This window comes from Mustela lutreola, chromosome 17, assembly GCF_030435805.1.
Source record: "Mustela lutreola isolate mMusLut2 chromosome 17, mMusLut2.pri, whole genome shotgun sequence".
NCBI lineage: Eukaryota > Metazoa > Chordata > Mammalia > Carnivora > Mustelidae > Mustela > Mustela lutreola.
The window spans coordinates 36,006,843-36,149,365 of record NC_081306.1 but is presented as its reverse complement, the minus strand read 5'-3'; the positions used below and the strand labels follow the sequence as shown (position 1 = coordinate 36,149,365).

Sequence of the window (142,523 nt, the reverse complement as noted above, 5' to 3'; positions counted from 1 at the left end):
ATTCTGAGCTGGAGGGTTCCGTGGAAGCTGCAGATGTCCTCGGATCTAGCAGTGACAGAAGTTACATAGTATCCCCTCTGTTGCGTCTTGGTCAGAACCAAACCCAGGGCCAGCCCAGGTCGTCTCTGTTTGGGGTCCAACGTCCTAATTTTCGCAGATGAAAACCCCAAGATCTGGAACTGGAGAGGGAGGATAGTGATAGCAGGCACATCTCTTTTTATAAAAAACTGAGGTGAAATTCATGGAATGCGAAGCTAACATTTTAAAGAGTACAGTTCACAAGTTAGTGCATTCATGACGGCATGAAACCACCACGTCTACCTGGTACCTAAACCTTCTCCTTACCCTGAAAGGAAATCCCGTCCCGTTAAGCAGTCACTCCCCCATTCCCTCCTCCTGCCATCCTGGGTGTCCACCCATCTGCGTTCTGACTCTTTGGATTTAACTAGGCTGAATATTTCATGTAAAAGGAATCCTACGGCATGTGACTTTTTGTGTCCCGCTCCTGTCAGTTAGCTTCCCGTTTTCAGGGCTTCCTTCCTTTTTTATGGCTAAGTAGTGTTCCGCTGCGTGGACATATGCCACTTTGTCCGCTCACACACTGATGGACATTGGTGGTGTTCCCCTTTCTTGGCTGCCGTGGATGGTGTCACTGTGCACGTTTATACACGAGCATTTGAGGGCAGAAATTTATTACTGAGACCATGCAGGCTGTCAGAAGCAGATCTTGAGCAAGAACGTAGTTTCTCCGTCTCCCAATCTCACACATATTCCTAGACTGTGTCATAATCAGATGCAGAGGCTCCTGGGTGGTTCAGTGGGTTAAAGCCTCTGCCTTCGGCTCAGGTCATGATCTCAGGGTTCTGGGATCGAGCCCCGCATCGGGCTTTCTGCTCAGCAGGGAGCCTGCTTCCCTTCCTCTCTCTGCCTGCCTCTCTGCCTACTTGTGATCTCTGTCAAATAAATAAATAAAATCTTAAAAAAAAAAAAAAAAAGAATCAGATGCAGTCAAGAGAGAGATATGAGGATGGAGGGGCCAGCCTGCCACGTCCTGGCTCTTTCTTTCTTTCTTTCTTTTTTTTTTTTTAATATTTTACTTATTTATTTATTTGACAGAGAGAGAGAGAGAGATCACAAGTAGGCAGAGAGAGAGAAGGGGAAGCAGGCTCCCCACCAAGCAGAGAGACTGATGCGGGACTCGATCCCAGGACCCTGAGATCATGACCTGAACCGAAGGCAGCGGCTTAACCCACTGAGCCACCCAGGCGCCCAGTCCTGGCTCTTTCTAAGGTGATTTTAACAATGAATCAGGATCGGAAAACTGCTTCAGAGTCAAAGCCTTCCCAGATGTTCAGACAAGCCTAATATCATATAGATAATGCCGCCTGGCAATGAGGATTCAAAGAACTGAAGAGGGTTTGATCTTACTTTTTTATTTACAAGATGAGCAGGCTGTGTGTGTACACATACGTGCATGTGCACACACATGCATGCACACACACACACCCATCCTGCCTACCATAAGCTGGGCCCTGAAACACCACCAAACATTTTGAATGCTTGGAATCGGTTCTCAAAAGATCCTTCCCAGCAAAACGCCTCCAAGATACTCTTTTGGGCATGAGGATTTCTTTCATCTTCCCAAGCCCAGGAGAGATCCGCGGTAAATGACAGCTACTGAGAAAATACGTGCATTGTGGCCAGAACAGAAAGAACCCAACATTTCCAGCTGTAAATGCTCTGCATTTCATGGGTCCTTGGAAGTGTCTTTGTTGCTGTATTTTGAAAGAAACATTTTCACCCTGAGGGGCCCTGGCAGGTTGCAGGCTTTGAGTTACGGCTTTGGATCTTGCTATATGTTGGTTGTTATGCAAAATTAATTATCTTGGTCATTTGAATGTTTTCCCCCAAACATAATATAATCTCATTACAGACTACTCCATACCAGAGTGAATCACGAGCCAGATTCCATTTAGGAAATTGAAGGTAATTTAGAGTTATATGGTTTGCAGAAAAAAAAAAAAAAAAAGAAGAAGAAGAAGAAGAAAAAGAAGCCCCTTTCTCTGCTAAATGCTAATTTGGTCTGTCTCTGTAATGTAGAAATGACATTCATTTGGTTGGAGCATTGCTATAAATGTGTAGGAGACTTGGGGCAGCCAAAAGGACAGTTCAGAATTTTGGAGTGAGTTACCTAGTTGATGCGTAAGAACTCTGAGATCCATTCTGCAAAGGACAGAAGGTCAACAGGCGGGGCCCCCCAGAAGATGACATTTGTATGCGGAGGAGTGGGCAGCCCGTGGGAACTACAGCCTCACACCCGGGAGACAGCTGTGCGCAGAGGCAGAGGCAAAGGCATTTAGAGAAAGCGGAAGGGGAAGATAGCCTAGACCCCTTGGCCGTTGCGTTTTAGCTTAATGGCATGTGTTCGTTTGGGGAGTCACCTTAACAAAGTAACACACACCAGCAGCTTAAACAACAGAAATTTATTATCTCACAGTTCTGGAGGCTGAGGCCTGAGATCCACGTATTGTTGGCAGGTTGGTTTTCTTTCTGAGGCCTCTCTCCCTGGGGTGCAGACGGCCGTCTTCTCCTGTGGCCCCGCCTGGTGGTCCCCCATGCCTGTCAGCGTCCTGACCTCCTCCTCTAATCAGAGCGGATTGGGGCCCACGCTTGTGACCTCATTTAACCTTAACCACCTGTCCATAGACCCCCATCTCCAAATGCAATCACCCGCAGAGGTGCAGGGGCCAGGTCTTCGACCACCTGAATTTGCAAGTGACCCAGTTCTGTCCGCAGAGGATCGTGGAGGCAGAGTGCCCTCCATCCAGGCGCCACCCCAGCCCACCCCGGTGTGTGGAGGAGCCTAACCTGCCTCCTTGCTTCCACCTTCCCTGCTTTCTGGTACCTTCTGGACACAGTAGCCAGAGTGAGCGATGTCCTTAAAAACACCTCTCAGTTCCCAACATTGCCCCCAGACCTTCGGTGGCCTTCCACTGTGTTTTGAGTGAATACAAGCTCTTCAGCAGGACCCCGGGACAGACCCCTGCCTCTCTCCATGTCCGATCTCCGGTCATTCCCCTCCAGATACCTGTACCCTATGTCTCCCCCTGGAGGTACTGGGTCTTCTCTGCTCCCTCTTCTTTCCACCAGGAGACTCTCGTCTCTGCTTTGTCAAGCCAGCTCATTCCTCCTCATCCTTGGAGTCTCCAATGATGTATCACTTCCTCGGGAAAGTCATCCCTAAATCTCCCTCCTGCTGACCGGAAGGAGCCCTTCTACTGCCTGGTACGTAACAGGCAGCTGCTGGATATTTGCCCAACAGAAGAGAAAATGAATGAATGGACGAACGAACAAACAGTTGAGTGAACAAAAAAACAGGTATCTCCAGAAATGGTACAGTGACTTTCAGTCCCGCCAATGAAAGCTGACGTCAACCACAGATCATTGATCTCAATGTCGGCGTAGAGGAAAGAGCCATGGGGAAATGGGGGTGTTCTCAACCTTGCCCCCTCAAGCAAGGGTCCGGCAGGAGGAGGTGACCGTTCTTCCTTCTTACTCTCCACAGTGCACTGCAGGGAATGATGTACAGATGAGGGTTTGGGCTCTCTTTGGCCTGTGACTTTCCCACCCAAACTTCTCTCCCACGACATACATCACATTATAAACCACAGAGACAGAAGCTGAAGCTTAAGTGGCAGTTAAGAGTCTCTCCATGAGACTTCTCCCTGATTTCCTTTTCTGGGACTATAGTTCCCAAAAAGCCTATTTGAGCCAAGCATTCCCTCCACTTTGGGATTATGGTTCCGAGTGAATAAACAACCTTCAAAGAACTTAAGAACATTGTTCAGACTCCTGCCAGTGTAGCCGTTAGTGAAATGTGAGTCCATCACATATGTAAATCATCCCTGGAAAGAGTGAGTCTCATTCCTTATGAAATAATAGTGTTAGACCCTAAGACTAGGAGGTGAGTGTGAGAAGTGTATGAGGAGATTGATTCTGGGAAGGGAGGTGGTGTGAGCTCAGTAATGCTCACCCCCACAAAAGATCTCCAAATTCTAATCCCTGAAACCTGTGGCTGTTACCTTGATGGCAAAAAGCGACTTTCTGCAGATGTGGTTCAGCTAAGGATCTTGAGGTAGGGAGACTGTTCTGGATTGGCTGGGCCCTCAGTCCAGTCCCATGTGTATGAAGGAGGCCAAGGGAGATTTGACTACACAGCAGAAGACCGTGTAGAGACACAAAATTCAGAGTGATGTGCCCATAAGCCAAGGAATGCCAAGGATTGCTTACAACCGCCAGGCTCTGGTAAAGGCCAGGAAGAGATCTCTCCCCTAGAGCCTCTGGAGGGAACGTGGCCCCACTGACTCTTGATTTCAGCCCAGGTTACTGGTTTCCCACGCCTGGCCTCCAGAACTGCGAGGGAATGGCATCTGTTGTTTTAAGCCACCCAACTTGTGGCCATTTGTTCTAGAAGCCACAGGAAACCAATCCAGGAAGAGGGCCAGTGCTGTGCGTGTCACCGAGCAGCTCACTGACGTGGCCGCCCCAGCAGGCTCCGTCCTGCTAGGGGTGGAGAAGACTGTGGCTCACACCTCACAGCCACCCCAGCTCGGGCGTGAGGAGCTGGAGATTTGTTCACCAACTCTCATCTACCACTGGTTGCAGGGTATCCCCGGGGTGCTTGCTCTCGGTCCCACATGCAAACCAAGCAGGTCCCCAAAGCCAGAGAGAGCTCTCTGAAAGAGTTATGGTTGCTGCACTTATCAACCAGGGGTGAGTCAGAGTGCCAAGGGCACACGGGCAGGAAACCAACAATGTCTGCAGTACATACAAAATAAATGAGAAACTCAAAAGTGGAGACCCAAGCTAGGGCACCAAGGGAGTGCCTACACAAAGACGTTGGCTCTCCGTGGGTAAATCGGGAGGCTGATATGTTGCTGAGTGCCAGCCGGCAAAACGAACATCTGGCTGCTGTAAGAGATGACACTGTAAGTGCGGACGGGGCTGAAGACAACAGAACAGATTCTCTCACCGTTCTGGTGGCCATGAGCCAGAAATCAAGGTGTTGTTGGGCTTGGTTCCTTCCGTAGGTTCTGTTCCTTCTACTCCATGCCCTTCTCCCTTCGCTCCTGGTGGGTGCTGGAAATTCTTGACGCTCCCTGGCTTCTAGACGCATCACTGCAGTTTCCGTTTCCATCTTGGTGTGATCTCTTGGTGTGCTCCCCTCTTCTTAGAAGGATGCCCATCATTTAGGGCCCCCCCCCCAAATCCAGGATGATCTCATCTCAACACCCTTAACTAACTACATCTGCAAAGACCCTGCTTCCAAATAAGGCCACATTCTGAGGTTCCGGTGGACGTGAATTGGCGGGGGGGACTATTTGACCCACCTTAAGTAGTTATCCGTATCAGCGTTTTTAGAAATGAGAGAACTGTGCTGCCCAAGATCAGGGGGGTGGTGAGTGGAAGACGGACGACTTCACCCCAGGTTTATAGGACATCACGGTGCTCAGACTCTCCGCAGACCTGCTGGAGGGACTGTGAAGCGCTCTGAGGAAAGGCTCCCAGCAAAAGTGGCTCAAGGTGGGCCAGACACAACTCATGCCTAATATATATTTGGATTGTGTGACTCAAGGGTCTATTCCCCCAAAGACCTCAAATTCCAGGCTGTAGATGCAAATTGAACATTTCTTTTTCACGACTACCTGTTGGGGGACTTTTGCCCTGGAAAACCGGAGGGGAGGCATGAGCCAGCCAAGATCAATGGCGCACAGTTGGTCCTTCTCTCGACTGCTGTTGTCTTGGCATTAGAAAAACCCTCCGCCACAATCAATTTTATATTTTATGGCCTTTTTACCTGGTTCTCCAACAGTTTCAAGTACACTGGAGCATCTTTTATTGTTAATTGTCTGTCCTCCCGAAATTTATTTTTGGAAACAAAAATAGATTTGTAAACAACAGACACCAAATCCAGCTTGATCCCAGTAACTCTGAATCCAACAAACTGGGTCTTCTCTTTCGGTTCTTTGCCACTTCCAAGGCCATAAAAGGGTCTTATGAGTCATTAAGTTGTTGGCTCTTGTGGAAATGCCTATGCAGAGCTGCGAAGTAGCACAAACTGTGGAAGGAGGCTGGGGTTCTTCGTGAACGTGGCCTCTGACCCTGACTGCCCATCTCCTCTTCAAAGGGAAACCTAGACAGGACTTTACGTTCCAGACCTGCCAGTTCATCGTACCCTGGTTTTTCAACCCCCAGATGAGAATTGTTCACCCTTATCCTCATCTTCAGTCAAAAACATGTAACGCAAAACACAAGGACAGAATTCTAAGCTCTAAGAGGGGGAACATCTAGGTCCCAGCGCAATGAATTAGTCAAACCTGAAAAGTGACTGTCCTCCAAACAGAATGACAAATTTTCTTTTTTTTTTTTTTTTTTTTAAAGATTTTATTAATTTATTTGACAGAGAGAAAGATCACAAGTAGGTGGAGAGTCAGGCAGAGAGAGAGGAGGAAGCAGGCTCCCGCTGAGCAAAGAGCCCGATGCGGGGCTCGATCCCAGGACACTGAGATCATGACCTGAGCCGAAGGCAGCGGCTTAATCCACTGAGCCACCCAGGCGCCCCAGAATGACAAATTTTCATCTATATTATATTATCTTCGCTACCATGAGATGCTGATGCCAACGGCGAGGAGTTAGGTCAGATTTCACAGCGAAGACAGTCCTCACTTCAGACGCTCGCTGCAAAGCTCAGAAGTCCCCAGGCCACCTGCACTTCTGACCATCTGGCTATGGATTCACAGCCCCCGGCTGCTCCCTCAGGTTCCATAATTCATAAGAACAGCTCCTAGGACTCAAGAAAGCACTGTGCTGACTTCTACTGTTCTTTGTGAAGATTACAAATTAGGGCCAGCTGAACAAAGAGACCCATCGGGCAAGGACAGGGAAGAAGAGCCCAAAAGGCAAGCGTCTGTGTCCTCAGATGCTTCCCGTTCCCCACACACAGATGTCTGATTATCAACCCGAAGCCTGCTGAGTTTTGGAGTTTTTACTGGGGTCTCATTATGTAGGCACAGTTGATTAAATCACTGGTCACGTGATTGAACTCAACCCAGCCCAGAGGTTGGGGCTGATGCCACCAGGATTGGGGCTCCAAGTCAGGGGACCCATGTCAGTTGGTCCTTCTTGTGTGCCTGGGTCCCCATCTACACCAGCTAATTAGCATAAACTCTGGTGTGGTCTGAGAGCCCCACCACGAATGACAGACACTCCTCTGTCTGATTGGGAAATTGTGAGGGTTCCGCCACCCCCTCCCAGGAACTAGAAATGAAGGTCAGCCAGATGTGTTGATATCAACATATACAATTGAGCGGACCCCGACTTTAAGAAGTATTGTTTCTCCTCTCCCGCTGATAAGAATCTTTTGTCACTGTGTCTGTTTTCCAGGTCCTAAAGAGAAGGGATTCTTGCTTGCTGGGCTCTGACCTACAGAACAGGCTGGAAAGATGGGGGGGCCTGAGAGCCAGGGCTTGAGAAGGAGTTGGGGCCCAGGGCGAGTTTGGCCCTTTAGGGCCTCAGGAGCAGCTGGGCTCTGGGGATAGGAAGGAGGGGGCTTTAAGAAGTGCACATGAGGGGGTTAAGTTAGACACCCCATGACATGTATGGAGAAATGTGACAGGACTTAGGAACGAAATTCATGTCAGCTTTTGATCTTTGAAATACCTTCTCCCTCAGATATGGAGGCTCAGGGGCCCTTCTGCTGGGAGGGGTCATGACTTCATCCATATCTGGACCTTCTTTTCCCTCTTTACTTGCCACCCTCACATCGCAAGTGGGAACCAATTCATGTGAATGTGCTTCCAGATCAGCTGAAGATAGGGAAGGCATGTGCTGGGTCTGGCGGGAGTCCGAGGATGGAAGTGCAAAGGCCCTGGGGCCCAAGGGTGGGTGATTGGGTCGTGAGTGTAATCCATGCTCTTTTCAGCACAGCTGGATTCCTCTTGGTGCTGGGCATGGGGTGAGGAGGGGAAACACCTCAACGGGACAGTGGGAATCTCCAGTTTCACCCCGAGTCGGGCCAGGGGCTAATGCCAGAAACTCTTAGTAAGCATCATAATTCTCCTCTTCAAAATGGGCACTGGCATACTCCAAGCATGTTGGCACAGCCAACTTCCTCCTTTGGAACCTATTTTAGCGAGCACCCACTGGTTCTCCTTCGTTATATCTGCATTTTTGTGCCTAGGAGATGTTTTCCAGACACTCAAAAGAGCTGGTAGATAAAGAATGGCTCCTGTGCTCCCTGGTGTGATCACCCCGGTGCTACTCCAAGTTGTACCCAGGACACCCCAGGGGGGGCAGTGCTCCTCTGTCCCCCGTGGTGACTTGTTCACCAAGCTGCCTGTGCTCTCAGCCTCCAAGCCTTGTTTTTCCTTGCCCTGCCATGTTCCCTGGCATTACCTCCCACATAAACCTCTTGCACAAAGATCCTTGTCTCGATGCTGGCTGCCAGGGAAACCCAAACCACGATATGAAGTTATCAGGAGGTCGAGGTCCTATGTCAAAGGGCTCGGCATGGGGAGGGCATAGGGCAAAGTGCATTCGCTGTCGGATGCCATCCTGACCCTTGGAGGATGTGCAGGGGAGGTGGGCCTTGGAGAGGGTTGGGAGGGGTCCAGGTGGAAGGGAGCTGACTGTAGGATGGTGCTCAGGCAGGAGGAAACACTGCCACCTCTCTGGTGGGAGGAAGGGGAGGCAGAAGAGTGGGTGAAGGGTTGGGCAAAGTCACCCATCCAAGGAGAACAGAGATCATTACCCTTCTAAACCTCCCATTCCTAAGGGGGTTAGAGTCGATGCCCATGGTCCCCCAGCCTTGTGCAGCTCTGTTTTTCTGGTCCCTGAGCCCACAATTCTGGTAGCACCGGAAGACTCCTTCACCTGGGCTCTAATACTTTTCTCCCTCTCGTCATTGTTATTCCTGTTACTGGTATCACTTCAAGCACAAAGCGTTATTGTAATCAGAGCAACACTTTATATCTCTAGACTACCTTTCATCTGACACTTGTCTGACACTCACCAAAGACACTGGAAGCTTTAAAGAAGCCACACAAAGCTCTCCTTGGCTCCACCCTCCTCTTAAAGGCAAGCGTCGGGGGGGGGGGGGGGGGCAGGAGAGGAAGCAGATACGATCACATATTTACTCACCTACCTCCCAGGCTTCTCACAACAAACCAGCGAGGTAAGAATAGGTAAGAATTATTAGCCCCGGTTTGCAGATACCGAAAGGAGCGTCCCAGAAACGAACCTACCAGTTTCTCAGTTCAAGGTCCCGTGACCCAGACTGCACATTCCCAACAGGCTTCCCATGCGGACTTGGGACACCTCCCGATGAAGCCCACGACCAGTTAGGAGGATGATTTCCGCCTACCGCTGCCCATTGACCCACACTGCCTTCCTGTGGAACGAATCAACATCTTTTTCAAGTAAGCCTTCTAATCAAACGTGGGAAAGGCACGATTGTATTACACCGTGCGTTAAAAGAGTTCATTTCTTTCAGGAAAATATTTTAAAATACACGATTTCGTGGCAATTTTCGGCAGGTTGTCACAGGTTAAGACTGGTGGGAACCCTGACAACAGAGATCTAAAAATACTGTGTTGTATATTCGAACATTGCTAAGCAAATCAATCTTCGGAGGCCTCATCAGGAACAAAGACTTGTTAACTATACGTAGTGATGGATGTTAACCAAACTTACATGGGGAGCATTTCACAGCATGGATGTACACCAAATCATGGTGTTATGTACCTACAAGTAACACCAGTGTTACATGGCAATTCTGTCTCAACCCTGGAGGGGAAAAGGAAAGTAAGTGAGATTCTAGAGAGTAAACATCCCTGTGTCATGAGATGTAACAAAATAAAACAAAGTAACAACATTCATAGCTCCAGGCTGCATGAAAACACACTGTGGGTAGGATTTGGCCCCCAGGCTATGTCTGCTGACCCTTAACTAGGCTAGATGATCCAGTTGGGGTCAAGAAAAATAAAAAAGGGAGGTGGCCCTTTAAAAGAAAGAGACGGCCCCAGAAACCGTCTCTCAGCCCTCTCCTGTGCCTTTTATTCTGTCTTGGGTTGGAGACCCTGAAACCAGATTGGAGGGTAAGCGGCTTGTGTGAGCGGTGGTCCCAGAGCACCCAGGTAAGAGAATAAGGAGGTGGGACAGGGACTGAAGGCATTGAGCAAAGATTTTCCATTGATCCAGTTACTGTGGTGGGCAGCTGGACCCCGGCTGGAGCTGGTCCTGCCGAGGAACCCTGGGAGACAGGTGTAGCACACCTCAAAGTTACACTGCTATGCAGGTCTGTGACTTGGGGTGATCACCAACACGCCCCCCCCCCCCGACCGCACCTGCCATGTGCTGAGAGCTGCTTGTGTGAGCCACAGAAGGCCTCCAGGTGGGGATCCCAGGTGGCTGCTGCTGGCGAGGGTGGGGCCTTTGTCGCCAGAAGTGGCAAGCACCAGGGGACTGGAGTAGGGCACTGGCAGCCTCCTCCTCCTTCATAGGGTCTTTAGAGAGCATGCACCTCTGCTAGAAATACCTAATCTCAATTAGTGAGTGCATGTAGGGAAACCATGCTCTCTCCATGTTTCTCCTGTCCATGTAAAAAAAAAAAAAAAAAAAAAAAAAAAAGACACAGTTTACATACATTTTTTTGACAAGCCCCAGAAAATAAGCCCCTAGAAGTCAGGAATGAAATCAGCAAGCCAGTTCTCCCCCTTTCTCGTTCATAGCACATTCCTCCCAAAGGCTCCGTAACAAAGCCACATTAACAAAACTTTCCACTCTGAGCAGGCCAAGTGGTGGCAGGTCAAACCTGCACCACTATTCCTTTTAACGGAACAGAAACTGAAAGAGAAGCCGCATGGGCCTGGCGTCACGTGATGCATCACAGCAGAGCCCTGTCATGATCACACACCTCTGCTCCACCCAGGGTGTGCGGCACTCAACCCCACAGCAGCCATGGCATCGTCACCCTGACCTCTCTTCCCTGACTGTGGCCCCAACAGCAGCGTCGAGAGAGCAGAGAGGCCACTCGGTGTGTCCCTAGACCCTCTGGGTCCCATCTGCAGGTGTGTGCAAAGGGTCTTCTCCGCACAAGGTGGGGAGGAATGCAGCAGTGGCGCTCACTGCTGTGAGCGCTGTGGTCCACGCCCCTGGGTGATCTGGCGTGAGCCTAAGAGTCTGTGTCAATGGAGGGTTCAGAGACCCCCAGAAAGAAGAGTAGGCATCTGTGCACCAGGGGGTGGAGGTAGTGGGAGTCCTCTGCCTTGGGTGCAAGTAGCAAAAAAACACATTCTCTGCAGAGAATTTTAAAATAATAATAAGACCTGCTAATTGCACCAGCAGCTTTACACAATGATGCCAGTGATAAATTACTCCTTGAAAACCATCTTCGATGGGTCTAAGTGCTAAACAGTTGATGTGGTTACTATTGGGTTTTCATAACCATGTGTATAGGTGAGCCTCAGATCAGCACATCCTTGGTGCTTGAAATTTAATAAACATTCTACAGGGGAGTTAATTCAGTTCTACAGTCCACCCCCAACCCACGCCAACTCAGCTACACAGCGTGTTCTGTTTCAGAGTATGTTGGCATGGGAACAAGACAAAGATTCTTGTCTCAGCACTTCTGCCGGAGCACCTGGCCAAGGCAGTTGGACAAGAAAAAGAAAGAAAAGGCATTCAGATTTGGAGAAGGAAGAAGAAGAAAGAAGAAGAAGAAGGAGTAGTAGTAGTAGTAGTAGTAGTAAAACAATCTCTGTTTGCACGTGACACGATCCTGTATATGGAAAATCCCAAGGAATTCACTAAAGCACTATTAATACTAATAAATAATTGCAGCAAGTTGGAGAGATACAAGATCAATGTACAGAGATCGATGGTATTTCTATCCACTTGAAATAATATGAAAGCTATATTAAGAAAACCATGTACAATATTAAGGAAAAAATTAAGAAAACTCTTCGCTTACAATAGCATCAAAAGCAATAAAATATTTAAGAATAAATTTAACAGGGACGCCTGGACAGCTCAGTTAGTGAAGCGGCCGACGCTTGACTTCAGCTCAGGTCGTGATCTCAGGGTCCTGGGATCGAGCCCCGAATTGGGCTCCACAGTTGGTGTGGGGTATGTTTGGAAAAATATCAGTGAAAGAAAGATCTAAATAAGTGGGAAGCCATCCCATGTTCATCCGCCTCAAACTGATCTATAGATATAACACAATTCTATCAAAAACTCCTCTGGCTGTTGTGCAAAAATCGACAAGCCGACTCTAAAATGCATATGGAAATGTAAGGGGCTGAGAATAGCCAAGACAATCTCGAAAATGAAGAACAAAGCTGAAGTACTCACACCACCTGATTTCAAAGCTTACTACAAAGCTACAGTAATCAAGATAAGGTGGTACTAGCTTAAGGATGGACATATACATAATGGAATAAAATTGGGACTTCAAGGATAAATCGTCACTTACAGACAATTGAGTCTCAATAAAGGGGTCAAGACAAGTCAGTGAGGAAAGGACTGTGTTTTCAGTGAGGTTGCTGGGACAAATAGAAGTTCACCTGCATAAAAATAAATTTAGATCCCCTACCTCACTCCATACACAAATATTACATCAAAGTGGATCACAGATCTAAATGCAAGGGCTGAAATTATGACCGTCTTAGAAGAAAACACGGGAGTAAATTGGGTTAGTCACTTATTTCTTCATATTTCATCAACACACAAAGTGGCAAGTGGACCACATCCAAATTAAAATTATTCCTGCAAACAATACCATCAGGAAAGTGAAAAGAACCCCCAGGATGAGGGAGAGTATTTAAAAAGTCCACAAATCTGATAAGGGATTTGAATCCACAATATATAAAGAACACTTAAACTCAATAAAAGGTCAACCCCATGTTTTCAATGGCTGAAGAATTTAAACAGACGCATCTCTAAAGAAAATATGCAAAATGGCCAATAAACACCTGAAAGCCATTATAAATTAAATCAAAGTAAAAATTATCCTTAGTCATTAGGGAAACGCACAATGAGATAAGACCCACAATAAGATGCCTCTTCACACCCATTGGAATGGTTGTAATAGAAGAGACAGACAAGTGTGGCAAGAAAAGGAAAAATCAGAATGCACATACACTGTTGGCCAGGATGTAAATGGTGCAGCTGCTTTGGGAAACACTTTGGCATTTCCTTGGCATGTTCTAGTTCAATGTGACCCTGAAATCCTACTCTTGGGCACCTACTCAAGGGAGAGGAAGTGGATGTCAACACAAAAATTTGTACGTAAATGTTCATAGCCTTACTTGTAGTTGCCCGAAAGTGGAAACCACCATCAGCTGATAAAGAGACCAACAAAATGGGGTGCATTTCGAGAAGTGAGTGTTACTTGGCGGCACAAAGAATAAAATACTGATTCCTGCCATGTCATGAAGGAACCTTGGTAACCTTTTGCTAAATGAAAAAAGCCAAATACAAAAGTCCACCTAGTACATGATTCCTTTTGTAGAAAACGTTCAGAATAGGCAAATCTATAGAAATAGATTAGTGGTTCAGCGGGGGGAGGGGGTGGTGAGAATGACTGCCAGTGGGTACAGGGGTTTGGGGTGACTAAGAAAGTTGTCAAATTAGGCTACGGTATGACCACACAACTCTTTAGAGACCAATACCAAAAGCCATGGAATAGTACCCTTTAAATAGGTGAACTTTATGGTTCACAAACTATATCTCAATAAAGCTATTTAAAATGTAGAAGTTCCTAAGGGTTCAGAATTGTTAGAAGCTCATTTGAGACTGGCTCCTATCTCCAACCCCCCGGGCGCTGCACACTCCCCTCTTGAGACAGCAGATTTCTAATGAATAACAACAGTACAGTGATTATAAAGAACCAAACAACTTGAATTACTTCATTTCTGCCATTCTGCAGCCGCTCCGTGTTGTCATTTATGGTTAAAATTTAAAACAGGGAAATGGGACGAGTCACGAGCCGTAATATTCATTTCATTATCTACACATTTTCATTCACGTGTGAAATATTTTCCTGAAATTGAATAATACCTTTAAAATTGAAATTCATTCTTTCTATAACAGGTCACAGCTTTAAAACCAGACACCGAGCAAATAATGATTGTTACCGATCGTGATATAATTGTAGCTGAAACTAGTTTTGTAGTCTAGAGGATAGTGTTTACAGATAATCTCCTCTGATCATCACATACGCCGGTACTGCTGCTGGGGTGGGAGGGACGTGTCCTGAAGGGCTGGAATATCACACTCTAAATGAACCAGCTAGACCCTCAGTAATCTAGGCAGGCCCGATCAATCTCCATAGTTACTAGTAGGATATTGATACATTTCATGCATTGGTCAAGTCTATTACCACTGGGTGGACCAGTAGCGTGTTACAGTTTAAACTTGGCATCCCCTAAAATGAAAGTGCTGGAGAAGAGTAGCGTAAATGTGGAATACATAACAGGCACGTGTGTGTGTGTGTGTGTGTGTGTGTGCACGTGTACATGCACAAGGGTACATTTAGTTGTTTGGTGGTTCTTGTTTCGCTTGGTTTGATTTTGCGGTGTGTGTGATCCCTCTTGGCAACACCCACGTGGGTGTCTCAAACAATATGCCCAGTGAAACCTTTCTACCTTGACGGGGTCTCGTGTCATACTCTGGTGTGTTTATCTCTCAGCTCAGCGTTTTGAACCACACTCCCTTCCTTGCTCCCTGGAAAGTTCCCTTCTCTCTGACTTGTTTCCCACGCCAATCCTGGATGTGAAGTCACCAAGTTTCTCTGTGTTCTGACACCCTGAACTCACCCATTTCAAGGCAAACGTTTCCAACGGACACAAGTCTTTGATTAAGAAAATGAAAGGTCAGACACCCAAATCTTCCGCTCTGCTCACGGTTGAGTTCAAGGTAGGTAACAATGCACTTAGTTTTCAAGAACGTAAAATACTCACAGGCTTAAGCTTAAAAGGATTAAAGAAGCACCTTCCTGGAAAGGCACCTGATTCTTCCAACTAGTCGCCCCATAACGGTCACACGCGGGCGTCAACATTGACGAAGCGACGGGTGTTTTTCACATCAGTCATATGGAGGGCTGCTTACCTCTTCATCGGCTGGAGCGACCTGGCAAATGCCGTGCTCAGCGGAACCTTGGGGAGATATACTGAAGTGTGTTATGCACACAGATACTGCGAGATGCCTCATAAAAACCCAGACCTGCTATAAAGCAGTTTGAGAACCACTGGTGTGTAGACGGCTGTGTTTAAAGTGGGCAATTCTATAAGCCACTGCATTCGTATTTTTAATGAGCCCTGACTTTGGTGCTCAAACACGGTGTGCTAAAAACAGGCATAACTCAGCCATTTGTATTACTTGGGTGTTTCCAGTTGCTTTCTCTGAAAGCAGGAGGGAGGGGAAAAAGCCATTGGCAGGCACGGTGATGGATGAGCAGGGCTACATATTTTCCATTTTTAAACAGGGGGGACCAAAAGCAAATACCGGGCCCCTCTTACAGTCCGCGTGGAGGGGAACGGACTCCACTTGATGAAGCACCTTTCAAGCCTCAGGTAACCCAGAGCGTTTTAGAGCCTAATCAGTTACATGCTGGTAATTCAGTCCCCGAAGACAAACAAAGCATCCATTACCCGGGCACTGCGATAGCTCACACGCGTTTCTGGTCATTACCACAATTACTCATTATTTATGCGGGGCCACAAGCCCACACGCCACCCTGTAGAAAGGATGTGATGTGCCAATTACCCTAATGTTGGTTAACTGAAAAAGAAAATGGTCAAGTTTCTGAGAGTGTTATCTGTCCCCCCCAGAAAGGAGAAAAAATGGACAAAACCCGGCGGTCTGTGGTGACGGGGCTGAGTCTTCTTTTTCCCGACACTTGCCTACTGCACGACGTGGCACTTCGTGGACCATCACGCGACCACCCTTCTGGTCTTACAGAGCCCTATGTTCGCTGCAGATCTGGTGCAAGCACGAGCCCACTGTCATTTTGCCGCCTCCCCCTCCCCTGCTTTATTATTATTATTTTTTTTTGCAGTCATGCTTCCCCATCAATACTGTGGCAAAGCGAATTTCAAGGTATCTTTTCCCCCATGAGATACACAGACAGCTATCACCATATTTCACAGCTCCAACAATTGGAAACTGTTGCATGTATATTACCGGCCTCTAGAAGGGAACATTTTCCTCCTGGATTTAACCCATGCTTTCAGCAGGAATTAAAACAACAACAACAAAAACAAGTTAAGGGTCATTGAAGGGGTTCAGCATACAGGAAAGTAAATGGACCTCTCAGTGGGTTGTTCTTCCATCAGTGTGGGGCAGTGTGGACCCACGGATCTGATTCGTCTCTGTGCAGGGAGATGGCACAGGAGCAGTCTGAAATGAAGAGGAATGAGCTCAGAGGAGCAGAGAGCAAGCACAGCATAAAAGTACAAAGTACGTAAAACGTAATTAAGGGCCTGGAAGGTGGTTTGCTCTCGATGCTGTTCTGGGGGGTGTTAATATATACAACGGCAGTGAGGTGTGGCATCTGGGAGAAAAGCAATATATTAATTCTCAGATCAATAGTTTGTGAAATGCCTTTTTGCTGTCCCAAGCGTGCGACTGTTTCAGCGATAAGGCGTGATTTTCTTGGAGTTGAAGACAGCCACTGCTGGATGAGATTGCTCTCTGGGGGTGGGGGAGAGGTGGAGGGAAGCGGAGGGGAGGCCAGCCAGGGAGGGGCCGTTTAAGAGCGAGGCCCTCACCATCCCCTGGGTTCCTGCTCTCTTTCCATTTTGTGCTCGGTGCAATACAGAAATGTCTCAGAACACCGCATTGTGACCGGGCCGAGGCTCTAGGTAACGCCAGCCTCCTGTTTTCCCTCCTGATCTCCCCGAAGCTCTTAATCTGCTGTAGATGGCTAAAATCGTTCAGAAGGGGAGAGGATTGAAGGTGGGAGTGTTGGCGGACAGATTGAGACCTACTGGGGGAGGATGCTGGGAAAGGGGGGGGTAGCAGACAGAGCAGACAATTAGGGGAATGGGAAGAATTTAGCGAACCGCATCCACAGTATAGCAATGGCAGGGGAGCCTGTTGTTTTTGGCCTGTTCCTAGGATGTCAGTTTGGGGTGACCCCATCAAGGGAAACTCTGTGGTGCACACCCCCCCCAGTGAGCCCCCAGCCTCCAGGAGAGCACCCTCTGGGGGCATCTGTGGCTCCAGCTGGAGCATCCCCCCCTCCCCTCCCATTCAGCATTTACCCCCTGCTCTCTGAAAGCACCCCTTCCTGGAATCACCCCCAGGAATCCTACCTCTGCTCAGATGGGGAAGGAGCACGGGCAGCTGTGCACACCAAGGCGAGATGCCCCTTCCCTTTCTTAGTCGCCCCAGCTTTAGGGAGACGGGGTCCCCTGAAGTTCTCTCAACACCTGGACGGAGGGGACAGACCGGAGTCTCGGGCATTTTAAGGCAGAGAGAGCTAAAACTGGGATTGGGTCTGCTAACCTGGAGGGGGTGTGGGCCAGGAGGAAGACAAGATGACTTCCAACTAAGAGAGCGGTTCTCTCTGAACACAACAGTGGGTCACATCAGTGATCCCATGACCCACATGCACCCATCACACCAACTTGAGTGCAGGGGTGCGGTGACTCCCCAACCAGTCTTCTCCCTGGGTTTTTCTCTTCAGGGGATCCCCTCCCCAGCTCCTTGCGGATATATTTTATGATGAAAGTATTACGTGAATATGGAAATGTGCATTTTCTGGGGGAGAAGGACAACCGGGGAAAAGCAAGACCTCCCCATTTGGCCCTGTTCACTCTTTTCCTCGCTCGATGCCTTAGGGACGATCCTTTTGGACCAAATCAGACTTTCAGCTCAATGTGCCATAAGACCTCGACCCATCCAGAAACCGCACGATTTTTCATGTTTTCGTAGCTGGGGTCTGTACCGAGAGGTCAGACACACACTGACTTTTTTCCGAGGTTGGCCGCTCGGTGACTTGTCTTACTGTTCTCACGGACTTGCTTCACTCACTCGCAGAGCACGTGGCTTCCTGTCTCGGGAACTGCCTTTCATTTTGCTGTGGCTCATTCTCGAGTCTTTTTTTTTTTTTTTTTTTTTTTTACCTGAGAAGTGCTTGCGAAGTAAATTTCCAAAATCCCTGCATGTCTAAGAATGTGTTTATTTTGTTCGCACATTTGATTGATTATTTGGTTGAATACAGAACTCCACGTTTAAAGTAAATCTCCCCGAGAACGCTGAAGCATTACTTCATTATCTCGTTGCTAGAAGATAATCCAGTGCTGCTGATGAGAACCCAGAGTCCCACCTGATCCTTGGCATGGCCATGCATACTACCCCCCCCCCCCCCCCGCTTTCTAGAAGATTTAAGAATCTTCTCATTATTGGCCTTTTTCTTTTCTTCCCTGAAATGTCATGAGACGGAATCCAGGTGCTGATATTTTTTCACCTTCCATGGGGGCTCTCGCCGGACCCCCTCACTGTGGAGATCTCCCCTCCTCGACTCTGACACACACACTTGATGCCGTTTTGTGATTAGCTCCTTTCTCCGTTCTCTCTTTCCCTGCCGGGAACACTCCTTCCCCGGGCCTCAGTCTTTTTAAGTTGGTCACGTAATGTCTCAACTCATCTCTCAACGCTTTTCATTTCTTTTTTAGTTTGGTTTCATTTTAATTTTATTTTTTAAAAGATCTTATTTATTCATTTGAGAGAGATCTTATTTATTCATTTAAAATTCATTTAAATTTATTCATTTAAAAGATCTTATTTATTCATTTAAAAAATCTTATTTATTCATTTGCGAGAGGACACGCAGGGGTGCGGCAGAGACAGAGGGAGAAGCAGACTCTCCACGGAATAGGGACACCCACCCCCATGCGGGACTCGATCCCTGGATCCTGGGATCATGACCTGAGCTGAAGGCAGACGCTTAACGACTGAGCCACACGAGGGCCCAACACTCTTCATCTCTCTGTGGGTTTCATTGGGTTTATTCTCCAGCCTAGGAGATCCCACTGGTGGGCATCTCCCCGCCCCACTATTGTACCTTATTTCCCTCATCTTGTATTTTGACAGTCACTCTTCGTACTTACATAAACTGTCCCTCTGTTCAGGCAGCTCGTTCCATAGCAATCTGTTCTTATTTTGCGGGTGTGATTTCTGCTGGAATCTCTTGGAGGATACTCATTAGAGCTTTTTTTGGATCATTATGCTTCCTTCCCTACCCTGTGTTACCCTCCCCACCCATGGGAGATGCTTGTCCTATTTGCTCAGAAAGTCCCCTCTTTCAAGCTGCCGCTTTATGCCCACATTTCCAAAGACCGGGGGTTGACAAATGTTTTCCGACCTCCTTATGAGAGGCTGGCAGGGCTCTGTGGGGCAGACGTGGCGTGCCACACTGACTTTTCTCTAGGGCAGCGCTGTACAAAATCTGGCTCATGAACCTCAGTCCTTCTGTGCAACAGAAATCGAAACCAAGCGCTTAGAAGCTCTTTTATACCATTTCGAACTTGCCGCAATAACCGAGCATGAAGGGCAAGTTTGTATCTTGAGTGTCTTTTTTATTTACTGTCATTTGCTAGAATTCCTTTTATTATATTTTATAAAAGTACCAGTCCAAAAGAGATTAGAAGCTTTTTTTGAAAAGGTGGAGGGCTGGGGAATGTCTTCTCCTATTAATAGTTCAGGAGACACTGCTTTGGGGGGCTCAGGTCAGTGGGGGTCTAGGCAGGCTGTCCCTCTAGTAAATGTCACATGGAGAGGGGCCCTTGGGCCAGTGTCCCCATTCCAAGAGCCCTGGACACTCAGAGCAGGTTTCCTATAAATACTTCTTTGGGGGCTCCTGGGTGGCTGAGTGGGTTAAAGCCTCTGCCTTCGGCTCAGGTCATGATCCCAGGGTCCTGCTCAGTGGGGAGCCTGCTTCCTCCTCTCTCTCTGCCTGCCTTTGCCTACTTGTGATTTCTCTCTGTCAAATAAATAAAATCTTTAAAAAAAAAAAAAAAGAAATACTTCTTTGGCCTTAAATTTTAAATTTTCTAGTAGCAACGTTAAAAAAGCAGGTGAGATTCATTTTAATATATCTTTTACTTAATTGACCTTATCTAGAATACTGTTATTTCAACATGTGAGCAATATAAAAAATATGAATGAGATATTTTGTATTTTTTTTATAGACTCTTCCAAATCTGGGTGTCTCTTACACATTTAGCACCTGAACTCAGACGCTAAATTTTTCTTGAAAATACTTGACCTCTTCTTAGATTTTGTAAAATTTATGGTTGAAAAAGTAGATTAAGACACAGTTCTGTCTTCATAAGGGATCAAGTTCCACGGTGTGTGCATTTGTCAAAGCTTACCTCATGACATAGTTAAGATCTATAAATTTTACCTCAAAAAAAAAAAAAAAAAAGGCCAGGCCAACTTCCATTTAATGATATGCATGTATGTAAATTTTGTCCCAAAACCCACCACTAGTTAATGAGATGCCTGACGCAGTATTGAAAGGTAAAGTTTGCTGATGTTTTCAACTTACTTGGAAATGTGTCATCAGAAATAAGGATTAATGACTAAGGGATACCTCAATGGATATATATGTAATAAATCAAATTAAGCAGAAAGCTCATTGTAGAATCAGGTGGGTGGGGTATATGGGTGTTCGCTCTACAATTTTTCTAATTTGTCTGAATGCTTAAAAATTCTAAGAAGGTATTGGGGAGGAAAAGAGACATGCGTGTCTTCAATGAGCTGTACCTACATGTAATCTCACTGCTAAATTTCAGAATTACAGTGCTGAGTGAAAGAAACCAGACTCCAGAGGGGATCTAGGTGTGGTTCCATTCACACAGTTTTGGGGCTGCGTAGGTCAGATGTCAGGCATATTTATCTATGCTGTCAAGGGTCGGATGGTTAGCCGTGGTGGGGAGGGTGCCTAAAAGGCGGCACAGCGTTCTATTTCTGATTATGTGTGTGGGCTACAGAGGTGTGTGTTTGCCTTGTGACAACTCACCAAGCTTTTTGCAGAAATTTGCCCTTGGCTGTGTGCATTAGCTCCCTAATGGGCTGCGTTGTTTTAAGGCAGGCTGACCCTTCCCACCGTGCGTAAAGGAAGCCAGACTTCTTGAAAACCACGCTGCCTGATGTGAAGGTCTCAGAGTGCAGGGGAGATCCCGACCCGATCCCTGGCGAGTCCTCTGGGCCTCGCTGCTATTTATTTGGAGGAACTTTCTCTCTGTGCGGGTCTCGGTCACAGTCTCGAACACGCTCCACAGAAAGCAAGCCTGTGTTCCTCAGTCCCCAGTGCGCACACATCCCCACCACCGCGCCCCCCAAGACGGCCTGGATGTCAGATTCTCCCGCGCTCCGACCACACGCCATGATTGATTTTTCTCTCGCTTAATGTGTTAATATATCAAATGCCTTTCGCTCTGGTAGCTCAAGGGACTTTTCTCAGAGAACTTACAACATGAAATGGGAAGGCATGTCCTCTAGCTATTACAGGGGTAAATGAAAAGAGAAGGGGAAGAAAAATGGCAAACTGAGGCAGAATAGGAGGGGTGGTGGGGGCTGGGGGAGTAGGGGTGCCTCAGCCGGGAGAGAACAGTCTGAGAATATCAGGCTGTGTCCAAGACAGCCAGATTTTTGGGTTCATGATTCAGATAAAGCCTCAGGCAGGATCTTCCCACCCACACAGTGAAGATCAAGGACCACCCCCCACCCCACCCCCGCCCCCGCCCCAGGATCTATGGCCATAGCTGCCAAGAGTAAATTATTATAAACGTGGACATCTGGAAAGCACAATTTCTCTTCTGGGGTCATTCAGCAGAACTTTTGAGAGCACTAGTGGGGGTGGGTGTCCCGGGCCCAGGACAGTGCGTCGGGGGAGGAAGGCAGAAGTAGGGTCTGTGGCCATGAAGTGTCCAGAAGCGGCACATGCCGGGCAAGCCCAGAGCAGTTTCCAGAACAGAGGCTGAGGGTGAGGAGAGGTTGGGGCTTAGGGGGGAAGGGGATGACAAGGCTATAGGATTCCTAGCTTCCGGCTTCCTTGGGGGGAAAGCCTCCCACCAAATCACAGGGAGGAGGCCTGGAAGTTCTTCAGAATGTGCCCAATTCCTGCAAAAGGACAGCTGCCTACACCCGGACCCAGAGCTGGCACCCCCTTGGTCCTCCCCAAGTTCCCTGAGCCAAGGCAGTGGAACTGGGGGGTCTGAACTGCAACCCCAGGACCCACGGGCTCTCCCCTCCACTCTCTTCCCCTCTGCTCCCCAGGGGCCTGGGACCCAAACCCCGCCCCACCCCCTCTTCCTTATCTCTTTCTAACCTTTTGCATTTTTTAGTCTCATTTCCTGTCGGGTTTTGCATTTCCCTCCCCCTGCCAGCCTATGACACACTTTCTCTCCTTTTTTTCTCTCTTTCACCTCCTCTGGCCTCGGGGACTCCGGCCTGGGCTGCGCGTAGCCCCCTCCCCGCCCTGCAGCCCCTGGGCCGGTGGCACCCTTTAACCTACGGCCGGGCGGTGGCGCGGAGGGCCGAAGGGCTGGGACCCAGGGGGAAGACGGCCGCCTGCGCGGAGGAGGCGGCCAATGCGGCTGGTGGAGCATGAGCGCCCCAGGTAGGCAGGGCGGACGCGGGGGTGGGGGGCATGGGGCGCGACTAGGGGGCGCAGCGTGGGGATGCCTCCGCCGCGGGGGGCACCGTCGGGGTGTGGGGGGGTGTGCTGGGGGAGAGGACACGCGGGGGTGGGACGGCGTGGGGGGGGCCACAATGCATCCGGGCTCAGGAGGGGTGCGGCGGGAAGATGGGGGGTGGGCCACGGGCGGTGCTGGCGATGGGGTGCGGTCGCTGTGGGGGCGCACCCGGGGAGAGCACACCCGGGGTGGGAGCGACCTGAGAGGTCTAGGACGACTTGCCCTCCTCGCCCTGCGGAGCTGGACCCCCATCTATCTCTCTCCCCCTCCCTTTCTCTACCTCACTCTCCATGTGGTATCCCCGCCCCCCACGGCTACCCCAAACCTCTCCTTCCAGTCCTGATTAGTCCCACTTTCCACCTCCCTGTGTCTCCTCCGGTGCTCTCTGGGACGGGTCAGTCTCCCTGTGTCTCCACCTGGCAGAGTCCCCACACCCCTCTCAGAAGAAAGGGGTGAACCTGGACGTGGGTCCGGGGAAGCAGGTCCCCAGAGCGGTCCCTGGCAGTGGCCTGGCAGGGCGCCCCTTGGTGCACCTGCCCCACAGAGAGGAAAAGAACCTTTTCTAACATCTGAAAGGACAGGAAGTTTCCGTACCACAGCGAGGCCTGACTCAAGAGGCTCCCGAGAAGGTGGGGCCCCTGGGTGCAGAGGGGGAAGGACCGCCTCTCCCATGGAGAGGGGACAGGAGGGGCTCCAGTTCCCAGCAAAGCCAGGAGGAGGTCCTGGTGACCGCAGCCTGCAGTTCCCTTCCCTGGATGGAGGACCAGCCCAGCACAGGGTTAGGCAGGAAGGCCCCCCTCCCCTAAGCTCTCCTGCACCCTGGGGCATGGGGAGAGAAGGTGAGTTCTCGGTGGCTTCATAGCTCAGAACAAAGTTGGAGGGGCCACAGGGAGACTAGGAGGCTGTAGGGAAACAGCCTTCCCAGCTGCACTTGCCCTGCAGGAACGGAGAGGTTTGTCTAAGCTGGGAGCCTCCCAGCACCACCAGCCCAGGAGTGGGTCAGCGGAGGGCCATTTGCTTACACCTGGACTTGGACCAAACTGACGTCTGTGCCTAGACCGCCCCGAGAGCCTTTGATTTGCAATTCCAAAAATTTGCCCTGACATTTACAACTCTCTCGAACCTACAAGGTTATCAACCTTCTAGAAAGGGAAAACATGTTGGTCAGTCCCTTGACAATTACTGAGTGCCTACCGTGTGTGCAATGTTCCCTGGTAGTCTTGGGGGCCACGGATTCATCCCTTCTGTCCACCCCCAAGGAAGCCATAAAGAAATGCTGGTCCCACCGTGGACCAGCGGTGCTCTGAGGCCAGAGGGAGCCTGGCACCGAGCCTCGACACACTCCAGCAACAAAGCTTATTTCAGCACTGGCATCAAAAAGGAAGGCGTCTGGCCCCGCCAGTCTGGTCTTGAGTCAGCGCACGAATGATCCTTGATGGGATGTTTTTCTTAATGGTGGTAAAATACACGTAATGTGAATTTTACCTTCTCCACTGCTGTTGCTGTGTCCAGAACTTTCTCATTTTCCCACTCTGAGGCTCTGTCCCCATTCAACACTAACCCCCCCACCCTCCCCCCAGTTCCCGGCATCCATCCTGCTGCTTTCTGTCTCTGTGAGCCTGATTCCTCCAGGGACCTCCCATAAGGCGGTTCCTGCATCTGAATCGCCTTCCTCTCTAAGGCTGAGCTGTATTCCATGGTGCCAACCCTCTTGGCTTTGTTTTATCCATTCATTCTTGGTGAGATCTCTTCAGATGACTTGTGGACCTACCTAACTGTTCATCGAAATGTCACGGCCCTTGTTTGAATCAGGCAGTGGGCACTGTCGAGGGGGGTGCTGCCCTGGGTGTCGAGGGGGACACACCGAAGGGAAGTGAGACCCAGATGTCCTTGCCCTAAGTAGTTCGTGCTGAGCGTACTGAGACTCAAAACAAGATGGAACAGAATTGGGGAGGGAGGACGGTGGGCAGTAAGGCTGCGGCATGGTAGGTGAGCACGCTCAGAGGGCATGATGGGTAGAAGGTTCCAGGCTGAGACAGCACTGGCAGGACAACATCCTGGCCTCTTCTTTCACTTTCCTACTAGTGTTTCTCCATCCTTTGGAGAGATGACTTGCTTCCCAGGACTGAAGGCCTGTGTGTCTGGTGCGCTGGGGGCAGAGGGGAGGGGCGGGGTGGGGGGAGGGGCGGTGAAGGGGGAAGGCGGCCCCTTGCGGCACCTCACCGGGAAGACGAGCTCGGGTCCTGATGTTCAGATGATGGCAATGAAGAGGAACGTTGGAAGATCCGCGGAGCCGCTCGAGTCCGTTTTAAGGCTGCCTTCCACTCCCCGCTCAGCCTTGGAGGCCGGGCGCCCTGGTGATGGGGACAGGGCGTGACGTGTCCTCCGTGCTCTGCCTGTGACCTTGGATGGGCCGTCACGTCAGCTTCTGGGAGTCATTTCTCCCTGGCGAAACCCGGATATTCCTACGGATTATTCTCAGGATTGTCGGTTATATCAAACATCAAATGAGAAAACACGAATTGTGACAAATGACCACCTTTGCGAGTATCGCTAACGGCTTCCTTGTCCCCAAGCGCTGTCCTCCAGGCGATTGTTTGACGTTCTTCAGTATCCCATCGGCCTAGAAAATATTTGCATCAATTTAAATACAGGAACAGAGAGAAAAGGGAAAGACAGCTTTCCAGGATGCCCCTTAAAAATGCTTTTCTCCAGGACGCCTGGGTGTCTCAGTCATTAAGCGTCTGCCTTCGGCTCGGGTCATGATCCCGGGGTCCTGGGATCGAGCTCCGCTTCCGGCTCCCTGCTCGGCGGGAAGCCTGCTTCTCCCTCTCCCTCTGCCCCTGCTTGTGTTCCTTCTCTTGCTGTGTCTCTCTCTGTCAAATAAATAAACAAAATCGTTTTTAAAAATGCTTTTCTTCTACGATCAGTTTTCCCAGATGCCAGTCCCGACCTGGGCCAGCCCTCGCAGGAGAAACACTCTGGGCATCAACCCCTGACCTCTTGGCGAGCTCCTCCTGCTCTGTGGATCAGTGGTTTTAATGTTCTCAGGAGGGTAACTTTTTTTTGGTCACAATCTGTTCAGGGCTTCGAGATTATGATGGTCGCTGTCATGCTTGTGTTCAGGTGTCCATGGCCCAGTGCCAAGGAGTCATAGGGGTTGTGTTCCCACTTCCCCCAGGTTTGTGTGCTCTCTCTGTGGTCCAGCCCCACGGTCAGGCTCCCCCAGACACATGTACTGTGTCACAGCTCCCCACACAACTGGAGGGGGTCATTCCCCACTGTATGATGGTCTTCACTTGTGGCTGAGCCCAAGGGAGGGGTGCACAGACTCTACACCCCAGAAGAGGGCTCCCTCCTCCCTGTTGGTTTCTCTTTTGAGGGTACAGACTTCCTTCCTGCCCCACTCCCACTCAGGAATGAGCAGTCCTTGGACATACATGCGGTAGTGACAAGGCGGGGCCTGCCAAACTTCTGTCCCAAATCCCACCCCTCACCCCCGATCCTGATGGTGCCGCAGGCAACACTCATCAGCCTTGGCTTTCTCCAGTCACCGCCACCCACCCCTGGTGCTGGCCCTGTCCACAAGGAGGCAAGATCCTTGAGTGGGAATATCTGTGGTCTTGGACTGAAGCAGAAGGGGCATGCACCCTGACTCTGCAGAGCGCTAGCTGGTGTCCTCAGCACACTCAGGAAAGTCAGCATAGCTCCAAGCCTTAGCTGCCCTTGTGTAAAATGCGTATAAAAATACCAACCCTTAGGGGCACCTGGGTGGTTCAGTGGGTTAAAGCCTCTGCCTTCAGCTTGGGTCATGATCCCAGGGTCCTGAGATCAAGCCCCACATCTGGCTCTCTGCTCAGCGGGGAGCCTGCTTCCCCCTCTCTCTCTGCCTGCTGCTCTGCCTACTTGTGATCTCTGTCAAATAAATAAATAAAAATCTTTAAAAAAAAAATACCAACCCTAAATTAACGTAGACCTCAGTGCCTCCAAATGAAGGTGTCTGGGGACTTCTCCTTTTAAAGTTGTACTTCTGACTTGGTTCCTTGGGGTGGAGGTGGGGAGCAGAGTGAGGAATTAAACACGAAACCGTATGTACCACAGTGCTCTCTTCGAATTCACACACACACACACACACATCAACAAGATGTAGGAATTGGCACACTTTCTCTGTGATGGTCCAGAGAGTAAATATTTTAGGCTTTGTGAGCCCGACGATCGCTATGGAAACTGCTCAGCTGTGGTCTTGCAGCGTGAGAGCGGCGTGTACAAGCAACTATGGCCAGATCAAGCCAAGGGCACAAAATGGGGCACGCAGGATTCACCCCTGACCATAGTTTGTCAAATCCAGAAGGGGAGAACCTGGTCCACGGGGAGAATTCTTTTTTTTTTTTTTTTGAAGATTTTATTTATTTATTTGAGAGAGAGCTAGAGCACGAGCGGCAGGGAGCCACAGAGGGAGAGGGAGAAGCAGGTTCCGTGCTGAGCGGGGAAACCCACATGGGACTCCATCCCAGGAAGGCTGACATCACAACCTTAGCCAAATTCAGATGCCTAACCGACTGAGCCACCCAGGCGCCCCAAGAGGAAAAGTCTTAAAGGACCTGAGCAAACAGTATGAACACGCCAGTCAACGCGTTTCCTTCCTAATGAAATGCACGCGAAGTCAAACGGCAGGGGCGTACCACTTTCCACGTCGTGGCTTTGACAATATTCACCAACAGGATAAGTGCTTAAACCCTCTGGCCCAGGAATCCCGCTTCTAAGAATTTAGCTCACAGATGGAGTGTTTCTGCGCGCCGATGTCCACTGTAGCATCATCACAAGAAAAAGTTCGAAGCCACACCAGTGTGCCCCAGGAGTGAGGTCCATCCAGTACTGTGGAATTCTATGAGGCCATTAATGGGCCAGGCAGGACTCGAGGGGACATCTGAGGAGTTTCTGGAAAAAACTAACACGTATAAGAAACTGCTCTGGTCTGGACCTTGGGGAGAGCGGCTTGGTATTTATTTTATGTTTCGTAGGATTTATTTTGTGTCTTTGTCCCTCTTTATGTTTCTTTTTTTACCAAGAGCATCTGTTATCTTGATGATCAAGAAAACAACAACGCAGGGGTGCTTGGGTGGCTTGGTTGGCATCTGCCTTCGGCTCGAGTCCCGATCTGAGGGTTCTGGGATCGAGCCCCATGTCGGGCTCCCTGCACAGTAGGGAGTCTGCTTCTCCCTCTCCCTTTGCCCCTCCCCCTGGCTCAGGCATGTGCACACGTGCTCTTTCTCAAATTAAATTTTAAAAAAAAGGAAACAATAAAAAGTAAGGTTAGGAAGCGTGTCTAGAGTCATTCCCATCCACTGTTGCTGCTGTCCTAGCTGCCCTGGGTCCCACCTTCCCGCTCCCCCCCACCCCGAGAACCTGACTTCTGATCTCAGTGGCATCACAGTAAGAGAAATCCCAGGACCTCAGCACTCCCGTTGAAAGACATGACATGCATCTGACCTGCACAGCCACTGAGTGTGTCCATCCACCTGTGTAGCCAAGCACCCAGGTGGAGACACAAGTCCCTTCCAGCCCCTGGGGTCAGGGAGCCTTCCAGGTCCCTGGGGTTGGTGAGTCCTGCTGCTCACCCCCCCCCCCCCGACCTGCTTTGCCTGCCCTTGGATGTCACATAAATGGAACCACAGGGCACGTTCCCTTCTGCCTCCTGCCTGAGACCCGCTGGTTGACGCCGTGTGCTGCCGCACTGGGGTTGTAGGGCCCGCGCCGTGTGAACGTACCGCGCTTTCTTTACCATCTCCCGTTGGGAAACATCTGCGTGTTTGCACTTAGGGGCTCTTATGATAAAGGCGCAGTGGACATTCTTGCGGAAGTCTGAGTAGCAATGACCCGTTCTTTTTTTTTTTTTAAATCTAAAGGCACACAGAAGCCCCACGCCAGCATTACTGAACGTCAGTTAATTATTATTTTAGTGGATGAACATTGGAATGAAATACAACCGTGACTTACCGACATTAGTACTTCCTTCCTGGCCTCTGAGTAAGGATTACGGGATTCACTGAAGGTTTCTAAGAAGAAATGGCCTTTTCTTTTCTTTTTTCTTTTCTTTTCTTTTTTTAAGGGATTCAAGTATAGTTGGTTCAGGGCGACATGTTCAGCTGAGTAGTAGAGATACCTCACTCAGCCATCCCAGGCTTCAGGCCCCGATTCTCAGGTGCTTTTCAAAGCCCCGCATGTAAACCTCCATCACTCCTGGGGCGCCGTAACCCGGGGTCATCCCTGTTTGTGGACGAAGAGACGGGTTCAGAGAGATCCTCTGTTCGGGGGGATGTTCTCCCAGGGTCTCTTGGGCAGTTTCTGTCTCATGGCTTCTATATTCGGGGAGGTTTTAGGTCTCAGAGGAAAGTGACTCCAAGTAGGGGACCCCCCCCGCCGACTACAGCAGAGCACGGGGCGTCCACAGGGAACGGACCCATCTTTCTCCCTCAGTGTCATATAGAACTTTGACAATGTATTGTGCCTTTCTTAACTAACTTTAAAATATACTTTTTAAGCCCAACCTTCTCTGTCTTGTGGCAGAGTCAAACGAACAGGCCCTCCTGCCCTGAGCCGGCGGCCACCCTCCCTCCTGGGTCTGGGCTCGCTGCCGCTCCCCACCCCCTTCCCCCTGCATGGGTCCCGGGGCCAGTCACATCTGTCCAGAGGATCCCTGCCCCCCAGCACCCTTGCTCTCCTAAGTCGTCCACATCTCCCCTCTCCCTAAGGATCATGGCCATCTGCCTACAGATAGGCTGTGGCTCTACCAGACTTTAAAGAAAAGAGTAGCCCGCCACCCCCCCCCCCCCCGGCTTTCCTGGCCCCTCGCGGCTCCCGGCAAGCCTGGCTCTGGCCGGCTTCGCACCAGTCCCCCGCCGCCACCACTAGAGCAGAATCCCACAGTGGGGACTTACTGTCTCAGTCCGGGAGGCTGGACGTCCCCGAGGAACGTGAGGCCAGGGCTGGGGTCTCCGAAGGTCCATATCTAGGGCGGGTGGACGGCCACCTTTCCCGCTCGGTGCATTTGCTGCTAAGACTATGTGTGTGTCCCGTTTCCTCCTCTGATGGAGGATCGCCAACTATAGGTCCCTGGGGCTTCAGTTTATGAACACGGAGGATGCAATTTAGGCCATCAGCTTTCGAGCAGGTCTCTCTGGAAAGGTTGTCTACACTCTCTGTCCCCCGCTCCTCCGCTGCCCTCCGTCTGGGCCCCAGCACTCAGTTCTAATAGCTCTCATCAAGGTCACTGATGGCCCCCAGGCAGCTTCATCCAGGGGTCCGTTCTTAGTGCTCCCACGACCTAATCCCGGCCTCACGTGACCGTCCTCTCCGTCCTCTTCAGGACACGGCGTGGGTCCCGCCGCACTGACCACTCCTTCCTACTTCTCTTTTCTGGTTCCTCCGTAACCCCCGACCTCAGGGTCAGAGTGTCTGGGGCCTCTTCTCCCCGTGCTCATCTTCCCCAGGTGTCCCCAATCTCACGACGTCCAGGTCTCTGTCTGCTGCTCAGGCCCCCTCCTGAGCTCTAGAGGCCAACAGCCAGCAGTCTCAACTTGACCTGGACACAGAGCAGATCCAGAATTTCACGACCCTGCCGGGTGCCCAGGCTTAACCACCTCCAAGAGGCTCCTTATTCCTCTCTCAGAAACAGCACTGTGTGCCCTGCTTAGCGGAAATCCACCTGCTCTGGTGAGGTCGTGGAGAACGCCCTTCTTACGCCTTGTTGGTGCATCTCTTTGGGGCCTCGCTCCCCCAGCGGGTGGAGAATGGCGTGGGGTGTTGGAGACACCGCCCAGCTCAGCAAGGCCGAGGGAGTGGGGGGGTGGGGACTTGGAGTCTGGACCGCAAACCCATTGCGCAATCTTGGCCAAGTCCCTTCTGCCTTCTGGGCTCAGTCTCCTCCGACGCAACGCAGTTACACAGGACTTGGGACGGCGCACGAGGTCCTTCTCGAGGGCCAGTCCTTGCAGCTAGTGAGGGCTTGCGTAAGAAGGACCGAGCGCGGTGGAGGAGCTCTGTGCTCGATTGCCCACGTCTGCTGTGGGTGTAAGACTGAAAACTGAAGCTGGGTGCCCCCAATGAGTCATCTGCGCACTTGCTTGTCAGAACCAGGAATGCTCAGAGCCTTCAAAATCTGTGATCGCTGCGTGACCTTGAGCAAATCACCTCACTGTCCCAAAATTTTTGCTTCTTCACGAGCAAGAGGGAGATAAACAACCTCTGCCTCCCGACCACCCAAAAATTGCTCTGGGGAGCAGATGAGATAGCCGGTGAAAAATCGCTTTGGAAATTACAAAATGTTATATATAAGTGTGAGGTTTTATGGTTATTAATTGACCTCTCTAGTCCGTAACTCTTGGTAGCCATGGCTTCCTCGGCACCATCTCCTTGGGCTTTGCTTTCCTTTTCTCCTGCTCTGGCAAGACCACACCATTTGGATTTCCCTAATGATGACGAGGAAGGGGGGCGGACCATAATACTGGGCGTGGGGCATGATCTTCTAAGCTTGGAAGATCGCGATATCTTTAATGCCAGGACAGGTGGCTTTCTCTGGGGCCCTACAGGTGGTCGGGGTGAGCCGTTGTGTCTCCAACCATGGTCTGCCCCCCCCCCCCACTTTGTGATGCTTCCGCCCAGCAGGTGGGGAACAAAAATCTTCCCGAAGTAAATTTTTGTCTCCCTTCAGGGTTCATCTTTAGGACCCAAATTCTGGAGTTAAGTTAATTCTCCCTTTGGGCAGTCGGGAGAGGTTGGTCCTGTGGCCGAGCCCAGCTCCGGCTTATTTCCAGAGTGGACCTCCATGGAGGAGTCCTTAACCATCCATTCTGTCACCTGATAAAAACTTCCCTGTCCCCAAATCCACACGTCTCCCTGCTTTCACCTTGAACGTTGTTAATGCCCTGTGTTTTCTGTGAAAATCCCAAACAAGAGTCCCCATTTGTAGCCTCCTGTATGCATGAACTTTTCCCTCAGACCCAGGGGAGCCATCTGTTCTTACATTATTTGGTTTAAGCGAAGCTTTGGGGCATTTCTTCTTGCCAGTGGTGTATTCTGAGTTGGATTCATTGGTCGGGCTCTTATTTATTAGCGAGTGCGTTTTATTGTAATTCATTTCCTTCTGGCTTCATTCTCCGGCCTTTGTCATGAACAATGTTTGGTGTGGTGTGAAATGAGAAGCAGTCACAACTTTTCGAAGACATAAAGGGTCTTTTTTTTCTGGGTTGATTTCTTTCTTTCTTTCTTTCTTTCTTTTTTTTTTTTCTTTTTTTTTTTTTTTGTTAGTGGCAGAAAAATAAAGGACTTGTGTTTCCTGTAGGCCTGGAAACAGTGAATCAGATTTTTGTTTTGTTTCAAACCTGAAAATCTCAGGCAGGCGTTGAAAGTCTCTGGACAGAGCTGAACGTCGTGTTTAAGGGCTCGGGGTGGTGCCCCTTCCCGACGGGCCGTTCCACAGGACAGGGGGTGGCTACCCACAGAGACTGATTTGAGCAGGACCAGAAGGGTAGCCTGAGTCAAACCACGGCTGGGGCGGAGTGGGTCCTGATACTTCCTCCCTCACCTTTCCTGTCCCGAGGGACATTTTTGTGATTCAACACCTGGTTATTATTCACAGAAGAAAGAGTATACGTGGAAGGTGTGGGCTCTGCCTCCCACCAGACACAAGACCTTGAATGGATCCCCGAACATCTCTGCACTTCTCCTCTTCTGTAACGTGGGGGTCACAGCAGTATTAGGCAAGATGCCCTCCCCTGAGTGCCCAGCACCTGCAGCGGGCTCATCACTTGGGGAGACACACAGGAAGGGACACGTGCACACTCATGGTGCAGGCGTATGCTGCTTGTTAGCACGGGAACCTAGAGCAAGCTCCAAAAGTGCTCATGCCCAATCTAGAATATATCGAGAACAATTTACTCCTCTACCCAACCCCCACCCCCGCCGTACCTGAACCCCCCATTACTGCTGTTATCCATTTACCCATCCCTCACACATGCCCATTGTCCACCAGCCTCAGGCCCCCTGCTAGATGCTAAGGATAAAAGGAGGGCGAGCTGGCATCCCGGCCCCAACCGGCCTGTAGTGTGGTGAGGAGTCAGGTGAGGGAGCACCCGATCGAGGCTGAACAGAGTCTGGGAGCATAACAAGGCTTTTGCCTGCAGAGAACCAGCCTATGCTAAAGCCATGGAGGGGCAGTGAGCGTCAGGCTCAGACAAAAAGATGGGGAGGGGGGCGCCTGGGTGGCTCAGCGGGTTAAGCCTCTGCCTTCAGCTCAGGTCATGATCCCAGGGTCCTGGGATTGAGCCCCGCATCGGGCTCTCTGCTCAGCAGGGAGCCTGCTTCCTCCTCTCTCTCTGACTGCCTCTCTGTCTACTTGTGATCTCTGTCTGTCAAATAAATAAATAAAATCTTAAAAAAAAAAAAAAAAGATGGGGAGGAATCAGGGCAGAGGGAGGAGAGGCCACTGAGAGCCGTGGGCTGCCGTGCCAAGGAGGCAGATGCTGTCCTGTGGGCGAGAGCCGGCCGCTGGGGGGTTCTGAGCAGGAGCCGCGAGCCAGGATGGATGTGCAGGTTCGAAAGATCACGAGTGGCAGCAAGGAGAACAGATGGGAGACTCGAGGCGAGAGGCAGGCCCCTCCCTGCGATGGGACACAGGCCAGGATTCGTTTTATTGTGATTTCAGATAAACTTCCCATTGAAGGGTAACTTTCACACGAGAGACGTGTGCAGACCCCAAGCACACGACCCAGGGGAGGTTACGCAAAGCTCACGTGTCCATGTCACCGGCGCCCACATCAGGAAACAGAACTTGACGGGCTGAAAATTAATGACTATCATTAGTGATCATAGTCATAATGACTAGTATGGTCATTAGTGATCATAGTGACTCTCCATATAGTCATAATGACTAGTATGGGTATGTCCCCAGTATTGTGTGGGACATCGAGATGCTAAAAATATACTGTTTCTTGAAACTACAAATCTAATTGGGAGCTGTATCTTCTATCCAGACCCCCCGAGTGGCATCTACGTTTTGCACGTGTGGCTGTACTTGGCACTTAGCCCCTCGCCAGAGACAGCCTGTTTCATGAATATTGCACATTTTATACATTTTATCTGTACTTACTGGTGAAGGCTCCTTGGGTTGTTTCTGATTTCTTGCCATTGGGAATAAGGCTGCTGGGAACATTCTTACCCTGTCTTTTGGAAATCCATGCCTGTATTTCCACTCCAGAGGCGGATCTGCTGAATCACTGAGTTTGCTGCTAGTCAGCTCTGCTAAATTCTGTCAAGTCATTCTCCAAGAATGTTCCAGACTACACCCCTGTCAGTGTCACATGTGAGGTCCAGCTGCCCGGCGTCTTTGCTCACACATGCTGGTGTCTGTCTGTGCATATTATCCATTCCAGTAGGGCTACAGCCAAAATAAATAATGTTGTGGCTTCAATTTGCATTTCGCCTGTGACTAAGTCGAGTCACTTTTTATGTGTGTATTGGCCATTTTGGATATCGTCCTTGGCAAAACACCCCCTCACGTGTTTTGTCTGTTAATCTCTTAGGTTGGCAGTTTCTTATTGAATTATAGTAGTTCTTTATATATGATAGGTAGGAGTCCATTGTCAGACATGTGTGTTACTGCTATCTTTCTTCAGTTTATGGCTTGCTCTTTCATCTTCTTAATAAAGTCTGCTGATGAATGGAAGTTTTTCATTTTAATGTAGTCCAGTTGACGTGGATTTTTTCCTTATGGCCAATTATTTTTTGAACCCTTTGCAGAAAGACTTGTCTACCCCAAGGTTTATGGCTTCTTCTTAAAGCTTTATTGTTTCATCTTTCACATTTTTTTTGACGATTTCATTTATTTGAGAGGGAGAGAGAAAGGAAGAACAAGCAGGGAGAGGAATAGAAGGAGAAGGAGAAGTAGGCTCCCCGCAGAGCAGGAAGCCTGATATGGGGCTCTATCCCAGGACCCTGGGATCATGACCAGAGCCAAAGGCAGTCACTTAACCGACTGAACCGCGCAGGCAGGCGTCCCTCTTTTTCCACATTTATATCTATAATCCCTGTAGAGTGATTTTCCTTTAATATAAATTTTACTGAAGGATAATTCACATAGGATAAAATGTACCCATTTTAATTATACAGTCCAGTGTGTTTTGAAAAGTGTATATACCCATGTAATGACAACCACAGTCAAGACATAGACTGTTTCCATGACCCCATAAAGTTGCCCCAGGTCCCTTTGCCACTCAGGGTGTGGGCCATGGACCAGCAGTACTGTTTTATGAACATTCCACTTACCTGGAAGCCGGCTAGAAATGCAGATTCCTAGGTCCCGCCCCCAGACCCGCTAAATTAGAATCTGCATTTCAACAATATTCCAAGGTACTTTGTATGCACACTAAAGGTTTAGAGGCAATCTGAGTTCCTTTGGAGAAAGATGACAAGCCAAAAATGCTGTTTCTATTGTTATAAATAGCATAGCCCCAGGCAAGGCAGGTAAATGATAGATTATCCCGTTTGGGGGAAAAATGAAAGTGAGAAGAAGGACTAAGTTGAGAAGAAGTGTTGAAGTCATTACGGGAGCACCCTGTATTCCCCGGATGGAGTTCTGACCCCAGCCATGTAGGGACAGGCCTCCGGGGAGGGATAGGATCTGACAGTGGGGAGGCTCATGGGGCTGCTGCATCCTGCAACCAGACCTGTGCCCAGGTCCTGTGCCCTGGACCAGAACGGAGAAAGCCATCCTAAGGACCGAGCTCAGAAGAGATTTAATTGGGGAGTTCTTATTGTTACCTTTTTGACCTTGTTTCAAATTTGTTTTTCGTTTGTTTGTTTGTTTGTTTGTTTGTTTTTTAAGATTTTATTTATTTATTTGACAGAGAGATCACAAGTAGGCAGAGAGGCAGGCAGAGAGAGAGAGGGGGAAGCAAGCTCCCTGATGAGCAGAGAGCCCGATGCAGGGCTCGATCCCAGGACCCTGAGATCATGACCTGAGCCGAAGGCAGAAGCTTAACCCACTGAGCCACCCAGGCGCCCTCAAGTTTGTTTTTTATATTTATCTAATAAATACATGTATTGGTTTTAAATGTGCAGTATTTCCTCATGGCTTATCATAGAAAGTTACAGTCCCCCCAGGCTTCTCGCTCCCCCACTCCGCTGCCTCTTCCCATGGCCCTTTACCGCTCATACCTGGTGCCCTGTTCTCCAGGGAGCAAACTTTCCTTCTCCTCCTGGGCTGGGGAGGAGATATGGGGGATAACAGCTCCTTTTCCACATCTTCAACCATCCGTCCTGGTGTAAGCCCTCCTCTGCATGCCCACTGTCTATGGTATAAGGTGACTATTTTCTGAGCCTTTCTGGGTCCCTTCTTGCCAGCTCTTTGACCACAAAGCACTAGATTACATGTTTCTCCAAGTCTTCAAGCATTTTAAAATTATACACTAAGTATCTCTTAAAAATTCAAATCAGTTGGGGTGGCTTAGTCAGGTTATGCAACTGCCTTGGGCTCATAGGTAGCATAGGCACTGAGTAAGAACATGGTCATTCATTTCACCAGCCCCCAAACTAGAATCACCTGATACACTGTGACTATTAGGGAAAAGTCACAAACATTGTTGCTATCGTAGACCCGCCCCCACTTATAATGGTTCCACTTAAGACCCTACATTTTTTGACTTTATGGTGATGCAAAAGTAGAAACTGTACAGTAGAAACTGTACTTTTTCAGTAGAAGCTGTACTTTGAGCTGGATTTGGGTATGTTCCCAGCCTGGCGATTGCATTATGATTTCTCTCCTGCTGCTGGGCAGCCCTGGGCTGCGGCTGCCCCTCAGCAGTGCCAGGATGAACATAGCCAGTACACTTCCAAGCATCCTGCACCCACACACCCATGTTTTCACTTTCGGTACAGTATCCGATGGAGGACATGGGATATTCAGCCCTTTATTATAAAATTGGCTTGGTGTTAGACAATTTTGCCCAACTGTGGGCTAATGTCAGTGTTCTGAGCCCATGGAAAGTAGGCTTAAATGTAGCTACGATGTAATGTTCGATAGGTTAAGTGTATTAAGTTGCATTTTTGACTTAACAGTATTTTCAGCTTCCAATGGGCTGATCAGGAGGTAACCCCATCAGAACTCGAGGAAGATCTATACTTAAGATAACAGTTCTATTTTAGGTCAATTAGAAATGAGAAAAATGGGAGCGCCTGGGTGGCTCAGTGGGTTAAGCCTCTGCCTTCAGCTCAGGTCATGATCTCAGGGTCCTGGGATCAAGCCCTGCATCGGGCTCTCTGCTCGGCAGGGAGCCTGCTTCCTCCCTCTCTCTCTGCCTGCCTCTCTGTCTACTTGTGATCTCTGTCTGTCAAATAAAAAATACAATCTTTAAAAAAAAAAGAATGAGAAAAATGAAAGATCTTATTTTACATGTATTTATTTATTCCTTCTCCAGTGTTCTTCCTTTCTTTATAATGTCTTTCTTCTGCCTGAAGATCCACTTTTAACATGTCTTACAGGGCAAGTCTTGCTGGCCATAAATTCTCTGCATTTAGTTTATCTGAGCAAGTCTTTATTTCTCTTTCCCTTTGAGGACGATTTCCTTGGATATAGAATTCTAGGTTGCTAACTTTTTCTTTCTTGATACTTGGATATGGCCCTCCACTCTCGCTGCATGATGGCTGACAAGGAGACCACTGTGATTCTTACCGTTAGTGCTTTGTAGGTGTTTTCTCCCCCTGAGGATGCTTTCTAGATTTCCTGCTCATCTTTGGACTGCTGTAGTTTGGATCTGATGTATGTAGGTGGGTTTTTCTTTTCTTTTTCTTTTTTAAAAGACTTTATGTATTTGAGAGGAAGAGTACAGAGCGAGCAGGCGAGAGAGAGAGCACGTGCGGGGAAGAGAGGGAGAAGCAGGCTCCCCACTGAGTAGAGAACCTGATGCAGGGCTTGATCCCAGGACCCCAGGATCACAACCTGAGCCAAAGGCAGATGCTTAACCGACTGAGCCAGCCAGTCGCCCCTGTAGATGTGTCTTTCTTGTTATTTATCCTTCTTGGTCTTCTCTCTCTCTTTTTTTTTTAATAGTCTAAAATAAACTCTTTTAATTGCACGTCTGTGTCTCCGGTCATTTGCGGGGTGAGAAACCCCCTCCTCACTCCCAATCCCAGCTACGTGGGTACAATCTGACGTCATGGTCCAGCTGTCGGTGAAGGGGGGAGGGCAGGTGGGAAGGTGCAGGGCTGGCTCATGGATCTGCACCAGTCTGGATTTGTGCAGTTTGGTGTCATTAGCTCTGGAAAGTTCTAGGTGATTATTAATTCAAATTAATTCAAATATACCTCCGGCTTCTCTTTTTCTCTGCCCCGCCCCCGACTCATCCAATTACATGTATCCTCCACCTCTGATATTATCCAATAATTCTTGCTTATTCCGTTCTGATTTTCCCCCTACTCTTTTCTCTTTCTGTATTTCAGTTTGGGAAGTTAGGTTAACCTATATTCACATGCACTGATTTTTTTTTTAAAGATTTTATTTATTTATTTGACAGACAGAGATCACAAGTAGGCAGAGAGGCAGGCAGAGAGAGAGAGAGAGAGGGAAGCAGGCTCCCCACTGAGCAGAGAGCCTGATGTGGGGCTCGATCCCAGGACCCTGGGATCGTGACCCGAACCGAAGGCAGAAGCTTTAACCCACTGAGCCACCCAGGTGCCCCACTGATTTTTTTTTTCTTTTTTTTTCTTTTTTGCCTTGCGAGCTTGTCAGAGGCGCTCTTCATTCCCGCTACTGTGTTTTTTGCTTCTAGCCTGCCCTCTCGGTTCTCACCGAGAGCTTCCATCTCTGGTTATGTGACCCATCTGCCTGTTACTTTTACTACTGGAAAAAATAGCACCATCCACCTGTTAACCACAGTTATTTTAAATTCCCCATCTGATAGTTCCAGTACCCTTGTTGTACCTGAGTCTGCTTCTGATCACCGCCTTGTCACTTCAAAATGTGGATTTTTTTCTTGCCTGTTGGCATTCCTTGTGCTTTTCCATGGAGAGTAATAGAACCTGAGGTAAAGAGGCCTTTAGCGGGAGGACATACATTCATATGACCAGGACTGAGCTCTGTTTAAGGTCCACGGTAGCTGTAGGCACAAATCAAGCTCCCGCCGCCTCGGAGACCTCTATTTTTGTCTCCATTCTTGACTTTGAGCTTCCCTCCACCTCAAAGGGTGAGTTTTTACAGCACTTTCAGCTCTAATCCATGGTAGTCCTGGAGCCTGCTGGTGTGGTGGAATGTTCTAGAATGTGTGATAAAGTGTCAGTCTTTTAGTGGGCCTGTGCCTTGGGGCTGGGGTACCCCAGGGATACAGATTTCCCCTCTATGCCCCACTCCCGCCTCCAGCCAGTGTCTTGGTCTGTTTCCTTGACGCCTTCCTTACCTGTGACTATGGCTGTGAAGAAGGTCCTGGGTCTGTTCAAGGTGGTTCCTTTCATCTCCCTCTGCCAGAGCCACTGGGTACATCTTCCTGGGGTCCTCCCTGTGAGAACTTGGTGGGGTTCCTGGTAGAGAAACCAAGAAGATTGTGGTGCCCCCTTCACAGAGAGGTCCCCTAGCTTTTCAGTCTCACTGGTCAATACTCGGCCTCCAGCAATCTGCCAAAACCACCGTGAAGAGTTCCTACCAGTGTATGGTACCAGCAGCTTCTGTCCCTCTAATAGGTCTCTATTGCTGCCTCCTGCTAGATGTCCCCGTCTCTCACATTCTCAAGGAGGCCATTTGTCCTGTGACCTCACTCCTCTGATGTTAGTTCTCTGAGTCTCTTAGTTCTCAAGAAATGTGTTGATTTGCCATTTATCCAGCTTTTTCTACCCAAAATCACAGGTCGATACCAAGATGCCTTCATTACTGTAGTGTAGTATTGAGGGTCGGCTGTACTGCAGAGCAAGGGGACCCCACAATACCAATGTCTTAAAGAACAGGAAGTATCTGTTTTTATTTTTTTCTCATGCAAAACGCGGGGCGGGTTTTCAGGTGAGGAGGACAGCTGTCTTCGTTCAGGGCGCCAGGCTCTTTCCACCATACCCCGTGGCCATGGTGTTTTCACCTGGTCAATGGAAGGGAAAGAGCAGGAAAGCGCACACATGGGAGGTTTATTATGCACCTGTCCTGGGAGGAAGACCTACTGTTTTTGTTCACCTGGAATTGAAAGGAACATGGTCACATGACCACACTTCATTCTAAAGAAGATAGGAAATGTACTCACTCATGCACCTGTCCCTCCACCCACCCCCCAATACCTACCAACCTTTTTTTCTTTTTTTTAAGATTTTATTTATTAGAGAGAGAGAACACACAAGTGGGTGGGAGGGGCAGAGGGAGAAGTAGACCCTCTGCCAAGCAGGGAGCCTGATGCGGGGCTCGATCCCAGGACCCTGAGACCATGACCTGAGCCGAAGGCAGACGCTTAACCCACTGAGCCACCCAGGTGCCCCAGCAGCCAGCAGTCTCAATCACTTTTTGCTTCACTTTTGATCTTAATGCCTGGTAGGACCAATCCATTTGACCTCATTCTTTGATCTTGTGTCTTGATTCTTCTTGATCACTTGCTTCCCCTCCAGCACCTCCCGCACCTGCTCCTCGTGTTCTCTAAAATACCCTGTTGGGACTTCACTTGTCTCGAATCTATATTCAATCCATTTGCAGAGAACGGGCATCTTTCCGATACTGTGTCCGTCTGTGAATTTGGTTTATCTTTCCATTTCTTTAGGTCTTCTATAACGTCTTTCAATAAACGTTTAAAATCTCTCTAAAGGTCTTGCTGAATTTTTGCTAGTAGATGTCTTTTTAAAACCTAGCATTTATGTTTTTACTAGTGTAGAGAACATGGGGTTTTCTATATATTTAATCTTGGGATTGGAATGATACTGAATTCTTTTTTAAGTTCTGATAATTAGTCTCCAGGTTTTTTGGTTTTTCTATGCACATACTAATATCATTTGTGTGGGATAATAGTGATTTTTCCCCTTTTTCTCAATTTTTAGATCTTTTATTTTTTCCTTTCTTTCATTCTTTTTTTATTTTTTAAATATCTTTATATATAATATATATAAAACAAATGTTTTATATATATTATAAAAACATAAAAACATTTATATGCAATTGTATATATTATAAAAACATAAAAACATTTATGTTTTAATAATATATAAAACATTTATGTTTTATATATGTAATATAATATATAACATTAATATAATATATTAATCATATTAATATAATATAATTGCTTCTATATTAATTAATATTATATTATATGATATAATATTATATAAATATTTGTATATATTAATGTTTTATATATTTATATAAGTATATAATATAAATTTATAAATATTTATGTGTATTATGTATATTTATATAAGTATTTTCTATTTTTCGATTTTTTATATAGTTTTTAATTTTATTTTTACTATGCTGTGTAGCATCTTGAACAAGACACCAAATAGTAGCAGTAATAGTGAGCATCTGTGTTTTCATTTCAGTCTTGAAGGAAAAACTTCAGACTTTCACTCCTAACTATTTTGTTTGCTGGAGGATTTCTGTGGAGAGAGAGAGATATATATATATTTAATTAGTTTATTTATTTCCTTTCCATTTCTAGTTTGCAAATATGTTTGATCTTGAAGGCATGTCAGATCTTATCAGTTGCTGTTTCTACAGTTACTGAAGTATGTACACTTCTGCCTTACTCTTAATTAATCAAATCTCTTTTTTTAAAGATTTTATTCATTTATTTGTCAGAGAGAGAAATGGTGAGAGAGGGAACACAAGCAGGAGGAGTGGGAGAGGGAGAAGCAGGCTTCTTGCTGAACAGGGAGCCCGATGTGGGGCTCGATCCCAGGACCCTGGGATCATGACCTGAGCTGAAGGCAGAGTCTTAACGACTGAGCCACCCAGGTGCCCCTTACTCAAATCTCTTATACTATTTTCTAAACTTAAGCAACTTTGTATTTCTAGGATAAACCCAACTTGGTCATGATTTTGTTTATTGTAGTTAGATTTTTTTTTTCCTACCTGGACAATCTTTTTGAGTTAAAGCACTCATTTTGTGCTTTTTCTATTCCCCAACTTCAAATATATATATATAGATATACCTATATCTATATATACTTTTTTCCCTTCAGGATTGAGATATTTGTTGTGCTTCCCTCCCAGTTCTATCCCTCACCCACAGGCTTCTGGTTTGAAAGTTATACACTTCATTTTTTATACACTTATTGGAGACTGGAGACCTTTTTTTAAAAAAAGATTTTATTTATTTATTTGACAGACAAATCACAAGGAGGCAGAGAGGCAGGCAGGGAGAGAGGGGGAAGCAGGCTCCCTGCTGAGCAGAGAGCCCGATGCGGGGCTCGATCCCAGGACCCTGAGATCATGACCTGAGCTGAAGGCAGAGGCATTGACCCACTGAGCTCCCAGGCTTCCCAAGACTGGAGACGTTTAAACATTCGTATTTAATAAGCTATAAAGTCAACTAACATTTTTGTTCTCCTCCCCCAAAATGCAAGGACTTTTGGATTCATTTTCTAAATGTTGAGCATATCAGCTCATGGACTGCTGCCCAGTATTTTAGTTCTTTTATTTTTAAACCTACAAAATAGGCATCCTTAGTTTTGTTTTCTACATTTGTCTAGATTTATGTATATATTTGCCATTTTCTTTGATCACTATTCCTCTCTGCATCCAGACCTAGTATTTTTCTTCCTTCAGAGTTATGTCCCTTAGAAGTTCCTTTAATGAGGGTCTGTTGGCGATAAATTCTCTCTTTTTTTGCTGCTGTTGTTGGGTTGTTTTTTTTTTTTTTTAAGATTTTATTTATTTACTTGACAGACAGAGATCACAAGGAGGCAGAGAGGCAGGCGTGTGTGGGGGGGAGGGGAAGCAGGCTCCCTACTGAGCAGAGAGCCCAATGCGGGGCTCGATCCCAGGACCCTGAGATCATGACCTGAGCCGAAGGCAGAAGCTTAACCCACTGAGCCACCCAGGCACCCCTTGCTGTTGTTCTTGAAATAAAATTGCCCTGAGTATACAGTTGCGAGTCAGCTGATAGGTTTTCTCAGTACCTTAGATGAACCATCAACTGCCTGAAGTTTCTCTTCTTGTTGACAGTTTTCTCCTCCCCCAGTGACTGTTCTTCCTTCGGGGGTGCTCTTCTTATCTCTGGCTTCTCTTACAGCTGCCTTCTATCTTAACAGTGTTTGCTCTCCCTCATCCCACAAAACGCAATGGGTGTGGGTCGACACATCTGTTCTGCGTCTGGGGATTCCTCGTACATTCTGCCTACGGAGACTCACGTTTTCCTCAGTTCTGGAAAATGCTCCACCATGCCCCCTTCGAGGGCTGTCTCTCCTCCTGGACGTCCAAACCCACGTGGTGGTCCTTTCTGTTGTGCCTCCACGTGCCTCAACCTCCCTGATAGTTTCTGTCTTTTTGCCTTTCTAGGCACCCCCTTCTTGGTAAATTCTTGGCAGTTGGTATCTTAGTGATTTCTTTTTTTTTTTTTAAGATTTTATTTGTTTATTCAAGAGAAGGAGAGAGCACAGGGAGGAACAGAGAGAGAGGAAAAAGCAGACTCCCTGCTCAGCCCGGAGCTCCATGCAGGGCTCAACCCCAGGACCCCGAGACCGGGACCCAAGCCAAAACCAAGAGTCAGACACCCAACCAACAGAGCCATCCAGGGGCCCCTAGTGATTTCTTCATATCTGTATTCAGTTGATTAATCCTTCCCTCTGGTGTATCTGTCCTACCATTGAACCATCCTTTGGGAGCTTTAAAAACCATACTATGAAGGACTTATTCAAACACACACACAAAGAGAGATTTAGAGGGTGAACACTTTCCTTGTCATTCGCTGCGCATGGTGCGCTCCTTATAGCCTGTGGCCCTTCTCCCCTCGCCCATGGGCCTTGGGGTACATCCCCAGCTCTGCCTCATTTCAAAGAGAGCCCCTTGCTTCGGGAGTTTTTCAGCGTCCATCATGATGATCTGGTTCACCTAGAAATCTGCCTGTTTGCTTTGAGTTGCTCTTTACTTTTTATATTTAGTTTCTTTAAACATATCGAACGTTTTGATTATTTAAGCATATTAAAGATAATATGTCTGCGTTCCGCATTGTTCAGCCTCTAACATCTGGGTTCCTTGTGGGTCTGATGCTACCGTTGCTGTTCCGTTGATGACCGGGCTTCCCTTTGATTTATCCCTTTTTAAAAATCGTTCCCTGTTTTGGTGTCTTTGGGAAACATGAAGTGTTACCTTAATTGCATAAATGATTTCTATCAGTCGTGAATTCCAAAAAAAAAAAAAAAAAGAAAGAAAGAAAGGAGAATAATTTGGCTTGGCAGTTCTACAGATAATTTTATTGAATTTAATTTTTAAAAAAAATTTTTAAATGTTTAATGGAAGTACGGCTTCAATTGTTGGATCACAGCATGATTCAACAGTTATAACAATCCCGAAGGCTCACCACTTTGAGCATACGACAGCATTACTGACTGTATTCCCCGTTCCGCACTTACCATCCCTGTAACGGATTTATTTTATTTTATGTATAAAATAATTTAATTATTTTATTTTATTTTTAAATTTAAAATCCTTTTAATTTAAGGAAGTTTTTTCATTACAATTTTAAATTTATTTTAAATTTAAAATAAATTTAAATTATTAACTAATTTTATTTCTATCTGATTCATTAATTTATTTTATGACTGGACATCTGTGCCTCTTCACCCCTCCACCCATTTTGCCTACCCTCCGTCTTCGGCAACCACCAGTTTTCCTCCGTATTTACATGAGCCGATGTTCTTTGAAACGTTCTCCGCAGAAAAATGTTGAGGCCCGAATAGAGTGTGTGTTTTCTTCAAAGACGATGTGGCTTTGCTTCTGCCAGACACCCGGGTCCCCTAGGAGCAGGCTCACGTTGTCTGTTTGGTTCATGGGAACATTTTATGGAAGTACAACGTACATACGAGCAAAATGCAAGTCATTACCCAACAGCGTTTGTGGCTGGCAGTGGAAGGTGATCCGAACATCAGAATTCCCCTCCTGCTTCTGTGGGTCATGTCCTCCATCCGAGCTCACAACCATCCTCAGCACAGGGTGGTTCTCTCTGTTTTCTCTTGACCGAACCTCACGCTCTGGGCTCCTCCTTCGTAGCTGGCCTTTTTTAACATAGCACGCGCCTGGGAGACCCGTCCGTGGGGCTGTGCTCCCTGACTTTGCTGTGTAGTACTCCACTTCATGTCTCTCTCCTGTGGTTGATGAGCATGAGGAGAATGGCTTCCCATTCAGGGATCTGATGCCACAAGCTTCCCGTGTGTGTCCCGTGTGAATAGACCGTGCTCGTCTGTCAGGTCTCACACCTAGGAATGGAGAAATTGGGCGGGGGGTGTGCAAGATACTCATGTTTCCGCATTCCTACTAATCGTGTTCTGCAACGGTCATGTTCACATATTTCCATCGGCTGTACGAGCATGCAGGACGATTTAAACTAAATCCTCCGCTTGGTGTGTTTTGGTCCATGAAGTCAGGTGAACGAAAATCCTCAAGCTGGCCAGAAACAGGTGGCTACAGTTTCACAGCAGGGACATTCCCTGCCTCTCAGTGGAGGCTAAGATGGGTGAATTCCCTTGCGGTCTCTGAGTTTGTTTAATCTTTTTTTTTTTTTTTAAGATTTTATTTATTTATCAGAGAGAGAGAGAGAGAGAGCATGCACAAGCAGGCGAGGAAGAGAGAGAAGCAGGCTCTCTTTGAGGAAGGAGCCTGACACGGGACTCGATCTCTGGACTCTGGGATCGTGACCTGAGCTGAAGGCAGCAGCTTAACTGACTGAGCCACCCAGGCATCCCATGTTAAATCTTTTTTAAAAGATTTTATTTGTTTAGTTAGAGAAAGAGAGAGCGAGCAGCAGAAGGGGCAGAGGGGGAGGGAGAGAATCTCCAGCAGACTCCTCACTGAGTGTGGAGACCAACTCAAGGCTCAATCTCACAACCCTGAGATCAGGACCTGAGCCAAAATCAAGAGTCAGACGCTTAACCGACTCTGCCACCCAGGTGCCCCTTCACCTGAGCTTTTAAAATCCATCACGTCTCTGGGAAATACAGCCCATCAGGGGTCCTGTACTGTAGGTGAGGGTATCCGGTCTGAGTGCCCATCACCAGCTTGGCCCCAAGTTGGCTCACCTGGGCTCAGCAGGGGCTGCCGGACAGCCCAACCTCAGTGTTTCCTCCCTAACTTCTGTAGCTCCTGCTCTGGTTTTGCTCCCAGCCCCTGAGGACTGCGCTTACGGTCTTACGGCGTCCGTTATGTACGTTAATTAACATTCTGAGAGACTTTCTCTGGCATTTTCGATCTATTATGGTGGAAATGTTTTAGACCATGTAGTCTTCCTAGAAGGGGTAGTCTCTGTCTGCTTTCCGTCTCCAAAACTTTGTTGATAGGTCTCAGTTGCCCTGCTTCCTTCCATTCTCTGTGTCCATGTGAACACTCACACGCGTGTGCATGTGTTTCGTTCCTTTACTGTCAGATCGGTGCTGTGTCAGGAAGGAATGGAGAGAATTATGTAGGCATATAACTGGAAATCCAACGTGAAGCATTTTAAGTAATTTTTCTCTCCCTGTCTTTCTGAATTTGCTGATGACTTCTCTCCTGGTGCCCCCTTCTCCTGGTTCTCAAACATTGGTCTTCAGACCATTAGCACTGACATCTCTTGGGCTCTTGTTAGAAATCCAGGCTTCCAGACCCCAATCCAGACCCTCCAAGCTCTTTCTACAAGAGCCCCTGGTGATGTCTACATGCAGCAGATCTCAAGAGGCACAGCTCAGTGAAACAACAAAGTTCTGGGACTTTTACCGTGAGTCCAAGCCTCTGACTCCATTGGGTCTCTTCTCCTGGCCCTTCTCGCTCTCGTGTCCTGGCCCCTTCTTCCTTTTCTGCTTGGATCTCTGTTCAGGCCAGGAGCTCTGCTGTAGTGCTTCACAACCTCCATGTTAGAAGCAGCTTCCAAAACTCACTCTTCCTGGGCCACACCACGACTGGTCACATCCTTTTTGGGGCAGCACCCCAAGCATCGAGCATCGTGTTCTAGAAGCTCCACAGGTGAGAGCCAGGTATATCCAAAGATAGTGAGAAACAGCCATGGCCTTGGGAAGTTCCCAGCCTGGCACTGAGAAACATTCTAGAGAATCACAAGCAGCCCCGAGGGCAGAGAGTAGATTTCTGGGCATTTAATTAATATACTTTATGCACAGCTACTGAGCAACAGCGTTATTGGAGTCAGAGGCTTGGACTTGTGGTAAAAGTCCCAGAGCTTTGTTTCCTGGGATCTTGGATTCAGTCGAAGCACTCAGGGTTTTCCTGGCCAAGCTTGGCCCCCGTGACAAACTAGACAAATTGAACTCGATCGCATCGTCCAGGATCCACAGCGGGACCCAGGACTGGTGTGGGAAGAAACCCGTGACCAGGGTACCATCGAGCGGCATCCTCTGGAAGTTTCTCCCCAGACACTTTCATCCTGCCCTGGGGACGTCCTGTTTGAGCAACAGGTTGAGGGGCCCGTCCATTGCCGCTAGTGAGCAGGTGGCCCCGGCCCCACAGAGGCAAAACGGGTCTCTGCTCCCCCACATCCCACAACCTCTCCTCCACACCTCGATTTTTCAACGAGCCTTGCCCTAACACAGGCTCGGGTTCATAAGTAGGACAGCCCCTCCTAGAGCTGGATTCTCCGGGACCCACTGTCTCTCTCCTTTGCCTGCTGGACGAGGCACCTGAGTTTCCCCTGAGATACTGGGAGTTTTCATTCCTGGTGCTGTGCTGGTGGTTGAGACTCCTGCATGCCTCCTACAGGGAACTGGTGCCTGGGTTTTCTCTGAAGTAACAGGTCCTCGCCCACTCACCGACTTCCTGAGTGGGTCCTGGAATCTGAGTCTGGACATGCTGCCCGCCAGAGCAGCCTGACTCAGCCAGCTGAGGAGGGGGCTGGCTCCAGGGCAAAAGGCACCATGGGGCGTTCTGGGCCAAGTGGTACTCCCCCACCAAAACTCACCTGTTGAAATCCTCACCCGCGGGACCTCGGAATGGACTGTGTCTGGAGACAGGGCCTTGAAAGAGGTCTTTAAGGTAAAGTGAGGTCAGTTGGGTGAGCCCTAATCCAATCTGACCGGTGCCGTCCTCAGATGAGACCATCAGGACACAGACACACCCAGGGGGGTGACCGTGGGGAGGACACAGGGAGAGCACAGTCGTCTGCATGGCCAAGAGAGAGGCCTCACAAGGAACTGACCCTGCCAACACCTTGATCTTGGACTTTCAGCCTCCAGACCTAGAACAGAACCAAATTCTGCCTTCCCGGCCACCTGGTCTGTGATACTGATACAGGGGACCTGCTGACGTCTGCCTCCTCTGATGTGACTCCCTGCCCCGACGTGGGCGACAGCCCCAGACAGGGAACCAGACACTCTCCTCTGGACAACAGAAGCAGTGATATAGCAAATATTAGACCTGACTTCGGCGTCAACCGCAAATACACATCCAGCCCATGGTTCCCCAGAGCAGAGCGGGGAAGCAGGCTGAGGAAGCAGTTTGGGTTTGCACCTTCCCTGTGGTTCCCTAGTGTCCTTCCCCATTACCGTGGAGCTGCTGGGTGAACATGGAGCTGAGCTGATTTTTTTTTTTTTTAATTGGGCTTCCAGACCCACTGTGGGAGCTCCTGGGAGTTCATTTTAAAGTCAGAGAGAGAGGAGAAGCAGGAGCCGGCTGATTCCCGGTTTGACTGCATGCTAAATCTAGTTTGGTATTTTCCCCACTTGGCACATCTCTTTTATGGTAGTTGGAAGCTGTTAAATGACAGGTCTGGGTATCCTGCCTCTGTAATTCGGGGGTCAGGACAAAAGAATGATCTCATTACAAGGCCCCCAGCACTCTGTCCTGTCCAGTCCGCCTTTTACCGCAGATTCCCACGATCTGCTTAGAAGCCAAAGGACATGGGTGACAGGTCTTGGGTCCCAAGCCAGAGCCCAGTCTCTGCTAAAGGGCCCTCAACCCACCCATCCAGTCAACTTCCTGCAACTTAATGTGGGTACTCAACTGAGCTGATTACGTAGATGGCGGCCACCTCTGGGGCTCAGCCTGGGCTCCCTCCCTGCGCTGCCTGGCTGTCCTCTGTGCCCATGGAGACCGCCCATCCTGCAATCTGGCTCGGGCCCCGTGGAACCTCTGCTGGGTGCCCTACTTCATTCAGCTGCCTCCCTCCTCTGAACTTCTAATGCATTTTGTGATTAAAAGCAAAACCCTGGTGGGGTGAGAAATGGTGCAGCTGGTGTGGAAAACACTTTGGCACTTCCTCAAAAGGTTAAACAGTGAGTTACTGTAAGATCCAGCAATTCCACTCCTAGGTGAGCCCCCCACAAGAATTGGGAACAGGTGTTCACACAACTGGTATGCAGATGTTCACGGGAACACTACTCACAAGAGCCAAATGGTGGAAATAACCCAAGTAGTACACGTTAGCAGAGGAAGGGATAAACAAAATGTGGTAAATTCAGACAATGGACTGTTAATCAGCCATGAAAAGGAATGGCATCCACACGCCTGGTGTGAGGACAGCCTTGAAACCGTCGCGCCGCGTGGAAGCCAGGCGCGAAAGAGCCTCGCTCCTTCCACTTATACGAAACGTCCAGGATAGGCAATTCCACGGGGACAGAAAAGCAAACCAGCAGTTGCCCAAGACTGGGAGGGGGGAGGACCTGACTGGGGAGGGCGTTTAGAACCAGGTAAAGGTGCCTGTACAACACGGGGAATGTGTAAAACGCAGCTAAATCATGCGCTGGAAGCGGTCAGTTTCCTATTGTGTGAATTTCATCCCCATGAGAAGGAGGAATTCGTGGACTCTTAGAGGCAGCGGGAGCTTGGATCCAGTCCACCCTTGTACGTGAGGCAGGGCTCCTGTGTGGGGATGTGTGAGAGGCCACAGCTGATGAGGAGAGGGTCACAGGCAGGCGGACAGTTTAGTCATGGTTTGTAGGTATGGACCAGTCACCTCCACTGTCTCTGTTGGGATTTTCACACTGATCACCAACTCGGTCCTTTCTCTGGATGGTTAGGATGACCGTATCCCTTCCTGTCAAATCAGGATGCTCTTTGTTTCAATTAACGTACAAAAAATCAACGCCCTTTTGCTGCGTCGTTCCTTGTTCAGTGTATATGTGGATTTAGGTGACCACCGCCGTAATCCACATTGAGAACTGCTCTGTGCCCCCAAAACAACTCTCTCAAATCGGTAAGACCCTTCCCTCCCCCCAGCCCTGCCAACCAACCATTGATGTGTTCTGACACTATACTTTCTCTTTTGAAGAATATCACATAGTGAAATTTTGGAGGCTAGCTTCCTCCATCCAGCATAAAATAATTTTTAAAAAGATTTTATTTATTTATTTGAGAGAGAGGGAGAAGCAGACTTGCTGCTGAGCAGATAACCCAATGCAGGACTTGATCCCAGGATCCCGGGATCATGACTCCAGCGGAAGGCTGACGCCTTCACCGACGGAGCCCCCCAGACGCCCCATCCGGCATAATGGCTGTGACGTTCATCCACATTATTATGGATATCAACAACGAGTCCCTTTTCTTCCTGGGTAGTTTATGATGTTCTGGACACAAGTGCTCTCTGAGACAACTGATGCACAATCATAGCCTCCCAATCAGTATCTTCTCTTTCATCCTTTTAATACCGTCTTTTCCCAAGTTTGCGATTTTCAAAAAGTCCCACTTGTCCATTTCTCTTTTCGTGGGCTCTGCTTTTGGTGTCTTATCTAAGAACTCTGTCTGACCCATGGTCACAGATATTTTCTGTTTTTTTCCTAAAGGTTATATACAGTTGTACCTTGTATTCTTAAATACAGGATCAATTTTGAATTAATTTTTAGACAATGTGGAATTTTGTGTGGAAGTTCATGTTTTCATGTAGGGATGCCCAATTATTTCCTCCCCGTTTATTGAAAAGACCACCCTTCTATTGAGTAGCTTTGAACCTTTGTCATAAATCTCTTGGCCATATTTCTGTGGGTTTATTTCTGGACTCTCTCTGTTCCTCTGATCTAAGTCCTCTCCTTCCCCAATACCATACCCTGTTGACGACTCTAGGTTTATAATAGTTTCCAAAATCGGGTTTTCAAATTGTTTCGATCATTCTTGTTTCTTTGCCTTTCCATATAAATTTTCGAACTAGCTTATCTGTATCTACAAAAAATCCTGCTGTGATTTTTTTTTTTTTTTTTTACTGAAATCGGATTAAATATATAGATCCGTTTGGCAAGAATTCATATCTTTACCAGGTTGAGTTTTTTCATCCTTGAACACCAGATGTCTCCTCATTCATTTGGGTCTTCTTGGAGTCTTTTCGTCACTTATTTGTTCCGTATTCAGATCCCACACCTGTTTGGGGAGAATCGTGCCTGTGGTTTTTATTTTTGTTTTTGGGAGAACTTCTTTACATCAAACCAGGGAGCTCTTGATTGAAAGAAGAGACACTGCTCATAATTACACTAGGGCAATTGGCAGAAACCGGGTTGTACTGGGCAAATGGGGAAGTATCATAGAGATAGAGCACTCTGGTCATGAAAGTCTCTCTTTGAGCCTGATACTCTGATCGGTCTCAGAATCGCAGACGTGGGGCTTTCCCACCACACAGGGGGAGAGGCTGATGCTTCTTATACTCTGGATACCCTACTCATTCCACAATAAAGTAACCAAAGATTTCACTGGCATTTGGCTTGGTTTTGTATTTTATTTATTTGCATTTCTAAAAATTCATACGGGAAGCCATTCTTTTAAGTTTTTCAAGCAGTGTAGACAAAGCTATGACGTCCCTGTGTACAAGCATATCGTCAGTCCTGGGGCGTTCCCCTGATGAAAGTGGGGCTGTCCGTAGTTTAAGCTCTACTCTGTTCTCACGAATGCCAGCAAGGTCTCCTGCGGTATGAAGGCCCCATGTTTTACGTAATGTAATTTACAACAGGGAATTCCTGGATGTAGGCTACAATTACTGTATGTGTGAATGGTTATCCCCAAATCATCCAACCAAAGCTGGTTGGACTAACTTATATTCTACCAAGACAGTGTGAGAGGTTTTGTTTTGTTTTGTTTTGTTTTTTGTTTCTTTTTAAAGATTTTATTTATTTATTTAGCAGACAGAGAACACAAGTAGGCAGAGAGGCAGGCAGAGAGAGAGGAGGAAGCAGGCTCCCTGCTGAGCAGAGAGCCCGATGCGGGGGTCGATCCCAGGACCCTGGGATCATGACCTGAGCTGAAGGCAGAGGCTTTTAACCTACTGAGCCACCCAGGTGCCCCTGAGAGGTTTTGTTTTTTGTTTTTTATTTTTTGTTTTTTCCTGTATCCTTACCAAAACTTTGTATTACCAAGATATAACATTCTTGCCACTCAGATTGCTCAAACATGCGAAAGACAATAATAGTCACTAATGCTTATGGACGGTTGACTGTGTTCCGGGCACTACTCCAGAATCTCTACTTATATATTTATATAAGCTCAGTGAATCCCATAGCAACCCTGTGAGGTGGGGTCGGTTTCATTGTTTCTGTTCTGTAGCGGAAGAAATTCAGGTGCATGAGGAGATCTCATTGAGTTTCAGCCGGTTTTCAGAGCCTAATTATGGCTTCATGTTTATTGATCACGGAAACCTTTGTGACTTGCAGGTTCACTTTCCTTCTGCTCCGTTCCTCATCTGTTTCTTATTGATCCTCTGCATTAATCTTTCTTTCATACATTACAGATGTTTTCCTAGACCATAGTCTACATTTTTAACTTGGTTGCACTGTTTTCCATCATACGGAAGTTTTAAATTATGATGGACTCAGACACATCAATCTTTTCCCAAATGACATTAGCACATTATGCCTTGTTTGGGGAGGCCTTCCCAATCCCAAGGTCATAAGCATATTTTGGTTCTTCTAATACTTTCAGAATTCATTATTTAATTTTTAAGTCATTAATCTACCCACAAATCATTTTGGCAGTGGAGCAAGGGAGGAGTAGAATTTTCTCCAAATTGTTAGCAAATTATCCCAACAGTCATTGAACACTCCTTTAATTCTCTGCCTGGATTTGGAGCGCCGCCCTACTCATGCACTTAATTTCTGCACATAGTTGTTTGCTAGACCTTTGTTCATTGATCTAATTATCTACATCTGTGCTTCTGTGGCCTATTATTTTACGATATGTTTTAGTATATGGAGAGATACAAGTTGATCCTGTATCTGGTCACCTTGCTCAGTCTTCCTATCAGTTCTCGCAAATAGTGTTCTCATTACTGTTCCTTTTTCAATAGCTTTTAATTTATGTTTTTGTATTTTTGGGGTATACAGGTTGGAAATGGGAGTCTCTGGCTATTTAAAAAAATTTTTATATTTTCACCAGCAAATATGCCCTATGTTATTTTTGCTTTTCGTTGCCTTCAAATTTCTTTTGTGGCTGATGCATGGTAAATTTTTGTAAAATTTCTACATGTATTTGAGAAGAACTTGTCTTCCCTATCCTTTGGATACAGAATTCTGTAGATCCATTGCAGCAAACCTGTTATTATTTTTTGTCTTCTGCAACTGTATTCATTGGTCTTTTCTCCAGGACTTTATGAAATCTCTTATGGGGGCAGCGTCTTTGCCAACTTCTTCTATTTCTCTTAGTTTGCTTTATGTGCTTCAAAGCTGTGTTATGAGGTGCATAAAGAGTCAAGGTGGTTGATGGTTCTTCTTAATCACGTAAAAATCTTCTCTGTCCCTTTTAATGTTTTTTCCCTTGAATTCTGTTTTCTCATAAACCCTTTTAAAAAAAAAAAAAAGATGTTTATTTATTTATTTGACAGAGATCACAATTAGGCAGAGAGAGAGGGGAGGAAGCAGGCTCCCCGCTGAGCAGAGAGCCCGATGTGGGGCTCAATCCCAGGACTCTGGGATTATAACCTGAGCCAAAAGCAGAGGTTTTAACCCACTGAGCCACCTAGGTGCCCCTAAACCCTTTTATATTTACTGTAAATTATGACACACTGGACTTACTCTCAGCACTTCATTTCGTGGTTCCCATTTCTCATGATTTATTAGCCTCCTGCCTTTTGTAGAATTGGTCGGGTATTTTTGTTCTTTTTTTTTTCCTATAATGGTTTGATCATCGTCGTTTCTTTTTTTTTTTTTTTTAAAGAGGTGGGGGAGAGAGAATCTTAAGCAGACTCCACACCCAGCACAGAGCCCGGAACAGGGCTCTATATCTCAACCCTGAAATCATGACCTGAGCCGAAATCAAGAGTCAGACGCCTAAACTGACTGAGCCACCCAGGCACCCCTCATCATTGTTTCTTATCAATCTATCTGGTTATTCTGTTCATTATTGGAAGTGGGTTATTAAAGTATCCAGCTGTTATTGTAGAACCATTTCTCCCTCTAATTCTTTTGCTTTATGTAATTTGGGGCTCTGTTATTAGGTGCGTATATGTGTATAATTGTTGTATCTAATTAATCAGCCCTTTTACAATATATAATGTCTTTGTCTCTTATAACAATTATTACTTAAGTCTATCTTGTCTCATATTGGGAAAGCTGCCCCACCTCACCCCCAGTTCTCTTTGGTTATTATTCATATGGAATATATTTTTCCATTCTTAGAATCTCATCCTAATGGTTTCATTTTAATTTAATCAATTCTTTAAAGAGCTGTCTTCAAATACACATACATTCCAAGGTATAGGGACTGGAGAATGTTAACATATGAATGTTGCAGGGCACCTAGGTGACTCAGTCAGCTAAGCATCTGACTCTTGATCTTGGCTTAAGTCTTGATCTTGGGGTTGTGGGCTCAGATCACTCTGGGCTCCACAATAGACATGGAAACTACTGAAAAAACAAACAAACATGAATTTTGCAGACACAATTCAGATCATAGCACGTAGGTACCATTGTTTCTTCCCCCTTGAAATTCTTTCCTCCTCACTGAGGTCCATTGCTTGGTGATTTTTTCATTGTAGGTCTGTACACGGTAAATGTTTTGAGTCCTTGTATGTGTGCAAAGTGTTTCTTTTCCTTTTTTTTACACTCAAGTCATTGTTAACTGAACATAGAATTCTAGTTTTAAAAGTATTTTTTCTCGGAAATGTAAGGATATTGTCCCCATTGTCTTCTTGTATCTGGTACTGCAGTTGGTCCCTCTGATTCTATGTCTTTGTAGGCAATATATCTCTGTCAGCTTTTAGGACTTTTCTGTGTGAGTCTGGTGTTCTGAGCTTCATCACAAGGTAAATGTGGCCTTTTTTTCCTTTATCTTACTGGCAATTTGTGTGTCCTGTTAGCTGAGGCCTCCAATTTTTCAATTCTGGAGGGTTTATTTTTCCTAGAATGTCTTACAGATTGTCTTCCTCTCCATTCTTTTCATTTTCTCCTTCTGGGTCACCTGTAAGAGAAATGTTGTCCCACCTGGCTCTAGCTTCCATTTCTCTTGACTTTTCTTTCATTCTGTTCAGCAAACCCCTCCCCCCCACCTTTTTTCTGGATTCCGGGAGAATTCCTCAGAATTCTCACTGATTCAGTCCTGAGCTCTGTCCATGCTGCAACTTGGATCCACCTGCTGATTTTTGGCTCAGAGACGTTTCAAATCTCTCCTGGCTGAGCCAATATTCTGCCTCTTTCTGAAGACATTAAATATGCATATTCTCATTCGTGGCTTGTTCTGCTGGCTCTGTGAATGGTTTCCCGGGCAGGAGGTTCTGTTTGTTGCACTTGGTTTTCTTCAGTGGCAGTGGTGTTCTGCAAACACCCAGGGTTTCTCGTGAAGGGACTATATTTGCACTGAATGTTCTGTCACCTATCTGTTATGGCTGCACCTGTCACTTTAGCCTTTCTGTGAAAGAGATGATCGCAGGTGTGTCATGGGGAAAGATGCTTCAGGCATTCCTTCTCTCGGCTTTGAATCCTCCAGGGCTCCTGGACCTTGGCTGCACAGCCCATCCCTCATCCCTGGCCCTAGCTGCTGCCCCACCTCTCTGACCACCAGCCTCCCACCTCCAGGTAGGCACCTCCATGATTTGCTGCCTGGCCATGGCAGAGGGGGTAGGAGTCTGCTGAGCTGCCCCTGTCCCTGCAGAGCTCTGACCTGTCACCCTAGGGCCACTCTTGTGCTGGGCACTTCCAAGCTGGGAATAGGCCCTTTCTGCAGTCATTTGGACCTAGGTTTCCTCTTTCAATCTTCTGCTTATCAAAAGAGTCCTTGCAATTTCTCATGCATCGGCTGGGGGTGGGAGGGAAGGGAGAAACTACATGGTACACAGACTTTCTCTTCTTCATATGATCCTACATTGTATTTTTTTTAAAGATTTTATTTATTTATTTGACAGACAGAGGTCACAAGCAGGCAGAGAGACAGGCAGAGAGAGAGGAGGAAGCAGGCCCTCCGCTGAGCAGAGAGCCCAATACGGGGCTTGATGCCAGGACCCTGGGATCATGATCCGAGATGAAGGCAGAGGCTTTAACTCACTGCGCCACCCAGGCATCCCCCTACATTGTGTTTTAAGTACTTGTGTTACATTATTGGGTCCTTTTCAACATTTAGTTAGTCGAAAGTACAGGCACATAGTGCTTTTTTATTTGCACTGGTCTCTGCCATGCCGAGTTCCCCGTATCCTGCCCGTCTACACTTTTTAAAGGCAAATTTCAGCATTTTACATTTATTTCTGTTGAATCCCGTCTTGTGGTTTGGGCCCTATATCCTTGCCTGTCAAATCTCTCTGAATGTTGATGAGCACATTTATCATATTAACGGTCTCTCCCAGCATTGTGTGACCTGCAGATCTGATAAGATTCTCCTTTACTTCACTGTCATTGCCAAAAAATGTTGACCACGACAGGGCCCAGAAATGAGCTCTTTGGTTTTACCATTTGACGCCCTGCCCAATGTTTATTCACTTATTCAGCAGAGATGTCAGTAGTCTTTAGGTGATGCTGTTCAACAGCTCCCGAGTTCACCTGTTGGGAAGACTAGTCAATCCAAATTCTATTATCTTATCCTCAAGGTTATCACAGAAAATTAGTCAGGAACTGAAATCAGGACGTACCGTTTGTTAATTCTAGCAGATCAGCGTGTAATTGTCTCATTGTTTCCCGATTGCTCTGCTATACTGGTTTGTCTGCCAAGCTGGCGTAGGAGCTTCTTGGGGGAGAGTATTAGTGTCATTTCCTGAGGGGCCTTATGCTTACGCGTGTGCTCGTTCTGATGCAGAAGCCATTGTGTTCAAGACAGAGTGCGCCACACCACAGTTGAAGAGATATTGTGATTCTGACTTTATAGATGAGAAAATGCCTTGCTGGCCTTGCCTTCATAGATGAAGATATGCCGGGACGCCTGGGTGGCTCAGTTGGTTCGGCTCAGGTCATGATCCTGGAGTCCCGGGATCGAGTCCCGCATCAGGCTCCCAGCTCCACGGGGAGTCTGCTTCTCTCTCTGACCTTCTTCTCGCTCATGCTCTCTCTCATTGTCTCTCTCTCAAATAAATAAATAAAATCTTAAAAAAAAAATAGATGAGGATATGCCTTGCCTTGCCTTGCACAGCTGGTTACAGTGGAGTTTGTCTGACTCCAAGCCCAATCCCTCTGTGGCTCACTTGGTCCCTCCCCAGGCCTGGCACCACCTGGTCTGCCATTTGGAATAGGCTCAGAAAACACCATCCTCTAAAATTCCACCAGACAGGAGCGCCTGGGTGGCTCAGTGGGTTAAAGCCTCTGCCTCCCGCTCAGGTCGTGATCCCAGGGTCCTGGGATCGAACCCCGCATCGGGCTCTCTGCTCGGCAGGGAGCCTGCCTCCTCCTCTTTCTCTGTCTGCCTCTCTGCCTACTTGTGATCTCTGTCTGTCAAATAAATAAATTTTTAAAAAATTGTTTACATTCCACCAGACAGGAATTGAGGTAAAATGAGTGAGGTGATCCCTCACAGGGGGTCAACCCCACCCTAAAAGACGAGCTGGAGTTAATGGGCCCTTCCCACACCTCATCAGTAGACACCAAGCCAAATGTAACCAGATGCATGGGATCTCATTCACTGGACTTGTCCATCATGAATTTTGGTGCCATGACAGAGCAGAGGAGTTCTTGGCGGAGAGCGAGAATTGACCTTGTGTTCTTTACCTGCACTGTCCTGGGGAAGGCATAGCCTGGTGCTACTGACAAGTCCCTGTTTTCAGAACAGACACATCCCTGGAGTGAACATGAGTTCATCATGCTTTTCCACATTGATGTACATGGAGCTGAGATGACGCTTTGTATGTGACAAAGAACACCTGTGAGTTGCTCCATAAAGCAAGGATTCTGGATCAAACAAGTTGGGAAAGGCTGCCTGCTGCTTTTTTGCCTTGGGGAGATGTACAAGCTAAGGCTCTGAGAAGTCCTGCAGTATGCCAAGCTTCCAATCAATTTGAGCACATCACAGCCCCCACTACTCACTTTGTTGTTGTTGTTGTTGTTGTTAAACATACTTCGAGGGAAATCCTGACTCTGGAGACCTCGCATTTTTTGCTCTGTTTTTTGAACTTGTTCACTGGGCACATACCTCACTCCTTTACTCTCTTGTAACCTCGCTTCACTGCTTTTAAATCTCATATCACAGTGTCTTACTCTGGGTTTATTAGTATGCTTATTTGTTTCATGCTAATATTACCCACTGGACTGTAAGCTCCATGAAGGCAGAGATCACGCTAGTTTTATTCAGCCCTGCAGACTTAGTGTCCAGAGAAGAACGGGTGTGTAGTAGTACGCAGAAGTGTGTACACATAGACTAAATGTGTCTCCAGTCATTATTTTGGTCTCCTGGGGCAGAGTCTGTGCAATTAACAGGTTATTCTAATTGACTTTCCACGTGTCAGGCGCTGAGCTAAGCTTCTGCACATCACTTCATTTACTCCCTGTGGCAACCCTGTAAAGTTTCTAGAGTCATCGTTACCCTCTTACAGGTAAAGCATTTGAGGCTTGGAGAATTCGAGTCCCTTCCCTAGCTCCCTCAGCCAATAAGCCGCAGAACCAGGTTCAATCCCAGGCCTGCCTCACTCCGGAATCTACACTGCTGTGCTCTTCTGGGGGAAGGTGACCATTTATAATGGGACAAAAATGAATTAGCATTCTGCCTCATGAGTCAGCCTCGGAAGAGCCCGGTGCTCTAGATGACCCAGAACGAAGGGGAAAATATTCAATTCCTCAAGCTTGCAGAACTGAGTCTCTCGCCCCAAGCGGAGGGTGACCCAGGGGACCCCAACTACAGTGCAGCCGGAGTCTTGGTCTTTTTCTAGAGATTTCACTTAACCTCTCTGTGGCCAGACTTTCCTGCTGAAAGAGATCAAGCGTGGTGCCAGGCACGTTTAGGCATGCCTTGGCTGCAGAAGTGTGCGCCGGTGCGAGTGCTTCCCTGGGAAGGCTTGGCTGTGAGCCCAGGGAGGTGTGGGGGGGGGGGGGGCTGCTGGCTTCTCTCCCAGCCCCAAGTGGTGCTTCAAGTCAGGGTCTGCTCTCTGGAACTCCCTGGCGTGTGGCTGTGGGTTATGCGACATGCCCTAGGGTGCTGCCCTCAGTCACTGCACACCCGGCCGCTGACCGAGCTACTTCTCCTCTCTTGGCCACTCTTGAAGCCCCTTGGGGAGTCTGGAAATCCCCACTCTGCCTGGTCCTGGGCCTCTTGGCCCCTCAGCCCATGACGCTCATTCACCCTGTCCCTGCGGGGACCTGACATCCCATCTCCATAGTAACCTGCAGGAAGCTCGCGATGCTCTGGCCCAGAGTAGGAGTAGACCGCGTTGCGATCCACATGCAGCAGATGTGGTCTCCTCCCACGGCGACCCGAGGTGGGGAAGAGGCGACTCGGAGCGGCCAGTGTGAAAAGCTGGTCCCCGCGCTTTCTGGGCCGCTTGTTGGTGAAGGCATCCGCTCCTATGCCCTTCTTGACTTTGAGTTCTTGCCAAAACACATCACTGAGCCGATGTGACAGTAGGGTAAGGTTCTAAGAGGCCCTCCCGGCAAAGATGCATTATTAATAGGCCAGGCTGTGATGAGTAGTTGGGCAGGAGACTAGACCGCACGAGGGACGTGTGTGATCTGCTGCAGGTGTGTGGCTTTCCAGTGTCTGAGGGGCCCGGGACCAGCAAGGGTTCCCCCAGCGGTGTGACTGCCTGCTGAGTTCTGGGCCCCGCGCTGGGACAGCAGGATGAATGAAACAGACATGGGCCTTAATACAGGAAGCACTGGAGGTGGCATCAGTAGTGAGATCTTGCACCACCATCTAGTACCTTAAGAAGGGTCTTTTAGGGGCACCTGGGTGGCTCAGTGGGTTAAAGCCCCTGCCTTCAGCTCAGGTCATGATCCCAGGGTCCTGGGATCAAGGCCTGCATCAGGCTCTCTGCTCGGCAGGGAACCTGCTTCCCCCCTCCCCCCGCCCTCTGCCTGCCTCTCTGCCCACTTGTGATCTCTGTCTGTCAAATAAATAAATAAATAAATCTTAAAAAAAAAAAAAAAAAAAGAAGAAGAAGGGTGGTCTTTTAGTTACACCAGGAGTTAGGTGGTGAGATGGGACAGTCAGCCCCTCTGTCCACTGTTAGCATCTGGTGTCCAAGGTCATCATGACCCCACGCCCCCTGAGAGGCCTCCTGCCTTCACTCTTTCCTCCTGAGCCTGTTCTCCCCAAACAGCCTCTTCAGTCTGTTTAAGATGCAGGCCACGCCTCCTGTCCCGGAAGATCAACACTCGCGCCGCATTCGCCCTCTGGCAGGCCCTGTCTGTGCCACTCCCCGGTGTGGCCATCGGGCACTTGAACTCCATGCCTCAACTGGGATGTGCTGTACGTGTAAATAAACACACTTTGGGTTTAAAAAATGCAGAATGTCTCATCAACGGTTCTTATATTGATCACGTGTCAAAATGTTCATACTTTGATTATATTCGGTGAAATACGACGTATTATTGAAATTACTTTTCCCTGTTTTCTTCTGAGTTTCTGTAACGTCACAGCTGGAGGATTTATGATGATGCCCCTATTCCTGGCCGATGTGATCTTCCTCTTGGACCACTGCGGGCCTTTTTCTTCCCTAGATTTGTGCCTGCTTGTCTCTCTGCCAGGATCCCGGATTCCCCGAGGCTTCATTTTACTTGGTTCCTTCTCATCCTTTGGGCCTTGAATTAAGACTGACACAGGCAGGGCGTAGGGCACCTGGATGGCTCAGTGGGTTAAAGCCTCTGCCTTTGGCTCAGGAGCTGATGATCCCAGGGTCCTAGGATCCAGGTCCTCATTGGGCTTTCTGCTCAGCAGGGAGCCTGCTTCCCCCTCTCTCTCTGCCTATTTGTGATCTCTGTCAAATAAATAAATAATCTTAAAAAAAAAAAAAAAAAAAAGACCGACACAGGCTTTCCCTGACTGCCTCATCCAAGGGCCCTCTCTTGGAGACCCACCATACCGTCAACACCTGCTTGCTTCTTTCCTGGCATTAATGACCCAGTAGGATTGACATAATTTATTGATTCTGTTCTCCACCGCTCGCCATGTGCCAAGCATATTTTAAGTCTTGCATATTCTAAGTCTACACTTCTAAGTGTATTCACGTTCTAAATCCTCCCTGCGGCCCTCCGAGGGAGACCCGTCCCCATTTTACAGATGGGCAAACTGAGGGATCCTAACCCACAGATTGTAGGATTCCCTTGATGTGAAATGTCCCAAGAGGGACTCCATAGAGACAAAGCAGACTGGCGGTTGGTTGCCAGGAGCTGCGGGGAGGGGAGGCTGGGGAGTGACTGCTAAGGCGTACGGGCTTCTCTTGGGGGTGACGGCGGTGTTCTGGAATTAGATAAAAGGGTTATACAACCTTGGGAATATATGAAATGCACTGAATCATACACTTGAAATGGGAGATTTCATGAAACATAAATTAGAGCTCAGTTAACATATATAACGATGTGTGGTGCTTACTGAACGAGTCCGCACAGAGGCAAGCCTGAACAGACCAGGGCTTCCCACTCTTCTCAGGGAGTCCCCCAGAAATGCCATGCACAGATGCAAAGTGAGGGTGTACCCATGCCATTCACCCCCCGGTACTTCTCTGCAGCTGCAGACACGCCGGACCTTTGCCAGGCATATGTGACCACAGCAAACCGGACAAATGGGGTCCCTTACCTGGGGGTCCTGCACCTGCTCAGACGGCTTAGCCTGGAGCCTGGGCGCCCCCGCCCCCACCCCCAGGATCTGTGGAGAGAATTCAGGAGCCCATGAACTTGCCTGGAAGGGAATTACATCTTTTTTCCCATTAGTTCTAATGAAAGTTCAGCATTTCCTTCGATGATGAATTCAGTGACAAGCCACGACAGCATCAGTGCGCTCTCAACAGAAATCACAGATATTTTCCTATCCCGTTGCGGTTATTGTGGATACCTCAACGTCTTATTTGCATGTTCCCAGAATCAGGGGAATCGTTGGGCCCCAGGCTTGGATATTACTGGAGGTGTTAATAAGGCAGCATATGGGTTAGAAGATGATAATTTTTTAAAATATTTGGCGTCTCAACAAAGTGGTTTTCCTGTGTGCTCCTCTGGGTGCATCGCGTATTTAAAAACTTCATTTGGGGCGCCTGGGGGGCTCAGTGGGTTAATGCCTCTGCCTTTGGCTCAGGTCATGATGCCAGGGTCCTGGGATCGAGGCCACATCAGGCTCTCTGCTTGGCCGGGAGCCTGCTTCCCCCTGCCTCTCCGCCTGTCTCTCTGCCTACTTGTGATCTCTCTCTGTCAAATAAATAAATGAATACATCTTTTAAAAAAGGAAAAAAAAACTTCATTCGGGATGTGGTTCCAGGTACCGAATGGGTTCAAGAAAGTTCGGAAGCGCCATTCCCCCCGGGAGGAGTTCCTTGTGCTGGACACGTCCTGGACGTTCCTGCACTGGAGGACAGTGGCAGTAATGGATAATGGGTGACAAGAGAGAGGGAGTGGGCCAGCCTGCGCAGGCAGAGTGGACGGCTCTGGTGACCGTGAAGGCAGGTGGCCCATCAGAGACCACAGGAGTGATGCTCGTGCCCTCGGAGTGGCCGCAGGGCAGAATGGAGCTCGTAGCGTCCACTTCTCAACCCACCCAGCTTTGGCTTGTACGTTTGGCCTTTGTTGCTTGAAAGACCCCTTGAGGAAGTGGAGACGGAAAGAGCTCCAAGTAGCTTCCTGAAATACACGGCTAGGCTTGGTGAGTCCTCTCCGCTCAAGGCAGAGCAAGAGGGAAGCCCTCCGTGGCAGGGAGGTGATGGGGTGACCCACGTCTCTGCTCCAGAAACAGGGAAAGGAAGGCACGTTAACGAATCGCATATCAGCCGCAGGGGTTAAGTTTCCTGGTTTTACTGGTGTGTGTCCTAACCTGAGCATTACTTCAGTGTGGCTTGATGGTGTTTTTTATCGTGGTTTCCCCCTCTTTCCCCATAGCTGCTAATATTTCGTGCTGCAGCTCCCCACTCTCTCTTGTCACCCGTTATCCATTACTGTCACTGCCTCGCTAGGATGTCCTTGGAGGGGACTCTTAATGGAGCTGTCCTGGTTAAAGAAATGCGATGCGATTGAACCGCAGTGAAGAATCAAAATCCAAATTTCTGAAAGGGATGAATAATAACTAGGTATTAAAGCATATTGGTTATTTATTACTGGCAGAAGGCAGGAAAACATTAGCATGTAAAAAGCTGTAAATTAATCACGGCCAGCTATAGAAGACCTGAAAGAGTCACCTCTGTCTTTGTTAACTTGGTTTTGTTATTCTTGATGTGTTCCCGAGTCCCCATTTCTGTCTTTCTGTGATAGATTTTCATCCCAGCTGGCCAGCGGAAGGCAGGAAGGGGAGAGATTAAACCAAAAACAGGGTTAATCTCAGGTCACCTGGCATTTAAAAAAAAGGTAGCGGGGGATTGAGCATCTGTTGGCTGACCTGGATTCGAATCCTGACCATACCACTCACTTCCCAGTGACCTTGGACCGGTCACCAGCTGTCTCCAGATTCTGGGTCTCAGTTAAAGGGCACATGATCTCCAAACCGTGCTCACACGGCTGTCTTAAGGATTACACGAGAGACTGCCTTTACCAGTTTAGTCCCATGGCTGATGGCAGCTGTTGGTGACCAACAAAGGTGAAAAAGTCCTTGCCACTCAAAATGCCACCTGTGGACCAGCTGCATCTCCGACCTCCTGCATCAGGAATCTGCATCCCAGGTGCAGGGAACAGCATGGGCCAGGTGCAGGGGCACGAGAAACCCAAGCTCTTGGGCAGGTCTGCTGTGCGGGTCTCAGCTTTCCCAGGGTCATTGTCACCACACACTAAAGGACTGCAGTCCTCACCCTTGGGATTGTTTTTCAAGCTTCCAGACCATCGCCAGGGGGAGCAATTCAGAGGGAAGTCTGTATTTGGACCAATTGCAGCGTGACGGGAAAGAATCTTAAATAACTGTGTTATCCACCAAGTCCCCTTTGTTTAAAGAAGTCCATGGGGTCCTACATTCTTCAGGACGGAGAGCAAGTGGTGAGCTGAATCACTTTCACGGACCGAATTGTGTCCCCTCTGAATTCACATGTGGACAGCCCGAGCCCCCGTGGGACTGTCCTGGGAGACGGTCCTCTAAGAAGCTAATTAAGGCTAAAATTGTCATAAAGGGGGGCCCCTGACCCAGTGGAATGAATCCCTTTATAAGAAGAGAAAGAAACCCCACATGTGGGCATACAGGGGAGGCTGCCAGCTGCAAGCCAGGAAGAGGCTCTCTCCAGAAACCAGCCCTGCTGGCACCTTGATCTTGACCTTGGAACCTCCAGAGCTTCGAGAAATCAGTAGTTATTGGTTAAGGCTCCCCGGTCTGTGGGGCTCTGTTCGCACAGCTGGAGCCAGTACGGTCACCGGCAGAGACCGAGCGTTTCTGACCTGCCTTCTTCAGACGGTCCTGCAGACTTCCGAGCTTCCGTCCAGCAAAGGCGTTCACGGGCAGGACCCACTGCCGTTCAACCCTCTACACGTGTTTTTTTTTTCTCGTGGACAAACAGTGCTGTGTTTTCGAGGCACCCTTTCCCAGAACAGCTCTGTCCCCGCCCCCCCACGCACGGCTGTCGGACCTCCTGATGTTTCAAGTCCTCAGTTAGGAATCGCTGTTTCCCTGTTCCCAAGCAGGTGTGTGCAGAAGGGCGGGTGCCCTGAAGAGCCGGCTGCCGGAGCCCAAGCGTGGAGGGTCTGGAGGTCACGGAGCCCCGCGCCTGTGTGTGAACAGGGCTAAGCCACCACCCCACCACCCCACCCCGCCCCAGAGTATCACTCTGGACTGGGGCTTCATGCCTCTGAGCCAGCCCAGTGTGGCCAGGAGCATCTGCATCCCAGGGGACTTGTGAGAAGACAGCTGGTCGCTCTGTTTCTGCTCTACGTGTCTTTCCTGGGAGCAGAGTTTGATGGGACAAGACTAAGGAGGCATAAGGACTCTGAGCGTTTGGTGACGTAGCCTGGAGAAAGGGGAGGGGTCGTTGGAGGGGCGGGGACAGGTTTCCTTAGAACCAGCTCCTAAACCCGCAGGAGGTCGCCCCCACTGAGGCTCCCTCGTCTGTCCTGCCTGGGGGGTTCCTTTCTCTGCGGATGTGACCTTCTCCCTGACTCTCAACCCCTTTCCTGCACTGTGAGCAAGTGTGGGGGCATGTTCCCAGTTTCTCAGGGCCCTCCAGATTTGAGTCGTGCTTCCAGATGGATGAGGTACCAATCCAGGGTGGCCACTAGAAACTTTCTCTCAAGAACCCTGAGAGGTGCTTCTTGCAGCCCTGTGTCCCGTGGGAGAGGGGCCCGAATGAGAGACCATATTCCTCTTTTGAATTTTAATGCAGAAAAACAGGCCATTGCTGCACCTCTCTGGCCTGGGCGTGCAGATCCCGAACCCAGCCGTGGGCTGTTCAGAGCCCCCTTGGAGACCCAGGCCCTGTGCTGTTCCCTGAAGAAGCCTTGCCCATTTCCCTGCACTGAAGCTTGCTTGACTTGTGTCCTCTGCCGGGAACCAGGATCCCTGAGCCCATCAAGGTGAATTACAGCTTTCTAACAGGACAAGAGAGTTGCCAGGACCAGCCTCTCCTTCCAGGAGACGTGTGTGTGTTAACAGCGGCCTTCGGGAGACAGTTAAAGACTCACCGGGTGTTGGAGTTGGTACTGGTAAAGGGTAGCCCCTGCGTCTGCTGACTGGCGCCCCTGTGAAAGGAGGATACGGGGTGCCTGTGTGGCTCAGTGGGTTAAGTCTCCGCCTTCGGCTTGGGTCATGATCCCAGGGTCCTGGGATCGAGCCCCGAATCGGGTTCTCTGCTCAGCAGGAAGCCTGCTTCCCCCTCTCTCTCTGCCTGCCTCTCTGCCTACTTGTGAGCTCTGTCTGTCAAATAAATAAATAAAATCTTAAAAAAAAAAAAAAAAAAAAGAGGATACAGAGACGCACAGAGAAGAACGCGTGGCCCAGCAAGGCAAAGATTGGAGTGATGTGTCTCCAGGTCCAGGAATGCCAAGGATCGCCAGAAATGACCAAAAAAGCAGAAAGAGAGGGACCTCGAATAATAGCTTCTCTCTCCAAGCCTCCAGAAGGAACCCATCCATCCCACACCTTGAGATCAGGCTTCCCGTCCCCCCAAACCGAGGCCCGGATAAATTTCTGTTGTTTCAACCCACCTCCGTCTTACAGCCACATCCCTGGGAAACCAACACAGATAGACTAACTTGGGGGGCACTCAGCCTTTCTGTACTCCCCCACACGTGGTGGCTGGGGCTCCCACAATGCCAAGGGCTCCAGTGAGGTTGACCTCATCTCCGGGGTGTTTGCCGAAGTTCTACCTCTCTCCCCCGCCCCCACTGCAAGGTCATCTCAGATGGCAAGGGAGTGAAAGCACAGCTTTGCAGTAGAATGGTCATCTCAAATTCTCTAATTCTAGTTTCTTTTTCCCATGGAGACCCAGTTGTACACTGGAAAACACAGCCCTTAAGTGTAGAAGTGCTTCTGCAAGCCTTCCATCTGCTCTTTGACTTCTGAGGGTTTTTATTGGGGGTAGGAGTTCTTTATTTGTTGTACATACTAGTCCTTTATCAGGGTATATATACAGCAACAATTTCTGCCACGTCTGGAGCATCCCTGTTCATTTTCCTACGAGTGTTTTTAGTGGATGGTTTCTCAAGTTTTTTATTTTGATGATGTTTATTGACTTTTTTTCCCCCTATCTTCAGTTTTGCCATAAGTGCTTTCTGGATCTTGTCTAAGAAATCTTTGCCCACGTTAAGGTTGTAAAGATGATCTTATCTTATGTTTTCTTCTCCAAACATTATAGTTTTGGATTTTAGGTGTTTTTTTTTTTTTTTAAATTTTAGGTTTAAAGCTCTATCTTGAGTTAATTTTAGTGTCCAGCGTGAGGTAGGAGTTGAGGATTATATTTTTATGTGTGGCTGTTTAGTTGTTCCAGCATCAATCACTGAAAAAACTCTCCTGCCACTTTCTAATTGCTTTGGTGTCTTTGGCAAAAATTAACCAACTGTGTAGCCATTTTTGGACTCACTCCTCTGTTAACTGATAACGTTGCCTATCTTTACACAGCAAAACACACTGTCTTGCTGATTGTAGTTTCACAGTAAGCCTGGACATGATATCTGTATATAATATATGTTATAATATAATAATTACATGTTATTTAAGAATGTAGTATATAACATATAAATATGTAATACATAAATTTATAATTAATATATATTAATTTATATCCTATTCCTCCAATTTTGTCCTTTTTTCCCCACAAATTTTCCTTGCTGTCCTACATGAATATTACAGTCAGTTTATTCATGCTATACCAAAAAAGCTCTTTGATATTTGATTGAAATGTTCGCTGTCATAGGTAAATTTGGATCCTAATTAATGATACTGAAGTGTCTTCCTATCTATGAACATTGGGTTAGGTCTTTCCAATTGGTTTAGGGTTTCTTTCTTTCTTTCTTTCTTTTAGCAATACTTTGTAGTTTTTAGTGTGGACATTTCATACATCTTTCATTGTATGTAAATCTATAGTATTTTATGTTTTTTGATACTAGTTTTTTTATTTTTGTATATTGACCTTGCATCCTGTGTCCTTGCTAATTTATGATTAATTGAAAGTAGTTATTACTGATACTCTCGTATTTTTTTTACAGATTCCTTTGTATTTTTTCTGTACAAAATTATGATGTCTATAAATAATGGCAGTTTTATGTCTTCCTTTCCAAACTTCCTTTCCTTTATTTCTTTTACTGGCCCTAATCCACATCTAGAAATACCGGTACAATGTTGAATAGAAGTGATTCGTGTGACTATCCTTGCTTTGGCCCCAATGTTAGAAGGAAAGCATGTAGCCTTTTATCATGAAGTATGGTGATAGCTGTTATCAGCTTGAGGGAAATTCCTTCTATTCTAGTTTGCTGAGGGTCATTAATATGAATGAGTTGAATTTTACCAACTGATTTCTGCTTCTATTGAGGTAACCATGTGGTTTTTTCCTCTAGTCTCTTAATATGATGAACTAGTGGTTGATTTTTGAATGTTGAACTAACCTTGCATTCCTGGAAGCAATCCCACTTGGTCATGATGTAATATCCTTTCTATATATTTCTGAAATTTTGTGCTAAATTTACATTAAGGATTTTTGCATCTATATTCATGGAGGGTACTGTGTTTTTTTTTTCCTGTACTTTTTTTGGTTTTGGCATCAGCATATGTTGGGCACATTAAAATGAGATGGGGAGTACTACTTCTCTCTTTTATGAAAGAATTTATAGATGTTATATTTATAAAAAGAATTTGTAGGTGTTATTTCTATCTGAAGTGTTTGGTAGAATTCACCAGTGAAGCCAAATGAGTCTAGAGCTTTCCTTGTGAAAGAGTTTCTGATAATGACTTCAGATTCTTTATTAGGTAGGCTGACTCAAATTGTCTATTTCTTCCTACACCAACTTTTGAAATTTGCATCTTTTGAATAGTTTTTGTCCTTTTATGCATAGAATTTGTGGGCATAAAGTTTTTCATAATATTCCCATAATATCTTCTCAGCACCTGGTGAATCTATAGTTAGTATCTCATCTCTGTTACTTGAATTATTTTGTTTTTTCTTTTTTTTTCTTAATCAGTCTAGCTAGAGGTTTGTCAGTTTTGTTAATCTTTTCAAACAAGCTATTTTGTTGACTTTTTCCATATTGCTTTTATAGTTTCTATCTTATTGTTTCCCACTCTTACCTTTATTGTCTCCTTTCCTCTACTTACTTAATTTTACACCATTCTTCATTCCTGATATAAACCTTTAAAATTATAAATTTCTGGGGCACCTGGGTGGCTCAGTTTGGTGGGCATCTGCCTTCAGCTCAGGTCATGATCTTAGGGTCCTGGGATCAAGCCTCACATCAGGCTCACTGCTCAACAGGGAACCTACTTCTCACTCTTCCTCTGCCTGCTGCTCTGCCTACTTGTGCTTCTCTCTCTCTTTCTGTCAAATAAATAAATAAAATCTGTTTTAAAAATTAAAAAAAAAAAACATAAATCTCCCTCTAACCATTGCTTTAGCTGTGTGCCCCAAATTTTTGACATTGTGTTTTTATTTCTATTCAGTTCAAAATATTTTCAAAATTTCCCTTTTGCTTCTTCTTTATTTAGGACTGTATCATTTAGGACTGTATCATTTAATTTCCAAATATCTAGGGATTTTTAATTATCAATTCTAATTTATTCCCTTTTTCCCTAATTTATTTCCCTTTTTCTAATTTTTCCCTTCCCTTTTGCCTTAAATTTATAAATTTATTCTAATTTATTCCCTTTATTATATTTTATATAATTCTAATTCCTATAAAGTTGTTGAGATTTGTTTTATGGCCCAACATAAAATCTTAGTGAATGTTTCATACACACCTAAGAAGCACCTGTATTCTGCAGGGATCCCGCTGTTGTTACCTGTTGTGTTTTGTAAATGTCAGTTGGGTCAGGTTAGTTGGTAGTGATGTTCAAATCTTCTGTGTCCTTGATTTTTATCTACTTATCCTAACAATAACTGAGTGGGATGTTGAAATCTACAACTATAATTGTCAGTTTGTCCAACCTTCCTTTCAGTTTTGTCCATTTTTTGCTTCACATGTTTTGAAGCTCTATAGTTAGATGCATACATATTTAGAACTGTTAAAGCTTCTGGATGAATGGACTCCATTATCTTTACAAAATGTCCCTCTTTATCTCTGGTAATACTCCTTTTCTGAAGCCTATTTTTAGGATACTGGTATAGCCATTCCAGGTCTGATGAATAATGTTTCCATGTTTTTACTTTTATCTTACTTATGTCTTTATATTTAATGTGTGTCTATTAACACAGCATATAGTTGAGTGTTTTTTTTTTAATTCACCCTGACAGTCTCTGCCTTTTAATTGATGTGTTTCGTCCATTTACATTTACTGTCTGAGTCTTTTCTTTATGATGCATCCATTCTTGGTTTCATTTTTCCTTCTTTCCTGCCTTTCTTTGGATTAATCAAGGTCTTTTTTGATGTTCCATTTTTATCTCCTCTGTCGACTTGTTAGACAACCTCTTTGCTTTATTTGTAGGTGCACAGTTGCTCTATGGTTCATATAACGCACCTTTTAACTTGCTACAATCTACCCTGCACTTATATAGCTTTATGCATCTAGCATAAAGACTTAGGATGTATGCTTTCATTTAACCCCCCTCATTCTTGTGTTATTGTTATTGTGTTTTCTACATATGTTATAAAGTACACAATAAGTTGTTTCTACATGTGTTATTGTTATTGTGTTTTCTACATATGTTATAAAGTACACAATAAGTTGTTATTTTTGCTTTAAATCATCAGTTATTTTTAAAGAAATTAAAAATGAAAAATAAATGTATTTACTTACATATTTACCATTTTTGACACTCTTCAGTTCTTCATGCAACTTCAAGTTTCTGTCTGGTATCATTTGTTTTCATTCTGAAGACTATTCTTTACATTCCTCATACGACAGGTCTGCTGTGATGTATCTTTTCAGGTTTATATCAAAGAAAGAGCTTTTATTTCATCCTACTTTTGAAAGATGTCTCCCCAGATAAAGAATTCCTAGTTGACTTTTTGTTTCAGCACTTTAAAGATGTAGTTCTATTTTCTTCCCCCTCACATTGTTTCCCATGAGGAATGAACGGTAATTCTTATCATTATTCCATTGTATAGAATATCTCTTTTTTCAGTTGGCTTTTAAATTTTTTCTCTTTATATTCAATTTCCAGCAATTTGAGATATTCCTATTATAGTTTTTTATTTATTTTGCTCCAAGCTCAGTGAGTTTCTTGAATCTGTGAGTTGATATTTTTTGTCAAAAATGGAAACATTTTAAAAATAATTTCTCTCCCCCAATTTCTCTTTCTCTTCTCCTTCTGGGACTCTAATTACATGAGTGTTAGACTATGTGATGTTATCCCACAATTCACTAATTCTCTGTTCAGTCTTTTCAGCCTTTTCTTTTCCTCTCTGCCTCAGGTAGATAGTTTTTCTTGCTCTATTTTCAAGTTCACTGATGATTCTGCATGTCTAAGTGGTTTTTAAACCCATCTATTTGAATTTATAACTTATATATTCTAATTTTTACATCTAGAATTTTCATGTAGCTATTTCTTGTTTCATACCTGTTTTGCTCTTGTGCTCATGTTTTCTTTAAATTTTGACATATTTATAATAGCTGTTTCAAAGTCTTAGCAGGCACATTCCAGATCCAAAAATAAAAAATTATATTTCTGTAATTTCCGGATCTGTTTCTATTGACTTTTTCCCCCTTCTGGTTATGAGTCAAATTTGCCAGCTTATACACATGTCTAATAATTTTTTTTCTTGAACTCTGGTCATTGTGAATACCAAGTTTCTGGATTTGATAATGAATCATGATAAGTTTTGATTACTTTATGTATGAATGGGCCTAATCCTTTTGAAACTTATTGTTAAGCTTTGTTAGGTATATCTAGAGCAGTCTTTATTCTGGAGTTAGAGTAGATCTACTGCTAAGGTAGAGATTTTCTGGATCTCTGAACTCAGTGAAGTTTCTCTGGTCTGGCTAGTTGGAAGTCTGACATCTCTCAGTCCTGTGTGTCATCTGAAATTTATCAGTTCACAGCCCTGTGATAGTTACTGTCTGCTGCACTCATGGAGTCTTCCATGTGTAAGTATAGTTTAGTATTTAGCTTGTGTCTGTGTCTGTGTCTGTTAGTTGCTCTTGGTATCTCTCCTCCCAAACTTTAGACATCAACAGCCCTGAATGCTGATCTTCGTCTCCACGGTTTGGTGAACCTGCCATCCTCTGGGATCCACCTTTTTGCCCATACTATGTAAAATGCATCCAGGCAAAAAGCCAGAGCAGTCCTGAGGCCTGCCTCCTGAATTTCTCTTCTGTTATGGTGATCCTGAGCCACCTGTCCCAATGTCTACAAATAGTTATTTCAGGTATCTTGTCACTTTATAATTGTTTAATATTTTTGCTGTTATTCATGGTGTGTTACTTTTTGCATACCTCATGACTGATCTGAATTCACCAAGCCAGATAAGAAGGTATTATAAAAGATGAGCAATGATTTAGGATTTATTGTAAGTAGAAATCATGGGGCACCCTGTCCACAAGAAAAGACTTTAAGTATACCCAAAAATCTTGTTGTATAAAATATTGGAATTTTAGGGATGCCTGGGCGGCTCAGTTGGTAAAGAGTCTGCCTTCAGCTCAGGTCATGGTCCCACAGTCCTGGGATCGAGCCCCACATCGGGCTCCCTGCTCGACGGGGAGCCTCCTTCTCCTCCCCCTGCTTTTACCCTCCCTCTCGCTGACAAATCAATGAATAAAACCATAAAAAATAAAATAATTTTTTTTAAAAACTGGAATTTTATAAGAAATACCTGAGGAGCTTAATCCTACTTTGCAGAAAAACCCTTACTTCACTTTACAGAAGAACTAGCTACAAGTAAATAGTGTTCTTCCATGACCCATTGGAAGGTGATTGTTGGAAGAGATAGGTAATGGACAGCAGAGCCCAGGTCCCTAAGTTTTAGAAGTTGTTTCCAGGTTGTTGATTAGAAATGAAGCCAGTGAACCACTGAGCTGTTGCATTGCATACATAAGCATCTAGGGCCCACAGCAAGGCCAGGACAAAGTGAGGGCCACTGAGGTATGAAGTATAAAGACCTGGTCCCACATGGGGCTCAGTCACCTCTAAGATCTGAATGAATGTATTGAGCCAAAATGGGCTTCATCAAAGGCCAGGCAAGGTGTGAGCCGTGAGAGACCAGCACCCGTGTCAAAGAAACGTTCTAGAAGACTTGGATGGGGAGTGAACAGGCAAGTCAGCAACCCGCGTCTCTGCCAACAGTGAGGACTGAGCTAGGACAGCACTTACCCGTGTCTGTGTGAGTCACCCAGTGAGCTTGTTAAAATGCAAGCTCTGACTCAGAAGGTCTGAGATGAGGCCTAAGGAGCTGCAGGTCCCACAGGCTCCAGATGGCGTCGAGGCCATGGGACAGCACTGATGGGGGAGGGATTTCAGCCCGTGAGCCAGGGTAGTTCCTCACATGGGCAATCAACTGATGCTTGTGGTGTAGAGGAGACCGTGGTGCTAAACCCAGTAAATGGAGACAATAGGGTTGGATTTACCCAGCATCGTTTACCCATAACATTTAATCCTTAAAGCCATCTGCACCTGCTGGGGCTGACAGTTATACCTGAGGGGGTTCAGCCTCTAGCATCCCAGAAATCTCAGCGGTGACCCTAGGAGAATTTCCCCCAGAGCCACAGGAGCTGAAACACGTGCTATTCCTACTGGTTCAAGTTCTCATATGCCAGCAGAACAGAAGCATGCTTCAGTTAAAAAAAAAAAAAAAAAAAAAAAAAGGCAAGCATGAAAACAACCCTAAAAACTCTATTACCTTCTGCCATAAACTTTTTTCTAGAGTATCGTACTGTCACACAAGTGTGCCTTGACTGCAAACTCAGTCTGAAGTTTCGTGCTGGAGATCCCCTCAGGAGGGAAGGAGACCCTCACATCTAACAGATGTTTGTTTGGGGAATCTGTGTGTGCGCCATGACCTCTGCTTGATGGACATACTCTCACACCATCCACACACACCTGGGTCTTAGACACTGGCGCAGGACACATTTGGTTGATGACAGCATTATTTTAGCACCAACCGTGTAGACTGGGTTTCCATGTTTCACCTTCAGCTTCTTGAATGATGCTTGAAATAGTCCGTTTCTTCGCAATAGGACTTCAGATCTTACTGAGTTCTGGACTTTGGGTTTAATGAATGAATCCATCCAAGGATATTAATAATGATGGCTCCCATTTATTGAGCACCTGCTATATTCCAGGCACAGGCTTTAGAAATACGTTCCATCATCACTAAAATTCCACCAGCTGTGAGCATTATGCCTATTTTATAGATAAACTATTTATAGATTATTTATAGACTCCATTTTATAAAAGTTAAACTGAGACCAGGGGTAGTTGGAGGAGCAGGTGGGTGTTGGAATTCATGTGTTTGGTCAAGTGTGAATAGCCCCAAGTGTTCAACGAAACAGAGTAACGGGGCTCTTCCTTAGCTTTAGTTCTTTTTCGTTCAGCCTCTTTCCAGTCCCCCCCCCCACCCTGCCGTGGAGACACAGCCAGGCCAGAGTGCCCAGGAACTTCCTACCAACCGGAGGGGACATCCTACCCGCATCCCAGTCTCTAAGTGAGCAACCCCCACCCCGCCTTAGTCCTTCCCGCTCGCTCGGAGTCTGCTCCCTTGCTCTCCAGGCTTCAGGGGTCGTGGCGAAGGGCAGAGGGAGAGGCAAGGGTTAACAGGTCCACAGGTTCTGTTTAATGTGGGGCGGTCTTTTCCTGCTCTGCTCCTGCTCTGCGGTCTCCAGGCTGGCTTCTGTGGCGACTTCATTAGCAGCAAGCTGCTAATTAAATTTCATATTTATGGTCAGAAAATAAAATCATTGGACCTTTTGGAAACAGGATTTTATGAGTTTTGGCTCTGGCAGCTGAGTCAGCAGTCAAGGGCCTGCAGTGTTTAGAACTACGGTTTCAAGGCGGAGATAAATTAAACAAATAACACAAAGGGGAGAGGTTGAATCCTGCGTCCTTGGGCGGGCCCAAACGAACGCATTCTGGGGCCGTAGCAGGACAGACCGGGGCCTCCGGGATGCAGCTGATGCCCCAAAGCGCCACTCCACGTTGGGTGTGTTTTGTGTCTGGGTCCCCTGCCCCCCACACCACGCAAGGCTGTTATTACAGAGCCGGATGTTTTGCGTTGTTGTTGGGTTTTTTTTTTTTTTTTCTTCTTCTTTCTTGCCATAGTAGAGAAATCATTCTTCACCTACAGCTCAGACTTGAACCTCCTTGGGTGTGCGTGCAGGAAGCTGCTGGAAGCCACTTCCTCTCACGTGTCACTTAGCTCCTGCCACCTCCCCTGGAGGGGCTCTGGGCACCTCTTCTCAGCGGCTGCCTGTGACGATACAGCTCCCTCTGCCTTTCCATGCGGGCACCCCCCACCCCCTGTGTTGCGCCCCTGATGAGCCCAGTGGACATCTCCCCATTGAGTCCAGGAAAGAATTCTACCAACCCCGTGCTGGTCTCTCTGGTAGGGAGTGTCTTAGACTCCCAGGGACAGAAGGACATGAAGGCACCTGGCCCTACCCTGCAACATGGTTGGACCCCCTTTCCCCTACCCTCATCCTGGCTCTGGCGGGTTTATCTCTCCTTAGAAAGATCCGCTTTCTGTGCAGGACAAAGAAAAATGGGGCATGATGGAAAGTCCAGGGTGCAGAGGTAGAAAAGACCGGAATCGGTCCCTGTGCCTCTCCCACCACCCCGTGGGGTCCGGGCCCTGGTGTCCGGACCCTCTTCTGCAGCATGAGGGTAAAGCGACCTATCCCACAGGGCAGGCATGGAGAAGGCCACCTGCGGGAACGCCCGCGGAGGGCCCTGCAGACACCAGGCCCACCGTTTGTGGGTAGCATTCATTCAGCAAGGGCTCCCTTCCACCGGTCAGTACTCACGTTCGCTAACGGGGGATTCACGGTGCAGGGGTCTGAAATGGCACCAAAGACCACTCCTGGGTCTGAAATCCCATTACCTTGCACTCTGACCAACTAGGACGGAGGCTTCGCCGTGGTGCTTCCTTCCCATTGATTTGCCGGCGAGTCCGGGAGTCGTCACTCAGTTGACAGTGTCCTGGTGATGTTCATAGCACAGCAGGTAGAGGGAGGCCCTACTCCTTTGGGACACACACAGGAGCCTTCTATCCTAGGCAGAGCCAGCCCTAAACCCTCCCCAGAATTCATGTGGGGAAGCCCTAAGCCCCTGTGGGGTGGTATTTGGAGGTGGGGCCTTTGGGAGGTAATTAGGGTTAGATGCGGTCATGAGGGTGGGGGCCTTGTGATGGGGTTGGGGTCTTACAAGCAGTGGAAGAGGTAGGGGAGCTCTCTCTTCATGAGCTCACGCCAAGGAAAGGCCAGGTGAGGACAGCATGGGAAGGTGGCCATCCGTGAACCAGGAAGAGGTCTCACCAGACACGGAACCCACCAGCACCTTGACCTTGGACTGCCCAGGCTGAAGAACTGTGAGAGCTGAGTCCCTCTTGTTTAAGCCTCCCAAGTCTGAGGGGTGTTGTCGTAGCAGCAGAAGCTGACAAAGACACCGTGTGGCCTCAGGTCAATCCAACGACTCCCCCGAGGCTTGGTTTCGGGTGGTAATGTCAGCTGCCACACATGACTGCTGGCCAGTGGAAGGATTTGCAGTTAAGCAGGACTTCCCTTCTGTGGCATTAGAGTAGGGCTCGGCTTTCAGAATTGGAGGACGAAAACCGGGAAGAAGACAGACCCAGCTGTCCCTAGGAGGTTCTTTGGAAGGTCCCAGAGAGGAGGACGTGCTCACCTCCCTCCTACTCCTTTCCGCTCACCCAGCAGTGATGCCATCAACACCTTGAACATGGGAGCATGACCAGGAGATGCTGCAAACCCGTTTCTGTCCTCAGGAGGGAGGCTGGGCCATCCCTGATGGGAGATCAGCTGTGTCCAGCCCTGAGTGCTGACCAGATGTAGGCACTGAGCTCGTGTTCTCCAAACTTCACCTTTTCATCCTCACACCCCCAGTGACACTGGCATGGTCATTGTCCCCATGTGACAGTGGAGATACCGAGGGCTCAGAGGGTGCCCTGCAGACCCAGCCCACCCGCCGTGCCCAGAGGCTGACCAGAGTGAGCTCTGTGCATGAGCTCCCTGACCGTTGGCTTCTGTGTGTGACCGCTCACCCGCTCGGGCTGGAGGGCAGGACCCCACGGCCACCTTGGAAAACGGGCGGTTTCTTACGGAGCTGATGGTGCACCAATGCCATGACCCAGCAATTCTAATCCCAGGTATTTATTCCAAAGAAATGACAACACATGTCCATATAAAGATCTGTGCGAGAATGTCCCCAAAAAGAGAGCTTGGGACACCACCCAAATGTCCACTGAGAGGCGAACAGATAAGCTGTGAGGCGCACAAGCCCCTGACCATGACACAAACGCATGCCCCTCAACATGCTAAGCACAGCAAGCCAGGTCCTAAACAGTGCGTTGCACGCTTTTCCGTCTTTCGGTGACAGACATCCCAGGACTGGTGACCCCGGAGGGTGGGAACATGGGATGGAAAGGTCTGTGAAGGAACTTTCTAGGGTGTTGGCCACAGTCCACTTCTTAACTGGTCATAAGGGGGTCTTCTTTTTCAGAACCCACTGCACTGGGTACTTACAATGCGTGGGGCTTCCTGATCTCACCGCAGTATTTTAGGAAAGCGGAGAGTGTCCAGAAAGTTCTGTGGCGATCCACATAGGCTGGGACACAGGAGGGAAGCTGAAGCAGTGTGGGGCTCTGCCGTGTGGGGCCGGGGCGCCTGGGCGGGGACGCTCACCCAGGTGTGGAGGCGGGGCGGGGAGCTTCTAGGAAGGGGGCGGGACGGCCTTGCTGGGTCACCGGCGTGTGCGAGCGTCACTTGGACCCATCCACCCACGGCTTCCGTTGCCCCCACTTCCCCGAGAGGACATGGCCCTGTGTTCCCCCAGGGGAATGGGGTGATCAGAGCCTCCCCACCCCGCTGGGCAGCCCGCAGGGTAAGAAGGCAGAGACACGGGTGGTCAGAGAGGCAGAGGGGAGCCGGGTCCGTCGCCTACCGTGGACGTCTGGATGGGATGTCTGGAGGAGAAAAGAGTAGGATGGGCTGTTTGGCTCCGGGCAGCTTGATATGAGACTTGCGGGAGCATCTTCCCTGGAATGTTCTAGGCCAGCCAGGAGTCCTCCTTGGTGCAGGTCACAGGCAGGAGGTTGCGGTGTCCCTGGTGAGGTCTGGGACGGCGGCAGGGGCCAGCAGGCAGGGAGAGCACAAGTGATGCCAGACTCCTGGCCCCTCCTCCCTCCACTCCGGCACCCCCATCCCCTCTGCGCCCCAGCGGCAGACGCGGCCCCACCTGCCAGAGAGAGCAGCGTCCCCTCCGCGTCTCCCAGCCTCCCCCTCGGTGGAAAGTCACCCACAGACTCTGCTCAGAACAAAAATAAAAAGGGAAGTATGGCAGCCCCCCAGCCCCCACCTCTGGCCCTGCTAAAATTAGAGGCGGCCTCCGAGGGGGTGTTGTGTGGGCTTCCGGGGAGGCCGCTGGCTCCCTGCAGCATCAGCACTTTCTGGGGGCCCTGTAGGCCACGCACCGGAGGAGAGGGAGTTGGAGGGGACCACACAGAGTCCCCCCCTAGGCAGACCCAGGACCGAGCTAGTTTTCAAGCACGTAAGTATATTTTCTGACTGGCCGGTCCTTTTGCTTGGAACCATGTGGGTGCAGAGCTGGGGAAGCTGCGTCCTTGTCAGGGAGGGCTTCTGCAGCAGACTGGGGGCTGCTGGGCGACCCCCCCCCACCCCCTACCTCCTCCCTCTTGCTCTCGTCCACAGCGTGTGTCTCACAGCTTCACGCATATTCCTGTCCATTTCTGAACTTCTTAAACAACACGGTGTGGCTCCCGACCCCCCGGTGCTGAGGCGACTCTTTGATGCTGTCATGTCGACTGCACAGAGCGTGGAACGGAGCTCAGAGAAGGGCCCTCGATAAATGCCTGGTCGATTGGACCAGAACGCTCCCATTATTCTTTTTTTTTTTTTTTTTTTTAACTTTCTTCTGACGGGGCGGGGGCCGAGGGCAGAGGTGTGGGCTTGAGTGCACAGAGAGGTACCCAGGCTCCCCGCTGGAGGGGTCGGCAGCCAGAAGCCCCACAGTCTTGCCCTCCGGGGATCCCCGCCCTCCCCAGGAGCTCCTAGCAGCCTCTTCTGAGCTTTAGTAAGATAACATGTGCAAAGAAAGAACCTGTTGCCGAGGGTCCATCAGCACGTGAACCCGAGGTCCAACCCCTGCCTGTAGCCAACACAGAGGGAGAGAGAGAGAAGCTGGAGCCTGAGCCCAGCGAGAGAACTTTGATCCAGAACCCAGGGCGGAAAAGCACAGCGGGGCATGTATGACTTTTCTGGGAGGCAGAAGGACCAGGGCCCGAGGGGAAGTCCTCCCACCCCTTGCCCCCGCCCCACCAGCATCTCCCCAGGGCCTCAGAGAAGGTTCCTCATTTCCTACTAAAAGGCTTCAAGAATCCCTTAGGTCCTGCTGGGCTGAAACTTTTGTAGTCCTTGGGCTCTTGTGTTTATCAGACAGTTGTACCTTGAGGGGATCAAATGACATCACGGGTTAGAAAGAAGGCAGGGAGGTCTAGGAGGCATCCTTGAAAACAAGAGACAGTATAAGGGCAGGGGTGTCTCAAAGTCTCGCAGCGGGTGCCATTCCTCCATGGAGAAGTCTCCTGGCCTGGGGACAAAGGCCCGCTTGGCCAGTGACAATCGCAGAGAGCGCCAGGCAGCTGGCCTTCAAGCCTGGCTTTGCAGACGGACTTGTTCCCAGCTCCCCACACAGGCCCAGAGAGGGTCACAAAATCAGCTGGTTCCCTTGTCCCCAGCAATCCACACTCACTCTTAACAGCCCTCGAGTCCGTCCTGATTTCCCGTGTCTGGGTGCGGTTTTGACAGGCGCCTTATTTAATTAATTATAGGTGATCAAGTCATTTGACACAAGCCCCGCCCCCCCCCCCAAAAAGTTTTTCTGATTGCATCTGATTTACGAGCTTTCGCTTTCATGGACAGAAGCTAGTGATGGTCTCTGAGTGTGGAGATCCCCAGATTCCTGCCCCTGTTGCTCTCAGAGGCTAGGCAAATGTTTCCACCCCACCGTGTAGGAAGCACAGAGAACATCAGAAAAACACGGGTGGTGTTTGCCAGCACCCAGCAGGGGAGAAAGTGAAAAGGGACACCCACCAGCCTCCAGCCCCGACAGATTGATTTAAAGACACTCTTACATAATAGCTCGTTAACAAGGAGAGACGCACACAAGACAGAACTCCCCTTACAAGCAACGGCCGGGCGTGTTAAGATGCTTCGCCAAATCCTTGTCCCATTTACCCTCTTATCCCGCACAAAGGAGTGGAAAATGTGAGTTTCCCTCCGTTTCTTTTACGTTTCAAGCTGCCTGGTGGCTTTAACACAGGTGAGCCGGCCTACGGGAAATTGCTTAAGTTCATGTGCCGGTCGCCGGCGGTCGCTCCCAGGAGGAGGGACGTGACGGTTCCACGGACACTTCCACGGAAGCAGCCCTTCCTGGCCGGACCCCACTTTCCCATTCCGGCCCCCCCACCCCCGGCCGGAGCCCACCCCCACTCGCGTCCGTCCCATCCCTGGGCCGTGCACCTGTGGGTTATTTAACCCGCTGTGGGGGCTAAAAACCATGAGTTCCTCTTCCCTTTCCTCCGCCCTCGTCCTCTCTACAAACCCGCACGCACCCCGGCTGCTTCTGCTGCCTCTGCCTCCCTTGGGCCTTGTCCTGCATTTCCTGCAGGCAGCGTCCCTCCGCATCCCAGGGGTGCCTGGATTAGGGGGGTGCGTGCGGGCCTCGTAGGCTTGACTCGGTCCCTCAACCATCCTCAGGTTCCCCCCACCCCGCCACCAGGCCCCGGGCCTCTTACTTCTTCATCAGAGTTGATAGTACCTTCCCAGCAAGGACCTGGCACCTCTCGTGTGCTCCAGAAACTGTAGCTGTATTTATTTATTTGATCTGATTTGAAGGGTGGAGGTGAAGTTCACATAACCTCCACACCCCCTTTTTATTTTGTTTTTAAAGACCTTATTTACTTGAGAGAGAGAGAAAGCCCAGAGGGAGAAGGAGAAGCAGGCTCTCTGCTAAGCGGCGAATCCCATACAGGGCTCGATCCCAGGACCCCAAGACCATGATCTGAGCAGAAGGCAGACACTTAACTGACTGAGGCACTCAGGTGCACCCCCGTTTGAAAGTGAACTAGTCAGTGGCATTCCGCACTCTCCCCGTGTTGCACAATCACACCCTCCACCTAGCTTTGAAGCATTTTCCAGCACCCCCAGAATAAAACCCCTTCTCTGCTAGCAGTCACCCCTCCATCTCGGCCAGTCCCCATCCCCTGGTAGCCTGTCGTCCACCTCGTTTCTGTGTCTGTGGATTTCCCTCTCCTGGACATGGCACATAAACGGGATCACACAAAACGTGGTTCTTTCGGGTGTGGTTCTTTTCCTCTGTGTGAGGTTTTCAAGGTTTGCCCGTGGTATAGTGCAGATCAGCACCATGTTCCATTTCATGGCTGAATCGTATCCCACTGTGCGTATAAATGTCTTCATTTCTGGAGTCAGTGGCTTGGAGGGCTCGGGGCGGTGAGGACCAGGAAGGGAGGTGGAAGCGGGTGGGGGGGGGGGGACCCCTGCTTGCCGCCATGATGTCGCAGACACCAGAAGCCACCTCCAGGCCTGTGAGGCTCTCTACCTGCCACCCTTACCCACCCCGAGGCCTGTGCAGCCGGAACCCTGAGCAGCCCTCGTCCGCGGGCATGTTGAGGACAGGAACGTCTCTGGCCTTCCTTCCTGAGCTACGGTTGGCTGTGCCCCAGAGCACATTATCACAATTAATTACTGCCAGCCCTTGATTATCCGAGGTGATAGGGGGCCAGAAAACAGGGCTAATTGAAATGTGAGGCTATAGGGGCTGTGGAAAGGAGGGGCCCTGATGCATGGGGGAGCTGTTTATTTTGCAGGTAATTGTAAGTAAAGGGACCCTTTCTGGGTCCTTTCCTGCTTCTCTCTCCCTCCCAAAAGCCGGATGTTTCATTGGAGGCACAAACTTATTTTGCTCCCAACATAGTGGTTCCTCAATAAATACATTGTAGCTGACTTAGTGCCCCCCCCCCCCCGACCTTGCCATCTCTGGGCAGACCCCCCCCCCAGCACAGGAAATCTGACTGGTTTGAATTTCACCTCTGTGCTGGCGGAATCTGGCACGGACACGCTCATGGTTACAATAATCTGTTACAATAATCTGGGGAAGGAAATAAGAGTGCTGGAGGTAGGCGCCGAACATATTCTCCCCAACATGTCTGCAATAAGTGGTGACGTTTCGAGACGTGCAGAAAGAGGGGAATGGAACAAATCAGGCTTCTGGAACCCCCACAAACTGGGTCATTGGTCCCAGAAGGCTCCGGAGGCCGTGGTTTGTCCCGGAGTCCTTTGTGAGCGAGCAACTGTGCTGAGCGGCGAGACACCACTCTCATTTTGCCACACAGTTGAAACTAACAACCACGGACGCGTCCCGCAGCTTTCCATCACCGGAGTCTTGATTGTCCCTTTTCTCCTGGGAAGCGCGAGCCCGGTCTAGCGTAATCCTAGATTAGGTGACTGACGCCCTCTGCGAGACACGCTGAATTTGCAGAAGGTGGTTTTTCCAGCCCTTCTGCACCATAGCCATCTTTTCTGACACTCTGCCCACCTCCACTCCCGCCGTCTGTTGTGGGTTTTGTCAACGCTCCATTCTTTCCCCTCCTCTGATACTGCATGAGTGCCCACTGCATGTCAGACACCCACAGTTTCGTCCAGAAACGTGTCCCCTGAAGGTCAGCTAGTGACCTCCCACAGGACCAAGAGAGGCCCTCAGCGTTCTCCAGAAAGTGCTGGCTGGTACGGGGTTAGCAATTTTCCAAGAAGGAGGCTTCCACACGAACGGATTTGCAGCATGCCAGTGGCTAGCACGGGCTGTCTGCGGTGACGCAGACGGCCCTACAGACTCGGGCCGTGCCCCAGGGAAGGAGCACCCTGCAAAAAGTGACTGATACCGTGTTCTTCCCGACAGAACGTGAGGCCAGCTGGCTTTGCCGCAGCTCTCACCCAGTCGGGGTGGGTTGTGACAAGATAGCTCTGTTCCTGCGGGTCAGAAATTGGACAGAGTGTGGATTCTAGACTTCTGATCCGTGACTGATTGAGAGGCTGAGAGAGATCGACGCTGAGATCCAAATTGCAGACACAGCAAAGCAAGCCGGTGCCAAAGAAGGGCGTGTGAGCCAGTCCACAGGCTGTCGTGAAGACCCACACCACGTCTGCAGACACAAAGGTCTTCCCCCGCCACAGGGAGGAAGCTAAAACGAGGAAAAGAGAGAGCGCACTTATGCATTGGAAATCAATCCCTTTATAAATATTAAACGCCCATCTGTGCAAGCTCCTGTCTGGACCGCAGTGTGGACCAGGGAAGAAAAGAGAGGGATCCCTTCCCGGAGGCCATAAGCAGCACAGTGGACATAAGGAGATGCCAACAGCGCTGGGCGGGTGAGATGCAAACCGGCGGCCCCGACAAAAAGGTTGAAGACAGATCTTTGGTGTTTTTCTCTAAGTTCTGTTTGGCATGATTGCACAGGACATCCGGCAGAGACCCTGTTTCTAGCCAGAGTTTGCCGTTGGCTTCCAAAGAGCCAGATTAAGTGATATTGATTAAGTGCCTACCGTGTGTACAGCGGCAATCCTAAGATGTTAGCGCTGCTTGTCCAATTCTACAGACCGAGAAATGGTGGTAGTGACTGGAGGAGGGGCTCAGAGAGGTTAAGCAACATGCCTAAGACCGCATAGCAGAAAACGGCAGAGCTGGAACTCACACCCAGGATCCCCACTTCAAGATTAGATGCCTTCTGGGGCTCCTGGGTGGCTCAGTGGGTTAAGCCTCTGCCTTCGGCTCAGGTTATGATCTCAGGGTCCTGGGATCAATCGCCGCGTCGGGCTCTCGGGCTCTCTACTCAGCGGGGAGTCTGCTTCCTCCTCTCTCTCTGCCTGCCTCTCTGCCTGCTTATGATCTATCAAATAAATAAATAAATACAATCTTTAAAAAAAGAAAAAAAGATTAGATGCTTTCCAGTAGGACACACAGTGTTAGTTCCTTATGCAAAGATTTTTTTTTTTTTTTGACTAGACTTTCAGTTTATTCAGAGTAGAATTCCTTGATTCTTTATGTGCAGATCCCATCTTCTCCAGGAAGGGGGGGATGTCACCTGACATCAACAAGCACAGTGCACTTTGACCTCTCAAGGACAGGCTCTACATCCTCCTTGCAAATGCAACCCCAGCGCCCCAGCTCTGTAGGCGTACCCCAAAGACATCTGCAGAGACCGCGCATCTAGCAAAGGCCCTCCCTCTGGCTCTTCTGCTGCTGTAGCCTGCAGACCTGTCCAGGGGACTGATGTCGGAGAAAGTACAGCTCTGACCTCAAGCCTCGAACACCGCAGGGTAAAAATAAGAAAGTCTGAGGTCCACATACCATGCTGCTTCCTGCCTCAGTGGTCCCACCAGCCCCAGAGGCCTTTCGAGAAGACATCTGTGGGAGCCCCTGCAGCCGCGGGAAAGCAGGAGCCTCAGGCCTCTGAGGGGCTGCCCTCCAGCAGCAGAGGCGGCCCCACTGGTTTCACTTGTTGCGGTCCACTCAGACTGTGGCAGAAGCATCGGAAAAAGCCAGAGGCAGGGACACCCTGCCCCCAAAGCCACCTCTCTCTTCCCGCAGGAGGAAACCTGAAATCTGCATGCTTCTAGATACCAGCCCGCTCCTGATTGAAGTCATCAGCAGAGTCCTAGTCAAACGTGTGGAAACATGCTCAGAAGAGTCGCTGAGTTACCCATCCTCGTGATATTTCACAGAAGGCACAGCCCCATGAAAATACAAATGCATTTTTGGCTGTTGACCGCATGGCTTCGGAGTCTGTGTTCTGTGCGCCTTCGAAAGGCAGAAGAGAGAGAGCCCAGATCACCTTGTTGCCGGGGCCTCAAAGCATGCTCGTGAGGCTATAGACCAGCCCTGGGCCCCGGAGATAAGTCCATCTGAGCGGCAGTGTGGCCCGCGTGGCCCGCTGCTCGTTCCCCTGGCCGATCATCGCATTGTACCTCAGAACTGCATTCTCCAAGCAGAGGCTCACCTGCCACCCCGGGCTTCCTTCTTCCTCTTTCTCCCCAGCCCTGCTCCCTCCCTACCTCTTCCCGAACCTGCAGGCTTCCTTACCATCACCCCCAGGACCCAGCCGGCTCTGCCATTCTGACCTGGGCTCGCACTCCCCCTGGGGTTGCAGAACCAACCAGGTGACATCAGGAGGAGGTAAACAGGGGAAGATTTAAGGTCCAGGTGTGGCTTGCACAGAACCCTCCAGCCTCGTTCCTGGCCGCTGTCCGCGTGGGGCTCTTACTTGATGACGCTGGTGACCTTTTCTGTGAAACGCAAGGGCCCAACCTTTTCACTCAGAAGACTCTCACCGCACGCACTCACCCGCCAGCCCCGGGGGCAGGACTCCATCCGTGCAGGATCCGGTCTAGGGCTGTGCCTGCCCCATGTCTGATTCCTTCCCTTCCCACCTGGCTCCCCATTCCCCAAATCAAAAAGGAACTCGTGGTTTCCTTCCGCTTCTCCCGGGCTGGAATCACATCTCCTTATGATTCATGCACCGAAATGCACTCTGTGTCCCGTTTCTGTGCGGTAGAAACCCCAGGCATGCGGGCTGGACTCTGGAAGGAGCCCTGTTTGTTCGCTCATCAGGCAGTTGTGCGCAGAGCTCACCACAGGCCGGCGGCATGTGCCTGACACTCCCCGTGAGCATCACACAAGCCCTCTCAAGGAATCACAGCGGGTGTGCAAATGGGTGATGGCGAACCCGGGTGGAGAGCACAGGAATGTGGGTCTGTTCCACAGCAGGGACTTGGGTTCCACTGGGAGAGGTCGAAGCAGGGCAGCTCCATGGGCTGACCATATCCCCAGCCATCATGCAGGCCATCTTGGCTAACCGATGACTGAACACAGTTCTGAAACAATGGAATGTTCTTATCATAATACCTTAGACCATTAGAGCTGTTACTTTAGCAAATGTTAGCGTGACTCCAAGCCAGGTCTCAGCCTGAAGCCTTCAGAGGGGCCTGCGGACGCTCCGAGTTTCTCCCAACCCAGAGAACAAAACGGCAGCTGAACAGTGAAGACTGGGCACCCGGATAAAGCAGAGGGTCTGTCTTTGAAAGCACAGAGGGCTCCGGGGCTGGACTTGGCTGGTGGGTGCCATGACGTCACCGTGCCCGTGGCAAAGGCCATCTGCTGACCAGGCTTCCGAGAGAACGGCATTTCAGGATCGCTGAAGCCAGGGCTCTCCTTGGCCAGCCCCAGAGCAAGACCATGCTTCCCAAGTTTGGCAAAGTGGCCCAGCCCCGGCTCCCAGAGACCGTCAGCGCCACGGGAGCACTGTGTGCCGGGCTCCAGAATCCAGGTGCTTCTGAAGAGCCAATGCAATGAATTGATATGCATTTCAGAACAATTTAAACCTGTTTTTCCTGGAAGTGCTTTGTTTCAAAAGCTGCTGTGCAGCACTGATGGGAAAACGGGAGCTGGAGGGGGGCAGTATCCTTTGCTAATGCAAGAGGTGTGTGCCCTTCCCATGTTCTTTGCCACGGTGTGTGTTAGAAGCTGCAGGAGAAGGTGGGGTGTGTGGCAGGCATGGGGACGGGAAAAGGGTGGTGTTCGCTGTGCCTTCGGTCTCTGGCTTCAGTCAATGCCTCGTGCTCCCCACCAACCCCGAACCCTGATATCTACTGATGCCTCCCTTCTTCCTTCCTAAAAGATACCAGGTCGACACAGTTTTATTCACAGAAACCATGGGCCCTTCGCCCGGATTACCTGAAAGTAGATGAATGAAGTCCCTAGAGGAGCTCCAGGTGCGATTACGGGTGACCTGGTCCCCGAGGAGATGGTCAGGGGAGGTTGGCGGTGCTCTGGGATGACGGCGAGGAGCTTGGCTGTCATGTGAGCTGGGGCTGGTAGGAACCTGGGGGACGGTGGGCTTCTGTGGAAGAACGAGAGCTGAATGAGAGAACAGAGAGACTCCAGTGGATGTGGTGGAGGCTGGAGACATGACTGAAGGCTGAAAAGGCTGAAAAGCGTGGCTCAGGGTTTGAGGCAGGATCTGTTCGTCACATGTCCTGGACTGTGCCTTATCTCCTCACGGGCTGCCGACCCCTCGGAGGGCACTCTGCTCGTGGGCGGGCGGTCCTTGGTCCTTACCGATCTCTTGCTTACTCTGGTTTTGGATCTAGAAAAAAAGGAATCAGCACAAACGGAAGAAGCGGTCACTCAGATTGTGGGCCTCAGAAGTCTGTTGCTAGGGTTCATAGGACTTTCTTAGGAGGCTTGAATCGCCTTTGTTTGAGACAAAAATCAGTTTTGTGCATAGTAGGGATTTTATTCTTCTCATGAACCAAGAATTCAGAGGTTAAGCTTAGACCCAAAATGCCTGTGGCATCCTACTGTGAAATCTTCCACAGCCATACTTAGAGTGTGACCTTTGTCTTCATGCTCACAAAATAGCTGCTGTGCAGCTGAACATTGCATCCACATTCCAGGTATGAAGACGAGAACAAATCAAAGGCTCTTCTGCCCTGATTCTGCCCCGATTCTGCCCCACCCCTCTACAGAGCCCTTTAAACATCTGCAGAAACTTCTGCTTCCATCTCATTGGCCAAAACTGTGTCCCATCTAGCTGCCAGAGAGGTGTAAGCATAGTTGTTCGAGGCTTCCCACAAAATTGGGACTGTGCTGAGAGAGAATGGATGTTAGGTAGGCAGCGGGTGGGATCGGCCACTCCACTGCGAATTTAAAACGATAATTGCTGCTTTCAAAATACATATCAGGGAAGCTCTGTTGATTGCTGTACAGGTGTTAATTGATGGGGAATACTATCTTCTCAATATTTCTGTTGAATGAGCTGAAAGAGATAGGTTAGAAAGTTACCTGGGATCCCAGGGAAGAATCCTGTAGGGGGGATATTTCTTCCTATTTCTCTACATGTCCTTTTTATAGGAGTGGGGGCTGCAGGTGGCAAGGGCCACGGCGGGGGGTCGTTTTGGTCCTTTTCTATAAAGCTTCATTTCCAGGGCTGTGAACATGTAGATGGCTGGACCAGCTCCTTGGTCCTTTCTAACAAGCCATAGACCATCCTTTTAAATAATCTTTTTCCTTTTTTTTTTTTTTTTGCCAGAAATCCTTTCAATTAAATGGAGGTTTCTTTGGAAAAATGAAACCCTCCATCTCAAGTCTCTCACTCCAATCATCCCTGCAAATCAATTAAGCCAAGATACATCTATTTGACTGACTGCTGACCCCCTTCTAGTTCCAGAGCGTTTTCTCTGGGGCAGCTCTTAGGAGAGAGGAGGTATCTGTCCCACAAACGGTTCTTTTCCAAAGGGCTGGCACTCCCTGGATTTGAAATAGTAATAGCCTCTTGTTTATCTTATTCAGGATGTAATTTTTTTTAAAGATTTTTATTTACTTATTTGACAGACAGAGATTACAGGTAGGCAGAGAGGCAGGCAGAGAGAGAGGGGGGGAAGCAGGCTCCCCACTGAGCAGAGAGCCTGATGTGGGGCTCGATCCCAGGACCCTGAGATCATGACCTGAGCTGAAGGCAGAGGCTTAACCCACTGAGCCACCCAGGCACCCCCAGGACGAGATTTTTATTTATTAGCCAGTATATACTGAACAGCTCCTAAGAGTAAGTTGTCATGCTAAGTTCTATAGGAGATGAGACAGACGTGGGGCAGGTCGCTGAGCCTCCCTGAGTCTCTCTTTTATAAAATGGTGACAGTGGTACATGTCTTCTAGTGTATTGTAGGAAAAGAGATAATCCACATGGAACATTTAGCACAGTGTCTACCTAGAGCTACACCATGGACATTTTCGTAGACAGCTATTAGAGGATGTGCTCCCACTGAATGAGGGAATAAAGCCATAAAGAGAAAGATAGAGAGCCCAGGGAGCCAGGAATCAATTGCTGGATAACATTGATGCTAATTAGCATAGATGCATATGAAGCATAGATGTTCTGCTTAATAAATGTTAGTTGTGACCACCGCTAGTTTAATTAACATTAGATGAGTCGGAATCAATGAGGGCTAAGTTGGAATCTTTGGCCGCTTAGTGGCAAGTGGGATCTCACCCCATTATTTAACTCTCTGATCCTACCTCGTTCTCACAGAGTGGGAATAATAAAATCTAGAATAATAAAACCTACCTAACGGAGCTCCTGGGAGGCGACGTCTATGAAACACACAGGCGGCACTTCCGGTGTACAGACAGGGGCGCTGTCCGACAAACGCTGCGAAAGGTAGACTGTGTTAAGTGCACAGAGAATGGAGATAACTCTTTGATTCTTTATACTTAAATGTATCGTCCCTGTTTCCAGCTACTGACATATGTTAATTTTTGCTCATTTATTTGCCAGGATAAGATAAGTCTTGCAGAGTCGCAATGTGAAGTAGGCTTGTAATAAAAACATCTGTTCTCAGTCCTGATCCCCAGAGGCAAGCACTTCTGACTCTTCATTGTTGTTTGCTTCTGTTACTTACCTCATTTCTAAGTAACGGGTTTGCATGGCTATTTACAGATATAGCCTCTTCAAGGCGTTCTTTATTGACATACTCTTAGGTAGAGGAGCATTTAGCCCTCTTCTGAGTACCCCACTCCACGCCTCTCCCCTTCCTGCATTCTCTCCATGCGTTTAGATCACAGCTTTATGTGTTACATTATTATCGCTTAGGTAAACATTGTTTATGTTGGGGGCAAGTTGTATGCTGTGATGATGTCTTTTCTTACCTTTTTGTTTTCTCCTGGAGTTAATACTGCCTTTTTTTTTTTTTCATTTGTTGAGGGTTTGTTATTGTTTTGTTTTGTTTTTTAACGTGCCTGTCCTTCACTATTTTTCCATCTGACTCACAGTCCTGTCATTTACCCGACAATATTATTTCCTAAATTGCGAAATATATCAGAGGACCATTCCATTTTCCCCCTGGCCACCTCCTGCTAGTGGGCCCTCCGTGATCCTGTCACAATCTTGGCTAGCTCCTTCTTGCTACCTCTCTCTCATCCTGGAACTTTCCTTGCTGCTTTGTCCAGTTTTTCTGTTTTCTGAGCTCCATACCTTCCTCTTTACTGCTTTTTTCCCTTCATTTTACTGGAACAATCCTCTAGTAGCTTCCTAAGGAATGGTACACGGGAAATAAATGTTTAGAGTCGGGAAGCCTTGTTGGCTCAGTTGGTTAAGCTTCTGTCTTAGACTCGGGTCATGATCCCAGGGTCCTGGGATGGAGTCCCAGGCTCTAGGCTTCTCTCTTTGCCTGCCACTCCCCCTGCCTGTTCATTCTCTCTCTCTCTTTCTCTCTGACAAATAACCAAATCTTTAAAATAAATAAATAAGTATTTAGAGTCTTTTGCCTTTAGGAAAATAGTATCATTCTATTTTCCTGCCTATAGTTTGGAGGGGGGGGAGTTTAATAGAATTCCAGGTTAAAAAATATTTTCCATCGAAAATGTGAAGGCGTCACTTCATTGTCTCCTAGCTTCCAGTATTGCTGTCGAAATGTCTGATGCCAAACTTACTCCTAGTCCTTTGCCTATGACCTGATGTGTCCTCTCTGGAAGCTTTTAGGGTCTTCTCTTATTTCCTGATGACCTGAGATTTCACAAAGAGGTTCTGAGAAGGTTCTTTTGCCACTGATGGCAATGAGCACCCAAAGGGCCATTTAAATCTGAAGACTTGTGGTCTTGCATCGGGAAACACCTCTAATATTAATTCTCTGATAATTTCATCCCTAACTTTACATTCTAGCCCCAAAAGCTAGACAAGAAAGGAAACTACCTCTGCACTCTCTTTGCAGGATTTCTATTAATTGGATATTAGACCTATTAACCTCATTTCCCTCACCATTTCTTATCTTTCTTCCATTTAACTTTTTATTAACTTCTTTGGAAGATTTCCTCAAATTTGTCTTCCAAACATTGTATTGATAAATTTCTGGTATTTTATTTTAATTGCCAAGAACTCCCTCTCATTCTTTGTTCCTTTTTCATAGCATCCTACTATTGTTTATAAAACAATAAGATGCAATATCTTATTTAATTTCAGTGGATATTAATCATCAGGTTTGGGGTTCTCGTTTTGAGGGGTTTTGTTTTTAATTTTCTCTTAATCTGCATCGTCTGCTTCGTGCAAGTTCTTTGTAGCAACTTGTTGCTTTTGGTTTCTTCCTTTCACATGAAGACTCTCCTCCAACATCAAGTGATCCTTGGCTCTCTGTTTATCCTTAAGTAGGAGTTGACAAAAGCAGTGTGTACAAGTTCTGCTTGTCGATTTAACAGCCTCGCCGTAGGGTGAATGGGCACAGACTGTGTTTGAGTAATACACTAATAACTCACTAAGCAGTCGACTTCCAGAAGCAATCGTTCTTTTTAACCCTGAGCCTATAGCTGCCCTCTTAGAATGCATTTGGAGTTCTCTGTTAAGTTTGCATGTAAAAGTGCTATTTCAGGGAATGTACGTACATATCCTTTCTGGATCCCAGCCCTTCTAAAAGCAAACTTGTCTCTTTTAAAAGGTGATTCTAGGGGCTGTGTGTGGTAAGTCAGAGAAACTTGGGTCCAAATCCTGACCTCTGTGCTAATTATATGACCTTGAACCTCTACCAGGTTTGATTTGCTTGGTTATAAAATGGGGATGATGATAGCAATAATAATACGAATCATACTGCCTATCTTGGAGAGTTTTTGAGGTTGCTTACTTGTGTTTAGCAAGGGCCTGGCACATAGTAAATAATCTATAAGCCTCAGGGATGGTGTTTCAACCATCTGAATGTTACACCAATAAGCTAATCTCTCAAGAAACACGTCCTGTATGTTTTTCCGACCTTGTGACCAAGTTCTTGAGGATGTCGTCCAAACTCTAACAGCAGAAATAGAAAGTTCAGCCTCATCACTGGTTGTCCTGTGTCTCAGTTTTTCCAACCAGCGTTGACATGTTGGGTAGCTGTACAACCCTATGGAAATCCGGTTTTCCTTTCTTATAACTAAAATCTTTCTTACAATTAATTCTGTAAAAGCCTTTTCTTCTGATTATGAAAAAAAAATGCATGTCCTCCTGCTTGTAAATGCAAATGAAAGGAAAGTATAATTTCCCTTTGCCTTTGCTTATCGGCCTGCTGGTCTCTGCTGGGGCCTCTCACTCTGCAGATCCCCTGCTCCCCTGGCCCTCGCCTGCAGAGCCAGGCGGTGGTGGCCCCGTTCCCAGCCGCAGAGCAGGGAGGCCACAAGGCAACGAAGGAGATGGTGTCCTCCAGAGAAGCATGTCACTGCCACCTCCCCAGGGCAGAGGGCCTGTGACAGCTCACTCTGATCTAAGTGGACGCCCGACAAGAGAAGCTTCCATCAGCCCTGGGAGATCTGGTGTCACCTGTGATTAATCGTCAAAGCTGAAACCAAACAAGCTCCTGATTAAACAGTGATGTCCCAGGGTCCCTGTCATTGCCGAATAAGAGCGGTTGGTCATGAACAGCTGCTTAAAGTCCCCACCACCGGGATCCCAGCTGCCATCGGGATAGGTGTCAGGTCCCACCTCACCTTCTCAGGGGTTGTGCCTCACCTTTCCGCCTCCCTGGCTTTCCTTTCCCGGGCTCCCGGAGTGGCCGAGCTGGGCACAGACGACGGCGTCGTCAGTCACCATAAGGAACACCACCTTGGGGAAATTACGGTGCATGCCATGGTGTGTTCCTGCCCAAAGCCATGGCGTGCTGGGGGCTGAAGACGTAATTCACAGGGAAGGGAAGTCTTCTGGGCTCAGGACGGTGGTTTGCCACTTTTGACCTAATGAATTTGTGGCTGATCAGAACGTCTCCACTCTGCAAACACTCCTGCCAAGGACTTTGTAAAGACCTTCCACCCTGGCCAGGACTAACCTCAGAGCTACCACTGCCCTTCTTCCCAGTCCCAGAGGGCTCAGGACCTGTGGCCCCTGGCCTTCCAGGCTGGCCCTGGGCTGCGACAAAAACCCGTCTCCCTAGCAGCTCCTGGCCATGGTCCGCTGCGTCACTGCTACCGGGAAAGATGGGCACCCCAGGATTTTCTGGCCTTTTCTTCCAAAGCAGGGCATCACTCTGATGCTTGAGTGGTTCATTCTCTCTCTCTCTCTCTCTCTCTCTCTCTCTCTTTCTCCAGCCTCCGCCCTTGTGCCAAGTCAGATTATCTTTCCTTTTATAGATTCTGGCCATCGCAGCTCTAGATCCCGAGGAAGACTGGCTCGGGGAGGGCCAGGCACCAACCTGGAGGCTCAGAAGTCGGACCTCCATATCGGGACGGCGGCTGCTGTCTACTGAGCACCAACTGTATGCCAGGTACTTGGCTTGTGTTACCTTCTGTATTGGAAAACAAAACAAAACAAAACAAAACCTCTGAGTGAGGCTTACCTAAGACTTGACAGGGGCGCAGTGGGGGAGGTCCTAGGCAGAGAGAGGTGTGTGAGCAGGTTTGGTGAAGAGCCTGGGACACAGTCAAGAGGAGAGTCCGGGAGCCAGCAGGAGCAAAGCTGAGCAAAATGACCCTTTCCATAGAACCTGCCCCAGGACCCTTGAACTTGCTTTTCCCGCTGTTTGTAAAAAGGCCCATGGGATCTAGGCTCTGACTCAGGATTGAACACCAGCCCCCACGACCCCCAGTGAGGACTGTGGGGACCGTGACATAGAGCAGGCAGGACCACCCAGCACCATAGGCCATCAGGGCCTCAGCATCTGAGGGCACGATTCTGGGCAAACTCTTTCCAAGGAAACTGCCCAGAATCAGATACCAGCTGCCGGTGGATCCATCTCCGAAGACCAGACAGAGTCAGGCTGGGTCACGGCCGAGTGTATGGGGAGGAAATGATCTGAAATTGTGTCGAAATGGTTTTTTCTTCAAGGTTAGATACACTATCAGTAGTTTTTACCCATGAAATACTTCATGTAGTTGCGTGTGTGTGTGTGTGTGTGTGTGTGTCTGTGTCTGTGTGTCTGTGTGTGAGACAATAATACAGGGGACACCATGTCCCCAGCTGAGCGTCACCCCAGGCCCCAGAATCACTGGTGTCTCCCAGGGACAAGGACACGGTGCTGCCCCCTGCACGGGAGCCACCTTTCTGGTTTGTATCTGTTCCTTGCTCCTCAGTATGGTTTCACTGTATATCCTTAACACCATAGCTCAGCGGTCCTTTTTAGAGACATGAACAGTGTCACATTGTGGGGGCTCCCGTGACCCGCTGCTGTCCCCGCGTCACACCCCGAGGTTTCTCAGTGAGGACGGGGGCAGGCGGCTGCTTCTTGCTTGGCCATTCCAGCGCGCAGCATCACTGAAGGCTCGCGGTGTTTGGCTCTAGTCATGTCCTGCTTCGTTTTTATTTTCCTTTTTCCCAGCAGAGGCCATGGAAAGGGCACCCCAGTCCCTGGAGGAGGCATTTCTGTTGCACTGGCTATGCCTGGCACTGCCTTCTTGGCCCGTGAAGAGAGGTCAGAAATGCTTCTCTGCTCTACACAGACCTGCATGTCTCCCTGGCTTGAAATTTAACTAATTTCTGGGCACAGGCCTTGACCCCCAGTAACCAGCGTCCGCCTGTGTGAGCACCTGGTTCTCAGCTCACTGTCCTTAGCTAGTCTTTGTATCAGGTAGATATGTTCACTAGGCAGGAGGGTTTGGGATGGCTGTAATAGTTGATCAAATTTAAAATGGCTCAGGGAAAAGGGCATTTATTATCTTGCCTATGAAGGAGTCCAGTGGCAGTAGGGGGGGAACATCTGGTATTAGTGAATTCAATGCCCAGGAGGGGACATCAGGGACCCAGGTTCTCTCCATCTTTCTGCTCTGCCATCTTGAGGGTGTTAGTTTTTGTCCTCAGGTGAGTCCTCAGGTCACAGAATGGCTGCACAACTCCAAGCATCACACACACCTCCACCTGCTAACATCCCAAAACTGGAGGACAGTGTTCCTTCCTGTGTCCCTGTCAAAGATCAAGGAAAAGCACCCAAGTGCTCCCACAGCAGGCTTTCCCACAGGTTGTGTGTGTTATAAAGCACTCTACGTGCCTTTTCTGAAGCCACTGGTAGGGACTGCACAAGACCTTGCTCCTCCCAGCTCAGAAGATGCCCAGCCTCCCTGAAGCCCCGGGCTACTCAGTTCCTGAGAACCCTGAGGATTCTGTATGCAGGAAGAGTTGGGTGGTGACAAGGACAGACACAGCAGTGGCTGCCACATGCTCCATTAATGGGTTGAATCGAGTGCTTAGGATTTAGATAGAGTCTTTGAGAATAGTCTAGGAAAGTACATTTTGCTTCTTGGGTAGAAATGGCCATACTAACCCAGCGTCAGGGAGGAGTGGCTGCCGTGGGCATGTTCATGTCGCCCCAAACCACAGGCTCACCATGGGACCCCGGTGGCCATCCTCTGTGTCAGCGAGAGGGCTGGCGGGGGTCAGGACTTGTGTCTGGGAGGCAGGGCTGTCTGCGTCCCATTCCGCGCCCAAATCAGTTGTTACTCATGACAGCAAACAGGTGACAGCAAACAGTCCTTCAAGTTGTATGAAGCAAACACCCACCTGCATAGCTCAGATCGGTGTGGAGACTCGGAGATCCCACAGCAAGCACCAGGCAGCACACGTAGCCAAGGTTTATGGGGCCAGGACTAGAGAGAGACGGCTCCTGCCTCTTCTTCAGGACCCACCTGGCTTCTCATTGAGGCTTTGCTCAGCAGACCAGCTTCTTCTGCCTTCCTCCACCTTTTCTGGTTCCAGTCTCCCCTGTCTGTGCTGTGGCTTCTCTGTGACCCAGTTCTGATGACCCCAATGCCGCGTCTAGCTCGATTCCCCACAGCACACTCACTGTCCTGCTGTCTCTTCGGCCCCACCTGAAACCCCCAGCCTGTGGACCAGTCCTTCGTGAGGCAGGTCAGGGGACCAGCCAGAGGGTTTCCTTGGTGCAAACAAGCCGCTGGGCCTGTGGTCTTCCCTGAAGATGTGTGTTGGGGTGAAAGATTGGATATTGGCTTGACTATTGTGCCGTACTTGGCTTCTCCCTTCATTCATTTGTCTTTTTTTTTTTTTCCTTCTAAACCGTACAAGTCGTGCACTGCCTTATGCTTGTTGTAAATACTAAAACAGTGCCATGTCCACGTCCGCCTTGGTCACTAGCCTCTGAACTTATTCCTCTTCTCAGAGGTGACCGTTGCGTCCAGTTTTCTGGAACCTTTCCCTGCCTTTTCTCTCTCCCTTCCTTCCTCTCTCTCTGCACACACACTTGACTAGTCTTGCTTAGCGGTGTGTTACGTTTGTGGTTTCACGCTGCGCTGTGACATCTTCTTCCCGACCCCCAAATAACGTGTCATTTTCCACACACACCAGCCAATTCTCCCGACACCGGCTAGGGGTGCCCCAACTCGACTCAATCCCAACACTACTCTCCAGAGTCACCAAAGACCCCCACAGGCCTGCCCCCACTTCCGATGCCAGCTTCAAGTCCCAGGGGCCACCCATACTCTCCCCAAGCAGCCACAAATCTGAGGTTCCCACAACCCCTTGTCAGGTTCAGTAATTTGCCAAAATGACTCATATACCCCAAGAAGACATGATACTAATTACAGCTTAAGGGATGCAAATGAGCAGCTGGAGGGTGGAATCTAGAAGGGTCTGGAGTGTGGGAGCCTCTGTCCCCATGGAGTTGAGGTAAGCAAACCCGTTCAGCGGAAACATGTATTCCCCTGCCCAGTAGCTCCTTGAAGCCCACTGTTGAAGGATTTTTATCAAGGTTTCTTTACATAGCCATGATTGATTAGATCATTCATTCTTGATGACTGAACTCAATTTCCAGCTTCTCTCTCCTCCCCAGAGGTAGGGGTGTGGGGCTGAATGTCCTAACCCTCTAACTACTTGGTCTTTCCGGCATCCACCCTGCCACCCCCCCCCCAAAGCTATCTCCAAGCCCTTAAGCCGAGTGTCATCTCATTACCATACAAAAGACACTCATCATTCAAGATTCCAAGAGTCCTAAGAGCTCTGTGTCAGGAACCAGACCAAGACCAAAAAAAAATTTTTTTGATAGTGTATTTCATATATGTATTCTGAAATTTGACTTTTTTTAAAACAATGTGTCTTGTGATGTGTTTACACCACCACATTCCCTTCCAAGGTTACTCCCTAGTACAAAAGGATTGTGGAGTAGGGACTGACCAGCTGACCGGCATCGAGCTTGCTTCCGTGGGTTCCTGCTGCAAATAGCGCCTAGCGTCCATGCAAAACACTGGGGGAAATTAAATATTCATTAGTAGAGACATGGGTAAATAAATTATGGTATATTCTTGCAATGGAATAATACATAAAACAGTCAAATTGAACAATTAACTGAATAGTCGCAGACTTTAATGCCTACTTTTAATAATGGATGGAACCACTAGCCGGAAGATCAACAAGGAGACAGAGGACTTGAATGACCCTATAAACAAACTAAATCTAGCAGATGTCCTTAGCACACTCCTCCCACCGGCAGCAAGACACACTCTTCTTAAGCACACATCTGGAACATTCTCCAAGCTTGGTGGTATGCAGGTCCGTATAGCTAGCTTCAGCAGCTTAAAAGGATTGAAATAATAGGGAACACGTTTTCCAGCCACAATGGTATTAAATTAGAAAGAAATAACACCGAAATTTGGGGAATTCACCAATATGGGGGAAGCTGAACACCATACTTCTACATCACCAGTGGGTCAAAGAAGGAATCAGGAAAGAAATTAGGAAACGTACTTCGAGATGAATGAAGGTGAAGATTGCAGCCTACCAAAATGGGTGCAGCTGAAGCAGCGCTTGGAGGGAAATTTATAGCTCTAACGTTTTCACTTAGAAAGATCTTAATAACCTAGTGTTTCACCTTATGCAACTAGAAAAAGAAGAGCAAATTAAACCCAAAGGAAGCAGACAGAAGGAGATAATAGAGATCAGTACAGAATTCAGTGAGTTGGAGAATAGAAAGGCAATGGAAATCAGTGAAACCGAAAATTCTTTGTTGTTTTTAATTTTTTAAAGAATGTTTGACATGTAATGCTACATTCGTTTCAGATAAAGTTGGTTCTTTGAAATAACAGCAAAATTGATAAACCTTTAGCTAGAGTGACTAAGGAAAAAAGAGAGAAGTCTACCCACCCTTCTCTCCCCTTGTTCCTCCCCCTTCCCTCTTCTCTCTCCCTACCCACCTCCTTCCTCCTCCTCTCCCTTCCCCTCCCCCTCCTTTCTCTCTCCCTCTCCCCTTCTCCCCCTTCTACGTCCCCTTCTCTCTCTCCACTCCTCTCTTCCCCTTCCCTCCGCTCCCCCCTCTGAGGTTAATGAGACTTACAGGAAACTAAGAAGAGAGAAACCATGGTTTGAAAGTATGATGGCTGGGGCAGTAAGAAGTTAAAATAAGTATTCATTTTGTTTCCCGTAATTACGGCAAGGTATCCCTTGGTAGAGTTTCAAGGGCACCCTAGATCCAGAAGAACGTGATTCTGATTAGTATAATCAGAAATAAAATTGAGGACATTACTAGAAAGCTTCTGTAAATGAAAGTGTTATAAAGGAATAATATGAATAATTGTCTCCAATAAATTATATGACTAAGGGACAAATACTTAGAAAGACACAAACTACTGAAACTGACTCAAGAAAAACAGGAAATCTGAGCAAACATATAACAAGTAAAGAATTAGTGACCAAAAATATATCCACAAAGAAATGCCCAGGCCCAGATGTCTTCCCTGGTAGCTTCTGCCAAACAAAAGAGAAAATTCCTCACAGACTCTTCCAAAGGGTAGAAAAGAAAGGAATATTTCCCTACTAATTCTGTGAGGCCAATATTACTCCAGTAACAAAACCACTCCAAGACATTCACGAGTGAGAAAACTACTGACCAATATCTCTTATGAATATAGATGCAGAAGTCCTCAAAAGTACGCCACCAAATTGAATCCAGTAGTATATAAGAATAATTATATACCATGACAAAGTGGGATTTATATCAAGAATGCATGGTTTTTTTAATACCTGAAAATCAAGTAATATAATATGTCACTTTAACAGAATCAAAGCTAAAAATCACATGGTCATATACTTGATTAATTTCATGACAAAATTACTCAACAGACCAGGAATGTAAGGGATCTCCCCCAACCTGCTATCTAAACACACACACACACACAACTAACCAACTAGCATCACACTTAATGACCAAAAAAAAAAAAAAAAGTGGACACTTTCCCCCTGTGATCGAGAACAAGAAAAGACGTTCTTGCCAATCCTATTCAATGTTGTGCTGGAAGTTCTAGCCAGGGCAGTTAGGCAAGAAAAAGAAATAAAAGCTGTCCAGATTGAAAAGACAGAATTAAACTATCTAACTGCAGGTGACACTATTTTGCATAGAGAAGATCACAAGAAACCCGCCAACAAACAATTAGAACTAAGAAACTCTTTTGGTAAGGATGCAGAATGAGAGATCAATAGAGAAAAATCAGTTGTCTATCTATACACTAGCAGTGAACATTCCACAAATGAAATTAAGAAAACGGTACATATTTATGATGTCATCAAAAAGAATAAAATACCTAGGAATGCATTAAGCAAAAGAGGTGCAAGACTTATACACTGAAGGGGCACCTGGGTGGCTCAGTGGGTTAAAGCCTCTGCCTTCGGCTCAGGTCATGATCTCAGGGTCCTGGGATCGAGTCCCACATCGGGCTCTCTGCTCAGCAGGGAGCCTGCTTCCCCTCCACCCCCTCTCGGGCCTCTCTGCCTACTTGTGATCTCTCTCTCCCTCTGTCAAATAAATAAATAAAATCTTAAAAAAAAAAAAAAAAAGACACTGAAAACCATAAAACATTGCTGGAAGAAAGTAAAGACCTAAAAAAAAAGAAAAAGAAAAAGACTTGTATACTGAAAACTATAAAACATTGCTGGAAGAAAGTAAAGACCCAAACAAATGAAAAGATACCCCATATTCATGGGCCTCCAAATCTGTCTACACAGCCAGTGGATTCAGTATTGAAATCCCCACTTCCTCCTTCTGCAGATATTGACAAACTGATCCTTAAAACCTATGGAATTGCTGTAACTAACCAAAACAATGTTAAAAAGAAGGAAAAAGTTCAGAGGACTCATGCATGTTTCCCAATTTCAAACCTTACTACACATCTACAGTAATGAAGACAGTACAGTGCTGGTGTAAATACAGACCTATAGAGCCATGCATTAGAATCGAGAGTCCAGAAGCAAACACAGTGAGTTGATTTTTGATGAAGATGCCAAGGCCAATCCATGGGGAAAGAATAATCTTTTCAACAAATTTTGCTGGGACAACTAAATACCCGCATGTGAAAGAACCAGTTGAACCTCAGCCTCACCCCATCTGCAAATACGAATTCAAAATGCATCATGGGCCTTAAATGTAAGTGCTAAAAGGATAAAACTCTTAGGATAAATAGAAGCAAATCTTCACGGCCTCGAACCAGGCAATGGTTTTTAGGTACATGCCAAAAGCCCAAGTGAAAAAAGAAAAAAATAAATCAATGGGACTCCCATCAGAGCTAAAAAACTTTTGTGCTACAAATAATACCTTTAAGAACGTGAAAATGTAACTGGGAGAATATCTTACACATCATATATCTGATAAGGGAATTATATGCAGGTCACATAAAGAATTCCTACTACTCCATAGTAAAGACAACCCAGTTTAAAACTGGGCGGGGGAGGGGTGGTTTGAATAGACATCTCTCCATATACAAATGGCTGATAACGCCCATGAAAGGATGCTAACATTGTCAGCCATTAGAGAAATACAAATCAAAACCACACTGATACCACTTCCTACCCACTCAGACGACTAATAAAACAGAGAGACAACCACAAGTGTTGACAAGGATATGGATACGTTAGACTTCTCACACGTCACTAGCAGGAATGTAAATTGTGGCAGGCACTTTGGGAAGCCGTTTGGCAGTTCCTCAAAATGGTAAAGATGGGCTTTCCCATCTTTCCATGGGGCTCAGCAATTCCACCTTCTGTGTCTGTCCAAGGGATATAAGAACATAGGCCTAGGGACCCCCTGGTGGCTCTGTCAGTTAAGCATCTGCCTTCAGTTCAGGTGATAATCTTGAGGTCCTTGGATTGAGCCCCACATTGGGCTCCCTGCTCAGAGGGAGCCTGCTTCTCCCTCTTCCTCTGCCTCTCTTCCCTCCCTGCATGTGCTCTCTGCTCTCTTTCATGCTCTCTCAAATAAAAACAAATCTTTAAAAAAAAAAACAAACCCCATAGGTCTACACAAAAACCCATACATAAACACATACATTCATAGCAACATAACTTATAATCACCAAGAAATAGAAGCCACCCACCCAAATGTTCACCAATGGATAGGTAAATAAGATAGGATATAGGCATATAATGAAAAATTATTCATCAGGAAAAAGAAATGAAGTACTGAAACAATATGGATGAAAAGTAAAAACATTACGCTCCATGAAAGAAGTCCGTCACAAAAGACCACATGTTGCAAGATTCTACTTACGTGAAAGGTCCAGAATATTAAGTCTACAGAGACAGAACGTAGATTGGGGGCACCTACCGCTGGAGGAGCAGGAACAGGGGGATGGGGAGATGCTAGTGAAGAGGGATAGAGTTTCTTTTGGGGTTGATGATGGAAATGTTCTAAAATCCATTGTGATGGTCGCACAACTCTGTGAATATGCTAAAAACCACTGAAACATACACATTGAATTTTAAAAGGTGAATTGTATGGTACCTGAATTTTATCCCAATAAAGCCGTTTTTTTTTAAAATGCACGCATGTGTGTGTGTGCGTGTGTGTATCAATGCAGATAAAACTCAAAAAAGGTTGAGAGAAAAAACAACAAGTTGAAAAAGAAAACAAGCATACAATATGATGTCTTTTATGTGAAATTGTAAAACAGAAAGCAATAGCATGTATTGTTTGGGGGAAGATAAATTCTTAGTAAGATAAAAACTTGGATGAAAGGATATACTCCAACTGCAAAATTTTCCCTCTCTATAAATAATTTTTTTCAAATTTTATGGCTTACTTGTCCACTGTTTATGTGTAGTATATAAAGAAATATATATCTCTATGTCCGTATCATTTTCCTTTCTTAAATAAGAGGTAAAATACCTTATGTACTTTACTATTTTTTTTTTAACACTCGACAGTATATTCTAGAGATCACCCTAAAAGAGTTTAAGGAGTCATTCCGGTGAGGCTCCTTTATTAACCTTTTTGGGGCTTTTGTCCAAAAGGAGGAGGGCCAGAGATGGACGACTACATGGAGACACTGAAGGATGAGGAGGATGCCTTGTGGGAGAATGTGGAGTGCAACCGGCACATGCTCAGTCGCTACATCAACCCGGCCAAGCTCACCCCCTACCTGCGCCAGTGTAAGGTCATTGATGAGCAGGATGAAGACGAGGTCCTCAACGCGCCCATGCTGCCATCCAAGATCAACAGGGCAGGTAACCCAAGGAGCCGCCCAGGAGGAAAGGGTGGGCGCCCTCTTGTGGCAGCTCCAGGAATTACCCTGTAGATGACTACCAGAACGATGTTTCTCCCGGTCAGGAATTTTCAAACTGGGGTGCGCAGACTTCTGCCCACCCCTGTTCCTCCACCGAGCTCTCTACGCTCTCTGGAACTGCGAGCGTCTGTGAACTTGGATGGGGGGAAATTACATCTTTATTTTACTAACTTTAACCGAGATTTAGCGTTTCCATCAATTGCAAATGTATGTAGGCTACGAATCACAGTTGGGCTTAGCAATACCTGTGACTTTGTCAACAATGAAATTACAGATATCTTCATACCACGTTACAGCTGTTACAGATCTTCCAAAATAGCCTTTACACTCATCTCCCCCTCAAAATTAGAGTAGTTATTAGAGCTGCCAAGAGATCGTGTTATTAATGCATTAGTGAAGAAGCACTTTTATTACTGAATCTCAAATTTAATATTTGATAACATATCTTATTAGAATTGATTCCCTTTATAGTCCAATTCCTTTTTATCTGTTTAAAAATATTATTCTGAGAAGGGGCCACGACCCTTTATCCCATTCTTCAAAGGTACTAAGTGTGATTTGTAAAACTTGGTTTTACATACATAAGCGTATATGTACACCTGTGTTTGTGTAGGTGTGTATGAGCACAAGGTCACAACGTAAAATAACTTTCTTTCAGTGGCTCACCATTGAAAGGGTTTGGAAATCACTTCCCTGCCGTATGGTGAAACGTATTTATTATATCTGTCCTGGGACCTCAAGGGAAGAAATAACTGAAAATAAAATATTTGAGGATGGCCCAAGAAATGTAAATATTATGTGGAGCCAGTAGCAAAGAAACTGAAAGTGCCTGGCAGGTTACATTTAGGTTAAAGGTGTTTCCCAAAGATCGTGGAGCCGTGCTTGTTTCCCATGACTTTTCCTAGCTCTGCCCCTGAAGATTTGTCTTCCTGCTCCAAGTATCAGAAAACCATGCATTACTCTGTAGGTGCTTTGTACTTCCAGCCCCCTTCAATCACAGAAGAGCTGGAGCCTGTGTGGTTAATTTCAGCACCCGTCAAGCCAGTCAATTGGGAAGCTCTTTGAAACTGTTGGTTTCCCATAACTGCAATTCCATTTATCCTGGTTCTACCAATTTCTCAGAGAAAGGAAAACTAACAGCCCCTAAATCCCTGTTGAGGACCTGGCACTTTGATTTATAGTATCTGGACTCCCAGATACCACTGTCAAGTGACAGGATGTGGTGAGACTGTCGTCTTAAAGTTTATCCAGGGCTAGGAGTCCAGGGTGAGGCTGACGCTGAGACTGGCATCCAATCAGAAGTGCACTCTTCTCACTGGGTGATTTCCGTTCCGCCAGGCCGACTGTTGGACATCCTACATACCAAGGGCCAAAGGGGTTACGTGGTCTTCCTGGAGAGCCTGGAATTTTACTACCCAGAACTGTACAAACTAGTGACCGGAAAGGAGCCCACCCGGAGATTCTCCACCATTGTGGGTACGTGGCTTTGCCATCAGGAGCCTTGGAACTCTGGTAGGAGTGTGTGTGTGCATCTGTGTGTATGTATGAGTCCAGTGGGGGAACCGTGCCATGACGTTAGGACAGTGTTCATGCGGCCCTGGTGCGCTGTCTACCACTCATTTCAGCCTGATGATCAAAGGCAGGTGACGGAGACAGACCAAAGGAGGCGCCAAGAGAAGTGGGTGTCCGTGGAGCAACCTCCATGAGTGTTGGTGCAGGTGGGGCAGAAATCCCTACTGCCCTCTGGATCCTGTCCTTGCCTTGCGTACTGTATCGGCAGCAACCCTGAGCCAGAGCCCTCGGTAACCTCATTCAACTTTCCTCCGTAAATATTCCTCACTCAACCTTCTCTCTGCCTCCACCACTACCCCAGTTCCAGGCTCCTCCAATCCCATCCCCTCTACTGCCATTCCTGCTCTCTCCAGTGCTATCTCCAGCCTTCAAGCCACCCTCCTCACTGAAAACCTTTGGTGGTCCTCCACGGCATCCAGCTGACACCCATAGCTTTAGTGGAGCCCACAAGAACCCTACGTGGTCAGCCCCTCCCCGCTGATGCTCCCGCTTCTGCTCCCGCTTCTGCCTCTCCACCTCTCTGGACTCCAGCCACTTCGGTCTTCCTTCAGTTTCTGAAATGTGCCACGTTGCTCCTGGCAGGGCTCCCTGGAGGGCTTTAGCAATATTTTTCCACCTTCCTAGGACGTTTTCCCTCCTCCACGCTTTCTTGCTCGCTCTGAGCGTCCAGGACCTGAAGCCTCAGAGCAGTGTTGGTGTGAATGAGTGAGTGAGTGAGTGAGTTGAAGGATGGACCCGGACCCCACCCCTGGACCCCGTGCACTCTCCCCCTCCTCGGACCTGACGGGCGCCCCCTTTCCGCAGTGGAGGAGGGCCACGAGGGCCTCACGCACTTCCTCATGAACGAGGTCATCAAGCTACAGCAGCAGATGAAGGCCAAGGACCTGCAGCGGTGCGAGCTGCTGGCCAAGTCGCGGCAGCTGGAGGACGAGAAGAAGCAGCTGACGCTGACTCGCGTGGAGCTGCTGACCTTCCAGGAGCGGTACTACAAGATGAAGGAGGAGCGCGACAGCTACAACGACGAGCTGGTCAAGGTGAAGGACGACAACTACAACCTGGCCATGCGCTACGCCCAGCTCAGCGAGGAGAAGAACATGGCGGTCATGAGAAGCCGAGATCTGCAACTCGAGGTGAGCGGCATGCGCGGGGGCGGGGGGCTGCTGGGGCTCGGGACCCCTGCGAAGGCAGGTGCGCACGGGCCCCCAGAGCTTCTCACTCAGCTAGGAGAGGCACAGTGGGGAACACTCTGTTCTTGGGGGCGCCTGGATCCACCATGCGCGTGAACACAGCAACCAGTGAGGCTTAGCATGACAGCTGAGGGCCGGGGCCACAGTGCGCGTGTGCAGACATGCGCATCCAGACCCGGCGGGGATTCCCGCCCCTGGTTCCGGCCTCAGATCCTCCATGTGCATGTCCGGACATGCGCACATGGAACCGGTGGGGCTTCCCTCCCCCGCCCCGCCCCCCATCCGGCCCCGCCCCCCACCTCCCTCCCAGGTACCACGTGCGTGTACACACATGCCCACACAGCCCCTCTACAAAGCCAGGAGATGGGGACGATGGAGAACCCAGGGGCCCTGACCGTGAGTGATCCTCAGGAAGAACAGCGAGGAGGCGGATACTTGGAGACTTGAGGTGTCTGAGGCCGGGACGCCGCCGTTCATAGCTGTATCCACAAATCTCCGCATGGCACTGGGGATGGTCAATGTACTTATCAATGAACAATCCGCCACCCAAGTGATTAATGTCATGAATGAGTTTACCTCCAAAATGGGGACGGGGAAGGGAAGTTGCTTAACTCATTTATCCTTTTTATTTATTGAGGGCCACCGTGCACCAGGCTCTTTTCCAGGGATACATAACTCAAGACCCAGGCTCTGCTGTCACAGAGCTCACATGCTAATCAGCAAACAAATACATAAGCACCTGCTAATAATAAGGGCTACTAAGAAGAGGGAAGGAAGGAGGATGAGGATAGTGAGTGAGAGATACAACTTTGAAGAGGATGGTCAGGGTCTCTGAGGAGGGGACACGGAACCAGAGGTCTGAGGGCAGGGAGGGAGCCAGCCATGCAGGGATCATGGGGAAGAGCAAAGAGCACATGGAAGGTCCTAAGTAGGGGGCATGCTTGGTGTTTTTGACCATCAAGAGAGCCAGTGGCCAGGAGCCAACTTAGGAAGTGTCCCAGAGAGGTGGCCACGGTCCAGATCGTCAGGGCAGGGTAAGAACTCCGGAATTTATTCCGGTTGCGATGGGAAGCCACTGAAGGATTGAGAGCTGGAGAGTGACAACTGATTTATATCTAGAAGGATTACTCTGGCTGCTGGGTGGAAAATAGACTCGGAATATTTATTAAGCGCTTGCCATGTGTAAGGTGCAGTGCTAAGCACGGTGGGGGACGCGGGGATAAATAACCTGATTTCTGCTCGGGTCACTTACAATTTAGTTGAAGCAGACAGATCAGTAAACAATTCGCTGGAATTCAGGTGACTGGAGTCAGTGGCATGGCGGGCAGTAGAGCATTTCTGCCAAGAACACGGGACTTTGAAAGCCTACACATTTGAGTTCGAATCTGCCTTTGGTTTCTGGCTTTACCGCTTTACTTGGCTTTTAGCCCGTTTCCTCATTTGTAAATGGCCATCATGGAAAATAATTCCTGTGTCTTAGGGTTGCTGAGACACAGCCCCTTGTCTTTGGCAAAATAGCTGACCCAGTAAGCACCCTACAGTGCTGGCACTCCATGCCCACTTGGGTGGGACACAGGATCTGGACCCAGCACTGGGCACTCGGGCTGACCTTCCAAGATGCCGGGAAGGAGTTTTGCTGTAGCTAGGATTTGGAGACGTTAGCCCATGACAGTGACTTAAAAGTTTCTCTCCTAGAACTTTGTCCTATATTATATTTCCCTGGTGATATAGGAACAGAAAGGAAGCGTGTCCAGAACTTGAAAGAACATCTGGCCAGCTGAGTCCCTAGGTCATTTTCCAATGCCAGGCTGCTTCCCTGTGTGCCTCTTCCTTCCTTCCCTTCCATGGGGGCCCAAGCACTGTTTTCCTTGCTGAAGTTACCACACTCTGCCTGCCAGGTGCCTTGCAGGGTTCTCCCCGTAAGCCTAGATTTGTAAGAGGGAGCTTGCCCCTTTGGCACCTCCCTTTCCTGTGGCCCTTGAAGTCAGGCCTGCTGTGGGTGTTCTGTAAGGTCGATCAGTTTGGGGAGACAGACACACTTAGTCACGAAGCTCTAAGAAGTCTTCTCCTGGGCCACCTTCCTGACAGTCGCCTCTCCAGGGCAGAGCTCAGCACATCTCCGTTTGTCTTGTTGCCTTTCTGGGTGTCAAAACTGCCTCCTCCAAGCAGCCTCTCTCCCGGCCCTAAGTGTGGGTCCTTTAGGACAGAGATGCTGTGAACCCAGAGGGTCTCACACAGTCCTTTTCACAGCAGTGCTGTTTGTCCGAATAGAAGTTTGTGGGAAACCCACAAGGACAAGCCTATACCAGTCACCCTGGGGGCAAAGTCAGGGTGTGGGGCCCAGAACCCTGAGCTCGTGGTCACCTCACTTCCTGCAATGACATGGGATTTTGAATGGAGCGCCCCCAGGTTCTCTAAGGGACATGTAGCCCCTTTCATAATTATCCTAAATTAACAAATCAAGAGCTAGCTCTTCATCAAGAAGATGGCACTTTGTTTTACCGCAGCGGGTTTCTTTGAGCCCTTCTCTGTCGCTAACCGGAGCAGCTTGTGCGGGAAGTCCGCTGGGCATCTGGGCGACCGTTGCCTTTTCCCTGTATTGCCTGCCAACCGCACCGTTGGATGTTTCAGATTGACCAGCTCAAGCACCGGTTGAATAAGGTGGAGGAAGAATGCAAGCTCGAGAGAAACCAGTCTCTGAAACTGAAGAACGACATTGAGAACCGGCCCAAGAGGGAGCAGGTTCTGGAACTGGAGAGGGAGAATGAGATGCTGAAGACCAAAATCCAGGAGTTGCAGTCCATCATCCAGGTGTGGGCTGGGGCAGGGCAGGGGACAAGAGAGGCAGACCCCGGCCTGGGTGTGCATCCCTGTTGCTGACCGCAGCGCCGCAGGCAGCCCACGGTGTCCCTGGGGTCCTTTATGTCTCCACCCTGGCAGGTGGGGTCACCGCCCTCCCCACTTGCAGGAGACACGACATTATGGGAGGTGACACTTGCCCCGTGCTCTGTGAGGCAGGGACCACCAGGAAACCGATTTTCCCCTTAAAGATCCCAAGAAATCCACCTCTCGGCTCCGCATATTTGTTAAAATGTCCAGTGGCTCCCCATGTTTCTCATCACAGACTTGTTTTCGGGTGTGGAGGAGGAGACAGCTGAGAAACTCATGGACAGGGAAAGAAAAAGGCTTCCCCTCCCCCTTCCTCCAGAATGGCTCCCCCATTCTGGAGGCAGGTTGGCTGCCCGGGGTTTAAGGCGTGGATCTGGAGCCAAGAATGCATCCCAGGTTAACCAAAGCAGATTAATTGATATTTGGGGGGATGCATCTGGACGGGAGAGCTGTCCCCTCTTTGCTGTCACCTGTGAAGTGTTTGGGGGAGCGCCAGCAGCTTTTCTTGGCTCTGATAAGAGCTAGGGCAGAACAATAGGCATTGGGATGTTCCTGAGCAGAAGTGGGTTTTATGCTTCTCTCCAGGAGATAAAATTCTTAAATAATAAGCTGCTTAAGGACCCCAGGAGGGACTCCTTCTCTGCTTCCCTGGCACAAAACCTTCTGCCTCTCTCAGCGTCTGTCGCTGGCTCTGTGGTTCCCCCCTTCCCTTCCCCCACCCCTCCCTCTGGGTCCACCTGGCTCCTAGCCCTGCCCCAGCCCCAGCATGGTCACACCTTCCTGCCCGCCCGCCCAGGCCGGGAAGCGCAGCCTGCCGGACTCCGACAAGGCCATCTTGGACATCCTGGAGCACGACCGCAAGGAGGCTCTGGAGGACCGGCAGGACCTGGTCAACAAGATCTACAACCTGCAGGAGGAGGTCCGCCAGGCGGAGGAGCTGCGGGACAAGGTGGGAGCCCCCAGGTGGAGGGGCAGCACCCCACCCCCATCCCCGGCCCCGGCCAGTACACCGACCCCCACTCTCTTCTGGGGACTAAGGTTTCAGTCCGGTCCAGATTTCCCAGGCATGCTGGCCTGAGCCCCTCGCTGTGATTGGTGAACTGCTGCACACCCCAGCCCCCGCCTTCCCCGTTCTGACCACAGGCCCTGTGAGGGCACGCAGTGTCTACCCTGTTCCCCCTGCGCATTCCCTTGTGCGCAGTGGATAGGAAGCACATGCCAGCTAAATACCCCCCAATGTGGGCCCTGCTCTTCAGAGAGCTGGCTCTCTGGGAGGGACAGCCCAGCGGCGAGGCTAGGCTGGGAGACCCCCCCAAGCCTAGAAGCCCCGCCCTCTGCCCGCTGGGTGCTGGCACCAAGCTCTCCCCGTCGCTTGCAGTACCTGGAGGAGAAGGAGGACCTGGAGCTGAAGTGCTCGACGCTGGGCAAGGACTGTGAGATGTACAAGCACCGAATGAACACGGTCATGCTACAGTTGGAGGAGGTGGAGCGTGAGCGGGACCAGGTGCAGGCTGGCGTCCAGACGGCGTGGGGGCTTGCGCTGGGCTCCATGGGCTCCTACGCCAGTGTGCAGTCCCCAGAGTCAGACAGCCACGTTCAGGCTCCGTCACTGATCAGATGTGCAGGCTAGCTCCGCCCCAGGGAGGCCTCAGTGTCCACATCTGGAAAATGGGAGGAGTAAGACAGCCCCACCCGCTAGGGGAAGGGTGCTGGCGAGAGATACTGCCCCAGGGCTCTCAGCACGGTGCTGGCTCCTGGCAAGGGCCTGGCGAGGGTGGGGACACTTGGCAGCTGTGATGTGGACTGTTGAGGAAGAGTTGGGGTCAGGAGAAGAGCAGCCTGACCCCCGAGCTGGGAGGCAGGCGTCCAGACAGAGAGCACGTCCCGGGTCTGATTTGGATCGGTCAGGGTGAAGAACCACCGAACAGGTGGCCTTGTCTTCCCCACCCCCCACCCCCACCCCGCAGGCCTTCCATTCCCGGGACGAAGCCCAGACCCAGTACTCACAGTGCTTAATCGAGAAGGACAAGTACAGGAAGCAGATCCGGGAGCTGGAGGAGAAGCACGACGAGATGAGGATTGAGATGGTCCGGCGGGAAGCCTGCATCGTCAACCTGGAGAGCAAGCTCCGGCGGCTCTCCAAGGACAGCAGCAGCTTGGAGCAGGTGGGGCCGGGCGGGGCAGGGCCCTGCACACCTGTAGCCTGGGGTGGGGGGGCTCCCCACACCGCAGCCCCACCCTGTCCTTGACCCTCCTGCACAGGCACACACCACTCTGCACAGACAGTGAATTTTGAACTTGGGAAATGCGGGGTGAAACCTTGTCTTGGCCACTTGCTTAGGCAAGTGACTTCACCAGGCAGCCTCAGCTCCTTCTCCGTGGACCATGGCTGGCTGCCAGCCACCCGTTGAGTCGCCACCACCACGTGGAAGGTCACTGGGTGTCAGGTGCCCGCTGCCCACTGCAGCCCCTGGTACCTGTGAGGGCACCGTCCTTTACGGATAGTGTGGCACTGGATGCTGCCATCGGAGCAGACGACATTACCATTGTCATAGCTGTGCGATCGAGTGCAGTCACACACAGATGCAGGCTGAGTGCATTCTGCGTGTGAGCTCCGGCCCACCAAGCCCTCCTGCCAGGAAGGTACCATGACAGTTCCCATGTACTAGGGAAGGAGCCCAGACCCTAGCAGCTGGGGGCACCCCTGGTCCGTGGCCTGGGGAACCTGTAGCGAGACCCACAGAGGACACCGGTCCAGGAACTTGGCATTTCAACACCATGTTGTGAATCACAACTGTCCCTCTGGGTGGTTCTGCCACCTGTTCGGTGGTGGGCAGGGACAGGCAGGAGACATGCCAGGACGGGTGGCAGGAGGTGGCCAAGTCGGCTTGAGGGCTGAGGCCCTTCGTTGTTCTTTGGGGACCTTGATGCATTTTGTGCCGGGAAGTAAGGCAGAGAGCTTTGGGTTTGGAGGAAGCAGCGGGAAGGTTGTGTGGTTTGGGGAGGGCAGCTGGAAGTTACCGACTGCCCGTGCAGCTGGGCCCGAGGCAGTAGCTAGAAAGCACCCGGACAGACAAGGCCCGAGCTGCCAGGTTCTGTGTTTGGAGCTCAGGCCCAGGGTTGCCCCTTGGGGTGTGAAGGTAGCTTGTCAGGCCCCAGGGGCCATTCTGTTGATGCTGCAAACACCACAAAGCAGGGGGAGACAAGGGCAGGAGGCTGCTGACAAGTGGATAGAGCCAGAACCACAAGCCTGGGCATCAGGGATGGGGAGAGGGGGACACAGGGGTCAGGGAGATGCACAGGCCGTCCTGAATTTCAAGCTGGGGCCCCTGGGAAGGTCAGCCGCCAATGGTGGCCGCTCATCCTGCCGCATCACTGGTGCTGACCTCTCTCCGCCCCAGAGTCTGCCTAGGAACCTGCCAGTGGCCATCATCTCTCAGAACTTTGGGGACGCCAGCCCCAGGACCAATGGGCAGGAAGCTGACGACTCGTCTACCTCGGAGGAGTCTCCGGAAGACAGCAGATACTTTCTGCCCTACCACCCCCCCAAACGCAGGATGAATCTGAAGGGCATCCAGGTACGGGGGGGTGAGGTGGCCACGGGGCCCCTGGGGGACATGGCTGGATGTGACTCCCCCTGTTCCAGCCCCATCGGTGGGAATCCCGCCAGGCCCAGCTTCTCCCCCATCTGCTTTCACACACCTCCCATTTCTCGTCCGCGTAGCTGAAGTTAGAGACGGAATGAAGTAAGCATTATTTCAAAATTCATTCGTTTATTCAGCAAATAGGTATTGAGTGTCTATCCCGTGTTTATTGACATTAATGGCTTGTGAGAGGCCCGCTGGGGTTCCTGTCCGCTCCGCTCAGTGTCCAGGGCCGTCCGAGGCTCCCTCTCCAGGAGGAATGAGCTCATGAGATCATCTCCCATGAGAAGGGCCGGGCAGCGCAGGGTGGAACACCCCCCACCCCCCTGGAAGCACCAGCACCTTGTGCCGGGCGAGGGTAGCCAAAAGCTTCATGCTTTCTGGAAAATTCCCCATATCTGCATCATGTACCTGGTTCTGCTGGGCTTCACACCCACATGCGCTCCTTCCCTGGCCTCCACTGTCAGCTCTAATACCCACTGAGCCATGTGTTGTCACCTCCCAGGATGGGGGGGGCCCCTCTGTGCAAGCCGCTGCCACACAGCCTGGGGTGCGGGCATCACATGCCGTCAGGTATCCTGAGGCTACACAAGCTTCCTCTGTCTGTTCCCTCACTCTGCTGACAGGTGTCTCAGGCCTTGTCTGATTTGTCGCCTTTGTCTGTTGTCTTCCCCTCCCTCTCACAGCTACAGAGAGCCAAGTCCCCCATCAGCCTGAAACGAGCCTCAGATTTCCAAGGTTGGTATGCACCCAGACTCCTCTGCTCTCTCTCTGTCCGTCTGCCTCTCCCGCTCCTTTTTGCCCATTGTGACGATCTGTCCTGCACAGTCAACCTGAGAGAGGCCTGCAGGCCCGGGGTGGTGGGGCATCTGGTAGTAATTAACGCTCATCGTCATGAGACAGGGATAGAGCTGTGATGTAGAAACGTCCCGTCTGGCACACACGCGCACACATGCACACACGTGCTCACACACGCACTGAGGTCAGCCCGGAGCCCGTGATCCCTTAGCTAGGGTTGGCGCTTCAGCTCACGGCTTGTCAGCAGGACACGGGCTCGACTGTCCGTCCCAGCTTTTGGTCAGGCAGTCTGGGTCCAGCTGTGAGCCCCTGGTTCTCCAAGACACAGCATCTTCAGGATCCCTGCCCCTCATTCTCACCGTGACCCTTGGGGGACAGGTGGCTAGTGAGGGTGTGCCCGGGGAAGTCAGATATCTGCTGTGTGCCAGGTGCCTTTGGTGGGAGCCTGTGCTCTGAAACGGGGCCATCAGTGAGGAGGGAGAATGTGGCTCTGGACACCCAAGCAAGAGGGGATGGAAGACGGCTGGATAAAGAGCCATCACGAAGGCCACTCGGGACACAACAGGGAGCAGGGGCAGACTGGAGGAGCCTGGCGTGCTGCCCTTCCAGTGCTCAGAGCAGGGAATTCTGGGAGTGGGGCTGCAGAAGGTCAGAGGGCAGGAGCTCCACACTGAGGATGTGCACCCCTCCCGGGTCTGGTTGGGGCAGGGGAAGGAGGAGCCCACAGGTAGGGGTCCCTCCACCCCTCTCTTTGCCAGAGCAGGTACCTCTAGAATCGTCTTCATCAGAAAGGGCTGTAAAGGGCCTGAGGCCTGTGGAAGGAGTGTTTGCCCCACAAAGAGGGAAAAGAGGCAGCAGAATGACGGAACTTCTGGACCCTTCTCTAGCCTTTACCACTGTCTAGGGCAATGTGTGTGTGTGTCCGACTATTCACGCACAAGCTTTGGGGGGGCGGGTGGGAAAGCTGGCTTTCCCGTGCAGCAAGGCAAGGGCTGAGAGAAGTGTGCACAAAACCCCAGACAGCCCCCAGAGGAGCAGGAGGGCCACCCAGGGCTTTACGGAGGAGGCCGCGGACTCTGGCTCCCGTCTCCCGTCGGCCTGTTTGGTAGAGACGGTGGGATCCGTCTTGAGGATAGGGTCCCTGGGCAGGGAGGTTTCCAGTCTACCAGACCCATGCTTCCTTTCCTGCTGTTTCACAGAGCGCCAGGTGGGGCTCCCATCTGAGTCCCAAGACACGGGACATGGTCCCAGGCTGCCCAGGACCTGGCGGCGGCAAGACATACTAGTGGGCAAGACCAGAGACTCTCTCCCGGGAGCCAACAGCTGGGGAAACGAGAGGAGGGAGGAGGCTGCCCCCCACCCTCCCTAGGAGAACAGGCCGCCCAGACAGGCCAGCTCCCAGGTGCTCGGTGCTCACGGGGGGCTCTCAACCCCCTCTCCCCTGCCTTTCCCCTTTGCCTCCTGCCTCCGCGGGACAGGGCGAGGGCATGAAGAAGAAGGCACAGACGCCAGCCCCAGCTCCTCCAGATCCCTGCCCATCACCAACTCCTTCTCCAAGACGGTAAGCCAGCCGGGTCCCCAGCACACCCCCTTCTGGCTCAGAGCCCGTCCCCAGCCCCACCTCTCCGTGGGCTGCAGCAGGCCCACCCCCTTGCTTTGCGCTCTGTGCTCTGCCCTGGGCCTGCGAGCAGCCTCACTCCGGGGCTGCAGCCCAGACCCTCCTTATGTTTATTTGAAGATGTTTCCTCCGGCTCAGGATGTATTTACACCTTCTCACTGCCTCCTTTCCCAATTTAACACTTGGTGGGAGGAAGAGAGGGGCCTCCGAGGAGCCGTAGGGAACCACACAGGCAGCCGCTGAAAATTCTGCCAGGACTTCAGGTCCCAGGCTCCTCTGGCAGCCCCTGGGGGGCTAGCCCCGGAGAGGGCGGGTTGCTGGAACAGCTGGAGCAGCTGGAGCCGCAGACCACACAGGCCAGGCTCCCTGCCCTTCCCCCAGTCCCAGCCCGCCCTCCTCACCCCCTTACCCCCCCCAATCTGGGGGTCCCAACCCCCCCAGGCAGGCAGCAGAAGGCGTGGGATTAGAAATTCTAACCCCAGAGGCAAAGCCCTGGGAAGCTTGTCAGCTCAGCTTCCAAAATCAGGCCCTGGGGGACCCAGAGGTTTGATAAGAAATGCCTTCTGTGTGTGGCTCTGGGGGGCAAAAGCCTCAGCTCTTATTTAAGGCAGCCCTTGCCAGGAGCCAGCAGGCCTTCCTTCAAAGGGTCATCCTCTAGCAGCCATGCCATTTGGGGCATCAGTCGCTGCCGCCACCACCAGGCCCCGGGGTCTTCCTCTCCAGAGTCGGGGTTACAAGCCCAGCGCCGCGGGGCCCGTGTAACCCAACCGAGCAGGGTTCAAGGCACAGCCCTGCACCCACACCTTGCAAGCCCCACTCTTAGCCCCAGCAGCCTCCCTGCCCCCGCCCAAGGCCAGCAGATGTGCGAGCAGATGTGCGCCCCACTCTGGCTACAGCTGCCCTAAGCGGCCCCCGGCTGAGCGTAAGCCTTCTCTGGCCAAGGTCACTGCTGAGAACCAGTTCGCCTGCCCCTGTTGGGGGCAGGGACGCATCCACGTGCATTTGAGCCCCTGTATCTGTAATATTTGTGCCCAAGGAGGCACAGGGCTCCCCATCGCGCATCTGTGTTTCAAAGCAGCCCCACCGAAGCCGCTCCAGCATCATGTCCATCACCGCCGAGCCCCCCGGAAACGACTCCATCCTCCGGCGCTATAAGGAAGACGCGCCTCATCGCAGGTAGGTGGCGGGGGGTGCCCAGAGGGCACCCCACAGTCTCCACACCCACTCACTCAGCCCTTGAGCCAGCCTCGCGCTGCCCAGTTCACCGGTGAGGCAAGGCTCAGAGAAGGCGCTTGGTTTTCCCAGGGTCGCTCCGCAAACTGCCAAACGCCATAGCCTACGTCGGTTTGCCCCACTCGCATGGAAATCAGGCTTTTCCTACCAAGAGCCATAGACCCCAGCAAGAGTCTCCCCATTCCTGCTTCCCCTCCCTTTTCCTCACCTCTGGGAAACCATCCATCCCCACCTGGGGAGACCGCAGTGGAGGTGTTCCCTGGGCACTCAGATGCTGCGGGTCAGCGGGACATCGGGCATCTCATGCTCGGCTCGGGATTAGAGATCCCTGGGTGGTTTCCAGAAGGTCTGGCAGCACCCAGCACCCTGCAGGGTGGAATCCATGTCCCTGAACTGTCCACGGCCTGGTGTGGGCCTCGTGGCCATGGGGAGCTTACAACTCAGAGCATGTGCCCTGTCTTGTGTAAAGGGCACCCTCAGCCATGTAGGCCCATCCCACACGGTGGCCTGAGCTCGAGTGGGTGCTCAAGGCTCTGTGTCAGGAAGGGAGTGAGTGGGAACCAGCCAGTGGGGCTGTTGGGATGCTGCTGACCGGCCCTTGATGAGCCTCCTCACACCAGCCACCTGGGACACCCTGCTTCCAGTGGTCCGTCCAGCTTTCTGGCCACCTTCCCCTCCTGCCCATGCTGCCCTCTTTAAGCCAAGGCCTCTCAGAGAGCCAGAACGTTCCAGGATCTTCCCCCGCCCTCAACCACGGCACACAGCCTGGGAAGCTCCTTTGGTCACCTGCCCTTCCCCGTGCCTCCCTTGTGTCTTGCAGCACAGTCGAAGAAGACAATGACAGTGGCGGGTTCGACGTCTTGGACTTTGACGGTAGGCACCGGGCGGATCTCAGAGGCATACCTGCGTGGTGGCTGCCTGCCGTCTGGCGGGGGCACGACCGTGTCACCCACACTCCGGGCCTTCCAGCTCAGGGCAGAGCCCTGCGCCTCCTAGGTCCACATGCGGTGTGGACGTTGAGAGGACAGTGTTTTCCTTCCCTTCCTCCCTGAGACTGGAGGTGTGGGGCAGATGAGCCCTGGGGAGACCGAGGGTGGGCAGCAGTCCTAAACTGGCCCCACGGCAGAGCCATTGTGACAGAGGCGACGTTCCCTGGGTTTACAAGAAGCTCTGCAAAGGCTGGGAACGAGGGCTCAGTTTCCAGGGAGCTGCAGCCCCTTACAATCGGGGCATGGGGGGGTTAGGCCAGCGCACATGGAACCCCCACAACCCACTACACCTGGGGCACAGGACACAAAGACTCATCCCCGAGTCCTTGCACTGCCTGACCCCTGGTAGGGCTGTGATGTACCCACCCCAAGCACCTGCCTGGGTGGGCAGAAGACAGATGGGTGGGAAGGGTCCAGAAGCCTCCTGGAGATGCTCCCATGCCTCCAACGGCTCCTCCTCCGCCGGAAGCACTGGGGCTGGCCCCCACGGCCCCAGGTGGGCCTGCCGCCCTCTCTCGTTCCCGGGCTTCCCCCAACCTTGCCCGCACCCTCAGCGGTTCAGGCTGCCAGCAGATACGATGAAGGATTAGCAGCTCTCCCTAATTGGGGACCATCAGAAGCTATCAAGTGTTAAAGAGAGGTTAGCACCTCATAGAGGCTGGGTAATGAGAAGAATTGAAGGAGTTTTGGAAAGGGGAGAGCTCCAAAGAGAATTCTGGGCAGCCATCCAAGGCATTCTGCAGCGTCAGGACAAATTCCTGATGCTCAGAGGCCTTTGTCACCAGCTCAGAGCTGGTTTGCACGTCCTCTGTTCTGGCGCCTGAGCTGCAGGGAGCAGGTGTCTGACTCCTGAGGCCTTGGGGTCCCACTGAGTTGGGAAGAGGGGTCAGTCCTCTATCCAGAGTCTGCCCTGCAGGTCCCGCCCCAGCCCGCAAGCCTAGAAGCAGCAGATGTAAGACCTAAGGTGGTCCTGAGATGAAAAGATGGACCCCAATTCAATTCTGCTAGGGCAGACCCCTTCCCTACGTATAGACGCAGGAGTCTTAAAAAGCAGGTAGCTGGCAGGGCTTCCCGTTAGAAGGGCCTCAGAGGCAGGGGCATGGTTTTTTGGAAGAAGTTTCAGTGCAGCGTCTACGGCCAGCCTCCTGGCCCGGGGCCCAGTGGGAGAATTTCCTGGGAGGCAGGCGAGGAGCAGCAGGAGCCACCCTCCCTGTTCTGCGGGTTCTCACGAGCACACTGGCCCCTTTGCAGACGACAGTCACGAGCACTGCTCCTTCGGACCCCCGTCCATCCACTCCTCCTCCTCCTCCCACCAGTCCGAGGGCCTGGATGCCTACGACTTGGAGCAAGTCAACCTCATGTTTAGGAAGTTCTCTTTAGAAAGGTACCCTGGTGGCGGGAAAGGGGAGCCAGAGCTGGGGGAGGGGACGGCCGAGGGGACCGCAGGGTAAAGCCTGCCAACCCCTAGATCTCCCAAAATAGGACCATCCAGCTCCCCTGGATTCTAGGCTCAGAGGGTCCCAGAGCCGGAAAGCATTTCCCCGGACCCCGATCAGGCCCAGAGAGGAAGGGGCCTGTCCAGGGCCCCCCAGAGAGGCAAGGGGGCAGCCCTTGATGTCCATCGGGCCCCCACCCCACCTGAGAGGCGGGAAGCCTGGTGACCGGTGCCGACGGCAGCCGTCCACTCCCCGGTGTTCGAGGAGGAGCCGAGCAGCCCATTGGCACAGACGTCCAGTGGGAGAGCTCAGTGTGGCCGAGGCCACGGGCTGGGGGGGACAGCGATGGGACCCTGCTCCTCCTCCTTGGCTGTGACTCCTGGGCAGTGAGCACCGGGCTCTGTCTTCCAGTTCCCGAAATCTAAGCTCCCATTCTCACCTCTGGGTTCCCCCCATCCCATGAGTGCCAGTTACACCTCCCAGCCCAGGTGGCTTCTCCTGCAGCACTGCAGCCCTTGGGAGGGGACCCTACCCTTGGAGGCCTACCGTGGGGCATATCCTAACCGCCGCTCCCTTCCCTGACCCAGACCCTTCCGGCCATCTGTCACGTCCGTGGGGCACGTGCGGGGTCCCGGGCCGTCGGTGCAGCACACCACGCTGAACAGCGACAGTCTCACCTCACAGCTGACCCTGCTCGGGGGCAACACACGAGGCAGTTTTGTCCACGCAGTCAAGCCGGGCTCCCTGGCCGAGAAGGCGGGCCTCCGTGAGGGCCACGAGCTGCTGCTGGTGAGGGGCCGGGGGCCGGGGGAGGTGGCAGCACAGCCAGAGTAGGGCCCAGGGCTTTCCCCACTCCTTCCACACCTGTGCTCACAGAGGGCACACGCACCCGCAGGAGGGAGCAGGAGGGGGGCAGGCCTGCAGCCCGTCAGCCCAGTTCTCTCCAAAGGCCCCCATGTGTGTGCGTGTGCGTGTGTCTGGAGCTCGTATGCACACACACCTGTGCACACACATCAGCCCACGGGGAGGCAGATGAGTTTAAGTGGGCCACTTCCTTGACTCTTGGTGACCTTGAGCTGGTCACACTTTGGGGAGAGGGGCTTTTGTTTCCCCGGCCGGGCAGCCTCACCCCTGTAGCCCCTCCCGCCCGTGGACCCCAGAAGAACAGTGTGTCTCTGATACCCAGGTGGAAGGCTGCATCAAAGGCGAGCGGCAGAGTGTCCCCCTGGACACGTGCACAAAGGAGGAGGTGCACTGGACCATCCAGAGATGCAGCGGCCCAATCACCCTGCACTACAAGCTCAACCAGGAAGGTAAGGCCGCCACGCCCACCTGTGCACAGCCACGGCCAGCAGCGCAACCCGTGTGGGTAGGGCCCTGGATAAGCAGCCTCCACATTCAGTGGGAGGAGCGAGCTGGTCGCAGCCCCATTGGGAGGGTCTGACGGGACCCTGGCAGGCAGGGGAGGGCAGGTGAATGGAAACCCTGGGATATCTCAGTGTAGACAGCCTGCTTGGCCGCATGCAGACAGCCGGACCGGGCAGGAGGAAGCAGGGGCCTCTGGCTGACAGCCTGCTCCCTGCCTGGCCTGCCTCACCCCTCTCCCTGCCCAGTGGAAGCTTACTTCCTGGCCCCAATGGAGGCGGACACTCCAGGCTGGCCGCCCCGGCACCAGCAGGGCCACCAAGCCACAGTCTGGGCCATGCCTTCTGCTCCGTGGTCGAGGCTCCAGGACCATCTCCAGAAGGCCTCCCTCTCTTGTCATCTGGCCCCAGCAGGGCTGCGATCCTGGCTCCTCTTCCTGGGCTACGAGTCCTGGGCAGTGAGCACCAGGCTCCACCTTGCAGTTTCCAAAGACTAAGCGCCCATTCTCACCTCTGGGTTATTTTTCCTGCGTGATTGTCTCTGCAGCTGGATCTTATTTTTAACCACTAGGACTCATGAATGTTTCAACAGAGAATAAATAACCACTTTCTCTCTAGCCGCTCCCCACTGCCCCCTGCTAGCGTGCACTCCTTCCCGGCAGTGGCTGGTTGCTGGGGAAGATGACTGTGACGGCTCTGTCCCCACACACAGGGACCAGCAGCTCAAGCCTCCTCCTCCTCACGCGGGCAGTCTCCTCCCCTCTTCCCAGCCCGGCTTTCCACCCCAGCAGAAAGTCTCTGGGCAGCACCCTGCCCACTGGCCAGCAGTCCCCTGAGTTGAAACTCTGTGGTCCAGAATTCAGGGTCAGAAAGGTCCCGCCTAGCAGGGTCTGTAGGGCTTTTCTCTGAGTCAGCAGAGAGCTCATATAGCGATGGGCGTTAACTCTGCCCAGGGGCGCCCTGGGGAGCTGGAAGGACCCGACCAGCCATCCCTGGCTTCTCCAGAAACATTGACCAGACAGCCCTGCTGGCGGGTTCAAGCCTCCCCCAGTGCGTGTGGTGACGACACACAGAGCCTGACTCTTAGAACGGTTTATAGCTTCTACTGGGTTAGGCAGCTCTGTGGGGGACGGGGGTGGTCTGATTTAGGGATTTGCATTATGGATTTATGTTATAGACATTCAGTTTGCTGGATTTATTGTATTTGAGGTTTATGCCCTGCTTTCGTCCAGAGGGATTTGTACACACATACTGTAGAGGACAGTGGCATTAGATAAGGTTAAAACAGCACACAGTGTGGTCCTACCACTTGGGAAGACCTTTGGGTGGTGTCTGGACAGCTACGTGTGTAGATAATCAAGGACCTAGTGATTGCACTTCCGTGAGTACAGCCAGGAGAAACGAGAGCGCGTGTCCTCAAAAGATACGTATGAAACTGCTCCCAGCAGAGCGACATGTCACAGCCAAACCCTGGGAACACTGCAGCTGCGCACACAGCAGAAGAGCTAAATGAAAGTGTGGAGGGCGTCATAGCGGAGGTCCCAGACTTGTTGCAACTTGGCACACAACTTAGCTGCGAGTTTCTTGGCAGCCAAGACAAAGAGGGAAACCCGCACAGGACACGGGGGAGTCCCTGCAAGCTCTAAGAGGCATGCGCCACTTGGGTGCATCCCCAGGGGCAGCAAGGAGGGAATTTGTGCCTGGAGGATCTTGGTAGCAGGAAGCCTTTCGCCGGCGGACAGCCCCCGCGTCCTTGACCTTCTCTCCTTGCACAGGGTACCGGAAGCTGCTGAAGGACATGGAGGAGGGTCTCATCACCTCGGGGGACTCCTTCTACATCCGGCTGAACCTGAACATCTCCAGTCAGCTGGACGCCTGCTCCCTGTCCCTGAAGTGTGATGACATCGTGCATGTCATCGACACCATGTACCAGGACAGGCACGAGTGGCTGTGCGCGCGGGTCGACCCTTTCACGAAACACGACCTGGACGTGGGCACCATACCCAGCTACAGCCGGTGAGGACAGAGCTGGTGCCGGGGCAAGGGAGGGGAAGAAGGGGCTGCCACCCAGCAGAGGGGCTCACCGGGGAACTGGCGCCTGCTGACCAGTGAGCCCCCCCCCATTCCCTCCTCCTCCTGAAGCTCCCCAGCCGCCCATGGGTGTTTCTCCCTTGAGTCTTCTTGCTTCACTCACGCCCGGGAAACCATCCTTCAGCCATTGCCGGGGGATGCTATGGGGCTTTCGATTTTATGCTCTTTGGCTAGTCATGGTGAGTGCTGCCACAGGCCACCTCCCTGACATTCTCACGTAATTAGACAGCCATAGTGCATCCGTTAGACACGGCAGGTGTCGGTTAAGCACCTGCGGACTCCAGTGGTCACTCAGGGCGGCCCTGTAAGGTCAGCACCTGCAGACACCCCCTCCCAGGGCTCGGAGGAGGGGATTTGCCATGGTCAGCCCTGGCCGCGGGGCTCAAACTGAGCTGCCTGGCGTCATGTCCTCCCTGGGGTAGCCCCTGAGCCCCAGAGCTCCCCCTGCCTAGGGGCAGGCCTGACCCTGAGGTTCTGCTCTCCTCTCCCGTTTCCCCCAGAGCCCAGCAACTTCTCCTGGTCAAGTTACAGCGTCTGATGCACAGGGGAAACCGAGAAGAGACAGACAACACCCACCACACCCTAAGGGCGCTCCGGGTAGGTACCCCTGTGCCCTGCCATCGGACACCTCCCACCCAGGGGCGGTTTGGAGAGGGCGGACACAGGGTGATGGGCTATAGGGACTTTTGTTCAGCCCCTCCAGGAGGAGTCCTGCCCTTGGGGACCTTCCCCAGCAGGGGCACAGCCTTTCCCCTGCATCTCTAGTCTCCGCTAGAACAAGGCCCCTCTTACCCTCCAAGCTTGCTCTCCATCTGGAATGCCTTGATTCCACAACTAATGCTTCTCCCCTTCATACCAAGGGGGCTGGAGGACACGTCCCTGGTTCTCAGTGGCCTGCCTCCATGGGCTCTCGCATCCTGCTGAGCCCAGCAAGTCTGACTGACTGATAACTGATTTCAGAACACCCTTCAGCCCGAAGAGCCACTTTCCACCAGTGACCCCCGGGTCAGTCCCCGCCTCTCTCGAGCAAGTTTCCTTTTTGGCCAGCTCCTTCAGGTAAAATGCCCCAGAGCGCCTATTGACTTTGCAATCGTGTTTGGCTATGTCTGTGCCCTCTTGCTGCCGAGAAGAGAAGACCTGATCAAAATAACTGCGCTCTGCGTTTGTATACCACTCGAAACTTTCCCCAGTGTTTCACGTTTCCCCTCCCATCGTGCCCTCACAGTGACAGGTCAGTGGACAGTCTCTGCACCTGTTGGAAACAATGTCACTTGCATAAAAAATGGGAGGAAGTTAAGGCTAGAAGATTTTAAATGACTTAGCTATTCAAATATTGATAGATCAGAAACAGTGAATCAGGACCCAAAAAAACAGACATCACAGGTGTCTAGGTCAGTTTCATCCCTCTGATCATGCATGAAATTTATCTCTGAGCATCATGGCAGCCAAGGGAAAAAGGGAAAGGCTGCAGATTCTTTAAATCTTATCTGATCCCAGAAACATTTTAGTTCTCTGGGACCAGAAAAATGTTTCCCTCATGTTTAATTCTAAAATGGATTTTATTTTGCATGAATCCTTTTACAAGGACATTGAGTAGCACAGTAGGTGATAGCTTCAGAAGGGATTTCACATAAATGCAGAAGCATCCTCTGCAGCCTTATCAGCCCTGCTGACAAGAGCTAAGGGAGGAAGGTTAAGGTGTGGTCCCACAAGGGTGTCCCTGCGTTGATACCATGCTAGTCAGACCCCAGCAGAGCTGGTATGTCACTCCACTTGCTTCATCCTAGTGTGAGAACATAGGAAACCCAGGTCACACCCAGCGGTGTGACCCTGAAACCAGGTAGATGCAGACAGGTACCAGAGAGATACTTAGGGAGGTAGAAGGAGCCCTGGAGAGTCTGAGCTACTCTTAAAGGCAGGACCACATGAGACCACACAGTCCTGCCCACGTCACTGCCCACACCTCGTGCAAAAGTCATAAACCTTGGGCGCCCCTAGGCCCAAGGGCCGGTGAATGACAGAGCCCGACTGAGATCTCAGCTCCCCAGATTTTTCTTCCTGCTGCAGGAGGGTATGGAGGGATCAAAGCAGCTCAGACAGTCGGTGGGAATTTAGAGTCTGTGTCCACCATGGAGGAATCCCTCTCCACCCTCCAGGGCTCAACTCTGAATTGTACAAGGCGGGTACGCCCAGAGCACTTGGAGAAACTGAGGCAGGGACTGTGGAGAACAGTGTCATGGGAGATGGAGCTGTCCTGCCCACGCCGACCAGGTGGGGGCTCCCAGCCAGGGACCTCCCACCCATGGCTCCCCAGGAATGCACATGGGATTGCCAGAGGGACTCCCCGTGCACCCCACCTGCACCATACCCCTCGGCAGGCTTCAAGCCTGATTAGGGAGGAGAGTCAGCCTTTGTTTGCTTACTTACTTAGCAGTGATGTCCAAAATCGCTCCAGGACCCTTCCAGCCTGCTAAGTGTCTCCTATCTTCACGGGAGAATGTGACTGACCCCAGTCCCTGGGAAGAGCTGGGGTCCTACCAGAGGTCTCCCCAAGCCTGGTGGCGGCAGCTCAGTCTGGTTAGAAACAAGGCCCACCAGCCCCGCCCCTGTCCTCCAGTTCGTCAGCAGGTCCGAGAACAAGTACAAGAGAATGAACAGCAATGAGCGAGTCCGCATCGTCTCGGGGAGCCCCCTGGGGAGCCTGACCCGGACATCCCTGGATGCCACCAAGCTCTTGACTGAGAAGCAGGAAGGTATGACGTTCCTGGATGCCACCTAGCTCTTGACTGAGAAGCAGGAGGGAACCTGGCCCCTCCCTACCTCTTGCTGGCATGGGGGCTTCCCGGGGTCCGGGCGGGTCCTGTGGCTCCCCACCAGGGGTCTGGTACACACACTCCCTCGAAACAGGTTCCACCCTGGGAGGAGCTGCCAGGGGACCTGCCTGGCCTTGGCCCTGTGGCGCACACAGCCTGCCGGCAGGGGTGGGAGAGGAGGGCATCCCGCCAGGCTCACCCCTCACAAACACTCGCTAGCGTTGGTTGGAGCCCAGATGCCCATGTTAATTGGAGCTGTTTGCTGTGAAGTGTTCACTTATTGATTTCTCTCCCCACTGCGTGCTTCTTGCCATTTATCAAGCCGGCCCAGGGTCCCCAGCTGCACGGGCCCCTGTGGAAGGGGACTGATGGCGAGCCAGCCTTCCCAGCTGCCCTCATGGGGCCAGGTGGCCCAGGCACAGATGGCAGGAGGGCCTGGGCTCCCCTCCAGACTGGCCCTCTGACAGCCAGGTCAGGGGACCAAGGAAAGGACAAGCCGCCGGTTTCTGGGGCTGTGGTTCCTGGAGCTGCCCCAGGCCATCTCTGGGCCACTCCCCACACACCAGGCCAGAGAGGCTGGAAAAGGCAGAAGGGAGGCCACATCATTCCCTGCCTTTGGCCCTGGTGGCTTCCCAGAGCTTCTGAAATAAGCCCCAAGCCCCTCTTGGCCGGTCCTTCCCACCCAAGCCCCCTCGTCCGCTCCTGCCGGCCCCTCACTCTCCTTCTGCACCCCCCACCCAACCCTCCCCTTCAGGGATAGCTCTTGCTCCAGCTCTTCTCACCTGGCTCCTTCTCTAAGCACTGGCCCCAGTCCCCGACTGTCCTCAGAAAAGCCATCCTTGCCCATCCTGCTCCCACTCCCTTCTTGAGAGCTCAGCACTGCCGCCCAGAGTGATGGGGCTCATTACAGGCCTCTGACCTGCCTCCAGCCGCCACCACCTCCCTGAAAGCAGGCACCAGGAGGCAGGGCCATGGCCCCAGCTGCCCAGAGCAGGGCCGGGCCCTGGGTTACTTCGTAAACACTCCCGGATGGCCAAGGGACATCTTGTTTCCTGCAGACCCCGTGGGGTCAAGGAGGCTCCCAGGCCCTCCGTGCCCTGCTCCCCAGTGGGCAGGCCGGGGTCTCACTGCTGGCCCTTCCCTGTCCCCTCCCAGAGATGGACCCCGAGAGTGAGCTCAGCAAGAACCTCAGCCTGATCCCCTACAGCCCGGTGCACTCATTGCACTGTGAGCGCCGCCGGCCCGTCCTCTTCACGCCCACCATGCTAGCCAAGGCTCTGGTGCAGAAACTGCTCAACTCTGGGGGTGCGATGGAGTTCACCATGTGCAAGCCAGGTGAGTGCGCCCCACCAGCCAGGAGCGCATCCCGGGGCTGCCTCCTCCACCAGGTCAGGTGCAGGGGTGGGCAGGAGAGCAGATGGAAGGGCCACGCTCCCTCCTGGCCCGGTGTGCACAGAGAGGTAGAGTCACGGTCCCTGTCGCTGTGGCAGCCCCCTCGGAGTTCCCCGTGACCCCAGAGCAGGGAACCTCCCCTTCACCATTCACACAGAGGGTTCGGGATGAAGGACACAGGGTCAGTTAGAGGACGGGACTTGGGGTGCCCACTCCGGCCCCTTAGGTAAGAGCCGAGCCATCCCTCATCACTAGGGCGCCTGTGTCCTTGATGTGGCTAGGGGACCATGGTCAGACACCCGATAACAGAGGGCTGAGCCCCAATCCTGACCGCAAACGACAGTCGTCCTTAGCATCATCTGTATTTAATTCGTGGCCATCCGGGACCCCTGTATCAACTGAAAGTCACGTGTCCAGCAGGGCGTTTGTTATAATAAAATACACGTAACATAAAATTTACCACTTCAACAGCTTCAGGGTGTCCAGTGCAGGTTTGTTAAGTATACCGTATTTGCAGAACTTTTTCATCTTCTTAAAATGAAACTCTGTCCCCACTAAACCCTCAGTGCCCACCCCAAGCCCTGGGTGCCCATGTTACTCTTTGTCTGTGTAGATCTGACTTCTCTGCGGGCCTCGTGTGAGGGAAGTCATCCGGTGTCTGTCCCTTGGCCTCTGGCTTCTGTCACTCAGCATCGTGTCCTTGAGGTCCGGCCCCTTGGTAGCCGGTGGCAGCATGTCCTTCCTCGTTAAGGCCGAGGGACAGTCCCCTCTGTGTCTACCTCACCGACACTGGTCCTGTGCCTTAACAGCAGTCGTGCTAATGGATGTGACGTGCAGACCTCCAGGTTTTGGGTTCGCCCTCAGAGGTGCAGTTTACATACAGCAACATGCCCCCATTTTCAACGTGCCCTTGAATGAGTCTGGGCGGGTGTCTGTACCCCACAACCCAACCACGAGCAGGAGACAGGACACTGCATCCCCTCAAGGTCCCCTCGGGTTCCCCTCCACCCCCAGCCCCAGGCGCTGCTGATCTGTTTGCCATCACACATTGGTTTGCATTTTCTAGACTCTTCTACAAACAGGACCATGCAGCGTAGAATCCCTTGTAACTGGCTCCCTTCACCCCACATAATGTTTTTGAGACCCATCCGTGCTCCTGCTGCTTGCAGAGTCCCATCCCTGCGACCCAAGGGGCTGTATCCATCCATCAGGGGTCCTTTCTGCAGACCTCGTGTGGGTTTCTCGTGTGGGTCTGGGTCCGGGAACGTTCAGAACCATCACAGGGTGGGGTCCAGATATCACGAGCATTCTCTCCTGCTCTTTGACACCTGCATTCATCAGTAAGCCCTAACATTGGAGGGATGGCCTGAATGGGAGCAGACCTCCCTGCTGATTCCCGGGACACAGTGCCACACGCAGGCTTCTCCTGCATGCTGGCACTGATGACCCTGAGCTCTCCCTGGATGCCCGGCTCAGTGGGAAGTGAGAGGCTGCACCCCCAGTGCCCACCTCATGGTTTAGACCCTCTATGCCAGGAGGGCCTCGGCCGACAGTGCAGTTGGTGGGAATGAGCATGTTCCTTGAGGCGAGTGGTCTCTGGGTTAGGTTCTGCCCTTCCCATCGCTCCCCAGCTGTTTATTTGGGGCAGGGTATCAAGCTCTCTGTTCCTTCTGCTGCAGAACTAGGATAATAGTGGCCACTTCTCCTAGAAGTTAGAAGCTCATGGATGGCCAAAGGCTACCCTGGGGCCAAGGACAGCATGGGTTCCAGGTTCTTAGCCCCCCCCCCACATGGAGCAGGCGGGTGCAGACAGCTCATTGAGTCCTGCAGCTGCCGCGACAACCCCCGCCTTTCTCGACAGGGTCTGCGTGTCTCCAAGGCCCTCCCAAGCCCAGCTTCAGGAGTAGGAACCTTTCAAGGGTGTGCCACCCCCGGCTCTGCCTGCCTATCTGGGAACCTCACACACTCTTCAGGGAGGCTCTGGGAAGAGGACCTCACTCCTGCCTGAGGCTTCCTCCCTGGCAATACGAGATTAGGTAGAAAGCCGATTTAAAAAGCCCACTTAGCCGCTCTGAATCCTACAAATGTGCTCTGTCTTCCCTTTGGTGCATTCACAGCCAGGCAGCTGTGGGCACTGTAGGGGGGGGCGTTCTAGGCTGCCTCCCTCCCCCAAAATCACCTTTGGCTCCTCCCATGCTGGCTCTCCCACTCACTTCCAGTGCACAATGTAGCGTACACACCAAATCCGCGGGCTAGTGTGGGCTGCCCCGGCCAGCCTGGGTCTGAGCAGGGAATTCCAGTCCTGGACTGACTCTACCCTCTCCTTTCATAAATGGAGAACCTGAGGTTGAGAGATTAAAGATGTGTTCATGGTCACCCAGCCAGTGAATTGGGTCTCCAGTATATACCTCCTCTTCCAGGAAGCCTGCCTCTTCCTCTATTCCCTCCAGACCTCCTCACTGCTGCCACAGTAAATAGCCCATCACTGTGCCTACTAAATTGTTTCGTAGCTTCCTGTATCCCGCATTCTTCTCCCCAGCTGTGTCATAGGTTCTCAAGTACAACAGCTATGTGTTTAGCATATTTTTATTCTAATGACTGATTCTTAGATTTTCAATAAATGATAAATTTCAACAAAAATTAACTTCAGCGATGGGCGGATGGATGGAGGGAAGGTGGGGGGATGGATGAATGGGTGGGTAGTTGGATGAGTACATAGATGAACGGGTGTATTGGTGGATGGGTAGAGAGATAGATGGATAGCTGGAGGGGGGATGGATGGTTAGATAGGTAGGTGGATGGGTAGCTGGGTGGATGGACGGTTAAATGGATGGGTAGATTCGTGGAGGGATGGTTAGACGGACAGATGGCCGGTTGGATGGGTGAGTGAGTAGGTGGTTGGATGAATGGTTGAACAGGTGGGTGGATGAGTAGATGGATGGATGAATGGATAGATAGTAAGTGGATGGATAGATGGTTGCATGTGTGGATGTGTAGATGGAAGCATGGATGGGTGAGTGGATGAATGGATGGGTGGATGGATGGATGGATGATTGGTTGCATGGGTGAATGGATGGATGGTGGATGGGTAGATGAGTAGATGAATAGATGGATGGGTGGGTGGATGGATGGATGGTTGGTTGAATGGAAGGGTGGATGGATGGTTGGATGGGTGGATGGTTGGGTGGATGGAAGGATGGATGGATGGAAGGACGGATGGATGGATGGTTGGTTGGATGGTTGGTTTGATGGACGGATGGCTGAAAGGTTGGGTGGGTGGACAGTTGTCCATCCTTCACGATAGACAACTCACCAGTATTGCACTTCAGTGTCTGAGCTACTTTGTCCAATGAAACTTAATGCTGAGAATTTACCAGCCAGCTCTTCTGTGGGATGCTGTGGGAAGTGTAAAGAAGCCCTTGACCTTGCCCTTGAGAAGCCTCACGGTCTAGTACCGGAGCTAGGGTTCATTTAAATGTGGCCCGAAGGGGATCAAGGTAGAGTTCTGTTGAGCCCAGAAAGGGGAGGTTTGTGCTGCCCTCAGGACTGGCCCTCTGTCCGCAGACGTTGTCACCAGAGACGAGTTCCTCAGGAAGCAGAAGACAGAGACCATCATCTACTCCCGGGAGAAGAACCCCAACACTTTTGAATGTATTGTTCCCGCCAACATCGAAGCTGTGGCTGCCAAGGTGAGGTGGAGTTGGGGGTTGGATGGGGTGAGACCACCAGTGATATTTGTGAGGCGGCCTCAGCCGTGGACAAGGGTGGGGTACAGAGTTGCTCTGATCTCCCTGTGGGCAAACCTCCTCCTTCTCCTTTTCTCTTCTGCCCCATGTTCCTCTCCACACACCCTCATTCTCTGGGGTCTGACATGCACGTTGACAGTTTGAAGCCACCTTCTATTTCTGATGGCTCCCTGGCCCTGGTCTTCCCAATTCACTTCGCCCAGAATCGTGTGCCTGTTTGTGAGAACAAGGGCCAGAGACAGGGCGTGTGGGTCAGAGAGACAGGCAGAGAGAACAAGTGGGCACCAGGAGTTCTATTCCCCTCAGAGGGAAGTTGGTAGCAACTAGAGAAGTATCTGCATGCATTCTAGAATCTTCTGCAGCCAGACAATATGGTCCTTATTGGCCCCAAGCATTGAGTTCTTTCTCCTTCCGGGGCCCTTTCCAAAGCAAAGCTAACTGTTGAGTGCTGCCCTAGCATGTAGGGTGTCAGCTCTGCAGTGGATGGTGACTGAGGGGTCACACGGAGATTGTCCTTCAGAAGCAGTGAGCTCCTCGGTGCCAGAGAATCACGCCTTGCAGATGCTCCCGGGACTGTCCAGCCCCACCTCACTTTTTGGGGTTTTTCTACCCTTGATAGAACCACCAATGCCTTCGTAAGCCGAAAGGGGTAGCAGGTGTTCCTGAAGCTGATTTTGCTTTTCATTAAAACTCACTCATGCCTCCTGCTTCCCCTTGGGCTCGATGCCTGTGTTCTGGCAGCACTCACTGCTGTGCATAGCCTTGTGGGACCAAGTGTGCCAACAAGCAGGGGTCAGGCTTCACCTGGTTCCCTGGTGCCGCTGGGAGCGCTCAGGGCTCTCTCGCCCCTATCCCTGTCCCGCAGAGCCTGACCCTACACCATGGGCCCCGCCCCCGCTACCCAGAGGGGCTGGAGGAGCTACTGACCACTGGTCGCTGTGCTTGCAGGACAAACACTGTCTGCTGGAGGCCGGGATCAGCTGTACCAGGGACTTGATCAAATCCAGGATCTACCCCATCGTGCTCTTCATTCGGGTGTCAGAGAAGAATATCAAGAGGTTCAGGTAGAGCTCAGAGACCCCTACCGCCGGGCTTCCTGCAGCCCCTCCCTCCTTGCCACACCTCTGGGGTTGCCACTTAGAACCACTGGGCACTTGGTGCCCCTGCTCTCTGTTTAGGGTGCCTGGCTGTGCCTGGCTGCCATCCAGGGCAGACTTGACCCCCAGCCTCTAGCAACGGAGAAAATAATACCCAGAGCACGTCCAGAGGGAATGGATGCAGGCCGCGGGCAGCTGGGAAAGGGAAGCTGACATTGGAGCAGCCCTCGGGCTGCGAGGGCGAGCAGGGCAGGTGCTGGGGGAGAAGAGCCCAGACCTCGAGGCAGGGACAGCGGCAAGAGACCATGTGCTGGACTGTAACGGGGAGAGCCATCTCACAGCGGTGGGGTCCAGACCACGCCATTTGACATGATCTAACAGGACGTAAAATGCTCCTTCCCGTGCTGTGTAGAGACAGGGGTTAGGACCACCTGGGCGAGAGCTGGAACCCGATCCTCTTTCGCAGGCGATGAGGAAAGGTCTGAATCCATGTTCAAGGTCAAGCCCGTGGTATTTGTGGCAGGTTGGCTGTGGGGTTTGGCACCTGGCCATCAGGCGGTGCTATCCCTAACCCCAGTTCTCCCACACCGACACAGCTGCAAGTGAGAAGAGGTAGTGAGGCCACTGGCCTCTTCCACCAAATTCTTCCAGTGCACCTACTAAGTGCCTGGCCCCGAGGAACCCACGAATGAGCACACAAGACCAAAATCCCCACCTCGCCACTGCATACACATTGTGATGGGTGCTGTCCGGAAACCCGAGATGGCCTCGTGATGGCGAGGCTCAGGGGAAGCCTCACACGCTGCAGGCGGGGACATGGGAGCACACGGCCACTGCCGAAGACGGCGGCCCGGAGGGTCCTCACGGGATGGCCGCATGACCCAGTGGTTCCACGCCAGGGCATCCTGCCCGGAGGAACCCAAAGCATCATCTCTGGAACAGCTCCCAGCTGTGATGCAGCCTTACAAAGGAAGAACGTTCTGGCACCAGTGACAACAGGGATGAACCTCGACGACACCAAGCTCCGTGAAACAAGCCAGGCACAAGGGGCAAATACTGCACGATTCCACTTACTCTAGGCCCCCAGACGAGTCGTAGAGGAGTCGATGGTGACCCCAGAGGCCGGGGAGGGTGAGGGGGAGTTAGCGTGTTCGCAGATGTGCGGCTCAGTTTCGCAGGATGAGAAAGTTCTGGAGCTCGGTGGCACGGTGACGTGAAGAGACGTAACACTACCGGCCTGTGCTCTGTAATAGCGGTCAGGACGGGAACTTTTACGTGTGTGTGACCATGATTATATAAGACTAAGCAGCGTAGCTCCCCTGCGCGGTCCATCAACTAGCTCTGAAGGATGGGAAAAAAAAAATTTTTAAGTAAACTAAAGGAAAAAAATTAAAAGATTTTTTTAAGCCCCACCTCTTGGGATTTCCGCAGGGACCAGAATAACGGGGCCCGTGGCACGGTGGAGTGCTGGAAGGCGGCAGGGGGTGGCTGTGGAGTGGGCAGGGGAGGTCAAGTGGCACAGCACCCCCTGACCCCCACCCCAAGGCTCCCCCCACCCAGCCCGGGGACAGATGGTCCCCTGGCCTGGGCTGCCGTGCAGCTCCCACAGCGCCCTGTGTGTGTGTGTTCCTCCCCCCCCTGCCCTCTGCCCACAGAAAGATGCTGCCACGGCCGGAGACAGAGGAGGAGTTCCTGCGGCTGTGCCGGCTGAAGGAGAAGGAGCTGGAGGCCCTGCCCTGCCTGTACGCCACGGTGGAGGCCGACATGTGGGGCAGCGTGGAGGAGCTGCTCCGGGTCCTCAAAGACAAGATCAGCGAGGAGCAACGCAAGACCATCTGGGTGGACGAGGGCCAGCTGTGAGGGGGCCCCCGGAGTCCGAGCACAGCTCCCAGGGTGTCCGGACCCCAGCGGGCAGTGCCGGGGGGTGAGGGGGCTCGGTCCTCCTGGTCACGGGCCACCTCCCACCAGGGAGCCCCGGGACAGACGCAGCTGAGGGGACAGACACTCTCCAGTGGGGACGGGATGGGTTTATGCCCCCCGGGGCTGACCTGGCCCCACAGCACCAGCAGGGAGGCAGGGTCCCCCGAAGGACCCGACGCCAGGCCGGAGGCCAGCGGCCCAACGGAAGCCGGAACAGGAGATGAATGTAACGCATGGAACAGGTGTCCTCCTTGTAGGCAGGGACCCTGAACACCAGGGCACCCGCCAGCCCTCAGAACACGCCAGATATGCCTTCCCAGGCAGGACAGTTGGGGCGGAGGGGGAAGTGTGCCATGCTATTATTTTTCTTGCATTAAAATCTCTCCATTTCCTTGTTTTCAGCCTTTATAAAATTATGATTATTTCATCGTTGGCAGAGGTGTTCAACTTTCGCCCCCTCAGTAACCTGCAGAGCACTCAGGGATCGCTTAGGTCAAGCCCCATGTCCGGTGCAGGCGGGGAGACTGGACATCCCAGTTCATCCAGTTCACCCAGGACACACCTGAGTCACCCCTGGTCTTTGGGCAGGATGGGTCCCAGCTCCTCTTTGACTAAGCTACGTCCTGACTGTGGTGACAACTTATCAAGTCACTCTGGAACAGGACTGTCCTTCCATACGCTGCTTGGGAGGTTCCCCCCACCCCCGTCCCAGACTCCAGCCCCAGAGACCAGGGCCCCTTACTCTGCTCTCCCCACACGGGCTCTCTGCTTCTCTGCACGTCACGTTCATACATGCAGCCTGGCTGCTTCCTTCCGTTCAGCATGCGGGGTAAGGGTCTGGATTGGGTTTGCTCCCATTGCCTGAGGGCTGGGGCGGCAGGTGTGTGTGCAGGACAGCTGTGCTTCCCTCTGCAGCAGATAGCAAAGACCCTGTGGGTTCTAGAACCATTATCCTCCTGGACTTCTTCATGCAGACTTTCCAAGTATGGACTTGACTGGGCGTGGCCAAAACCAGGCCAGTCCAGCCTGCCACCACACTGAGTATTTATCAAACGGGTAAGTGGTAGGATGGGCTTCCATCCCAGGTCTACGTGTTCATGGGAACCAGGGGAGAAACTGCTGGTTGACAGCCCACTTACTAACAAGATCCTGTTTTTATTCTGGGAAACGGTGTACAGCTAAGAGACCATATACCCCAGCCTCCCTTGCAGCTAGGGAGGAATCAAGAAAATGTAAGGCAACAAGGTTTGGAGGAAAGACAAAGCAGACAAACAGCCCTTCCTCTAGTTTCCTGCCTGAACTACAGATGTGATGGCGGAGCTCCAGCAGTCACCTTGGACCTTGAGGTGACGTTGAGAATGGAAACTGTGCAAGAGGGTGGTGGAGAAGAAAGAGAAAAGGAGTCTGAGTCACTGATGGCACTTTGGAGCCCAGGGCTATTGCTTGGGTTTTGTTTACATGGGACAGAAATAAATTTTTATCTTGTGTTCAATGACTATTATTTCAGTCCTTGGTTACTTAACAGCTTAAAGCAATTCCTAACAGATACAGGAACAACTCTTAGTCTTAAATACCATGGGCATGAGTGGTTTAGGTTTTTGCCACATAGTCAAGATATGAATTACAAATAAAAGAGCTTTTGATGAATATCTCGGTCTTAAAAAACAACACTGTGCATCCTGCGGGATTTTTTTAATTTTTATTTTTTAGCATTTTGACACTTAGAAGTCAAATGAGCACCACAAAGCCTGGGGAGGTACAAGTGGGGGTGGGGGTGAGGGGTGTCCGAGGCAGGGGGTCTGGTCCCCTTGTCCCTCTTTGATGATGATTAGTCCCCGCACCCAAGACCCAGGTTTGCCAGAGAGAGCAACACCTTTACAAACAAAAATATATTCCCCCAAGAGCCAGTTAGTAAGGCTTTTTTTTTTTTTTTTTCCTTTCTCAAAACAGCCCCCAGAATCAAGCTGGATGCACTGGGCCCGGAGAGGCCATGCTTCTGGAGGCCCAGCTGTGGTTAATTGTCCCCAGATAAGCCGTCCGCCTCTTGAGGAGCTGCAGGAGCTGGAAGTGGCGGCTTCTGTCTTGCTAGAGCTGTACGTTGAACAGTAAATTCTACCCAAGCCGGGGCAGTTGTGTTTCCACTCATACCCGGTGCTTCCTCTTAAAGTACTTAGAGCCAAGGGGACAGACGTGACCAGAAGAGGGACCCGGAATGAAAGGTCTGCTGATTTATTTCTATTTATTTATTTAATTTCAGATGCTCAGGCCTGGGCAGACTAACCAAACTCGTGGCTTGCATGCAATTTGGGAGGCGGGAGAAGACAAAGGGTGAAGAAATGACACACGTGGGGAAAGATGTCTGGAAAAAATTGGTGGTGGGCTCTCCCTCCTCTCTCCTGCACCCCTGAGCCATTTTCATCAGGTTCCAGAAGGCAGGTCTGTGTGTGTGCTAATAAGATGGGGCAGGAGGAGAGAAGGTCAGGAATGAGTTGCTGTGTTCTGGGTCAGTCCCCGATGGAACGGGGAAGTCAGCAGGAGACTGGGGTTTGGCACCCCGGGGGGTGTCAAAGAAGACCTCTGACATCATCTGCTCTAGCTCCAGGCTGCCTGGGAAGGAAAGTGGGACATGCGTGGGGCTGGGTGATGGGGAGACTGACTGCAGCTCAAATTACTGCACCAGAGTCTGCAAGCCAGTGTTTTCCCCTGGGAGCCGGCCCGGGGCTCAGGGAGGCGCCCGAAATGCACAGTAGAGCTTGCTGCTTGCATAGAGAAACCAGGACCCCAGGCTCGAGAAGGAAGCCTGTGCCAAGGGGGTAACACCAAGGTTAGATGCATGGTCTTCCTCCAAGGACACCAACCACACAGCTCGGAGCCCCAGAAATGGTGTCACATTTGTAGATCTACACTTTCCCCGGGGGGAGAAACGGCAGGCTTTCTCAGATTCCTGGGGTCCCTGCATCCCCAGATTAATGACCTGTGCTCTCGGGTTGGGAAAATATTAGCAGCTATTTTTTGAGCTCCTACTCTGTGCCAAGCACTTTGTAAGTGTTCTTTGACTTACTGACCCCACAACTCTCCTCCATGTTATACAGGAGAAGAAAAGCCCAGAGAGGCCAAGTAGCTAGACGAAGGTCACACAGCTGGAAAGCTGGAACTCCAGCCAGCCCCAGCTGACTTGCCAACTGCAAGCTTTGCTGGATCTTCCAGTTCAGAGGGCAGGGCTCTGGTGGCAACTGCCGGGCCTCTCTGCTCTCACAGTGACTGGGGACAGTCTCCGGGGTCCCAGGTAGTGGCTGGCTTGGGGCCAAGTCTCAGGATCAGAAGGGAGAGGATGTGTGTTTCCTCTCTTCCCCCGAGGCAGCCTGCTTGGGTTTCTACCTAACCAGGCCACACTTTGGAGGTGGGGAGGGGAGTGGGGGAGGGACTCCTCTCTGAGCCCTGGCGTCGTGCCATCACAATGGCCTCAAAACCCACGGCATCCGGGGTCACGTTCCCTGCGAGTGCATCTATCTAGGTTGGCATCTCCCTCCAGCCCTGCTTTGCTCCCTGTCCTGGATTTGTCTTTGGCAGTCCTGCCAAGGTCAACCAGGATGTTCTGGCTGCTTGATGGGGAGATGCGCCTCCTAGCACCTGCTCCAGCCCCTGTGTTATCCAGAATGTTCTGCAGGGGTTCCAGCAACTTCCAGGAAGCCTCAGCCTGTGCTCTGATGACCTGGGGCCAGAGAAATCTCCAGGGGCAGGAGTCTGGGGCCGGGGGGAGGGTTCCAACTGAGACTGATCCTTGGTTTTTTTGTTTCCATTTCAAACCCCAGGAACCCAAACTAAAAGCAACAGGAAGTGTCCTACCCCACTGTCCTGGCTCCCTCCCCACCCAGGCTGTGGGGCTTGGGGGGGAAACAAAACAGACCCTGAGAACAATTCAGACCATCACCCTTGAGGCCAGCAGAAAGGACCCAGGAACCTCAGTGAGGGCAGAGGCTCCTTGGTTTTTAATCTATTTCTAACAGATAAAATATCACAGGCTTCAGAAGCATGTGTTAGAAGACGCCATCCACGTAGATCCTGTCCCCTGCCCTGTCCCCATCCCCCAGAGCTGCCTGCACCCGTCCAGGCTCTTCGTGCACAATCGAGCTATGGTGTGCCCACTGCTCGCTTTGGTGCATGACAGAGGACACTACTCACGCTGTCCCATACTTTATACCTAGGAGCTCTCTCCCTATCTGTTCCCACAGCTGTCTAGTGTCCCCGGCAGGCCACCCCATCTTTTTCTCGTTAGATATGTAGGTCATTGGCAGGGACTAGCTGTGGCCCTGCATCTCTGAGAGGGGCTCTGCCTGGATCACCCCACTCACTGCACAGCCCCCGGTGCCCTCCATCACAGTGGGCCAGCTTCTGTGGGCCAGCTTCTGTGGGTGAGGACCAGAACAGGCCTGGCACTCTGGTCTGGGGCTTTCTCCATGGGCCTGTCGCTCGAGACCCACAGGGGCTGTCAGCGTGTGGCCAGCCAATCCTCTCTGGCCTTGGGGAAACTTGGAAGTTCTAAGACCCCTGCCCCTGGGGCTGCTCTCTGCTGCAAAGTGGTTAAGCAGGGTTTGGTGGGGGGAGCTTTGTACAGGACCCCACAGCACCTCCTGTCCTCCACTAAGGAATACCAGTCTACACAGGCCTAAAGCCAAATTCACACCCTCAGACCCCAAACCTGCCTTCCCCACCCACCCCTGCTCAATCCTGCAGCCAAAAACGCTAGGTGACACCCACTTTCTCTCACTGTGTCTCTGTCTCGCTTATACTCTCACTCATCCTGGAACTCTTAACTCCCTCCTGAAGCCATTCACCTCTCCCCATGGCCACTGCCACACTGGCCCAGGCCTCGGGGCTGGGCCTCCTTTTGCCTCTTGCTGTCAGCTGGGACACCCCCAAACCACACATAGCACCCCCCAACCACATCAGCCCTCTTGGTTTTTCTCTGGCTTCTAGGGCTCTGCACAGGCTGTTCCTCTTCTGATATGCTGTTCCCTTCACTCTGCCTCCCTCCTACTCATGCATCAGGTGTCCTCTGGGGGAGGATGGCTGACTTGATCTGACCTGAGGGGCACACTCGCCACAATTCTTGTCAGACCCTGTTGGGGTGACTGTCTTCACTGTGAGCTTCACAAGGGTGGAGAGCAGGTCTGTCTGATTTACCCCTCACACCTAGTAGCTGGGCACAGGCAGCTGCTGGGTTGGACATATAATTAAGTGCAAGTCATTGCATCTCCATCGGAGCTGCCCAGAGTCCAGCAAGGATGTAAGTGAGTGAAGTGGGCCATGGTAAGTCCATAGGGATAGGTGGGGACTGTGACAAATTGGCCAGCATGTAGTTCATCTAAAGGAGGTAGTTGGAACTCAGCCCCAATCACTTAATGTCATGTAGGAAGCAAACCCTATCTTACCAGACCTTCTCATTGTTCTAGAGAACAGTTGGCTTTCCTCTTCGGGCCAATTACCTCATTGTTACAAGATGACTGCCACAGCTCCAGACATCACATCCTCACTTCTGGTGCCCAAAACAAGAAAGGAAGATCTCTCCTTTATTGTGGAGGAATATGTTTCCCAGAAACCCCCAGTAGGCCTTCTCTGATGTCTCATTTGGCGAGTATTGAATCCTATACCCACTCTGGGGCTATGCACATTGTCACTCAAACATAGGAAACAGGACTAGTCCTTATGGGAAGAAACAACAACATTTGCCACAAGAGAGCTTATTTAGATGGTAAATCTATTAGATGGTAAATGTCACCTTTGAGGAGGTGACATTTTGAGCAAGGGCTCAAAGGGAATGGCAACAAGCCATGGAAAAACAATGTGGAGCAAGAGTGTTCAAGCAGTGAGCACAGCAGGTGCAAAAGTCCTGGGGCAGACACAGAAGCCTGCCCCAGCTAGCTCAAGTGGAAAAGAAGGACAGGTTGTTGCGTGATGGGATACACTGTTCCCCTACGGAGGGCTCTACCACTCCTACCCTTGGACCTTTTATGTCAGGAGGAGGCCAAGAATGAGAATAGGGGCCTGGGGGGAATCCTCTGAGTGGAGGAAGGAGCCGCAGTGAGAGAAGTCGATGGGAGAAAGAGAGAGAATGTTTTCCAGGGTTATAGTGCACACAATGTGTTTGCTTCGTGACATTTAAGGACCTCAAGTCTTGGGATGCCTTTTATGATTGCCGGACTGTGTTTCTTGGCTTCGGCCACTTTCGAGAGGCCACTCTCAGGTCACATCACCAGAGGAGCTGAGAATATCTGCAGCCAGAAAGTTCCAGAGCAGTCAGGCCCCATGGGGGTGACAAGGGGCCAGCAAACAAGGCAGCCCTGGGGGTGGCTGAGCCAGATGGTATCAGGGAGAGCCTCGGCGTGGGGACAGTGTTGATACCATGGGATCAGCAAAAACTCCAGGTTAGGACTCACTCTCCCTTGACAGCAGGCAGGGGGCTCCCCTGGCGTGCCCAGCTGTGAGCACAGGCAGGTCAGGGTTAGGGGACCAGCCATTGGCAGAGAAGGGGGTACAGGGGAGGTAGTCCGGGTACCTGCGCTTCCACAAGCCTGGCTGTCCCCAGGCCCTCACCTTCAAAGAAGAGAAATCCAAGTGGGACACCAGAGGGACACTGCATGTTGACAGCTGGAGGTGTCACTCTTAGCAGAAAGGGCAGCTCACGTGACCTCACGTGACCCCGTGACCTTTACCCGGTTCGCACCTAATTTCTCCCAATCCGATTCTATTGTTTCGCTGAATTTCTATTTGTTAGAGAAACAGTCACAAACCAAAGGTGGCTGTCACTTTCACTTGCAGGGTTCATGGGGTCCCCGGGGTCTGGGCCAGCCAGGCTCCTCCTGCAGGGTCCAAGCACCCCCTTCACACAGAACTGGGCCAGGGACGCAGTGGCCCATCTGGGCAGCGGGCCCTCATCTGGCGGCTTCCCTTCCTGCCTCTCGCCCTGCCCTCTTGTCATCCGACCTCTGTGGATGAATTGAGCTCCCTCCATGGGGCTGGGGGGTCGCCAGGCACTGCCAGCCTGTCCTCACCCACATTGATTTTCCCCTCCTTCTCTTGGTCATCTGCTCACCTGGGGCTCTGACCACCACCTCCGCGAGCTGGCCAGGATTGCCTGCTCCCTTGGCTTTGAGGGTCCTGGACCTCTGGCCTTGAACAAGACCCTCAAACCAGTCCTGGCACCAACATGTCCCCGTGGTGAACGTCAGCCCCATTTAACAGATGAGGGAACTGAGGTACAGTTGCTGGGAAGGGGCAGAGATGAGATTTGAAGGGGGGGGCCTCGGGGTACCCCTCACAGCCAGTTGGGGCATCCCTGGGGTAGGCTTCACTGTCGGGGCAGGGGTCAGGGTCACGCCGGAGCACCCAGGTCTTTGGGAGGGAGAGGGAGGGGCCCCCTGCAGGGGCGGCAGGAAGCGTGGGGCTCACAAGAAGGGGGGTGGGAGAGGAGGGGCGTGGACCAGAAGAGGAGACGCTTGGCTTGCTGGTTTGTTTGGGTGCTAAAATTAGCAGCTTGTGAGTGAGGGGGCCACGGGCTCACGCTCTGCTCTCAGCACTGGCTGAGTCGAAACCCCAGGTGCTCGTCTAAAAATTGTCTCGAAAGTTTCCGAGCCGGTACGGCTGACTGGAAATGAATGTCTAATAACTGGAATTTCCTCCTTTTCTATCACATGTCGTGTTCGGCTCTGACCTTGTTTTGACCGAGGCTGCAAGGCTCCTCAGCTGGGCTGACTGGGCACAAATGTGGCTACAAGGCTGTGGGATATGTGTGTGCGTGCGCACGTACGCATGTGTGTGTGAGAGACAGAGACGCAGACCAAGGCTCAGAGACCTTTAGTTCTTCCAGAAAAGACTGGTCCTTACCCTTCGTGTCCCCAGCCCAAAACCCAGCATGGGGTGGACACAAGACTCCTTGGGGACAGTGTACCTGCACGGGGAGGGGGTCCCCAGGCGTCTGTGGGCTGGTAGATGCAGGAACCCAGGGATGGAAGAGGAACATCTGAGTTCTAAGGGAACTTTCTGTAATTCCCCGAAGGTCATCTTTCTGTAGAGTGAGGCCATAAAACCTGATGTGCCCAGCGGGGGGTGGCTGTGAGGGCCAAGTGACCTCACACAAGGGATCCCCCAAACGGGACAGTCTGGCGAGGCCAGGGCCCCTAGGCTTCTCAGGTTGGGTTTGCCCCAAGTGTTCAAAACCAAACGGGGTGGCCTGAAAACCTCATCCCCCACTAGCCACCAACACTCAGCCTTAGTGCCCAGGCTAACCCACTGTGGCCTTCAAATCCCTCCCCCACTCCCAGCACCCCCAACCACTGCCCAGGGAGCGGGCTGGCCAGACCTCGCCCCAACCGGCCCCCAGGCCACCAGTGTGTCTCTGGCCAGGAGTGGTTTTCACCAGGGTGTGCCCCATGATCCCTCCAGCATCTGAAACCCCTCAGAGACCCTCCTCCTCTCAAAGCAGCATTTGCCCGTGCATCAAATAAGGCTCACAGGATTGTAAGGGAAACTGTCTTTGTTGAAATACAGTTCTCAAAGTATTTAAGAGCAAATCTGTAATCTGGTCACTGATGTGTCTTCTTGCAAATGCTTCAAGTAACAAGATTCAACGGCAAGACCTAGGGCGGGGACATTGGGACAGGTGTGATGGTGTCTCCAGTCACCAGTGGAGCTGCCACGAGGTGCCTGCGTGTCTGTCAGCGAGCCAGCCCCGGGGACGGATGCATTCCTCAGGGGGCTCGCTCCTTGCCCCCGCAGATAACGGAAGGAAACACCAACCTTGATTCAGAGTTAGAGAAAGTGAGGTGGTCATTCCGTCCAGTCGAAGCACACAGATGCCCGTGGATTCTGTTCACAACAGGCCCAAGGGAAGGAGCCCGTCTAGAACACAAATTGGGTCTAGTTCATCCTTCTGTTTCCAAACTTAGCAAAGCCTGGAGCGGATAGCAGGTGTCCCCGACACAGGGCAAGGGAGCCCAGCCCCACCTCCACGGTGCGGTATGGACAGACCAGGAGGTCTGGTGTCCCGAGCACTGAGAGTAGAACCAGGTACCACCCCCTACAACTGCCTGGCGAGGGCTAAGGGTGGGTCGGACCTTGATCATGGCAGGAATGCAGACCTTCAACGAAAGCTTGAGCGGGGGAAGCCTGGCCGGGAACTCACCTAGAGAGGAACGCCAGACACTCTCAGCTACCCTCCCCATGCACCAGACGAGAGGGAGGAAGGCTGTGTTGCCTCAAGGGAGAGCCGCTGCGCTCATCCTGGCTCTCTGAATCCAAGGACAAGGGGCCCGGCAGGGACGCCCTGTGCTACACCCCTGCAGGGGCTGGGTAGGAAGCCCAGGCGGCCAAGGGCTGCCATCCAGGAGGGCTCCAGGCCCGGCAGGAAGGGTGGTGGCCGGGCGCTCGGCAACATTTGCAATGCCTGGTTCCTGCTGCGCTCCAGGTCATGGCTAGGGAGCAGGGTGGCCAGCCCAGCCCGGGAAATGTGATTTCTTACCCCTGCACCCCTCCCTGCGGAGAGGAGTTAGAGGGGAGCACGGGGAAGGAGGCCCGCCGGATGCCCGGCACCCTGAGTCCCGGGCTGGCGCAGCAGTGTCTGTACAGCCCCTCCATCTGGGAGGGAAGGCAAGAAACACGGGTTCATCTGGCCCCATACCTTTCATCTGGGATCTGTGGCCCTCGTCCACTCGAATTACCATCAGCCGCTGATTTTTCTGGGGATTTTCTTCACTCTTGCTTTTCCTTTTCTTTTCAACACAGGCTGTGTGTGTGTGTGTGTGTGTGTGTGTGTGTGTGTGTGTCCATGCACACCAGCTTCAGCCAGTGGATGTAGAGTCTGGGAAGACTTCTAGCACCCTCTAGTGGTGGGAAAGGCTTCACCGTTTCCATGCCCGTCTGTGTATTGGGGTGTGTGCACACATGTGTGTGTGTTTGGGGTGGGTGTGCACGTGTGTGGAGGGTGTCAGGTCCATGGTAGGGCACGCAGGAGTCCAGGG

At 50.5% G+C, this 142,523-nt stretch overlaps 1 protein-coding gene and 1 long non-coding RNA gene across 6 annotated transcripts; one reads left to right on the top strand and one right to left on the bottom strand.

Annotated features, from left to right (window-relative positions):
- Window positions 1-22,436: 22,436 nt before the first annotated feature.
- Window positions 22,437-132,904, top strand: CARD11 (caspase recruitment domain family member 11). 5 transcript variants are annotated; one of them, XM_059154343.1, is made up of 25 exons: window positions 22,438-22,687; window positions 93,362-93,495; window positions 102,447-102,659; window positions 104,057-104,194; window positions 105,095-105,420; window positions 108,109-108,288; window positions 109,163-109,315; window positions 109,745-109,870; window positions 110,334-110,531; window positions 111,768-111,944; window positions 112,697-112,748; window positions 114,287-114,369; window positions 115,466-115,602; window positions 116,480-116,532; window positions 117,900-118,032; window positions 118,672-118,873; window positions 119,271-119,397; window positions 121,224-121,464; window positions 122,040-122,136; window positions 122,500-122,595; window positions 124,157-124,292; window positions 125,508-125,687; window positions 129,309-129,433; window positions 130,439-130,554; window positions 132,243-132,904. In XM_059154343.1, exons 2-25 carry the CDS (start codon window positions 93,489-93,491, stop codon window positions 132,445-132,447), a joined length of 3,501 nt encoding a protein of 1,166 aa, XP_059010326.1. In that variant the 5' UTR covers window positions 22,438-22,687; window positions 93,362-93,488; the 3' UTR covers window positions 132,448-132,904. The 5 variants fall into 5 exon arrangements, with proteins under 5 accessions (XP_059010324.1, XP_059010326.1, XP_059010329.1 ...); XM_059154344.1 differs by lacking the exon at window positions 22,438-22,687 and adding an exon at window positions 78,541-78,682; XM_059154341.1 differs by lacking the exon at window positions 93,362-93,495 and having other exon boundaries at window positions 22,437-22,687.
- LOC131819353 (uncharacterized) lies at window positions 22,681-30,744 on the bottom strand. Its single transcript, XR_009349163.1, has 3 exons — window positions 29,702-30,744; window positions 28,761-29,030; window positions 22,681-25,639 (listed from the first exon to the last, which is right to left on the bottom strand). It is a non-coding gene; the product is annotated as an uncharacterized LOC131819353 (long non-coding RNA).
- Window positions 132,905-142,523: the final 9,619 nt, after the last annotated feature.

Coding starts and splice junctions, on each gene's coding strand:
- CARD11 (XM_059154341.1), top strand. Junction 116,533..117,899: donor CGACGTCTTGGACTTTGACG/GTAGGCACCGGG, acceptor GCCCCTTTGCAG/ACGACAGTCACGAGCACTGC. Junction 119,398..121,223: donor CTACAAGCTCAACCAGGAAG/GTAAGGCCGCCA, acceptor CTCCTTGCACAG/GGTACCGGAAGCTGCTGAAG.